The sequence below is a fragment of the Strongylocentrotus purpuratus genome, unplaced genomic scaffold, assembly GCF_000002235.5.
Source record: "Strongylocentrotus purpuratus isolate Spur 01 unplaced genomic scaffold, Spur_5.0 spur5_scaffold_12, whole genome shotgun sequence".
NCBI classification, from domain to species: Eukaryota; Metazoa; Echinodermata; class Echinoidea; order Camarodonta; family Strongylocentrotidae; genus Strongylocentrotus; species Strongylocentrotus purpuratus.
This window is the reverse complement of record NW_022145597.1, coordinates 19,333,342-19,437,446: the sequence shown is the minus strand read 5'-3', so window position 1 is coordinate 19,437,446 and position 104,105 is coordinate 19,333,342. Positions and strand designations below refer to the sequence as shown.

Here is a 104,105-nt window from a genome sequence, read left to right as displayed (position 1 = left end):
GATCCTTCTGTTTTTGTGTGTATCTTTTCTGTTTGACGTTGTAAATAATTACTTATACCGGAATGATTACGTCAGAGCTTACCCCCAACATCAACCCCTTGCATGTTCCGGTGAGTGTGAGTCACCCTTCCCCCAATTTCTGAGACAACAAAAAGTTATTTGGAAAACGTTGTTTATTTCTCCAAAATAAACAAAGATATTTTTGCAGGTACCCGTCTTACTTCTTGTAGATTTAATCGTTTCTCCGCTTTTATGTCTTCTTCATATTTTTTTTTGGCTCAATCTTTTTTGGATTGTAGATATAGTGTTCGAATACATCGACTTTCACTGCTTTGTGTACCTGATTAGTGATTTTAACGATAAACTGATTTATCTATCTTTGTTGTTTTTGCTGATATTATTGTTGTTTGATTGTGTGTTATTTGATTGCTGTTGTTGATTGTTTCAAAAAGATTTTTGTTATAGTTATTTTGGGGATGTGGGATTGGCTTGTACGCAGACAGAAGAATGTTCGTTCTAATTTGTGTATACAGTATGTAAACGTGTCGCATATACACTATTATGATCGATGTGACATCATGCAGAATGACCCACAAAGTTTACTCCATGTATTGATATTTTCAAAATGGCGGGAAAGGGAAATATTAGTAATCGAGTCTTGATATTAATTCCCACTTTTTCACTCCTTTTTAAAAGTGTTTTTGAGATCCAAAGCAAATCATTATTATGTGAATAACTGTGAAAAGGGAAATTATAACCCTCATATATGACCTTGTCTTTTTATCAGTTCATGATTGCATATAAAATTAATGTGCGAATAAAATCTGTTTTTAATGATAACCCTTTGCATAAATATTGATCCTCCCACAATATATATTCTTTTAGAAGAAAGATATATCTTTTTGATAAGCTTCCGCAAGTCAACAAAATTACGTCATGAAGTTCTTTCCTGGAAAAAAAATTGAGCGTGTGCATTCGGAGAAGAGTTTCATTTCGTAGAAATTGGGAGGAGTTGAGAGCAACAACGAAACACTAGGATTTGCTAAAAGCTTTAGGAAACTGAATGCACAGTTTTTCCTTAGCAAATCTGTATAGAGGGCGTTGTTCAATTTCCAATGAATTGACTCATTGATTTAGCTCGTTTGGTGATAATTATTGTTCAAACTTTTAGTGAAGTTTGGGTGTCATGTGTATTTATTTCAGCCACATAGCAAGATCTTTTAATAAATTTGAGAAAAGGCGGGGATACAACCATATCTAAAAAAAAAAGAAAGGTATCTCTTTGATATTGTAAATAACAGTGGTGGATCGGGGGGGGGGGGGGGTTGGCTACCCCCACCTTTTTGGCGGCCTATAGAAAATGGAAAAGAGAGAGAAAATGACATGCGCTGGAAAGAAAAAAACAGAAAAGAAAGAGAAAGGAAATTAGGTAAAAGAGAAGAAGAAATAAAAATGAGAGAGAGAGAGAACGAGAGAGAGAACGAGAGAGAGAGAGAGAGAGACAAACAGAGAGTGGAAGGGAGAGCGAGAGAGAGAGAGAGAGAGAGAGAGAGAGACAGAAAAAAATGAAGAAAAGGGGATTAGTGCTACATCAATCAATAACCCACTTCTTGTAATGGCCAAACTAAACTAATTGAATCTATGCGCAGCACAAACTATTAAGCGTACACCATTCGGTACAATTAAGGGTCTGAAAATATATTTACTAAAAGGATTGCAATCCCTAAAGTCAATTCGATAACTAACGGTCGAAATATTTTCCCACAGAAAGACATTTTTCAAGCCCTTTCGTTTTGAGGGAAGTTCTAAACTAGTATAATGCCGGTGGAATATAAGCTTTTTATTTTTTTGTCCTGCAAATGGGACATATGGGCAGTAAATGCCCACCCTTTCTAGCAAAATATGACTCTACCTGAGATTGCATCCCTGTACCGGGCTTAGTGGCTCAGTGGTTAGAGCGCCCGCCTCATCAACGAGAGATCGTGGGTTCGATCCCCGGCCGAGTCATACCAAAGACTTATAACGATGGGACCCTTCTGCCTTATAGCTAGGCGCTCAGCATATTAGATTGGAGAAGGGTAGTAATAATATATTAACCGCTTGAAGAGCAGTTTCATATAAACTGAAGTGGCTACCCTGGGTAAATATAACGTTATTATTATTATTATTATTATTATTATGTATGTGGCGGCTGGCGATCATCATTTTCTTCAATATGAAGCACGTAGTCGCTTAGCATGGGTACAAATATCCTGCGCCCCCTCACCAGCCAGTGGCGTAATAAGCATACACATTACACCCCCTCCTCCGTTTTAATTAAAAATAAATAAATAATTAAGTAGATAAATACATAATTCAAATTCAAATGTTATTGGCCCATAATATGTATGTGTATGTATGTATAATGATATACAAAGTTCAAGTATTGTTTTTTATTTATCTTTGTACAAGTACTATTAATATATTAATATATTTTGATCGTCTATTATGTGATAGAAATACGCCCATATACGAAATTAGTAGATCATTGATTGTGTTTTACCATTTTTATTAATCTCTTGTAGGGATCATCTAAATTTGGTAATCATAAACACATATATATGTATATTGTCTTATTATGATGTTGTATTTTTTCTTCTTTTTATTTGAAAAGAAAAGGGGAAAAAGGGGAAAATTGTATAGGTTATTACGAGTAATATAATTTATTTTCATCCCTGTATTATATTTCAGATGAGACATGCAGTAGTATGTTAATTTTGTCACTCCTGGTTATTGTTATTTTTACTCTTATACTCAATTATCTACACTATAACTTTGAAATTTGTTATCCAATGTACACAAATTGAGAATGATCCTATCTGTTTGTATTAAAATCAATAAAGTTTAAATTTGAATTGATTGATTGATTTTTATTCGACAAGCTTCCAACATACAACAATATACAATAATAACAGATCAAAAATAAGTCAGCTTGAACAGGATAACCCACGAAAGCTCGAGAGCTTATTTCCAGTGGGGTCCCTTACAGACATGTATAAAATTAATAAGTTAAAATAGTAATATTTACAGACAGATAAGAAAATTAAAAGAACTGCTTATAAAGATAATAATAATAATAACAACATTAAACTGATGATAGAAATGATATTCAAGAAGAAGAAAAAGAGGAGAAGGAAGAAGAGGAAAATAAAGATGAATTTGTAGAATTTCTATAACGTACGAAAACATAAGTATATACAACATGAAAAAGTTTGAACCGACAGAAGAATAAAAATTTCAATCATATAACATGTCATTCGATCACTTCTCTTCTCTGACTGTCAAGGATTCCTTTAATTTCCTCTTAAAATGATCATAGTTTCCTATTTCTTTTACACCATTGGGAAGGGAATTGTTTTATGGAATTGTAATAAAACGAATTTTCAATACTACCTACTCTTTCTGGTAAGTTAAAGTTGAATCGTCTATTTCTTGTATTATAATCATGTACGTCAGTAACAAGATCGAAGTTGGATTGAATATAATGATTCGACCTAGTATGATATATTTTATGCACGTGATGCAATATACGAGTTGTTTTGAAGCAAAAACTTTGGGGGGCAGAAAAAAAATCGTGTCATTTCAGCAACACTTGTTAATCACTGATATCGAATAAGAATAAAATCACGTTTCAATGTTATTAAGCCCCCTCATCAGTACGTCAGTGCCCCCGTCCCCGCAGAAATTAACAGTAAAGAAAAGAACAAAAACAATAACTTGCATGGTGTCGACAGAAACTGATCAGTTATCTTTTTTTGTTTTACTTCGACGCTACCATAGCTTTAATTTCTATACGAATTTGGATCTAACTTTGCTGGAGTAGAGGACCTCAGCTCATCGAATCTGGCAAGATGACGCATCTTTTGCCACATGAATTGAGGCAATTAAAACGGCCCAAACTTGGGCCCCCGGGCTATTATCCTCAGGACCCGAAACAGAAAGAGGTATGTTATATATATATTTTAATAAACTATCTGAATTCTATGATTTAATGTGTATATTTCGTTTGCGAAAATGATCGCTTGATCTCTACGCCGGTTCCGGTGTGAAGCTTACCGTGTTCACTTTGTTGGTGAGCTGAGCGGCTGGCGTCGGGCGAGGAGCGAGCCCGAGCAAGCACGATTGCAGCTGCAGTGGAGGAGGAGGAGAGATAGAGAGAGAGAGAGAGCTACATCTGTATGAATATAGAGCATAACACAAGTCTGTGCACCTGAGATTTGATTTTACTTGAAACCTAATAAAATCTACACTAGACTTTTTCAAAACTCACAAGAGTCGAATCAAAATTTGAGCAAGAAGTTGAAGAAGATTGTAATTTTTAAAAGAAAAAGTGACTTGCCTTGAAGTTTGAGTTTAACATTTTAATTTTTACGACTTGCATGCCCCATAATTAAGAATAAGAAGCTATAAATCATTACTGCACACTCGTGACTCATTTATCATTTCATGTTTGGCTATTTTTGAGATGGGAGATTGCCTTTCGAGGCTTGCTAGTTGCTAGCTAAATCTCGAATGGCTGAAATTAGACCTTTTCTCAATTTTTGTTCGCTTTTGCAATAGCGGGATATAGACTCATTATAATGTAGACTTATTTGTTAAAAATTATGTGGATCATGATGATGAAAAGTTTGTGTTTGCTGCATCTTGTTTTATCATAAATGTTATTGACATCAACAAGTCCAAGGCCAGGCCGTACTTGCCGCTCACCCAAAAATGTGTTTGTGATCAAATGGGTTACGTTTATAATCTCCCTTTCAAATGCTGGGCCATACAAACCAGCTTTGTTGTTTGAAAACAAATGAGCCCTCTGCCCTCTCATTCTAACCCATCCAACATATTTAAAAAAACTGATATGAAACGTTGGGCTTTGCTTCCATATGTTGCTGTTGACAGTATAATACCTTGCCGGCATACAATTAACATTTAAAAGCTTTGACCTTAAATCTGTTGGTAAGGAATCTGCAGTCTTACATGTACTATGTAGTGTGCAATTTAACGCTAAGATGTGATGTGGGCCTGGAAGATAAATTTTAATGCACTAATTAGTTCACTCCAATAGATGACGTATACAAGCGAATTGATAAGCGCACTGCCACTGAACTATAGTATTTTGTCATCACAAAATGTCAGTGTTAGACTGTGCTAGGCCTGTAACAGATGATCGGGTCGGGGGCCGATTTTGAGCCGATCAGGGGTGATCAGATAATAATTTCTGATTGCCGATCAATAAAAAAGATCGAAAAAAAATTGGCAGAATTTTTTTTTTTTTAATGCGGAAAATTTTCAAGTTTTGGGCTATCAAATGCTTTAAAAAAAATTCATAGCTGGGATTATTTTGTCATGTGGCGGCCCGCATGTTTTGCCTCTTCTCTTAGACCAATATTATTAATTTTAAAGTCCTGAAAAGGCCCTAAATATCAACAAACAGTCTAGTCTACAACAACTCCAAATGACAAAATAATCCCAGCCATGAATTTTTCGGGCATTTGATAGCAAAAAACTTTGATAGCCGAAAATTTTTCGTCATTAATAAAAAATAAAAAAATCAGCTGATTTTTTGGGTCGATCTTCCGATCCGATACCGATCAAAGGTGCGAGGGTGTCGCTCTGATCTTCCGATCCGATCAGAGCCCAAACTTACAGGGTTAGACTGCACTTATACACAACGTATACTGGAGCTTGTACAGTTACGTGTACGAGACTACAGTACAAGAGCATTCATAAAAACATTTTTTGACCAAATTAGCTGATTTTTCCCCTTCTTTTCTTTGTAGGATGAGCTGACAACTGTAAATGTAAAGCAGGGTTTCATCAATGGACCTCCTCATAGTCTCTCAAATGAGGTAAGTTTTCACTTCAACAATACTTACATGTACAGTACATGTATATTTATATGTTTTCAAATAATGGAAGGAGAGTAAAGCAAGTCGTATATATTTGTTTATTCATTTGTCTTATTTCTAATACCAAGTCGCTCACATGTGATTGAAACACTCCTTTTCTTTATGGCCCTGTGTATTAATACACAATCTGAATGAATATTACCATGAAAAGTATATCAACAACCATCTGGTTTCGAAAGTTTAGCAATTTTTTTAAATAGGGTAAATATTAACAAAAGATAAGTTCAGCTCTTTTCTGAAAAGTGAGAAAAGTTAAAAGCAAATGAGAGAAGTGTATGATAATATGGAATGGGTCTCAAGGTGAAATGTGAAGTGGTATTTAGTTTTATTTTTCTTTATTTTCCATTAATTTATTCTTGTGTAGAAAACCATTGAAGCCAAGGAATTAGAGGAGTAATAGTGAAAGCATGGGAGGATTGCTCTTAAAAAGGTTGATAAAAAAGACCTATAGTTTTTATATGTATTCAGAGGTAACACAAAGGAGAAGACTTAATTTGAACAAAAAGCGGGAAACGTTTTTAATGAAAAGCTGCTGGAAAAGGAGTAATTCTGTATGCCTGCTCAAATTTTCTAAATAATAAAAAAAAATATATTGTTCAATTTAACTACAGTAGACTGTTTAAATGATATTTTAGTATACACTGTAGTTAAGTGGATAGCCAAATTAATATGTATTTCTTTTTCAAAATGGTTTAAAAGGTAGTTTCACTTTGTCAGCTCAGCTGAGACCCTCTCTCTCGAATGACAAGAAAAATGCATTGCTTCATTCCTGCACTTACAGTGTATATAATTGTTTCTTTCTTAGTATAGAGAGAGAGAGGGAGAGGGGGAAAAGAAATGTTGAAAAAAATGACTTAAATACTCACTTTCTTGTGAACAGTAAAGTATGTTAGTATGTTCTTATTCTTTTGAGAGAGAGAGCTAGAGAGAGAGAGAGAGAGAGAGAGACGGAGATAGACAGAGGGAGGGAATTGCCATTGCAAATATTGTAACCTACATTAATTTGTCTTTATCTTCTCTTATTACAGTACGGGACAGGAAAAAACTGCAACATCTACAAAAATAAGGTATTGTATTCCACTTCATTACCGATACTTGTGTATTTTAGTGTGCCTGTGTAAACATGTACAGTATACATGTACATGTATGTAGTCTGTATGAAAATGTTTATCAATTACAAAAATAGCAATGATGTACATTTCTCTTCACACCCAATATTCCACATCAACACTGCGACCTTGATTATTTCTGGGCTTCTGGCACTATAGAACAAACACCATTAAAGGGCTTCTGTTGATTGGTGTACATGTATATATTGTTCTCAACGACAACAAGTATTAAAAGCCCACCATACACTGTATATGAACATCGGTACAAATTTGATTTATTTTGAATCTTCATTTTCCAAAAGTCAAATATGGTTGTTGAAATTTAACATACAATGTATGTTTGTCTCCTACATACTGCATTATGTAGAAGACGCATCATATTGACTTTAATTTTTTCCTAATTTTGGGGTACACCAATGAGGGTAGAAAAAGATACACACTAGGGGGGTGTTTCATAAAGCTGTTTGTAAAGTTACGCATGACTTTACGAACAGCTTGTATATGAAGTGCCAGATAGGATGCCCAAAGTTTTTCCTGATGTTTTCACAAAGTGTGACTATATTTCCAATAACCTCAATTAGATTAACGCAAAAATATACTTTGTATTAAAAATGTTTGTTATAATAAGAATGTTAATCTACATCTGCACAGTTCAACTTTATTTGATGCAGTTAATAAATGATTGAGCATCCCATTTGGCTTTTCATATATAAGTCGTTCTTAAAGTCTTGTGTAACTTTACGAATGGCTTTATGACCCCCCCCCCCCCCCTGGTCTATGAAGCTCCTGCGTCTTCAAAAATGAGGGAAATTGCTTGTTTTAAAACTGAAGATTCATTCCTCACCATTGAATTCTTATTCTTATTTTCAAACTTACAAATCAAACTTCAGAGACATGCTTTATACTTCATGTTAACAAATTTTTGAATGACAAAAGATTTTGATTTTACAAAAGAGAATAGCCATAAGGCAACATTCTTTTATCAAACGGCTCACTCCTGGATCCTTATAAAATGATCAGTCAAATGTTGCTTTATTTACTGAGACTATCCAAAAATTTTCATAAAAAGCCTGCACTATTTTCCAGTACAGTCAAACAATTTTTAAGTACTGTAGCCTACGTGATGTGCAGCAGTACGTGTAGAGGTTAATTTGCATATACTGTGTGAGTCAAATGAATAAATGCATAGCACTAAACATTGACGCGTGTAGAGGTAAGTGCACTTATCTCTGTGTGCGCTAAAGTGAGCCTATTAAACTTGAGGTTTATATGTCAGTGAAAATGATACAAAATAATCTTGAAATAAGTTCTTTTTGCATCAAACAAAAATGACCTTGGAGTGATGTTATAAATAGCAAATGATGCATGTTTTCAGTCATTCATTAAACAATCTATTTGTTCTCATTGTGGCTATGTATATATGTACCTAATATGACAGCCTCAATTCAAGGGTAGTCCATGTCCATGAGGGCTTTTGATACGTAAAAGCAACAGGTTTGAATTTTGATCCAGGTTTTTATTCATTCTCACTCAAAATTCTTTAAGAAATAAATCAAATAATAGTCAGGAAATGCTTCAAAATATGGCTCAGATTACACCAGAGTAAATTTTAGGGAGGGGGGATGCCTACAGAGACAAAAACGAAACGAGAGAGTACTTTACATGACAAAGATAGGAGAACACTGTCACAATACAACGAGTAGACAATGCCAAAACAAAGGTGAGAGATTGGGGGTACAGAAAATAATACAAAACGATGAGCTTGCGTGTGGTTTAAGAAGAGGAGAACAAGAGAGTTATGAATTTGTAATCAATCAATCAAAAGTATACATTGTATTATTCCTTCTACCAGTAATATTTGAAGCTTCCTAGAATTCGTTCACCATTCGCTTGTTTTTTAAATTTGTTTTATGGCTCTGTTTTTTTTTAGGCTATGACCAAATAGCTAAATTTGAGACCCTGGATATTTTAAAGGCCCACTGCACTACTTGTAGCTACTTGCGCCCTCTATAACAAACCATGCCTAATCGGTTACCATTGGTCCCCCATGATCCTCTTTTTCTTATGTTAACTGAGAGCTGAGTTGATGAGATAAACACCGGTCCAGTGACCTTGCAGGGCGGTCTAATCCGCTCTGTAAACTAGTACTGATACGCTTTAAAATATAAAGAATTAGAAATCAGTTGCACATTTTCTTATAGCATGGATCTCCCACAGCAATCAATTTGCATTATGTGCATGAGGTTAAACTATGAAGAGCATATTGTTTACATAATTTTGTAACTCAAATTGACATTTCATTTTGGTTGGAGCTAAAAAATGTATTCAGCCACAAACTATATGTATTTAGCAACAAATTTTTTTTTTTTTTTTACATTGATGATTAATTAGCATGGGTGGAAAAGTTAACAGTAATCTGATTCGTCTCCTGTATGTTGATGGACCAGTGCAATTGAAAACAGCGTTTCAGACGTTTCATCTTCTGAAACCATGTAGACCCTTATTTAACCCACTATAGAACAATAATTTAATGAGATTTGATATGGTTTGTATACGCTTATTAGTTACTCCAAGTGATTATATTACAACAAATATCATTAGGTTATAGTAGTGATACAATGTTAGAAATATACTCAAAAATTGAGAAAAGTTGTCTCATTTTCTGCAAACACTTTTGTAACGTCTGAAACAATTTTCATTTTGAATTAGCAGAAATTATATTCCACATACTAAGAATCTTGCTCTACGATTGGTCATAAGTAAATCATGTGATCAAAGATAGTTCGCCCATCATTGATGGGAGAAGCAAATAGTTTGTTGCCCTTTGTAGATAGTACTACTATCTACAAAGGGCAACACACTTTTACTGAAGATAGAGGTACTATCTACAAAGGGCAACGCACTTTCACCGAAGCTTATCCAAAAGCGCACTAATAGTCCAGTAGACGGTACCATATACCATGTACATGACCTGGAAAAGTTGATAAGTACAAGGTTTTTTTGTTGATTTGTGTTCTAGACGGGTATTGAAGTAAATTCAACTTGGTTGCCAGCTTGGCAACCTTGGGCAACTTTTTTAATAGCCATATTAGCATAATCATCTAATTAGGATATGTGCAATATGTAATAATGTTGCTAATCTCAATCCTGGAAGCTGGTGGAAAAATTCCTGGAAAAGTCATATTATCCATGTTTTCAGGCTTCCTGGATGAAGATTAGCAACATTATTACACATTGCACATATATGCTTATTAGGCTAATTATACTACATCTACATGAAATATCTTCTCATGAATTAATGATTTTTCTTTCAAAAGTGATTTACAATGTTGCATTGCACCATTTTTAGGCTTTATAAATAAACAATGACAATGAAGTCCATATATTGTACACATGCTAATTAGCTCATTATGCTCATTGTGCTATTTAAGACAATTGCATTACTTGGAATCAAAAACTGGTGTCATAAATGGATTCCTCGTCATAGAAAACCCTTGAAAAGTCATATTATCCATGTTTTCAGACTTCCTGGATTGAGATTAGTAACATTATTACATATTGCACATATATGCTAAATACATTATTATGCTAATTAGGCTATTTATACTACATATACATGGAATATCTTCTCATGAATTAATGATTAATCTTTCAAAAGTGATTTGCAATGTTGCATTGCACCATTTTTAGGCTTTATAGATAAACAATGACAATGGAGTCCATATATTGTACATATTATGCTAATTATGATATTTAAGACTATTGTATTACTTAAAAATAAAAATTGGTGTCATAAATATATTCCTTGTCATAGAGAACTCTTGAAAAGTCGTATTATCCCTGTTTTCAGGCTTCCCGGATGAAGATTAGCAACATTATTACACATTGCACATATATGCTTATTAGGCTAATTATACTACATCTACATGAAATATCTTCTCATAAATTAATGATTTTTCTTTCAAAAGTGATTTACAATGTTGCATTGCACCATTTTTAGGCTTTATAAATAAACAATGACAATGAAGTCCATATATTGTACACATGCTAATTAGCTCATTATGCTCATTGTGCTATTTAAGACAATTGCATTACTTGGAATAAAAAACTGGTGTCATAAATGGATTTCTCGTCATAGAAAACCCTTGAAAAGTCATATTATCCATGTTTTCAGACTTCCTGGATTGAGATTACATATTGCACATATATGCTAAATACATTATTATGCTAATTAGGCTATTTATACTACATATACATGGAATATCTTCTCATGAACTAATGATTAATCTTTCAAAAGTGATTTACAATGTTGCATTGCACCATTTTTAGGCTTTATAGATAAACAATGACAATGGAGTCCATATATTGTACATATTATGCTAATTATGATATTTAAGACTATTGTATTACTTAAAAATAAAAATTGGTGTCATAAATATATTCCTTGTCATAGAGAACTCTTGAAAAGTCGTATTATCCCTGTTTTCAGGCTTCCCGGATGAAGATTAGCAACATTATTACACATTGCACATATATGCTTATTAGGCTAATTATACTACATCTACATGAAATATCTTCTCATAAATTAATGATTTTTCTTTCAAAAGTGATTTACAATGTTGCATTGCACCATTTTTAGGCTTTATAAATAAACAATGACAATGAAGTCCATATATTGTACACATGCTAATTAGCTCATTATGCTCATTGTGCTATTTAAGACAATTGCATTACTTGGAATCAAAAACTGGTGTCATAAATGGATTTCTCGTCATAGAAAACCCTTGAAAAGTCATATTATCCATGTTTTCAGACTTCCTGGATTGAGATTAGTAACATTATTACATATTGCACATATATGCTAAATACATTATTATGCTAATTAGGCTATTTATACTACATATACATGGAATATCTTCTCATGAATTAATGATTAATCTTTCAAAAGTGATTTACAATGTTGCATTGCACCATTTTTAGGCTTTATAGATAAACAATGACAATGGAGTCCATATATTGTACATATTATGCTAATTATGATATTTAAGACTATTGTATTACTTAAAAATAAAAATTGGTGTCATAAATATATTCCTTGTCATAGAGAACTCTTGAAAAGTCGTATTATCCCTGTTTTCAGGCTTCCCGGATGAAGATTAGCAACATTATTACACATTGCACATATATGCTTATTAGGCTAATTATACTACATCTACATGAAATATCTTCTCATAAATTAATGATTTTTCTTTCAAAAGTGATTTACAATGTTGCATTGCACCATTTTTAGGCTTTATAAATAAACAATGACAATGAAGTCCATATATTGTACACATGCTAATTAGCTCATTATGCTCATTGTGCTATTTAAGACAATTGCATTACTTGGAATAAAAAACTGGTGTCATAAATGGATTTCTCGTCATAGAAAACCCTTGAAAAGTCATATTATCCATGTTTTCAGACTTCCTGGATTGAGATTAGTAACATTATTACATATTGCACATATATGCTAAATACATTATTATGCTAATTAGGCTATTTATACTACATATACATGGAATATCTTCTCATGAACTAATGATTAATCTTTCAAAAGTGATTTACAATGTTGCATTGCACCATTTTTAGGCTTTATAGATAAACAATGACAATGGAGTCCATATATTGTACATATTATGCTAATTATGATATTTAAGACTATTGTATTACTTAAAAATAAAAATTGGTGTCATAAATATATTCCTTGTCATAGAGAACTCTTGAAAAGTCGTATTATCCATGTTTTCAGGCTTCCTGGATTGAGATTAGCAACATTATTACATATTGCACATATGCTAATTAGATGATTATGCTAATATGGCTATTAAAAAAGTTGCCCAAGGTTGCCAAGCTGGCAACCAAGTTGAATTTACTTTAATACCCATCTAGAACACAAATCAACAAAAAAACCTTGTACTTAACAACTTTTCCGGGTCTGAAAAACTTCTACAGGACTATAAAATAGGCGTAATTAAGCGCGCATTACCAATGAGCGCAATTAAAGCAAACACATGCGCGCACCGTACCCTCAAGTGGTTGGGTTAAACTTTTAACCTTTTTGGTGTGAATTTGGGCCTGGTGTCTTTCATGTAGATGCATACCGGTACACGTCCTTTTCTTGTTGTAGTTATATTGTTTTTAGATGTGGAATATAAAGCAAATAATCACCTTTTGGTTTCAGGCGATGGCAAACTATCACTTCCTCGTCGATCAGAATGTATACGCTATCTTTCCTCAGCTTCACTTCGGAAAGATAGCTACATCCAGATCGCCTTGGAAGTGATAGTTTGTCCCATCACCTTCACCAACGGTAGTTATTTGCTTAATATATGAGCTGCAGGACCTATCTATCATAACAATTTTTGAACATCTCAGAGCAGCTACCCAACATCTCAGAGCAGCTACCCACAAAAACAAAGAAATTTGAAATCCATTATTACAATACCATTTTATACATGTACATGTAGTTAAAACACATTTTTCGCTAACAGTTGTAACGTCGGATTAATAAATTAGAAAAAGAATGGAAAAATCCACAAAATGTGCACTGTTTGGTTATCACCACAGCAATCATGCATACATGCATGTACATGTATCATGTAATACCAATAATACCTCATTAGATAGATATTTCCGAAAAATGCAATATGTTGTGGCTTACCATCCTTGAGTGCATGTTGCTAATTAATGAGCACTTTGTGGTACATGTACATTCACTGTGCATTGTAATTTTCGTTCGTTGGCTTACATGTATGGCTGTGTTGGAAACCAACATGAAGATGTTTACAATTTATACATACTGGTGGTCCGTATAACCAAGCCCTGTTTCATAAAACTTGATATCAAGAACAAGTTACAAGCTACTGTTATAAGCTACTGAAATCAAGGCATCTGATTGGCTGAGAGCAAGTTTATCATAGAAATTAAGCATTTGTTATAGATAAAAAGTTTTATGAAACGGGCCCCTGGATGAAACAATCCTTGCACTTGGAGTCCAAAAATGAAGCTTGACACAGGGTATACATGTACATAGGGAAAAAAAATAACATTCTAAAATTTGTTTTGCATTGAACTCTATGCAAATTTACAGGGGCTCTTTTCTGATTTTCGGGGGTCAATTGGCCCCGAGCCCCCGTGTATTTTTTTCACTGTACATGTAGTTCCATCAATCTCAAATTAATCAGTCATAACCCCAGGGATAATCCCCTTGCAATATCTCAGAACAAACTATCTTTAATAGTTACAATTTTATAATCAGCAACACATACATGTGAGGGGTACAGGGGTGTTATGGACGCTACGCAAGGGTTAGTTTACTTGCATCATTTAACATGATATGCATGAATCATGCACTTTTGTTGGTATTTTCCATGCCATTCGTACACAAGAGAACAAAAGCATTCATTCCAACCCATGCAAGCAACACAACACACACACAAACATGTATGTCACAAAATGGGATCAGAATTGATAAATGCAATATATTTTAAAACCTGTAACTTTAAAAAAAAGCCAACAATACATGGGTACATGAGATGAGTTCCTAACTTTTGTTCCTTATGTTTATAAATGTATTAAAGAAACATCTGAATGCTATTAAATGTAAACAATAGTTTCATGAGACAGGAATTCTGAAATATTTTGTGTACAATATCTTAAAGTGTGTACATTTTGCATGTCGGCTAAATATAGTATTCATTAATTATATGAATAGAAATCTGTAAACATCTGTCTGTATTTTCTTGTTTTCCATTGTTTGGAGGTTCATTAATGAATTTAAAAAACAAAAGACATCTCATGATTCTCATCCTTGCTTTCATTGCAATTTTCATTAGTATAAAATGGTGAAACTTACTAAAAATTTTGGCCAAAACTTGAACTTGAACCTTTGTACAAGAACTTGTAGACCATGTGCCAATCTAAAAAAAGATATTCATTCTGTTTAGTACTTATTCTTGGTATATGATCAAGATTTACGTTTGGGTTTAGTCTGTTGCACATACTACAGATCATTTTATTTTTGGCACACGGTCAATTTTGCACAAAATTTAAAGTTGAAAGCTCATTGAAATCTATGGAAAGTCGTCATCGTGAGCCAGCGAGCCAGCGGTGGCCTGCAGGGTTTTCACAAACCACAATAGGGGACAGTCCGGCTTGCTCACACTCTGATGGCTCTACTTCGGCTACCACGTTTTTCAGCTGAACGTTAGTCCAAAAGCTCCTGGACATGACTTGTATCGGATTCGGCAGGGAATAATCAAAATATTCTATTTGGACTGCATAGATAAAACGAATCTCAAAAGAATTTTTTTCTTTGTATGCTAAAACTTAAAAACCAGTTATAAATTATAGCAATTATGTATAGTGATTACAACTATTCAGCAAACTATGTTCACAATTTTGATAAGATTTGGATTTCTCTGGATATCCCTGTATAATTTTCATCTGTAATCTTTTTCTCCCCCTCTGCATACCAGTACATGAACAGTGTATATGAATTAAATATTATGGTACTAAAACAAGACCCTAGGTACACTGTACCTACATGTACAGTATACATGCACATGTAAGCCATTAATGCCTCATGTTTTTAGATTGAGCATTTTCCCAGACTGCACCGTCTGCTATTACCTCATTATGTATGCGCACGAGAGCGTCATGTCTCGTTTTTTAATTTTTTTTATAACGGGTTCATTTAAACAGGTGCATGGAACACATCTTCTTTTAATAAATTTAGTGCAACATATGGTATTTCCATCTGTGCAAAATGCAAATACATATACATTTACATGTTCTCAAGATGTGCTTCACATGCTCATGAATTGATTTAAAATAAAAAATAGGTTGACAATTTCCAGGTTACATTAAATGATGTTTGATGAACAAGAAAGGTTGACAATTTCAAACTTTAAATAATGCATCAAGCTACATGTTTGATAAACAAGAAAGAACTTTGTGCCTAATGAAAACTGTGTTTTTTCAAAAGACATTTTTTCTTTATAATCATATCAAAAGAAATGAATGAGAAAGTACCTCCACTTGGTATCCCAATTTTATTTTTTGCCCAGAGTAAAACATGATGTATGGGTTCCCCTCAAGTGTTAATACAAAAAAATAGTAATATGATAACAAATTTCAACCGTTGTTATATTTCATGTGACATGACTTTAACTGTCTACATGAAGGTGCCGGTTTCTTGACACAAACATCTACATGTATGCTCATCAGCCCCTTCACCATAAAGTCTAGTCATAACAATTATTAACGTTTTTTTGTCTTTTTCATTTAGTAATTGTGTCTTTTAGTATTTTTGTCTTTAGTTTTTCCTCCATAAAGTCTAGCAATAACAATAATAAAAGGGACTTGGTAACATTGTTCAGATGAGAGATAGTGGTGCTAAGGTAGTGACTTCAATGCCAGATGTACAATTAAAGATAGTCTGAAACTTTGATTGAAAACGGACCATTATTCATGGTACAAATTGAGAAAAACTGATCTGATCGATTCCTTAATTCTCCCAACTATATTATTACAATTTAATTACATTTTAGGTGAATGGAAATTGTCACAAAGCAATAAAATGGCTCTACATTCCATTCCAGACATTTATGTGCTACAGATTTTTTTGTAGCCTGTTTTATGTCTTTTTTTTTTCATGTAAAAACTGTTGGGGAAAATTCAAAAATGGTTGGGAGAATTTACTGTTAATCACTGTTAGAGGGTGTCATACATCGACTCCTTCAAAGAAAACCATAGATATCATCGTGGTTTGAGAATTTTTTCAGGATTTTTTGCATGTCAGAGGGTTAGTATGTACAGTAGAAGGAATATAGTAAGTAACATTTTATACAAAAATTAAGCAATTTTTTTCATCAACCTTCAACAATGTTACCAAGTCACTTTAATGTGTTCTCTTTTATTTTTCATTTAGTTACTCCCTCATAAAGTCTAGCCATAACAATATTTAATGTGTTTCTCTTTTATTTTTCATTTAGTATTTTTTCTCTTTTGTTACTCCCTCATAAAGTCTAGCCATAACAATAATTAATGTGCTGCTCTTTTTAGTCTTTTATTTTTCCTTCAGTATTTTTGTCTTTAGTAACTCCCTCATAAAGTCTAGCAATAAAATAATTAATGTGTTTCTCTTTTATTTTTCATTTAATATTTTTGCCATTTGTACTCCCTCACAAAGTCTAGCAATAACAATTATTAATGTGTTTCCCCGTTTATTTTCCTCTTCTTTTTTCTTTAGTTTGGTGTCTATTTTAGTGCAATAGTAGCGGAGAAGCAGAAACTCAACACGTTTCAGGATACAGGGAAAAAAAGACAGCCAATATCCAAAGACAACTTCTTTCTGGTAAGTATTCTAAAGGCCTAAACCCTGAAAAGTATATATTTTATTATTAAAGATAAAGACCAGTTATGGTCATGCGATTGCATGTGAAAGAAACATTGTGGAATCGCTCAGAAAAGGTTGATCATCTAGCATATAAGTATTGGTGTGTACTGCAAGGTTCTGGAATCATCAAAATGATAAGAAATTTGACCCAGTTTTCGTAAAGTTACAAGCACTGAACACAGAAAGATGTATATGGGACTATACGCACACGTGCGTGACACGTGCATTTATCTCTCACAAACCAATAGATAAACTAATTTACCAAATATATCAAGTAGTAGGCGGTTTCCGGCAAAAATGTTATCATCATGTAGTCGTCAAAACATATTCTTGCCAATGATTGGTAATAAGAGCTTCCATTTCATTTTTTTTTAAATTGGGGCATTTCCAATACTGGTCTTTACCTTTAATTTATCAATTGCTTGATTGATTGATGGGCTAGAATCGGAGTGCTCAAAATTGTCAAATTTGGGCAATTTTTGGAGGCAGTTTAAAAACAAAAAAATTATCAGATTTCCCTCATGATCTGCTGATCCGATACCGATATTGGGGGCCAAACCGCCAATTCGATCATTCTATCCGATCATTGCTCTAACTTTAATGCAGGGTTACTTTTTGTGCCATTTCTGAACAAGCCTGGGGCCCGTTTCACAAAGCCTTTTTTCAATGACAAATGACAAAAACCAGTGACAATTCTGCTGATAACCAATCAGAAGCAAGGATTCAGTAGCTTATAACAAAAACTGTCATTTGTCACTGATGACAAGTTTTGTGAAACGCCCCCCAGAACTCTTTGAACGTTGGCACTTCGAGATATGTGTGTTATGGTATAAACATTTGTTGTACCAGGATAATTATGAATGTACAGGTACTCGTTACAGTATATTTGAATCATGTTTACTGATATGCTTTAAACTGAGATAATGTGTCCTTCAAAATTAAAGGGGAAGACTACCCTAATTTTAAATTTGCTGTGATAGAACTTAGCAGAACAAATTATGTATGTTTGCTCTTTCTGTTTTGTGTGTGTGCGTGCAATTAATGCGCTTGCCCGATTTGTCTCTGCCCTGCATGCATATTAGTCAGATGAGCTAAAAAAAAAAACAGAATAATTCACCAATGTTTTGAGACCACAATCCAGTAGTGTTTTTTTTTAATTCATTTTTGGGGTCATTGTTATGGGCGGTTGCCTAGCAATTTCTAATAAAACTCTAGAATGTGAGAAAAAACCCTGGGGGTTGTTTCATGAAACCGTCATTAGTACAAGATCGCCGACAGCCCATTGAAACGTGTGTATTAAATTCAACACACGTTTTGTTGGGCATCAGTGAACTTTTACTTATGAAGATTTCCTGCTCTGGGATTCTGCATGCAGTGTACTTGTAAATGCCCCTAATATGAATCTTAAAATAAAAAAGACTACTTAATGTAGATTTAATTTTGTTACTGGTACTGTCTGGGCCCATGGGTGTATTAAAACACAAATTCAAGTGCAATCAGTCGGTTATTTGTGAAGTGATTTTGCGTGGCATCTGTGTAAGCAAATATTGGGGGGGGGGGGACAGTGTTTTTTATGCCTTCACACAGGTATTGTACGATTTTTTTTTTTTTTTTGTAAAATGAATTTATTGATAAATATATGCTTTTGAACAAATCAAACAATCATACACAATCAATTGAAAGGACATCGTAGCATCTTAACATAGTTCAAATAAAACGTGTTTTGTTTTCTTGAACTAACAGTGTTCTTGAATAACAGTGTTTTCAAAAATGCATAGCTTTTTTGTTTTACAGTTCCTTTTGATCTTTAATCGGTTGTGGATTAGTCTTTTGAAAATACAAAGAATAGAGACTTCATATTGTACGATTTGATACAGGTGTGTTTTATGATTTCTTTGTGATGTTTCTTGTTCTTCAAAAATATGACTTAAAAACACCTTCTGAGCCTCAGGGTTTTATGGCTTGAAAACACGTATCTTGTGCTGTGTTATTTGTTTTACACTGTACATGTATATGCAGCATATCATGTAGTTTAATTTTGTGTTATGTTTTCATGCTTTAGTTTCACATGCACCAACATGTTTTGAGTTGTGATATACAGTACATGTACATTTTATGTGCTGCATTCAGTTTGTTTATAAATGTATAAGTACATTTTGTGCTGTGTGTCATGTTTTTTTATGCAGTATTCAAATTTTGCGTCGCCATAAATCAATGTTTCATTTCTTAATTGGCTCCTCCTCATGAATATATTAATAAAGATGTCTCCAACACCTACAGCATATGTGCCTTTTTCGCTGTGCGCTCAGATCTTTGGAAAAAAAAATCCTTATTTGTAGCCTCTTATCTTTATTACTATTTTTTTTTATAGCCTATATGGCTTTTTCATGTTCCTCAATATTTTCTTAGAGATATTTTGTTTTCCTTTAAAGCATTTTTTCTCCTTATAGCAAAATTTCTCCCTCTGAGCATATTTTTCACATTAGAACTTTAAAGATAACGACCAGTTTAATATGGTCATGCGATTGCATTGTGAAAGAAACGTCGTGGAATCAATCAGAAAAGGTTGATCATCTAGCATATAAGTATTGGTGTGTACTGCAAGGTTCTGGAATCATCAAAATGATAAGAAATTTGGCCCAGTCTTCGTAAAGTTACAAGCACTGTACACAGAAAGATGTATATGGGACTACTCACAAGTGTGCGGCACATGCATTTATCTCTCACACACCAATAGATAAACTAATTTACCAAATATATTAATTAGTAGGCGGTTTCCCGGCAAATTTTTTATCATCATGTATTAGTCAAAACATATTCTTTTACATGATTGGTAGTAGGAGCTTCCATTTCATTTTTTGAAATTGGGGCGTTTCCAATACTGGTCTTTACCTTTAATATCTTCATGAGTTATGCTTGGTTATTGAATTTCTCTTCTTTGCTTTCTGTCGTTACATCCCTTTTAAACTTTACATTCTTGATTAGATCCTTGTCCAGCTACATCGTTTTTGTTGTGTGTTCTTGTGAGAGTTAGATTTATAAACTTCCAAAGTAGATTAGTATAATCACTGGAGTGGATAATTTACATTAATATTAAACCTGCAATTTGCTTGAACATACAGTACATTTAGCTTTAGAAAATTGTGCATATAACCACCTTTTGCAGCCCTATGCACTGTATGCAGGCACGTAGCCAGAGTTCGATGTTTGGGGGGGGGGGGGGCACATACATGTAATCGATCGAGGTAAAAAAAAGGGGTCTAAAACAGTTCAACCGATCTTGGAAATTTGTGGCTACGTGCCTGGCCCTGGCCCTATGTATTATCTAGAATAGAGAAAGAGAAAGAAGCAATAGATAGATCACAGGAGAATAGCATGCATGTTTAATTTAACTTTGAACACTAAATGAAACAGTTACCATAATTAATATTTAAGATTTATCAATTGTTGTACACATGCACCTATCAATTGTTTTTTGTTCTTGTTTTTAGAGAGCGATTCTTTTATTTCCACTGTTTTTTTTTCTTCTCTTGTCAGGTTGCAGCCAACAAATCGAAAGGTCAGGTACAGTCATGGTTTCATGACCTTGCTGGGAATAAATCTCTCAATCAACTCACAAAGAAGGTAAATAAGATTCCCCCCTCCCCCACAAATAAAAAAGAAAAAAAGAAAGAAAAAAAACTGACTTGAGGAAAGTTCATTCATCCTGGAAACAGACCGTTTTACTTGCAATTTTCTGAATATTAAGTTTTCACCCGTTTCTCCATTTTAAGACAATATTTAAGAGATGTGATTTGTGTTTTATGTACAGTTTCTGCATTCAGTATGGTTTGCCCTTTATTTTCACCCTTTAAACACGTACAGTACATGTATTGTACATCTGTGATAATACTTTTAAATCTCTTTTGAATTTTAGTTTTTTAACTGCTTTATGAAAAACATAGTAACCAGGTTCAGAGAATTTTGTGTACCTTTGGGCCCGTTGCATAAAACTTACCTTTGATGGTAACTTTGCCATCAATGGCAACTACCATGGTAACAGGGCTCAACTGCCAATCAAAATCAAGGATTCTGATGGCAAAGTTACAATCAATGGTAAGTTTTGTGCAACGGGGCCCAGGTCTTTTGTTGCACTCAGAACATGCTGAAAAGCTAAAAGGGCATTAACCCAGTTTAGATTTCAAGATGATGAATTTAACTATTACATAATCATTCATGACACACCCTCCCTACATACATTTCTTAATTCTCAGTGTAATAAAATAACCATTATTGTCCTACAAAATCCTTCCCCTCCTTTAATACAAACTTGTCAACATTATTGATGATCAGGTACCAGTGTTCCATCGCAAGGAGGACATCTTTATGACGCTATGTGAGAACAACATGCCCATGATCCGAGCTGCCTGGTATCTGAAGATGATGGCCGCTAACCAGGCTGCCATCCAGGAGACCAAGATGAAGAAGAGACAACCCAACGATCCCTCACAAGGTATGCTAATTCTCTAGTCACCGGCATGGCCATTTTGGGGGTGGGGTGTTGTTGGTATCATGAGAATTGGGGGTGGGAGGAGGGGGGGGGGAGGGGAGGAGGCGCCAACCAGGCTGCCATCCAGGAGACCAAGATGAAGAAGAGACAACCCAACGAACCCTCACAAGGTATGCTAATTCTTTAGTCACCAGCGTGGCCATTTTGGGGGTGGGGTGTTGTTGGTATTATGAGAGGAGGGGGGGGGGGGATTGCCAAACAAGCTGCCATATCATAAACAAAGATGAAGAAGACTTAGAAGAGACAACCCAATGATCCCTCACAAGGTATACTTATTCTCTATTCACTGGCATGGCCATTTTCTGGGGGATGGGGTGTTGTTGGTATCATGAGAGTTGGGGGTGGGGGGAGGGGGATTGCCAAACAAGCTGCCATATTATAAACAAAGATGAAGAAAAGACAACCCAATGATCCCTCACAAGGTATGCTAATTCTCTAGTCCCCGGGGTGGCCATTTTTTGGGTGGGGTGTTGTTGGTATCATGAGAGTTCGGGGTGGGGGGAGGGGGATTGCCAAACAAGCTGCCATATCATAAACAAAGATGAAGAAGAGACAACCCAATGATCCCTCACAAGGTATGCTAACTCTCTAGTTACCGGCATGGCCATTTGGGGGGGGGGGGTGGAGTTTGCCAAACAAGCTGCGATATCGTAAACAAAGATGAAGAAGAGACAGCCTCATGTCAGTGGCGTCAGATGGGGGAGGGGGTCTAGGTGGATGAAACGCTAGAGAACAAGGCATTTGTGAGACGGAGAGAGAGTGTGTGTGTGTGTGTGTGGGGAAGGGGGGGGGGGGGTTCAGTAACTTGTGCATTAAGAAATTTGACTTTTTTTGTCCTTTTTTTTCTTCAAAGGCTGGCAAATTGCCATACACTGTGCAGTGTGAAAGTAAAGACTTTTAATATCATAGTTGTCGTTTTGTGGTGGAAAGTACTGGACTTTTTGTTATCTTTTTTGTTACATGCATGTACTAATTTATACAACTGTCCATAAAAGTCTGAAATCTCTTTGCATCATGGGTTTAAAATTTTAAAAGCAATCTGGCTCCAAAATAGCACGTAAATAACGTGTTTATTGAATTGAATTGAATTGAACTTTATTTCATTCATCATAAAAACATCATAACAAACATATAAAATACAACACATAGCGTACAAGTTAAAGAGAAACATTTACCATACAATACAACAACAAAAATATATATGAATGTGGAGACAGCTAGGAGCAAGGTCAACTCAACTAGAAATCGTGAGATAATTTATTGCACCTGGCAGTGCACCACTCCGCACTGCCTGGCACTGCCTGGTACCGCCGGGTACCATAAGTCTTGAGTAATCAAGTTCCCTTTTATTTTTTCTCAAAATCAATTTTTCATCATTTTGGGAACCTTTGCCTATAATACCTTTAACAAATTGTTATACTTGTTTGTTCCCTCCTTTATGATATGGCATACATGTTTTTTAAGCAGATAGTCGAGCATTCTTTACAGATTCTGTCACATCTTTCTTGTCTTTTTGTCACCATCTTTCCTTCGTTATTACAAAAAAAGGAGTACTTTATAGTCAATCTGATTATGCCACTTTTCAAAAATGTAAAGATCATTAAGATTCATTGTCATATGCCAAAGTTATGGCAGGTTTGCTGCGACAATTTCTCTCTCAGCGGTTCACGTAAACAACATGTTTACTCAACAGAGAAGCAAGCTCAACTCAAAACAAAATCGTGAGATAACAAGCAATAACATTATAAGTCTCTTTATCTTTTAGAATTGCGAAAAATGTCAGTTTCAATATGATCTATTCACAGAGATCTCCTTTGATATTTTTGTCCCTATGTTATAACAGCTGGGTGTGTCGAAAGAGCCAAATTTACCAGATAATCAATGCATTTATTAATGAAGAAAGAATTGTTATTCATTGAGAATGATTTTTATTTCCTTTATTTTTAAAAATTCTGTCATTACAGATCGGAATCTCATCATAACCAAGTTTAATCAAAGCAAGATTATCAATGAATATGATTGATGAAATTGTATACCTTTCTGAATTTAAGGCCTTGATGTTTATCATTGATGATGTTGTGTTAAAGCCACTCTGTACTACACTGTACTTGTAGCTAATTTCTCCCTCTATATAGAAAACTTCCCCAATCAGAGCCTGTTGGTCCCCCATGATCCTCTTTTTCTTATGTTAATTGAAAGCTGAGTTAATGAGATCGGCACATGTCAGTGACCTCACTGTGTGGTCTAATCCCTTCTGGCTGAACGAGTACAGCCGGCCTTTAAGTATTTCTTTTTTGTTGCCCTCATTACAGACTGGTGTCTGATCATCACCAAGTTCTTGAAGAGCCAGCTGGACAAGATCGTGGAGTACAACAACACAGCCTCCCTGGTCTCCGCTCAGCAGGCGGCGTCGGCGACCACCAAGCAGTCGTCATCGTCCACCACCTCGTCCATGCTAGGGGGCGGGATGGGGTCCATGGGCATGGGGTCGGGCACCATGGGGGGCAGCACCATCGAGCTGGAGAAGTGCGTGAAGCTGTGGCAGTATACCACAGAGTTGGCCAGATACCTGTATCAGGTACGTGCAGGGCAGAATCACTTTCCCTAATGGCTCATTCACATATGAAGAGCTTAATTCTGAAAGGAGCTAAATCCACTTTTGATGAAAATTAAGTTATTGATATCAGAACATTGTTCACTTAAGTACCCATCTTTCAACAAAATTATTTACCTAAATTTTGGGAGCAATCATGAAAAGAGTGCACCTTCTAATATCATTTTTCCATAGACGTCTGTACAAAATCTGATAAACAATTTCCTTTTTCTCTGAAGTTACAAAAGTGGATTTAGCTCCTTATGGAATTAAATTCTTCATATGGTGCTAGACAGGGAGGGCCATTCGCTGCGCTGTTTTTTTTAAAAATGTGCATGTGAATAGCAAGTGGAAGATGGAAATGTTAGTCGAACATTTATTCTTCATCTGTTTGTAAATAAGATAAAGAAACATGAAGAATTTTACAAAACATCCCCATAATCAAAAATCAGACGGTTTATGCTGATTATATGTTAACAAGCTTTAAGGGTCCACCATGAAAATGTTGAGTTCAGTATTAGCATTTGGTGGTACCTGCAGCAGATATTATTAACCAATCACTTGTCTTGATTTTGATTTGTTATGACAAATATAACATTGTTTTACTAAATTTAACATCGTTTTCAGAATACCACCCTGTTCCACATTTAGTAACTTTGACAAAAATATTCTATTCTTTTCATTCTTTTGTGTTTTTTAGGAAGGGATGTTGGAATGCCATGACTATCTCTCTTGGCTGGTCGACACTTTAGAGAAAGTTAACACCAACGATGACAGCACTCTGCGATTCCTTCTCCCATTCGTTGTCCAGGTATGTAGCTTATTCCTAAGCAGATCTCACATCGGAATCTTAGTTTCCCAAAAAACACACAAATCAATAGAAACTGCAGTACCTAAAGTTGCATGCCTTATGAAATTTGAGTGTTATGAACTGACAGCCAACCCTGCACTCCATTTGCATTGTACACAATATGATCTGGCATATAGGATCATTTAAGGCAATTTCGTGTTGTACATACTACATACAAAGATGTGTGCCAAGTTACAGGGGTTCATGAACTGACGGAGTGATATTTAAAGCCGTTTCTGTAATAATTCCATCGTGTCGTACTAAAACCTATTCACTTCAGCACTCCATGAGAAATGTTAGAAAAAGATATAAAGGAAAGGCACTTTTGATGAAATATAACTTTAAAAAGGTAAATTATCTGAATATGGATTTCAGTTTGGGCACATCAGTATGCCAGGCCGTTATCCTGCAACGAGAATGTAGAGTATAAAGAATGCAATGTACATGTATCTTGTGATCATCCTTGCTGTTTGAACATTTGCTTTTTTCGTAGTATTTGGAAGAGTTTCTGAAGAGTCAGATGCTATCCCGCCGTCTTGCCTACGTCTGTGCTCGTCGTCTTATGTCCATGTGCTCTGAAACTAGACCGCATTCACCTCACCTCAATACTTCAAGCAAGTAAGTCCTCTCAATAATTCAGTAAATTCAGACAAAATATCTGTTAAAGTGCTATATGTTTATTTTCTCCATAGACTCATTTTATGTTGTATGTATCATGTCACATAAACATTTTATTTATTTTTCTCTGTGAATAATGCATGCAAACGCAACAAATTTGCCCTTGGACCAATAAATTTGAATTGAATTGAATTGAATTGAATCAATAGATTTTTAAAAATATTTTTATTCAGTTCATTTTATCAAATAATTCCATTAAAAATACACGCAGCTAAACAAACATTTAAAAGTTACAAAATAATATTGATATATAACATGGGAATAATATTAAAGTGGAGTAGACAAGAAGAACAAGAAAAAAAATCTAAACATTTACATTAATGAAAGTATTTGGAGACAAGACAGGAACGCCGGGCTTCATGTAAAAGTCAGTGTCCAGTATACAAATAATGAATGGTTATGAGTTCAATAGTGCGAATATGTTCATGAGTTGAAAGATTAACATTCTATTCAACGAGGCGTCAGCCGAGTTGAATAGAATTAACGTTAATCTTTCAACGAATGAAAATATTTGCACTATTAAACGAATGAAAAACATTCATTATTTGTTTTATACAACATCGAAGAAGACCTAATAGAACGTTAATCAACAAATTATGCTTTACTCCTCATAAAGATAAATTAAAGTTCGAGTCAAGCCTTCTCGATTACATGCAGATTGCCTTCGCGTCAGATACACGCAGGGATACGCGCACATGTAGCAGAGAGGTACGCAGTCTGCATATAACCAAAAATGCACGGCGCATATAACCAAAAATGCACGACCGTGCAATATACCATCTATTGAATATCATGTGACCAACAATCCTCCAATCAAATTACAAGGATCCACGTAGGTGTTGTATAATGATTGTTAACTATGTACATTATTTAAATTATTACTTACTTTGATTGAAAGAAAGAGTAAAAAGGAATTAATTACTTATACATACAATAGATATGTCACGTAGAGTCCTGATCAATGTGCTCTGGATGCATAAAGAGATTAATCCTCAAGATTTACTTCTCTATTATCACAGCTTCTAGTTGGTTGAAGGAAATAATCACCAATTTTATTAGATACACCTGTACTAATTACCAAATTATGAGAAACCCTGGATTACTATGATGTCCATATTTGATGATCTGACATTTGCTCCGGCAACATTCTCATCAGGGTTTGTTTTGTCAAAGATATAGATTGGGTTTTAGGTTAGGTTTAGGCTTAGGGTTTGGTGTAGTGTTTGTCTCAATGTTGAAGTTATACATTTAGACATTATTAATTTTATTTATTCAGCAAAGACAAAGAAAATCAGTGAATAAAAAACAAGATTACATTTGGAAAAGAGTCTCATGGATGCCGGGAAGAAAAAAAAATGTTAACTCGATAACTATAACCCGAAGGTCTTCTTTTACATCAGAGTAATTGTTGTAGAAACATGTGTTGTAAAAACCAGATAGTAGTTATGAATTCAGATGGTACTATTAGATTTTGAAAGCAGAATAATTTCGGCCAGAGCAAGTGAATGAATGAATTGACATTTATTTCCATCATCATGACAGTATACAATATATACAAAGATAAAATATGGAATTTCATTACAGATAACAATATCAAAATTACATATAAATTGACAAAACAGCATTCAAGTGTCATATAACTTCTTTATATCTGCCCTTGGTTCTGATTCCCCAGTGTCCAGTTACCGCCGAACACACCGCCTCATTCCCAGCATGCTCTGGCCAGCATCCTGGCAGAGTTCCGCAGCTGCCCTCAGCACCACTCCATCATCCTTGGTCTGAGCTGCGTCCTGCAAGCCATCACCTTGCGCTGCCCGAGTGCCCTGGTGTGGATCAACCTAGGTGAGAGCAAGAACTACAGTGTACCTGGGTCGCCCTTGGACATTCTGCCGTGTCCGCCGTCCCTCCTGCCCCTTCCTGGCAGTGTGTCCATGCAGAACCACCAGGTGAGTCTACTTTTGTATGTGTCTGTCTGTCTGTCTGTATGTCTGTTGTTAGGGCCATGTTTCTGAATTGTACTTGGTTTGCCCTTGGATATCCTGCCGTGTCCCCCGTCCCTCCTGCCCCTTCCTGGTAGTGTTTCCATGCAGAATCACCAGGTGAGTCTACTTGTGTTTGTGTCTGTCTGTCTGTCTTAATGTCTGTTGTCATGGCCATGTGTCTGTCTGTCTATCAGTCTTTCTGTCTTTGTGCCTGACTTTCTCTGTGTCTGACCCGAGGATATATTTCTGTGTCCATCATCCCTCCTGCCCCTTCCTGGCAGTGTGTCCATGCAGAACCACCAGGTGAGTCTACTTGTGTTTGTGTCTGTCTGTTTTTCAGTCTGTATGTCTGTTGTTAGGGCCATGTGTCTGCATGTCTTTCTGTCTTTCTCTCATTGTGTCTGACTTTCTCTGTGTCTGTCCCCAGGATATATTTCTTTGTCCATCATCCCTCCTGCCATTACCAAGTAGCATGTCCATGCAAAACCACTGTGTAAGTCTGTTTGTCTTTCTTTCTGTCTGACTGTCTGTTTGCTGGGCCATGTGTCTGACTGTCTGTCTGTCTGTTCGGCTGTCTGTCTTTCTTTCTCTCTGCCATGTCCATTGTCTCTTCTGATTGCGAGTCAGCGTGTCTATGTAGAACCATCAGGTTAGTCTGTTTTCCTTGGTGTCTATTGTCTCTCTGTCTGTCTATCAGGGTTGGTATACATAGAACGTGTTGTTCATTTTTATTTGAGTCTGTGGGAGTAACTGAAATAATTTTCAGCAAAATTGAGGATTAGATGAAGAATATTTTATCCTCCAAATCTGGTTTAAGAGCACATTATGTAAATTATAATTGAAATGTGCTGCACACACTAATACATTTTTGTAGCTACCAGCGTTATTCCTAATTTACATGAAATCATTTCATAAATTACCATACAACATGTACCTTCTTATTGGTACACCAACGTTACAGCTTAAAGAGAAGGTTGAGTTCTGGGAAGAGATGAAAAATTTGTGAGCGTTATCATTGAAATTATGCAAGTGTGGAAGAACATCAGATACAACATGTTCCCTGAAAAGCATGGCTCTTCAAATGTCTTAATATTTTAAATATGGCATGTAACATCATACAAATCAGGACTGATGTTTATGGCACTTGTTTGTGTAGTCCCATATACATCTTTCTGTGTACAGTGCTTGTAATGTTACCAAGACTGGGCCAAATTTCTTATCATTTTGATGATTCCAGAACCTTGCAGTACACACCAATACTTTAACAATATATGTTAGATGATCAACCTTTTCTGATCGATTCCACAGCATTTCTTTCACAATGCAATCGCGTGACCAGAACCCAACTTTATCTTTAAATTCTTTCCATATCCCTCATGACGATGTAATCTGTCTTAGATTTACTAGAATCTTTTTGCTGTATTAGTATTAATCCTAATGCTAGTATTAATCCTAATGCAGGCTTAATTTTGGTAAGGATCAAGGGGATTGTCTGGATATACAGGGAAGATAAAAATACATTTTAATGAGATTTAGCAGCAAAAACATGTGTATGAACAGCATTGATTGATTTTTTGTGGCTTTTATCATAGAATAAAGTTGGGATAAGTCGAGATGTTGCGGAGTTGTGTAAGATATACAAAACCAGGAACTTCTGCAAGCTGTTAATATCAGCTGTTTCCACAGCGAGAACTCTAACAAAATGCAAAAATTCTATGTTTTGATTGAATCATTCCGGAGCTTTATAAGTTCACTAATTTTCAACAACTCATGATATTTGGTACTGTTTCATGCAACAAAAAGAATGTTGGTTTAGCTACACACTGTAATAAAATGTTTTCAAACTGTCACTCTTTTTCTTGCTTTCTTGCATTTTCTCTTACTGCTTTTCTGAATTTCACCTTATTAATACTTTGTCTCAAATACCAAATTGAATTCTGAATATCAGTTAATATTCATCATGTTTAGACCTAATTACTAAAATTCAGTGAAACTTTGGATGGGGGAATTGCATTTTATACTAATATACTTAAATGTATTGTGTCCATTTGTATGCTTATAAATTGCTAATGGTTGATGTAAAATCTGCAGAGTTGTCATATCGACTAAAGCTTTTGGCAGTTCTCCATTCACACGTAGAATAGAGCAGTTTCTTTTCATGAAAAATGATATGTGGAAATCACATCCCATTACCAAGCAGATCACCATTTGCTGATCCCTTTCTTTGATTGTGTGTCTCTATGTACACTTCCCCTCTCTCTCTCTCTCTCTCTCTCTCTCTCTCTTTCTCTCTCTCTCTCTCTCTCTCTCCCTCCCTCTCTCTCTCTTTCCTCTCTCTTTTCCTCTCTTTCTCCATCTCTCTATCTTTCCTGCTCTTTCTCTTTCTTCACTATATCTCTCGATCTCTTATCCTCTTGGTCTCTTTTTCTCACTTTCCTTCCCATTCTCTCCCCCCCCCCTCTCTCTCTCTCTCTCTCTCTCTTTCCCTTTTTTATCCTTTTTCTCTACATCTTTCCCTTCTCTCTTCCTCACTTTTATACTTTATTTAGGTACATATTCCCCATTTCCTTCTTGTTCATGTTTTTGCTTTTATTTTACATTTGGTACAAAATTAAGGATAAACATGTGACATATATGTGTACTTATAATTATGTAAGTGATATCGTTTTAAATTGTACAGTTGTTTTTAAAATGCAATGTATATTCATATGCAATTCAGTATATGTAACTCGGATGCATTATTCAATAAATACCATACCATACCATACCACTAGATTCGGAGCAGCATTCGGCAGGCAGAAAACCAGATCAAAATGAGGAGTAGGAGAGCAGAAGTGAGATGGTCTTCAGATAAATGCCAAGAATCCGCAGCTGGTAAGCTGAAAAGATCAATTGATTAGATATATCATATACATATATATATATATATATATATATCTATGGTTGTATTCCGGTAGCGCGTACTAAGTTAGCGCATATATTAAGTTAGTCCACACTTTTAAAGAGTGCCTGTTGCCAACTCATTTACCCTGTACAGATTATTTTAATCCTTCAATTAAAAGTGTCCAAAAAATTAATTTTGCAATGAAATGGGAAGAAAAAGATAATATGAGTATGAACTGAATTTCAACAAAGTCTTCAGTACATTATCTTTGTCATGAATATTGAAGGAGGAAGATGATGAAACCTAGCACCCCATAGAAGTGTGGACTAAAATTCTTGTTTAGTCTGGACTGAGTGCCGGCTTAACTTATGAGAATATGAATCATTGGGTTTAGGAGTCTGAAGGTCAAAGGTCAGTTTCTGAGGGTAGCTACATGTATAAAGTGAAATGTTGTGGCCAAAAAAGGTGTGTCCGGAATGCAAAAGCATGACATTTATCGAGAGTGGAAGCAACGTCGGAGTCGCTGTCACATTCATCTAGTTTGCTATGTACGTGTACTTTTATTTTTGTAAAGTATGCACTAATGTCCTTTGGCAAGACATTGATCTACATTTGCCACACTCCACCCAGGTGAAGTAAATGGGTACCTGGTAGGAATTTATTCCTTGAAATGCTAGAGCGCGGTATGGCAGCCGTGCTAAAGCCAGGGTTATAATCGGGAGCGCCAGGAGGGTCAAATCTGACTGACATGAGCGCTATACAAGAACCCACTATTATTATTATTATTATTATATTATTATAATGAAGATTATCAAAATTATTTTCTTTTTGTCTTTTCCAGGTCACACGATATCAAGAGTACTACAGACCCTTGAAGTATTGGACAGACATTGTTTTGATCGCTGCGATGCTAGCAACTCAATAGATGCTCTCTACAACAAGATATTTCTCAATAGTCAGAAGCAAGAAGCACCCGAGGTATGCCTCACTCATCAATCTTTATTTATTTATATATTTTTTTTATGGGGGGTGGGGGAAGGGGATAGAGGCACTGTGTATATATGTAACAAAGCTACAAAACAGAGCTACAAAACACATTACTTATTTATGAAAAGCAGGAAACACTCAAGGTATTCATAACCCATTCAACTTGCTTTTTTTTGGGGGGGGGGGGCATTTGTATACAACAATAACCTTTTTCCCCAGTACCCAGATTTTAGTGCTTTCTGACAGCATTATCATATTAGGAGAGTGTAACACAGGCAAACGGAGATGAAATCCTCTTTACACCCTAGTGTGATAATCATTTGAGTTTGAATGTGTTTCAGTTTTCGTTCTAACTTTGTAAATTAGATGATTGCATAGTTCAGGGACAGTAGACTTTCAAAATTTATTTCTGTTTGCTTTTGCAGCCTCTCCTGAGTGATGATTACATAGTGCTATTATTTTAAAATTAGGATGATATTTCAGGCCCCTTATAGCATCCCCTAGGATCGATTTACTGCTTTTTAATTTTTTTTAGCTCTTATTATACTTACTACAGTCAAACCTGCTTTATTGACCCCCTGTCTACAAAGACCACCTGTCTACAAAAGCCACATTTGTTGTTTCCCTTGAAAATAGTTTCTCATTGAATCATGTACTACTAAAGGAACCTGTGTACAAAGACCACCTGTCTACAAAGGCCACTTTTGTGTTTCCCTTGGGCGGTCACTACAGACAGGTTTGACTGTATTTACAATGACCTGGTATTCATCAGTGTTGTATGTCTTTATGTGTGCAGCCTCTGCAGAGTGATGATCCCATAGTGCTACTGCTTTGCCAGTGGGCAGTGTGTCCAGAGAGGACCAGCGAACATAGAGCTCTTGTAGTGGCACAGCTCCTGGAGAAATATGTCATCGACATGGAGGCAGAGGTCAGTGGATCAACGGCAAACAACAACAAACAAACAAACAAACAAATAAACAAACACCTAGAAACATTTCTTGTTTTACATCCTTGTCAAATTTCTAAATTGATAATTCTGGACATAAAGGCCCAAATTCACAAAGGAGGTTTGTCGACAAACATAGGTTTAGGTTTGAAATGCGTCGAAACAATTCATATGACACATATAAACCTAGGTTTGTCAACAAACCTCCTTTGTGAATTCGGGCCAAAGGGACTGTGTTCTTGTAAATCTGGTATCATTGATAAGATTCATGAGATAGTGAAATCTCAATTCTAAGTTGGTTCAACAACATGAAGTTTCAGGTAAAGATGTGTCATGCAATGCAAAGAACATGATTTTTTAAATTACATAACGAGTGAGTATGTACTATTGAAAGTTTGAAAGTATCTGTTTAATAGCCTTGGGGAAAAAAGCTGTGGATCTGTTCTTTTGTCAAAATAAAAGGCTTATAAAGTTATTGTCATATCAGGACTAAAACAAAAGATGTTGTATTGCCCTTTAGGTGCCAAAAAATTTGGTGAGAATTTTTGTTTTTTTAAAGTTCCCTCTTTGGGCTGATATTTTCCAGTATTGAATGCTTTCATACATTTTTTTCCCCTAAAAAACAGTTATTTTTTTTTTTTTTTTTTTTTTTTTTGGGGGGGGGGGGGGGTTGGTTGCAAAGGGCTGTACAACATCTTTTTTTTTTAGGCCTCATCATGATGATATGCTTTAATAGTGTATGATAGTTAATCAAGTGTTTTAATGTATGTTTTACAGTCAGCCATTGAGTGAATTGGCCATGATCAAGGACATGAGAAATGTGATCCCTTCTTCCCTTTAGAAAATGGCTGAAATGGAGGTAATGGAAGACAAAGAGATGGCACCAATCTCCCCCATGCCTACTGCATCAACTATCCCTGTGTTTCAGGTCCTCCTTCAACATTTCCTGGATATAAGAGCTCCTGTGATTGGTAAGTCTAGGGGGGCATTCAAGCAATTTTTTGTAGCTAGAATCACAAATCAAAACCTTGTTAAAAAACAAGGTTACTGCAGGAGAGCGTTCAAGCGATTTTTCATCAACGCTGATTCTCGCTCATTTCAAGCCCAGTCACTGCTCATCATACTGTGCAGTTTGACCCAAGAAGGAAAGGTCAACTTTGCCGCGTGCTTTCTGTCTGTATTTACGGTCGAACCGGAACAGGCCACGATAATGACGTCATAGAATCATGATTGAGATCTCCGTTCGTTCAAGTGAATTTTAGCGAATCACGATATAAAACGCATCTCTTCCAGTGTTTCATATTGTTTGGACGCAACCGTGTTTTAAACTAAATGTCTTTGAAAACTGTGATTCTAGGGTGAAAAAGTGTTGATTAAACGCACCCTAGATTGTCTTATAATGTCTCTTTGTGCAAATAAGGTGGCCATGTGTATACAGACAACCTCCCTTTGGTGACCACTGACATGGAAAAGAAAAATCCACCTGTCTGTAGGTAGTATTCTGTTTTTCTCTCGAACAATGTTTTTTACTGAAACCTGTATACAGTATAAAGACCACCTGAAATTTGTGTGGCATGCGCCTGGAATCCAGCCAACAATGGAAGCTACAAACTGATTCAGCCGAGGACGCAGTATCGAAACTGAGTCCTGTCTTTCGAATGGTGACGTTTTAGGTCGGTCCCCAGACGTAAATAATCATATCTGATTGATACACGTCTGTAAGAACCCAATTAAACACACACTGTGTGGTCTTTAAAAATCTTTATGGTATGGTACATGTAAGTAAGGACTGTTGACCTTGTTGTACAGGGTTCAAAGGTCATTTGGCAAGATGTTAACCTACATTTGCTACTCTCAACCCAGGTGAAGCAAATGGATACCTAGTGGGCAGAAATTCCATGAATGTTTGAGCCCCTAGTATTCCATGTTTTGTATTCCCAAGAAAAAGCACTTTGTTAACTACATGTACATTGAAATAATAATAATAATATGGATATTTATATAGCGCCGGTATCCGCCAGGCTCTGACGCTCATGGCGCTGTACATACATGTATTACTATCACAAAAATATAACTTTCTTAACTAAAATAAAGTAAACTAAAACAACACAAATTATTACCCTACATTGACATGATTAAATAGCACTGTTTAGAAAGAGATGGGTTTTTAGAGCAACTTGGAAGGCGTGAAGGGTAGTTAAATTACGAATACTAAGTGGCAGCTTATTCCAAAGGGACGGACCAGAATGAGAAAATGCTCTATCCCCCAGGAACTGCGCGTCTTAGGGAAACTAATAAGGAGGATTGAGATGAACGAAGATGTCTTGTAGGCTTATACTTAACAATCAAATCTGTATACAAAGACCACTCATGGAAACCAGTCTGTATTGACAGGTGGTCCTTATGCACAGGTTATTACAAAGTTCGGCCGATGCAACCTGAAAAGAGCGAGACCCATAGAATTTAGTATTTATTTGTGGAATGGTGAGGGGAGACTTTTGGGAAGATCTGTGGGTTCTGTTTGGAACATATAGGGTAAGTAATTCTGTTAAATAAGTAGGCATTTAAAGGTTAAAACAAAGATCTTGAACTCTAATCTATGATTATAGTGGTTGTAATGAATCTGCTAATTCTGCCTCGATATCAAACTCTTTTCCAGATGACACCTCCTCCTCAGCCGACGACAAGAAGGCCTTTGCCAACCTGATCCTTCTCTTTGGTGAGCTGATCCGATGCGAGGTCTTCTCTCACGACTCCTACATGTGCACCCTCATCTCAAGGGGTGACCTGACCACTGTTCCTACCCAGGCTCAGACGGGGGCGTTTGTCGGGGGTCCAGGGAGCCAGCGGAACGATAGGGGTGCCGGGGATAAGAGCGAGGTGAGAATGGTTTTATTTGAATATTAATATGTAACAGCAGGCCTGATAATTACCTGATTTAAAACGGTTTCCCTGATTTTTTGATTTTTTTCCTGATTTTCTTCCTGATCCTTTTTTTTTTTTCCTCCTTTTTTTCTTCTTTTTTCTTCCTGATTTTATCCCTATTTTCCCCCCAATTTTTCCCCAATTTTTTTACTCAAAAGGGGGGGGGGGGGGAATGTTGTTAGATGTCATTTTTCCCTATGGGGGGCATGGTTGAGGGAGAGAAAAAAAGAAGAGAATGTTGTACAAATTTTGAGATCATCTTTGTCTAAATCAGAAAATCTGTCGTCGGGTCAAGTGACATTTTGTAGTTGCATGGAAGGCAAAACCTACCTAGATTACGACTAAGGTGCAGCTTTAAAAAAAAAATTTTCTCCCAAAATAAGATATGAACAAGTATTTCATTGAGAATACAAGTATTTTTATAATCTCATAATCATGTTCCTCTGCATGTACACTTAGCTCTTAGGCTTGCTTTTTGTTTTCTTGTACGTTATCACTGATGGTTGGAGTTGACCTCAAATTTTTCTTTAAATTATTTTGTTTGAATTTTCAAACTTTCTTTGTGTGGATAGGCCAAGGATGATGGAGAAGAAAAACAGGACTCCTCTGACAATGAGGATTATGGTTACCTTGACGACAAACCCCCTCCTGCACCTGCCCCGCCCCCTCGCAAGGAGTCTACCTCCTTCCAGGAAAAATTCCTAGAGTCCATCCAATCCAAGTCAGACTCTCAGTCGGACATCTCTGATGACGAGAAGGACAGCCCCATGGACGGTGAGAAGAGCGACGAGGAGAAGAAATCTGACATGGACTACAGGTCACCATCTCCAGAGGCACCCCGTGTCAATCGGCATCAGCTCTACGTGAAGCACTTCCCCATTTCGACTGAAGATAGCTCCGCGTACCACGAGAGCAACCAGCGCTCGGTGCTCCTCTACGGATTCGGTCGCGCCCGGACGGAGGCAAGGCAACAGGTCAAACACGTCCAGAAGGACCTGCTGAAGATTCTCACCCAAGGAGGGGGCAAAGGTGAAGGGTCAAAGGGCAAGAAGGTGTCCAAGTTGGACGAGCCGACGGTCAACAAGGAAGAGACGATGCAGAGGTTTCTTGCGCTGTGCTACTTCGATCAGCACATGGTGACGGGGTCTTGTGCAAACGGGGTCCTGGATCAGGTGCAGGCATTCAGTATGGGCAATAGAGACACGCCACCCACCTTTGACCAGGTTACACTCGTCTTTGAACTCTTGGAGAATGCACTCAACATCAATGGCTTGCTGGAATTTGCTGTCAAGGTTTGTTGATTTATGCAAATCTTTAAATCCTTTAAAGCCCCACTGCACTACTTAAAGCTACTTGTGCCCTCTATAAAGCAAACAATGCCCAAGCGGTGACCGCTGGTCCCCCATGATCCTCTTTTTCGTATGTTAATTTAGAGCTGATTTGATGAGATAACCACCTGATAGGGACCATGCAGGGAGGTCTAATCCCTCTTGGTCAAACTAGTGCAGATGGGCTTTAAGAGAGACATTAGCACTTTATTTTCATTTTGATCAGTCAAACCAATGTCAGCTGTACAATTTGCAATTAAAATACGAATACTGGCAATACAAACATATTAGATTATTGATAACATTGCTTCACATTCAACACTCAAGTGTTTATGAATTCTAACCTCTTTTAATATGCATGTTATGTATGTTAAAAATCATATTGCTGTAATAAGAATTCTGTGAATGAGAAATATTTTAAGTCATGTTTGGATAAATGTTCTATATTGATAAAATAAAGAAAGCATTGGATTCCCTCACACATTGGAAGCTGTTTTATCCTTGGTCCTTTTAGAGCACTCTCTTTTCAACATCATCACTGTTGTTTAAGATTGTCTACATCTAAAAATATACTTGTTTAGTTCTTAAAGGTATAAACCAGTTTTGGAAATGCCCCCTCTCAAAAAATGAAATGGAAGCTCTTATTACCAGTCATGTGAACGAATATGTTTCGACTAATACTGGGAAACTGCCTACCAATTGATATATTTGGTAAATTATTAAATCTATCTGGACGGAATAGATATCGCGTAGTCCCATATACATCTTTCTATGTACAGTGCTTGTGACTTTACCAAGACTAGGCCAAATTTCCTATCATTTTGATGATTCTAGAACCTTGCAGTACACACTAATACTTATATGCTAGATGATCAACCTTTTTTGATCAATTCCACAAACTTTCTTTCACAATACAATCGCGTGACCAGAACTGGTCCATACCTTTAATTTTAACTTTTTTTTCCTTCTTTCAGATGTTATCCCACATGAGTCGTGTAGAACATGAGTTAATGAGGAGGAAGTCCCCTCAGAGTGGGACGTACTGTACAAACCTGTGTCTAACCATCGTAGCCGTACTGCGTCGCTTCCAGGCATGTTTGCTGGTGTTCCCTGAACAGACAGCCACAGTCTTTGAGCTGTAAGTTGGTTCCAACATTCCTGTAATCAGGCCTGATTTTTTTCTTCTTGATTTTACCCCTTATTTTCCCTATTTTTCCCCAATTTGTTTACTCATATGTTGTTAGATGCCATTTTTTTTGGTTGAAGGAAAAAAAAAAAACACCCTATTTTTTCTTTAGTGCTCACTATCACCCCTGTGTAATTTAATAGATTGGATACATGGCATGTGGAGAAAAAAATTGTCTCATTTTATGAGAACTGTTGACTCATGGATATAGTAAACAATTGCAAATATAAAATATAAAGTAGTCATAGAACTGTTATGATATAAAGCTTTGTGATCTTGTCAATTTTTCAATTTTCCACTCACTGTTTTTGTTTTGTTTTTTGTGTGTCATTCTGTCAATAGCAACATTGACTTGATTTTAAACAGCTTTTCCTAAATCCAGAATTTTTAGCTGTGAGCAAAAAGAAAATAACAAGGCAGAAAAGGAAGGAGGCAAATGAATCTCGTTAAAAAGCAGTCAAATTTTGTTCGCATACCTTATGAAAAAAAGCGTTACAAAAATACATTTAAGAGGTGTGAGAGAAAAAGCAAATGCAATAATTAGAAATAGTGAAGTTGTTGCTAATGTTTTCAACCATGGCCCTTTTCCATGATTTGCAGATGGTTAAAGGAATGCTGTTGCAGTCTTCATCAATAGTGATCTGTCAGTTTATGACAGGTTCAGTGACCCAATCAAAGCCAGTAAAGAAAACGACTGAGAAGAAAGAGTTTTCTTTTATATCAAGTGTCTCTCCAAGTTCTTCGATCTTGAGCCATCCGTTTTAGTGTTTCATACCCTGTTGCTCCACATTCTGTGATTAAATCATCTAGAAAGCTTTTACGAGGTCTTCCCCACTTCTTCTTTCCATGAATACGACCTTCTATGACTCTGAGCATCAAGCCCTCATCATGCCGCATTATGTGTCCAAGCCATTTCTTCTGTCTCTCTCTAATCGTTTGAATTCGTTTGCAGTCCTACATGTATATATTGGCTGTTTGGAGCCAGAAGGGCATTAACTCATATGCTTTAATACAGATTTAACGCCCTTCTGGCTCTGGACAGACTAAATGATTCTCTGTATCATCTTTCACAGGTTATGTGGTGTGGTAAAGCACGTGAGTAACGTGACCAACTGCACATCAGCAGAACGCTGTATCCTGGCCTACCTCTATGACCTCTACACATCATGCAGTCATCTCAAGGTTAGTTTCAATGAGGATGATGATGATGAGGATGAGGATGGTGATGAGGGTGAGGGTGAGGGTGAGGGGGAGGGGGAGGGGGAGGGGGAGGGGGAGGGGGAGGGGGAGGGGGAGGGGGAGGAGGAGGGGGAGGAGGAGGGGGGGTGATGGTGATGATCTCAGTCACACATTGACACTCGTAGCACTCATGGAGGCGCGATAGCTCAGTTGGTAGAGCAGTGGTCTCATAATCCGGTGACCCAGGTTCGAAACCAAGGCGTTGTGCTAGTGCCCTTTGGTAAGGCATTAATCCTCATTACCAGGTCCCTCAGAGAGGACCTAAAGCCGTCGGTCCTCTGGTTGCTTACTAACAAGCATTTATACTTTCTGAGCAGTCGGGTAAAATAACCACCACCACTACTATCCTCTCTAGAAACCATTAAACAATGAAAGAATTGAAGAAAACAAAGTTGCATGTGTGCAGGGCTTGATTCTAGTAGATTTTGTGAAGAGAGGGAGGGGGCGCATAATTCTGAAAATATCTTTGAAAACGCCTACAAACAAAAAAAGGAAAATAAGAAATCTTAGTGGACAATTTCTTAACCGTGTGCTGTAAGATACTAAAGTGAAAAGTGCATTGTAATTTTTGCTGAGAAGTTTTTTGAGGCGGTTTGCTCTGTACTCCACTTTCATGTGAGGACACAATGTATTCATGTCAGCTAAGATTTGTGATTACCTAACTTTTCATCAACTAAAATAAAAAAGATCTGATGAAATATTTGTAAAAGCTAATTGTACTGTGATGTAGAAATAGTCTTGAACATGTGTGGGTTATTTGCAATATCTATTTCAGCTACATGTACCTGTAACAAGGGATTTTACAGATACAATCTGCGCATGGGCAGATAAAGGTCATTTGTACCAAAATGGTAAAACCCACAGAGATGAATACTGGATATGCGCTCATGAAAGTTGTGTAACATTATTGATTTATGCACCAATGGTACATTCTATGATACGCAGGTGGAATTATTCTTTTCAAGAGGTCAAACAAAAGGTATTCATGAAGCACATTTAGGACTTTGGCAGTTATTATTCTAAGATCCTCAAAGTGGAACTTCTCCATGTGTAAAAGATCTGTGGATATTTGGGGTCATTTGTACCATGTGCTATCTGTAAACTCCCTTATAGGGACAGGTCAAACTACATGTACCGCTGTTCCACATTGATCTAATCTGTTTGTTCTCTGATTGTTTCAGTCCAAGTTTTCAGACTTGTTCAGCAGTGTGGCTAACAAGGTCAAGCAGGCTCTCTACACCAGCATCACACCCTCCGAATCTAACTCACGCTGGAATCAAGACTTCATGCTCGAGTACATAGATAACCCTAGGTAAAGAGACAACGATGATGATGGTGATGGTGATGGTGATGATGCTGATGATGGTAGTGGTGGTGATGATGGTGATGCTGATGATGGTGGTGATGGTGATGATGATGATGATGATGATGCTGGTGATGATGGTGATGATGGTGATGGTGGTGATGGTGGTGGTGGTGGTGATGATGGTGATGATGATGATGATGATGGTAGTGGTGGTGATGATGGTGATGCTGATGATGGTGGTGATGGTGATGGTGATGATGCTGATGATGGTAGTGGTGGTGATGATGGTGATGCTGATGATGGTGGTGGTGATGATGGTGATGATGATGATGATGATGATGATGGTGATGATGGTGATGGTGGTGATGATGATGGTGATGGTGATGGTGATGATGATGATGCTGGTGATGATGGTGATGATGGTGATGGTGGTGATGATGATGCTGATGGTGATGATGATGATGATGGTGGTGATGGTGATGGTGGTGATGGTGGTGATGATGGTGGTGATAATGATGGTGATAGTGATGGTGATATTGATGATTATGATGATTTTGATGATTATGATGATGATGATGATGGTGATGATGGTGATGATGAGGATGATGGTGATGATGAGGATGATGGTGATGATGAGGATGATGGTGATGATGGTGATGATGAGGATGATGATGATGATGATGATGATGATGATGATGATCTCAGTCGCACATTGACACTCGTAGCACTCACTCCCTAGTTTCAAATAGCTATAAATGTTTGGCATTCTGAGCATCTAATACATTTTCCCTACGAAGTGGGTCATTTACCAAATTTAGATGGAGAGAAATGAGTAAGTCACCTCAGAGTGGGACGTGTTGAGGAATTTTGAACTTTAATAGCACATGGAAGAAAAATTTCAATAAATGTTGCTAATTTAAATTTCATTCTGGCAGGGATTAATTCTTTGAAATGCTAGAGCGCCGTAATGGCAGCACAGCTTAAGCCGGGGTAATAATCTCAAAGTTTGGAGGCGCTTAGTGATTGTAATAAGAGCTATATAAAAACTGAGTATTATTATTATTATTATAATTCTTATTTTCATGTCAACCCAGGGGTCGTGAGTTCAAGCAATCCTCGCTGGGTCGTCAGCTGAATGATAACCCAGGAGACAGATACAGCTTTGTGTGCAACGCCCTTCTTGCCATCTGCAATGCCAATCCAGAAAAGTAAGTTGAACACCGATCTTCCTAATCACCCAAGCTACTGTTTAGAATTTGTGACCAATAGGCTCGAAACTAACCCTGTAAACGATCATCGGATCGGCCGCCGATACCGATCCGATCAGGGGTGATCGGCGAAAAATTTCCGATCGCCGATCAATTAAAATGATCGGAAAAAAAATCGGCAATTTTTTTTTTTTTTTTTTTTTTTTATGACGAAAATTTTCAAGTTTTTGGCTGTCAAATGCTCAAAAAAAGTTCATGGCTGGGATTATTTTGTCATTTGGAGTTGTTGTAGACAATGATTGTTGATATTTAGTGCCTTTTCATGACTTTGAAATTAATAATATTGGTCTAAGAGCAGAGGCAAAACATGCGGGCCGCCATCTTGGATTATAATGTAGGTTTTTTTTTTTTTTTTAATGACGAAAATTTTCAAGTTTTTGGCTATCAAATGCTCAAAAAAAGTTCATGGCTGGGATTATTTTGTCATTTGGAGTTGTTGTAGACCATGTTTGTTGATATTTAGTGCCTTTTCATGACTTTGAAATTAATAATATTGGTCTAAGAGCAGAGGCAAAACATGCGGGCCGCCATCTTGGATTATAATGCATAGAGGTCTACCTACATTATAATTCAAGATGGCGGCCTGCATGTTTTGCCTCTGCTCTTAGATCTAGACCAATATTATTAAGTTAGGTTTAGATTTAACCCATGGTTTAAACCCTCATTTACATAACCCATGGTTTAAAAATTTGAGCAAAATAAGTGTACCATGCCTTGCCCGTGTCTAATATTGGACCTCTGACTTGTGTCGTGCTTATTTTGCGCTTATTTTAAACAATGGGTTATGTAAATGAGGGTTTAAACCATGGGTTATGTAAATGAGGGTTTAAACCATGGGTTATGTAAATGAGGGTTTAAACCATGGGCTATGTAAATGAGGGTTTAAACCATGGGTTATATCTAAACCTCCTTTGTGAATTCGGGCCTTTGGGTCTCTCATCCCGGTATAATTGATTGGGGTGTGCCGGTGTGCTATTACCCTAGGGGTTTCCACCTTCTCTTTCACAAAGACTGCTTTGAGTTTTTAATGAGCAAAAATATTGACTCTACTCGACCTCCGTTAAATATCCTATCAGAGGGACAGAGTGTTTTCCTATGTAACCTCAGTTGAGTCTATGAAACAGGGAAGGGGAGTAAACACACAACAAGGCTCTTGCAATTGCAGGGGGGTGTTTCACAAAGATCCCAAGTCGAACTTAACTCTAAGTTGGACTTAAGTATTATGGAGAGCCATTTGTAGCCTTGGAATAAAATATATTCAAAAGCAAACATTCAAATATTTTAGACTTTTTATAAATTCCACATCAAAAACATGAAATCTCCTTGATTATAGAAAAATATGAATAATTTTAATCAACATTTTTTGCCTTTTAAAATAACTTTTACAAAATACTTTCATAGATACTAATGGCTATCCATAATTTTTAAGTCCGACTAAGAATCTTTGTGAAACACCCCTCAGATCTGTCATCAGTGTTCCTTAGCATTAAAATGATGACCTTTTCCTCCTTAACCTTTGTTCCATAGGTTGAATAATCTATCTATCATGTGTGCTGAGTTGACTGCTAGCTGCACTACACTGAGTTCCGAGTGGCTAGGAGTACTCAAGGCTCTATGTTGCTCCTCCATACACAGCTGTGGGTTCAACGACCTTCTCTGCAATGTTGATGTAAGCTTCACCTGTGTACTTAAAGGGATCCGGTAACTTTGTCTCAGGTCCGAAACAAAATCCTGGATTTAGCTCAAGCTGCAATGATAATTATAAACCTTTAGGTCAGTCAGGAACCCCATTACGTTTACAAGCCGATCGCCTGTCAAATTATCAAGATATGATAGGAAATCGAAACCAAATTTTGCGTTTTCCTAACGGTTTTCATAACACTACAGTCTATTTGGGAAATTAGTACCGGTATGGTTAAACTGGTCACTTAAAGATTTTAACGTTTTTGAGGCACGTCTTGATCATTTTGAAGTGCAATTTTTTTAGGGCTTCAATATTATACCATATCACAGACACTGATAAAACGTAGGGCTGTGTAACTCAGATTTGTTAAATGATGCCTTTAAACAACAAAAAAAATTGAATATTGTCCCCCAGTCCCCATGGCTTTCCTCACCATATATATATATTTTTAGTACATATGCTCCAATGAAGTGGTCTGTAGTTTAACAATTTACATTATAAATTGAGCATCAGAGGGAAAGCAATTTTAGCTCCCTTTCTCTCTTCTTTGGAATACATGTACGCTGTTTTCCACCCCAAACATCCGCATTGCAAGTGTCATTGGAATACATGACTCATTGACTATCAAAGCAATCAATATTTGTTTATCATTTTGTGAATGGATGTATGTATGAATGTTATTTCCTCACACCAGCATCCATGTTATATTGATAGTAATATGTTTTTGTGTGGATTCACTAATATAGAGTAAATGTTTTCAGTTAAATAAAAAAAAATGTTTATATTTATATAAAAATCAATGATTATGAATGTAAAATATTCAGAAAATAGTAATTTAGTAAATACTAAAGTTTATAAAAGATTTTGTGAAATGTCATGCACGCAGTATGATACAAATCATATAACCTGGGCAAAGGCATGGGGAAATTAGTTGGATAAAAATATGTAAAGCAATTGACAAAATAGTGATGCAATGACATCACAAGCTGATAACCAAACTGGCAATTTGTGTAGCGATTTTCTAAGTTCCATAGTTTTTCATACTTAAAAAAAAAACTTTGTTATTAGTTACCCGATTAACTCAATTTGTTTTGCTCTTTTTCTCTTGTTTTTCTGCATCTATGAAAAGCAAATTATTTTTGAAGTGGACTTGGCCTTTAAAAGCTCTTAAATTTTTATGTACAGTCAAACCTATCTACAGCGACCGCCCAAGGGAAACACAAAAAGTGGTCTATGTAGACAAGTTCCTTTAGTACATGTTTCATTGAGAAACCATTTTCAAGGGAAACAAAACATGTGCTTGTTGTAGACAGGTGGTCACTAAAGCAGGTTTGACTATACAATGTTATGCTCTCTTTCTGTTTTCTTCAGGTGAGTGATCTATCGATCCATGACAACATTGCAGTCTTCACCGCCATCTTGATCGCCAGGCATTGCTTCTCTCTTGAAGATGTCGTCGACCACGTTGCTCTCGCTTCCCTCATCGCTGCTAACCCTGGCATTTCTGGTAAGCCACAATCCGAAAAGGCACTCTTCTGCCTATAGCTATGTGGGGGTTACAGACCTGCCAACCAGTACAATTTAATCGTATTTAGTACGATTTTTAGAAGTATATACGACAGTATGATTTTCCTAAAATTTTGTTTTGTTGTGTGTGTGTGCCATTTTCAATAGCAAAATGCCCATTCTATCCTGTAAAGTATCTACAAGCATCTCACATTGGCAATTTGGGAATGTTCATTGGTTCATGGAACACACCAGTCATGATGAAATGAGGCATAAATTATTCAACCAATGATCCATACAAAAAATTCTTCCTGTATGTAGGAATTGTAAGAGGCATTGATCCGTGTTTTAAAAAGAAAATACAACTTTTATTAGTAAAATACAACTTTTGGGATTGAAGAATACAGTTTTGGAACTCCAGAGGTTGGCAGGTCTGGGGTAATGGAGCACAATTACTTCTGTCTTTTTTAACAAACTCTTCTACAAATTAGGGTTTCCAAGATGAAAATGAAGTTAAACTAAGTTTGTAAGTACTATTTTTTCATATCTTCGTGTACATGTATGATCTACCCTGGACCGATCCTCAATAAGCCATAAACATAAATTCCTTCTGTTACCCATTTACCTCTTTGGTTGAGTTTGGCTAATGTAGATTAAAAGGTCAACAGATTGTTTGTTACCCTTCTAACAATAGAAATGATAAAGGCTATAGTGCACATGCAATTCCAGAAGGATCCCTCATCTTTAATTTCGGTTCTGGAAGGCAATAGCAAGAGACATGTTTTTGCTGAAAGGCCAACAATACTTCACATATAGAGTACCGAAGCTGTGACATCATAAAAATCTTTTTTTAGAATTTCTCAATTTTTTCTTCATTTTCCGAAAGAGCATAAAAATTAATGTCCAAATTTCTTTTTGATGCTCTTTTGGAAAATGAAGAAAAAAAAGAGAAATTCTAAAAATAGATTTTTGATGACATCACACTTCACCACTCTATAATGTTGATTAAAGTGATCAGTGACTTTTCACAGGTCTACTCACTGAATCTTGTTTGACTTAGCAGGTGCATCAATAGCCGATCCTGATGCTGAGCCGGGGGCGCGGCTCATGTGCCACCTACTCCTCTGCCTCTTTTGCACCTCTCAAGAGACCCCCACCTTACCCTCCACCGGCTCCTCTAGCACCAGCGGGGGTAATAACCCCAGCTCCGCCCCTGGAGAAGGGGGAAGAGGCGTTGGAGGAGGAGGAGGGGGTGGAGCGGTTAGATTCATCAAGACAACGTGTGATCGTCATATGCTAGACTCATCCCATAGCAGCATCACAGTGGATGCTCTGGTTGGAGTCCTGAAGGCTATTCTGCTGCTAGGTCAGTATTGCAAAATTCTCTCCTGTTAACTCCAAGTTTCAAGTTCATTTTGTTTCACATTTCACAAAAAAGATTTCACATAATTGACAAAATTAGAACATAATATGAAATATACTAACGGTATCACATTATATAATCGATTCTTTGTAAAGACGTCAAAATTAATTGTATTGAATAGTTGGTAATACAGGGTGAAATGTGAGGAACCTATTAAAAAACTCAGCTTGTAGATTATAGGTTCCCATAAATAAAACTAATATTTGATTGAAGTAGTTGCAATGATGAAGGACATAACTTCTCATGCTTTGCATTATGTACAAGTTGGCCCAAGACAGTTTTCCTTTGCACTGGTTGTGTTATTTTATACCCATGTTAATTGAAGCTATTTGCAATGTCCAAAGTCTCAAGTTCCCCAAAAAGGTTTTAAACATATCTTGAAATTCAGGGCTTCTGGGTTTCATTGACCACTAGAAACCCAGACATTCAACCCCAAAATATTACCTTTGTAAACCAAATGGTGATTATAAATCATGAGAATGTTATTGGGCAACTATAAAAGTGTTTGACCCAACACCATGCTCTCTACAGTCATGGTTAACATTTGACATCAAATAATTAATTTTGCTTCAATTTTATATTTGCAGTAAGAGAATCATAAATGTGGTCATGAACAGCTCGGTCTAAGAACTTGGCAATTATTTTCAATACAATGATAAAACATCTTACTGGAATACAGCTGCTGTTACTGCCGTACCCTTTAATAGGCGTTAACAAAAAAGATGTAGGGGCCAAAACATGGGTTGGTCGGTCGGAAATCTTTTTTTAATAACTTTTTTTTCTTACTCTTTAGGCTGATATTTCTCAGTTTTAATTTACTTCAATACATTTCTTTCAAAAAAAGGTTAAAAAAAAAGATAAAAAGGCAACCATAGATTTCAAGATTGTTGGGTCGGTCGCAAAGGGCATTACAACATCTAGAATATAGCTGCAGTTACTGCCGTACCCTAATTGAATGATATACATGGATGTTTCTTCTCACAGGTGATGCCGCTGTCGGGGGTGGTTCATCCTCCAGCCTGTTCGGCTCCTTCGACGACTTCGGAGGCAGCGGTCGAGAAGGGGGCAACCAGGAGGAAGGGTTTGTCCAGGGGGGCAAGTCCTCGGGGAACATGTCAACAGCCAGCCTGAGCAACTACGCCAAGTACACCCTCAAGACTATCTGCAGTCAAAACTGGGTCAGAGAGACCTTCCTCAAAGACCAGGAGAATCTATGGACCAATGAAGTGCTTCTGGATCAGTATCTCTCACATAAACAGGTAAAGTGGAAAACACTCCATCCCTCGGATAGGACGTTAAATGGAGGCCCCGTGTACAGGAGATTCACCACCCTTGCACGTTAAGAACCCATTGCACAATTCGTATAAGAGTAGGGGGAAACCCTGGTGTAATGGTCCACCTGCATACCCCAACCAGGCCGAGTAATCGGCATCTGCAAGAATCTTCAGTATTGAAGGAGGCAGATTACCTTGAAGAAGAAGAAGATAGTTCAAAGAGCCTGTCCCAGAGTAGTCACCCCATCAAACTTGTAAGATTTGTCCTCCTTAAGTTATGTAAATCATCTAAGTCGGTTATAAAAAGGTTTAGGTTTAGCCCCCAGAACTCCCAATAGAATTCCCCTAAGAGGGTTAGGAAGACTTTCCCCAAAGACCAAGAGGATATCTGGACCAGTGCAGTGCTCCTGCTCCTCTCACGCGAACATCAAGCCTAAAGATTTGACCCCTAAATGTTACCAAAGATATGAAAGGTACTGACAAAGGGTTGTCAGCCTAACCATAACCATGAGGTTTAGCCCCAAGTACCCTCTCAAAAGAAGCCCTAATTGGGTCATGGAGACTTTGTTTAACGATCAAGAATATCTTTGGACCGATGAAGTGCTTCTTGATCGGTATCTCTCACATAAACAGATATTAAGTACCTACTTTGCAATGCTTTGGATGACAGTTTGCTCTGAGCTGTATTTCCTTAATGGTATAGGGATAGGGTTAGCTGCCTTAGGGTTTATGTTAGGTTTAGGGTTAGTGTAAGAGGTAAAGTAAATACACGTACATGCAATTTTTTTGCTAGGGTTAGTGTTAGGGTAAGGTGTACACGTACATGTAAATATTTGGTTAGGGTTAGTGTTAAGGTAAAGTATTACATGTACATGTAATTGTTTGGTTAGGGTAGAAGTCATGTGCTTGAACATCAGCCAAATTTCCCTAATAAACTGCAATAGGTGTGATTTACTATATAAACAGGCAGGTCCATAGAAGCTATCATGTATGGCCTTTGAAATGGCAGATACATCAAAGATGCCTGTAGCAGAGTCTAATTCTCATATTCTCTCTTCTTGTTTGTAGATTCACTACCTTCTCCAGCTGATCTGCTACCCAAGTGGGACGTCCACAATCGGAGATGGAGGCTCAGACGCTGATCAGAAGACAATCATCACTCGCATACTCAAGGTAACTTCTTTCTTTCTATTTTCCACCACCTCCTCCTCCTCCTCCTCCTCCTCCTCCTCCTCCTCCTCCTCCTCCTCCTCCACCACCTCCTCCTCCTCCACCACCTCCTCCTCCTCCTCCTCCTCCTCCTCCTCCTCCTCCTCTTCCTCCTCTTCCTCCTCCAAAAATTGTGTCACTGTAGGAGATGATACAGATGTATGACTTAATATAAGAAATCATATTGATAATTTTCAGGGCATGCTTTGTGTTTTGATAAGATAGAACTGTATCAGCTCGTGTATGATGAATGAGTCATCTAAGTATCAGACATAATGGGCTGTGTGTACTTGTAGTCTACTGTAGGTTAATTAGTATACAAATAATACACAGCAGTCAGGGCATTAGTGAGAATTACCCACATGAGGTACCTTTGGAACAGCCTCGCCGAGGGCATTTGGACTGTTTTTAAGGTACAGAGTGTGGGTAATTTTGCTAATACCCGAAAAAATGATGTGTATTATTTGTTTTATAAGATTATGTTTTATTTGTTTTATAAAATGATGTTTTATAACATGATTTTGATGATGACCGGTCATTATCCAAATTATGCGTTGGGCAAAATAAATTTTATGTCACGTGTACGCTTTCAACCAATCATTTGATTAGGATCCACGTCATCATCTTATAATATAAAGTAAACATCTGTTTAATTTGACTGTTTCGATTCCATCGTGCCCTTAGAATCTGTGTGTACTTGTAGTCTACTGCAGGTTAATTAGTATGAAGTAAACATCTATTTAAAGCCCCACTGTACAACTTGTACAATGTAGCTACTTGCTCCCTCTATATAGAAAACAATGCCTAAGCGGTACCCATTGGTCCCCCATGATCCTCTTTTTCTTATGTTAATTGAGAGCCGAGTTGATGAGATAGCCACCTGTCAGTGATCTTGCTGGGTGGTCTAATCCCCCCTGGCCAAACTAGTACAGACGGGCTTTAATTTGTCTGTTTCGATTTCATCGTGCCCTTAGAATCTGAACCAGTGGACCTTACGGGTCTCCTGGCTGGAGCTCCAGCTCATGCTCAAGCAGTGCCCCTCGGCCTCCGAAAACAACGCCCTCTTGGAGAACATCGCCAAGGCAACCATCGAGGTGTTCCAGTTGACCCCCGAGGAGGAACAGAGCTCTAACAAAGGAGGATCAAGTAGTGGTAATAGTAGCAGACGGAGCTCAGGAGCAAACCAGAAAGGGACGCACGATTCAAAGTAAGTTCACAACATTGTTGAAGTGAGGCATTGTTTCTGTGGGTGGTATTCTTGAAAGCGGACTAACTTTAGTCCACGGTTTAACCCACTGACCAAGTATGGAACGCCAAATGTACATATGAATATATTTTTGAATAATTTGATATGTCCCTAAATCACCATGATTACATCATTATATCATAGTTATATTTTTGTTTGTTATTGATGTTATTACATTTTATTTTAATTTAGTGACAGATTGAATTATTCAAAAACTTATTCATATGGACACTTGGCATTCCATACTTAGTCGGTGGATTAAACCATGGACTGAAATTAGTCTGCTTTTGAGAATACCGCCATTTGAGTTTCAAAAAAAATTCAATCTGTAGAGAAGGTGATTTTTGTGGTGCCACTTTTTATATCTTCTTTTATCTTCCAGAGTTTTTTTTACTAGTTACAAAACTTCAGGGTAGAGTTTCATGAGTACAAGTTTGCCAACAACCTCTTGAAACAAGTGCATTGATATTAACAAGCATTGCAGTGGGATGTTGATTAACTTGTACTTATGACAAATTCTTGAAACAATGCCCCGACATTAAACCCTTAGTTCTAGATACATTATGTAACAAATTTGGGGACAAAATTATTTTAATCATGAAAGTATAAAGAGAAATCAATTTTATGGATACAACTTCTTGTATCTTAATTTAGTTGCGAAAAATCATGATACTTTTTTAACATAAAATGGTTTGCATTTTGCTGTCAATGAATCAGTTGACTTACTTTATAATCTACTCTTCTAGGCAGGGAGTCGGCCATTGTCTTCAACAAAAAAATGACCTGTAATTTCTAAATTTCTACGATCTATTACAGATCTGACCCAGCTAACAGCAGTGTGTGGTTAGTCGCCCCGCTGATCTCGAAGCTGCCCAGTTCGGTCCAGGGACGGGTGCTGAAGCAAGCCGGGAACATCCTGGAGAGCGTCGGTCAGACCTGGACCTCCAAGCCATCAAGCAAAGATAAGGACAAACAGGGACAAAGAAGGTAGGATTGCTGGGGATATTTGTGGAGTGAAAAGTGTAGTACAGTCTAACCTGCCTACAGCAACCGCATATGGGGAACAAAAAATGTGCTTGTTGTACACAGGTGGTCTTTGTAGACAGGTTCCTTTAGTACATGTTTCAATGAGAAACCATTTTCAAGGGAAACAAAAAATGTGCTTGTTGTAGACAGGTGGTCTTTGTAGACATGTGGTCACTAAAGCAAGTTTGACTGTAATTCAAACTGAAATTTGATACTGTGAAACCTGCATATAAAGATCACTCAAGAGAGACAAGAAAAGTGGTCTTTATACGCAAGTGGTTGCTTTAGTACAGGTTTCAATACAAACTGACTTTTAAGGGAAACAAAAAAATGAGGTCTTAAGGCACAGGTGGTCTTTATGTACAGGTTCCTTCAGTACAGGTTTCACTGAGAACCGATTTTCAAGGAAACAAAAATGTGGTCTTTACACACAGGTGGTCTTTCTATAGAGGTGGTCGTTAAACCAGGTTTGACTGTATCTGAATGGTAATTTTGGTTCTGTTTAGTTGAATCAAGGTAGTAGTAGTATTTTCTCGCTTCTTTCCCATCGATATTGTTTCACATGTTCCTCTTTGCTAGAAATAAGTGATTTTGCTATTAGCTATATGTAATTTGGAAAGATAGTTACGTCACAGGAAGTTGCTTCTTATTGGTCATTCATGTCAAAATGCTCCAAATGGTTCACTCCATAGAGATTGTGCATGGATGGAACTATTTGGAGCTCCATGATTGACCTATGACCACACTCGATTAAGCGTATATGCTCGTGTCACAACTATCTCTCTCAGTATGCTATGGCTAAGACTTTGTTAGGGTTGGATGTCAATCGCTATGTATCAACACAGATACAAACCGAAGTTAGCGAGTTTTTGTCATTATCTTGACCCGTTCACAGCCAAGCATCAACGGTCAGTCACCAGCCTTTGCTTTCTCTGGTGTTGACCTGCCTTAAGGGTCAAGACGAACAGAGGGAAGGTCTCCTCACATCCTTGCAGACTCAGCTAACACAGTTCCTACAGTCCCCCAAAGATGTGAGTACAATTATTTCATGACATATACATGTATGATTTGCACTGGAAAAAGTTGTTCTGTTAACTTTAAAGAGACGGCTGAGTTTCTGTTTAAAGATGAAAAGGAACTTGTGAGCTTCCTCATTCTTTGTATGGTGGTGCTGGTTATTTTACCTGACTGCTAGTAAGCAACCAGACGGCCGACTGCTTTAGGTCCTTTCCGAGGGACCTTGTAATGAGAAATAATGCCTTACCAAAGGGCACTAGTTCATCGCCTTGGTTTCGAACACGGGTCACCGGATTACGAGACCACTGTTCTACCGACTGAGCTATCGCGCCTCCTCTAATGTGTCAAGTATGTCAAGTTTAGAAGAATATTATTAAATCCACCCCCCCCCCCCCTCGAAAAAGGATGGCTCTTTAAATATTCAAAATATTCAAAATATTCAAAATATGACAAATAAGAGCTGAAAAGCTTGGACCCAACTGTTGTTCCACATGCTTCTAGCTCACATACCAATTTCTGTGCGTGCAACTCTGTGTGTGAAACTTGTGATTTTCAGCATTATTGAGTCAATTTCTTATGTACTATTTTCTTTCACAATGTAATCACATGACCAGTACTCAACTTCATCTTTGCAGAGTAACTATGGCCCAACATGTTACTTAACCTTCATTATTCTAACCCAGGTTTTGTGTATTCTACTTGTGTTTCAGGACCGCTGGGAGGACCCTAAAAGCAGAAGGTTAATGCATGAAGCTCTACAACTCCGACTCAGTTTGGTAAGGCTCAACAGCTTAATTGTCTGTAGTTAAAACCTTGATCTACATTTGCCACACTCAACCCAGGTGATGTAAATGGGTACCTGGCAGGAATTCATTCCTTGAAATGCTAGAGCGCTGTAATGGCAGCCGTGCTTAAACCACGGTAATAATTGGGAGCGCCAGGAGTGTCAAGTCTGACAGACATGCGCGCTATATACAAGAACCCACTATTATTATTATTATTATTATTATGTTCATTACTAGTATAAGTAATTGTCTACATGGATACTTTTGAATGTAAATGTCAGTGTTTCTACACTGCTTGTTTCTGCCTTTCATACTTCACCAGTTAGTACTATCATCTATGTATGTATTTTGCACTGTCAGTATCATTTTGATTCATTGGAATGTGTGTACATTGGTTATATTTTGCTTCCAATATTGATTTTTGGAATAGACTACCTTTAAATGTCAAAAACTGTCAAACTGTTGACCTATTCAAAACTAGTCTTAAGACACATTTATTCAAAATTGCTTTCGATGATTGATTAACTCTGTTCACTTTGATGTGTATTCCATATGTATTGTAATTTGTAGGTTTATTTGCACTTTTTTGTTTTGTTTAATATGTAATTGTTTATCAGTCTATTTTGTTTGTTATAGCGCTTAGAGACTTTGGTGGTAAGCGCTTTATAAGTTACGTTTTTATTTATTATTATTATTATCTTTAATATCAGGTTGGGAATATGTTTGATACGATTATGAGGAGCAGTCTAACATGGACCACAGAGTTTGCTCTCCTCTTACTCCAACTCATCACCACGGGAACAGTGGATACACATACCAACAAGTAAGTTTTTAACCTTCATCGATATCACCATCATCCGCAGCAATATTACTCATCATCATCATCGTCACTATCATCATCAGTATTGACAACACCACCACAATTTTTGTATTGTCTGTATAAATGAACAGGTTAAAAAGCCTCATCATTTTTTATGAACACTGCCATCATCATCACCATTATCATCATCAGTTTTATCTTTAAAATCATCCTTATCATCATTACCATCAACATCAAGATTATGAAATTTAATATCTACACTGTCAACTCCAGCTTATCAATGACCATATCGGTAGTAACTGCACCATATCCCTTTGGTTCCTATATTTTTTTATGCATACTAAGTACACTATATTCCTAATTTTGTCTTGAGAAATTCCTAATTTCAGCTTTGAAAGGTTGGCAGGTTTGTATATGAAACATATCATTAGAATCAACATACAATAAGCATCGATATCAGCATCATATATACGAATGATCTATCATGATTATCATCATTATATTTTTGCTACAGTGAGCTGTTCACTACCGTCCTGGACATGTTATCAGTTCTCATCAATAGTACCTTGTCATCCGATGCTAGCGGGAGTCCTGGTGCAGGGGAGGAGAAGGGACGATCTCACCAGGCTCTTATCAAGAAACTCAAGGTAACTCAATGAAAGTACAATGGAATACCATTAGGTTTAATGTGCTTTATCAGGATTGGGGAAAGAAGACATGGTCTGCTGCACAAGCATGTATGAATTTGTGATACATTTGTGCTACATCAACTTAAAGGTATAGACCAGTTTTGGAAACGCCCCCCTCTCAAAAAATGAAAATGGAAGCTCTTATCACCAATCATGTGAAAGAATATGTTTTGACTAATACGTAATGATACTAATTTTGCTGGGAAACCGCCTACTAATTGATATATTTGGTAAATTATCATATCTATCCGGCCTGGATAGATATCGTGTAGTCCTATATACATCTTTCTGTGTACAGTGCTTGTAACTTTACCAAGACTCATGGACTGAGTCAAATTTCTTATCATTTTGATGATTCCAGAACCTTGCAGTACACACCAATACTTATATGATCAACCTTTTCTGATCGATTCCACAACGTTTCTTTCACAATGCAACCGCATGACCAGAACTGGTCTATACCTTTAAAGTTGAATATATTTACATTGTATATTGACTGTTAATGATTTGAAGTGCCACATACATCCTAGTAATGATATACATAGTAAGGAGAAACCTCTTGTGACTGTATAATGAGAAATGTGTGTGCATCCCGTTGTACTTTGGTTATCCTTCACAAAGTAAATCTATTTTGTATTTGAAGAGCTCAATTCCGAAAGTAGCTAAATCCACTTTTGATGAAAATTGAATAATTGATAACAGAACATTGTTTACTGAAGTACCCGTCTTTCAACAAAATCATTTACCTAAATTTTGGGAGAAATTAAGAAAAAATGCACCTTCTAATATCACTTTTATATAGATGCCTGTACAAAATCTGGTAAACAATTTCTTTTTTCTCTGAAGTTACAAAAATGGATTTAGCTCCTTTTGGAATCAAACTCTTCAATTTTGTTGAGTCCATATTTCCAAGGTTTCACTCGATCTCACTCTCACCCTCTTGACGTATAGAAAGAGGTTGGTGACAAGCATTCAGATGGGATCAACCTGGTCCGTCAGCTCCTACCAGTCCCTAGGAAGACCATCGAGGTCATCACCTGTGAACCCATGGGAAGCCTCATTGACACCAAAGGCAATAAGATCACTGGCTTTGACTCCATTGATAAGAAACAGGTATGTCTACCAGCAATTGGTCACGCTGAACATTTCAGGCCTGATGATTACCCAATTTAAATCGGTTTCTTGATTTTTTAATTTTTTCCCCAAGTTTTTCTTGATTTTTTTTTTCTTCCTGATTTTATCTTGATTTTCCCCTTATTTTCTCAATTGTTCTCTATTTTCCCCTATTTTTCCAAATTTTTTCCCAATTTTCTTTCTCAAAAGGGGGGGGGGGGTGTACTTGTTAGCAACATTTTTAGTTAATTTTTGGCCTTTGGAAATCATAGATGATTGCACAACTGAAATGACATTACTTATCTTTAGAGCCAATTGAGTTTTTTCCTTTGAGGAAGCTTGCAGTCCTTCAACAATGTTTTTTTTAAATAATCATTCATATGTATAAGTATTCCAAATCTTGATTATTAAGATTTTGCATGATTGAATGTTTGTAATGAAAGTATTTGCAAGTTCTTGAGATCATAGTCAGGTTATATAGTGGGCTTTATAAAGTCCAAGATTTCCAAACTGAAATAATTTTCGTCTATGGTGATGTCGACGAGGCATCGTTTAACAATGTGATATGGCGTAATATTGAAGCCCTAAAAAATGATCATTAAGTCACTCAAAAAAGTAAAAATCTTTGAGTGACCCGTTTTACCATTCTCATTTCCCCCTATAGACTGTAATATTAAAACAAAAATTAGAAAACCGCATAATTTAATTTCGATTTCCAACCATAAATATCTTGATGATCAGACAGGCGATCGGCTTGTAAAAGTCATGGGATTCCTGACTGATCTAAAGGTTCATAATTATGATTGCAGCATGAGCTGAATCCAAGATTTTGTTTCAGAATCTGAGACAATGTTACAGAGTCACTTTAAGAATGAGATCAGCCTCAACTCATTATATGGAAACTATGCAGTTTATTATTATCCTGTCTTTCTCAGGGCTTGCAAGTATCAGCTAAGCAGAAGATCAACCCCTGGGACACCTTGGAGATCCTCAAGAATCCCGCCCCACTTTCATGGGCGTGGTTTGGTGGTATCCGCATGGAGAGGAAACCCCTCATGTACCAGGAGCAGTACCGGCTTACACTCTACCACTCACATAACCAGGTAAGAATACCACTAGCAGGCTTCTCCACTTCTACAACTAACTTTGTAATAGATCCTCAAGAACCCCGCCCCACTTTCATGGGCGTGGTTTGGTGGTATCTGCATGGAGAGGAAACCGCTCATGTACCAGGAGCAGTACCGTCTTACACTCTACCACTCACATAACCAGGTAAGAATACCACTAGCAGGCTTCTCCACTTCTACAACTAACTTGCAGAACCTATTGTACTCTTTGTAATAGAGTACACTTGAATCAAATATACTTGGGAGGAAGGACATGTTGGTTGTAATGAAAATAATATTCTGTTCATCTTTAGTTCATATTGAATTAAGATATAATGTCTCTATGCGCTTCCTAAGGACTTCGGATAATATTATCACGGCTTTAGCTCCAGCAAGTGTAGCGCTAGGTGCATTCAAGGAATAACTCCTCCCTGTTCCTTCACTGTTCCCAGGTCAAAAACGACAGCCACTACTTCGACCCGCCCCAAGTCCCGCCCGACGAGGAGGAGCCTCCGCCCCCAATCAACCTGGAGGCGGAGAAACCCGCCCAGGAGATGGACACCAGCCAATCAGATATCAAGGTGGGCGTGGTCATACCGGTAGAGGGCTCCAAGGAGACGACCAACAAGAAGGGCAAGAAGAGGACAAACCGCAAGAGACCTGCACCTACCCCAGCCCAAACTCCCATGAGGGAGGTAAGAAATCCTAAGATTCATGTCATTCGCTTGATTTTCTAATGAAAACCAGCTGTGGATGCGACATTTCTAGGTATCTTTACTGAGAAGTTGGGGGTGTATCTGAAATTTTCATGTACCTTTTCATGACTGTGTCCTACTGCTCTATTCTAATTTTCAGCTGTAGACTGGAAGTTTGTAACTTTTTCTTTCATTTTTTTTCATTTTATTTACAAGAAAAAAGTTGTGAAGTCTGCATTGTAATTTATCTTACCATTTACGTAATCTGTAGTACATGTAAATACATTTTTGGTATTCAGCAGCTTCAAATAAGCTTCAATTGGCACTAAATCGTCTCTTCCTTTCCATAATAATTTCCCCTTTTTGACCCTATGTATTATTTTGCCCCCCTACATGTATGTATTATTTTGATTCTTAGTATTCTCAATTTCTCATTGCTTCTTCGCTCTCTCTCTCTCTCTCTCTCTCTCTTTCTCTTTCTCTCTCTTTTCATTGTTCACTTTGATTTCTCCCCTCTTTTCTCTGGCTTCCTTCACTCTCTTTTACATAACCATATAATTTATTTTACTAGCCATACATTGTTTAATTTCATGTTATTCTCATATAATTTTCTTACTAACCACCTTGTTACTTTTTTGTTTTCCATACCTACCCTCCCCCTATGCCTTTCATACCTGAAGCCTTTTTATTTTGCTCCCCCAAACCTATGCCGCCCACCGCCCAGGGGCTATACCATAGAACAGGTACTATGTACCCTAGCTGTAGCTCGTGCCTGCTTTATTGCACTAGAGAGTAGAGCTAGCTCATATACAACTTTACATGAAGTTTAAATTAAAGATGCCTGATGTACTTGTAATGTTCATTGAAGGCCATTCTTTGTTCAACAAACTTGAGGCTTCACAAAACAAAGGGTTTTCGGTAACACCATTTCACAGAAAAAAAAAATGTTCCTTAACCATGGTTTTAACTTCTTGTCTGATGTGGATGGCAAAAGCTGGTAAAATAAAGCTGTAAGACTGATGGCAATAACAGAAAAAAGTCCTGACAGCTTTTAGATTTTATCTGGGAATTTGTATCAGGTTATTTGGAACACAAATCTTGAGTTCCTGAAAAAAGGGATATTTAGATCAGACATTTTCATACTGAGCATGGGGATATACATGTAGTTTGGTGCATAGCATACTGAGAGAGAAAGTTGTGACATGGACTCCTATGCATACACGAGATGAGTCGTAGGTTAAATTATGGAGCTCCAAGTTGTAACTATCTCTGTCAAGTAGCTGCTGTTCGATGTGAGGATTTGTGAAGGTGGTAGGAGGATATCTGGGGGTGCCAGTGTTCAGGATCTGGTGTAATTTAGGCCCTATCACCTCTCTGTTTTATTAAGCTTGTTCAGGTTTCATTGTGTACATAAGCTAAGGGGACCCAGCATGTCTGGGCCCCGTCTTACAAAGAGTTGTGATTGATCCAAATCAATCTCAAGTCCTCCAATCAATCACAAGTTTGCAGTCTCCTATCTCTTATGTACATTGGGATTGATATCAACTCTTTGTATTAATACGGGGCAACTTGTATCCAAGATATCTGTATTATGTAATTTGAACATATAACCTTCACTACCTACATATAAGTACAGCTGTACAGGGGGCATGTAATAATAATAATAATGGTGGCTTCTTATATAGCGTACATGTCCGTCACGTCGCGATGCTCCTGGTGCTACCTCGATTATTACCCTGGCTTTAGCAAGGCGGCCATTACGGTGCTCTAGCATTTCAAGGAATAAATTCCTTTAGGTGATAATTTACACATGACATGCGGAATCGACTCGAGCATCATTGCAAGTAAAGCTTTTTCGGCAGTCAGTAGGTAGGCAGTAGGCAACTTTAATAGGGCTAACAGAGCATACTTAGGCATCAGTGGGCTCTATGTAGAAGTGTCGTAGTCAAGTGGTTTAAGCACTTGACTTGAAATTCAAAGGTCGTGGTTCGATTCCTGATACGGCACTAATCTTCATTTGCCACAGTCGACCCAGGTGAGGTAAATGGGTACCTGGCAGGAATTAATTCCTTGCAATGCTGGAGGGCTGTAATGGCAGCTAGGCTAAAGCAGGGATAATAATTAATGCGCCTCGGATTAAAACTTCTAGATAGACGGCGCTACAGAAATGCCTATGATTATTCTTATGATCAATTATGCAAAATCAATGCATGGTTTACTAATCATGTGTAAATGGATCTTTAATCCACACAAATTTTCAGAGGATAATCTTTTAATCACAATCACATAATGATCATTCTTTACATTTGCCACACATCATCCCTGATCTGAGGACTCCTTGCACTGCACCATCGTACATACAGTTTCCTATTTAGATAAGAATTCATGGGCACCATCAACACTTCACATAAACTTGCAATTAAATGAATATATTGTACACTGCCTGCATTAGTCTGCTGATAACTTCACATATATTGTATAAGACATTTCATTACCTTTTCTCACTTTTTTCACTGTCGCGTTTAATACTGAAGTTGTATTTCCCTTTAAAATTTACTCAAGGAATAATCGTTGAGTTTTGGATAAACATTCCTTTCCTCACAAGTCATTCTATTCATAATTTTAGTCTAACTTGTACTTCTCTTAACTTCAGTTTTTTTCACTGAACTTTCTTTGTTTCACTATCTTTGCTTGACTTCAATTTACATAATATAACTTCACTTGACTTACTTCACTTAATTTCCTTTACTTCACTTAAAGAGAAGGTTGAGTTCTGGGATGAGGTGAAAAATTATTTGTGAGCGTTATCATTGTTATTATGCAAGTGCGGAAGAACATCAGATGAAAGATGTTCCCTAAAAAGGATGGCTCTTCAAATGCCTTCATATTCTAAATATAGCATGTAACAATGTAAAAATTGGGACAGATTTTTATGCTACATGTTTGTTTAGTCCCATACACATCTCTCTGTGTACAGTGCTTGTAACTTTACCAAGACTGGGCCAAATTTCTTATCGTTTTGATGATTCCAGAACCTTGCAGTACACACCAATACTTATATGCTAGATGATCAACCTTTTCTGATCGATTCCACACCGTTTCTTTCACAATGCAATTGCATGACCAGAACTCAACTTTATCTTTAAAATCCATTTAATTTTGCCAACTTACTTCACTTAAATTTTGCTTCACTCAACTTCACTTGAATTTCACTTAACCTCATCAACCTTCACTTGTCTTTACTTCACTTAAACTTCACTTAACTTCAGTTACGGTAGTTTATTTAAGATCACTATATCTAAAATTACTTAACTTCACTTAATTTCACTCTATTTTCACTTAATTTTGTGTTTTACTTCACTTCACTTCTCTTTACCTCACTTATTGATTGCCTCTCTAAAGTGTTGGGAACCCAACAAATTTGATGGCAAAAATTCACTTCAATTGTGCAATGATGTGCAAGAGGATGTCATTTAACATTCAACTCGTAAGGTTCTGCCTACAACACAAAACCCAAGTTTTGTATTCTTTCATCAATATTCGGCTTCAAACACATTTGTTTTGAAAATCCTTGCAGAATTTAGTATACTTAAATGACATCTCCTTGAAATGATTACACAACGTAAGTGAAAGTTTGGCATCAAATTTGGGGCTCTCAACACTTAACAGGGGCTACTTCTTAAGTAAAATAATTAACTTCACCTTGCGTCACTTAAAAAGTTACAGTAATAAATCATGTCCCTATGCAACTTAAAGATGGAGGGGGGGGGGGCAGTGAAGTCAAGAATTTTGTATTGATTTATTCATAAAATTATGTGGGTTCATACGATAAGGAACAAGACTTTACAAAAAAAACTACTGATGTTGTAATTGTTTGCTTGCACTAGATGTTTATAATTTTTTTTGTATGTACATTATGCATCACCCATAATGGACACTTTACCAGTATCATTATGACCATGTGATTTTGTATTCTTTCTTTGACTAGCAACCTTATCCTTTCAACTCTGGAATGAGTGGCTATCCCGATCGGAACTTTGTCCCATCAGCCATGTTACCACAGGGACAAGTGCCTTTCCAGCAGCCTCTGCCTCCAGGTAAGTGGTGTCCATTGCTCCCAGATTTGCTTCGGCGACAACTGCTATGAGCTTTAGGGATAGGGTTAAGATTGGTGTTAGCGTTGTAGATTGGTGTTAGCATTAGGTTTGGTGTTAGGTTTAGGTGTAGTGCTAAGTTTAGGGTTAAGATTGGTGCTAGGGTTGGAGATTGGTGTTAGCTTTAGGTTTAGTGTTAGGGTTAGGGTTAAGATTGGTGTTAGGGGTATAGATTGGTGTTAGCGTTAGGTTTGGTGTTAGGGTCAGGTGTAGTGCTAAGTTTAGGGTTAAGATTGGTGTTAGGGTTATAGATAAGTGTTAGCGTTAGGTTTGGTGTTTGGGTTAGGTTTAGTGTTGGGGTTAGGGTTAAGATTGGGTGTAGTGTTTGGTCTAGGTTTGAAATGTTGAACTCCAATAGAGTAGGACATTGACCGCAAGGGAACTTTTGCCAGAGCATTTATCGTGCAACCGACTTGCCATACCCCTGGACAATTGGTCCAGGATTTATTTTGTTAGAGATACCAGGTCAGGGTTAGGGATAGGGTTGCAGTTGGGCTTCAGGTTAGGTTTAGAGTAAGAATTTGGGTTAGGTATATGTATGTGTAGGGTTTGGTCCTATACTGAAATTTGGAGTTGGGTTGTTTCAGATAATTTTCAGCAGAGCATGTGTTGTGCAGCTGAGTAACCTTGCATGTTCATGTACTTCAGAACCCCCTCTTGCCTCTCGTACTTACACACCCTACCGATCTTTCTTACCAGCTATGCCTTCTAATGAGAGGATTTTAAGTACTTGTCATGCCATTGTATTTTGACAGGAACTTTTTCAATATAAGAAGAATATTTGTGAATCAACAAAATCTTACTGAAAATTGCAAGCATTTAAAACTACTGAACACAGATTTAGGGTATGGGAATAAAAAAATATGCCTATCATCCAAGCCTACCCTCTCAGCGTGGTTCCCCAGCAAGTTATTTATTGTTTGTCTTCTTGTCTTCTTTTCTTCTCTTTCTTGTTTCCATAGCTGGTCCAATCCGTCCCGAGAGGCCTCACATGATGCCGGGCAGTTCCAAGATGGTCCTCAAAAATCATCTCATCGGGGCTAGGACTGCAGGACCCACTGCACAGAGTCAGGTATGACACATCACATGTTCCCTCTTCCCACCCCCTCCTTCTTCCCCTTCCCCTTCCTTCCTTCACCCCCCTTGTAGTGTGGTACGGTATGACACTGAAACAGCTCCCGTAGGATTTTTGTGCCAAAGTTGATTTTTTTTTTGTTGCATTTTTGGATTCATTGGGGTCCAAGCTATCAGAAATTGATGGGGTTCAAATTTTCCCGAAGACACCAAATTTCCCTATTGCGCGTTATATATGCCATTTTGGCACCCAATATGGACCCCCCAGGAAATGAAGGAGGGGTCTGAAAATTTGAACCCCGTCATTCTTGCCCAATTGGGACCCTTTTGAAGCCAAAACAGCAAAAAAAAAAAAAAAAATCCTACGGGATCACATACTATACTGCACTATTGTGGAAATGACTTTATCTTTGAATAAATTATTCTGGATGATTCAATCGAGTTGATATCTGTTTAATGACTGGCAAATTAAAAAGGGACATTGATTTGACGATCGTGGAAAGATTCATTTTGAGATTCATCAAAGTGAAAAGAACCTTATCTGTGATGTACTGACCTCAAACATTCATGCATACCAGATATGGTCAACAGGTAAACACAAGACTGTTCTTGAAAATGCAGAAAATGCTGGCATATTGTCTTTTCCTGTCATAGAAAAACTATTATAGGAAACCTATTTCTATCCCCTAGAAAATTTAGCCCCTAAAACACATCTGCTTTTGAGAAAAATTGAATTAAAAAATTTACCGGTGCTCCCGGTAACCATGAAAATCTCAGAATATTTAGTTGTGATATATAATTTTTTAACGGGAATAGCTAATCGGTCGATTTTAGTCAAGAAACATTGTTTTATAGCTTAATTAATATCTTGACCTTGAGAGGGAGCTATACAACATAAAGAGTTTATTATTTACAATTTCATAACTTTAGACTCAATTTTAACCGCGACAACAATCACTGAATATTGTAAGATCGCATATGCTTCCAATATGTTCATTTGAACCAAATTTATGATCCCATACCAAAACTTTGTATAACCTTTAAGTTTGTACCTGTACAGTAAAAAGTCAGTTTTAAAAGTAAACAAGGTTATACAGGGGTTGTGACAATCTCATGGAGTTTCTTTGAAATTACTGTCACAAAGTTTGTTATAGTGACACATGTAGTTGTAATTCTAGAGATGCACCTGTATGGGTATTTCAATATAATCATGATTTACATTTTTTGTTTATGAATTAGAAATGTTTATGTTCCTCTTCCTGGATGTATATCATTTTTGTTGAAATCTTCAGGGGATTTGCACATTGGAAAACAAATATTGACTTTCGTTCAACATGTATCTTTAATAGACCCCAGCCAAACTTGGAGTTTTGTAGTAGCAGATTAAAGGGAAATCCAACCTTGATAGCAAACTATTCCAGGGGGAAATGGAGAAGTAGACTGGTGAAAGTTTGAAGGAAAGTGACAAAAAAATGATAAGTTTTGAATTTCTGAAAGTTGAAATCACTCTAGGTATGGGTACTTCAAATTGGCTGAATCTGTAGAGTCTCTGAGACAGACAACTTTATTATTCGTTCCAACACACAAAATGACTACAATTTTAATTTAAAAAAATGTATGACTCGGGAGAGTCCATTCTCTTTAGAGGACCTATAATAAATACTTTTCATAATATTTTGTGAGTACGGTAGTGCCCCAAGGGAAAAGGCACTTTAAGAAGAAAGACAGAAAAACAAACAGGAGAGTTATCCGACACTACGCCACAATCCAGTAACCAAATCATTGATTTGCATAGCTTTAGTGGTCTCATATGTTAAACATTCATAACTTTCTTAGTATTGGTCCGATTTATTTCTCACTTTCGCCATTTTGTTTCTCTTATTTTTCGGCTATCATACAAATTTAACTTATTACTAGGGTTGGATTACCCTTTCATAAACTGGCAACACGGCCTAGTCGAAATGTTAGACAGTACCTTTAAAATGTGAGGAAAAGCGTTTGGGAAGTTAATAAATGAGCTCTTGGTGACGGATTCTTTTTGCAGAGAGATGAGGGGTACGGTGGTTATGGCAGTAATATTCTAAAGGTAAAAAAGAGCAAAGTCTTGCAACCGATGGGAACTTATTTGCATGAGATTTGCCTGAGTGATTTGAAAAAAAACATCGCCCCCCTCCCCCTATTTTATCATTCTTGCTTGCGTGGATTTATATCTGGCTTTTCTTTTCCTTCTCTCCTTATTAAAGTATGTGGTAAAAGATAGCATGCGCTTCTCCTGTATTTTTTTTTTTAGCAGTTGGAGAAATTGGCTATGCTTCCTATATACTATTTAGTACAAATGTAGCATGTATAGCGTTGTCAACCATTTTCAAACGTGCAGATTATCAAACTTTAGATAAATGCTGGAATGATGGTTACGCTTGTTTCTTTTCCATGTATTGTAATGTATAGAAGGTACAGGTATCATGTATGTGTCAGTGTAATGTACAATTTGTAGATTACAGTTTACAAACCCTTTTTATCTACTGTCAAGCTCTTGGTCTGAGTAGATTGTATACATCTAACCTGCTTTACAAGACTATTTTGTAATTTATCCCATCACGTATTGGACGTGTAGAGAGTACCTGTGCCATTGTGCAACAAGTATTAGAGTGGCCCCCAAAATAGCACAACAGCTGAGAACCAAAAACCACTTTGCCTCGTAAAATAAATCTACAATCAGAAAGCCTTGCCCGGCATTGATGACCTTGGTTTCATTTAATTTACTTTTAAAAGAGTTTTCCACCTAATGAATGAAAACAAATGACATTTTAGATCCTCCCTCTCTCTCACATGGTGCACCCGCAAGCCTACTGTACAAAAGACATTTTGTCACTTATGTTGTTGAAAGTACAGATTCCGATGTTGTGTTCTTTTTGGGCCACCCTGTATAGTAATAAGTCAGTTCATATTCACAGTCTGTGTGGTTATGGGGAGATGGAGGTCTTTCAAACTTGTTTAAAGATAAACTTGAGTTCTGGTTAAAAAAAGAAAATCAATTCTCACAGAATCTAACGAAACTTACGCTGAATGTTCAAGGTTACAAATAAATGTCATGTGCCAAACACTTTTGGAAGAAAATGTATACTGGCTGAGTAATGAGCATAGAAAGATAAGGAAATCATGTAGTACTAGCCCGACACCATTTGTGTTGTCCCATATACATCTTTCTGTGTAGTGTGCTTGTTACTTTACCAAGACTGAGCCAAATTTGTTATGAATTTGATGACTCCAGAACCTTGCAGTACACACCAATACTTACATGCTACATCATTAACTTTTTCTGATCCATTCCACACCTTTTCTTTCACAATGCAATCGCGTTACCAGAACTCACCTTTATCTTTAACCCACATTAGTGGGCCTGAAAGTTACTGTAAAACCAGACACGTTTTGCCCGCATGAATTTCACGAATGGTTCAGGTTCGCATATGTATCATGCTGCGAAATGACTGAATCACACCTGAAAAGAACACTTAATTATTGCTATTTCGTCGCTGTTTTCACGAAGTGACGGTAGTGAAAAAAAATTGCATTCACTTTGCGTTACGATTTTCCTCACTACCGTCACTTCGTGAAAACAAGGACGATTTGTTTATTTATTTGCATGAAAATCACTCTCGTTTTTAAATTTGAACTTCGCTGTTTCAACAGTGTTTTTTTTTTACAGTAAGTAGCAATGATTTGTGCACCATCTCTGTATTCCCTGTTTCTCTGGTGGGAACACTTCGTCAAGAAGGGAAATTTAAAAAGTTCTTTGTGAAGCACCTTAATATCACTTTGAGGTATAGTTATTCCAAAATTGCATAATGAAACCGACTCATTTCTGACATGGGATTATTATTAACTGTTCATTGTATTACAACAATTTACCTACAGGAATCATCTCTTGCACGGCAGTATGCATGAAAGAAACCATAATTATTGTTATTCTATTCTTTATTCTTTTTACATTTCTGCTTGATCGATGCATTCTCTGTTGCTGGTTAATGGTCAAAGTGCATTAATATTTGTAGATGTGTATATAGCAGAGACAGGTGTATTTGTAAGGAGCTTGTATGTACTATGTAGGCTGGTGTGTACAGGCACAACTATTGTACAATTTGTAGCATTTCAGTTCTTCTTTGCCAAAAGAATGATAAGTTATATATTCGTAGCAAAACTTAGAATGTAATAATTTTCTTGTTGTCATATATGTTCTCCTAAAGATAAGCAACTAGGGTTCCCACTGTCATGGAGAAACTGGGAAATTTTTCTAGAAAGATTGGAAAGTCATGGCTTTTGGTTCAAAAATTTAAGTGGGAGCCCTTTATTATTGTCTCCAATCACAGTTTGTTGCTTTGCCTGATGGATAGCATGCAATTTGTGTACATACATATTTTTTACGCTTGGAACTGTGTGAATGTAATTGATTTCTACATTTTATTCCACTGCTGCAGATAATAAACTTATAAAATATCCTAGCTAAGGAAATAACATCTTTCATGGACAACTTTTAAAACTATGTGCACATGTATGTAACTATGTAATCCTAATGAATGCTCTTGGTTTTAGTAATCTTACTTTTCTGGAACATCTAGGAATAACTTTGTAAAGCAAAGTGAGTTTCACTGTACATGCGTTCGTTTCATTTTTGGTAATAATAATAATAATAATAATCTTTTAAAGTCCACTCCAAATTTTATTAAGTTAAACTGAAAATGGAAATTCTTTTTGCCCAATTGATCGTGAGCCCGGCAGCCACTGAGCAGAGCCAGATCGACGTCGCTCTATCCCTTATTGTTGAATGCCAAACAAGGTAGCAGCAACTCCCGTCTTTTAACGTCTGTTGGTATGACGCGGCCGGGGTTCGAACCCACGTCCTCCCGGTTGTGAGGCGGACGCTCTACTGACTGAGCCGACACACCGGTCATTTATTCATCAATTAATCATTTATTCGTCAATTGTAAACGTCTTATTATTGTCTTTTTATCAGCTGGAGGGTATTATATATATTTTATACCATTTGAATTTGTTTACTCAAGTGCAAAACATAAAAATATTACCACAAATTGTAAACATCTTATTGTCTTTTTATCAGCTGGAGGGTATTATGTATATTTTATACCATTAACATTTGTTTATTCAAGTGCACAACATAAAACTATCACAACAAAATTGGGGTCCACAAGAGTGCACTTCCTTCTCCTTGGCACATAGTGCCGCCTGTTATGATACAGCTAGCTATTAAATTATTCATCCCTTTGTAAATTTAATGTTTTTTTTCTTTCTTTTGTCATAACTCAAGAATGAATGGTGAACTGGTTGAATTAGGGCCTTTGTTGAATACTTTTAGATGTAAGCTTATATTTGTCAGAAATTTCAAGAAACATAAATCAGGACAAATCAATACTTCACATACTAATGTCCTTGGCAAGACATTAATCTACATTTGCCACACTCCACCCAGGTGAAGTAAATGGGTACCTGGTAGGAATTTATTCCTTGAAATGCTAAAGCGCCGTATGGCAGCCGTGCTAAAGCCAGGGTAATAATCGGGAGCGCCAGGAGGGTCAAATCTGACTGACATGAGCGCTATACAAGAACCCACTATTATTGTTATTATTATTATACCTAAAAACTAAAACTTGGAAAGGGTATGAATAATTCAGTTGTCAACTGTATGTAATATACATGTATATTGTTTATACAGTTGTATGTGTATTGTTATTATTGACTTTGATTCATCAATGTATATCTAGATATAGTAAACAGGAACACTGTCTTGTGCATGTGCATGTATTTAAATTTGTATTCTAAAGGAACCCCCACCCCACCCTATGCTTTGCATCATGTTTGTGGATATAAATCATGTACATCTTGTTTCCACCATCCAATTTGATATGTCTGTATTGTAGCGATAGGTAGTATTGGAATTCTGTACGGTACGTACAGAAATCATGAGGATGATACAAGAGTGGCCATTGCAATATAAAAGCTTTCAGTGAAATAAGCCTTCAGTTGTTTATTCAGATTCTTACCAAAGAGATATTTGTGTTTGGAATTAGATATCTATTCAAGCGATGGATAGAACACGATGAGCTGTTCATGCTATATGACATAACAAATATTCCTTGTATCATCCTCTTGTTTTATCAACCTCTTGTCAAGATCATCTGCTGAGAGCCAGGGCCCCGTTTCATGAAACTTGTTATCTATAACAACTGCTAAATCTCTTTGACAAATTTGCTCTCAGCCAATCACATGCCATGATTTCAGTAGCTTATAACAGTAGCTTGTAACTTGTTATTGATATCAAGTTGTATGAAACAGGAGCCAGATGAGCCTATCTGGCACTCAACGGATGATGTATTCATCTTCATCATCCACCATTGCATTATAGAGTACCGAAGCTGTGACGTCATAAAAATCTATTTTTAGAATTTCTAACCATTAGGAGCCAGAGCATATAACACTGAGTTCCCATAGGACATCTATTTATTCAGATAGTCATATCTCAGCCAATACTCAATATATTCAATTGGTTTTTCGACATTCGGACATTATTTTTTATGCTCTTTCGGAAGATGAAGAAAAAATTGAGAAATTCTAAAAATAGATTTTTGATGATGTCACACATCACCATTCTATGTCTTGTATTTCAATGTCGTTGTGTACATTTGCATGTGTGATTATGCTCACCCCCCTGTATTTATCTTGTTCCCCAGCCACTGTTAACTCAGAAGCTACTACGTGATCAGATCAATCGTCGTCGTGGACCAGGAGGAATTACACCGGATAGCCAGATGTCCAGCATGGTTCAACCGGTAAGCTTAAAGAGAAGGTTGAGTTCTGGGAAGAGGTGAAAAATAATTTGTGAGCGTTGTCATTCTTATAATGCAAGTGTGGAAGAACATCAGATAAGACATGTTCCCTGAATAGCATGGCTCTTCAAATGCCTTCATATTCTGAATATGTCATGTAACTTCGTAAAAATCCGGGTAGGATTTTTACGCCACATGTTCGTGTAGTCCCATATACATCTTTCTGTGTACAGTGTTTGTAACTTTACCAAGACTTGGCCAAATTTCTTATCATTTTGAATTTGATGATTCCAGAACCTTGCAATACACACAAATTCTTATATGCTAGAAGATCAACCTTTTCTGGTCGGTTCTACACCGTTTCTTTCACAATGCAATCGCATGACCATAACTCAACTGCATCTTTAACCCCCTTCAGATACAAAACCATGCTTCTTTAAAAAATAAAAATTCATCTCTCATGTTTTAAAGCCCCACTATCCTACTTGTAGCTACTTGCTCCCTCTATATAGAAAACTTCCCCAATCGGTGCCTGTTGGTCCCCCATGATCCTCTTTTTCTTATGTTAGTTGAGAGCTGAGTTAATGAGATAGCCACCTGTCAGTGACCTCGCTGTGTGGTCTAATCCCTTCTGGCCCAGTAGTAATGACGGTCTTTAAAAAATAAAGATCCATTGCTTATGTTTTAAAGCCCGTCTGCACTAGTTTGGCCAGGGGATTAGACCTCCCTGCAAGGTCACTGACAGGTGGTTATCTCATCAAATCAGCTCTCAATTAACATAAGAAAAAGAGGAACATGGGGGACCAACAGGCACTGATTAGGCATTGTTTTCTATATGAAGGGCGCAAGTAGCTATATGTAGTGCAGTGGGGCTTTAAAGAAATTCCACAGTAAGAGGCCTGCTACTTTCCAACACAACTGTACATGTTTTGTTTTCATTATCATTAATATTTCAATCAAATAGGAAGGCTAGTTACATTAAACTTCCGTAGTCCGTAATCTGCTTGCAAGGTTCTATTTTTATTGCTGCTAGATTTGATATGTTGTCAATTGTATCTACCGCTGCAAAAAATAAACAAAAAATCATTCTTCTATTCTTTGTGCACAACACTCTTACACATGGTGTGGTGTTAAAGAAATGCAAGTGTTTAAAAACTAACCATCATTCATTTTTTTGTGATATCTCAAGTAAGAAACCTTCATGGCATGATAAGAGTCAAATTAGAATTCAAGCCCGATCAGGTAGATGCTATGTAGTTTCTACATGTACAGTATATATGTGTGGTAATCTGTGAGTTATCGTTTTCATGTTATTTTTAAAGCTAAGCGACTGAAACACATCTTCCTATCGTAAGCCTCACCCTTACTAATCTCTGCCTCCTTGTTATCACCTTCAGGGGAACCAATACGGCAACTACAACAGCATGCCCATGATGGGCCAACAGGCGGGAATGACCGCTGACCCTCACACCACCGGTCAGCCATCGTCCAGCATGGTGGGCAGTGGCTACAACCAGCCGTTCTCACACCCAGCCCAGCAGGGGGCCAGCCAGCCTCAACGCATGATGCCCGGGATGAGCCAGCAGCAGTCTGGGCCTAACCAGATGGGCTATCCCCCTCAGCAGCATCAACCAATGCATGCTACCAGAGCCAGGTGGGGATTTTCACTATACTAGATGTTTCTTATTGTGTTTGTAGTACACAAGTATTAACAGGGCAATTCTTTGCATGTGAGTGCATTCCACGAGACATGTGGCAGATCTTTCTAAGGGACCAGCTCATTCCCAATTATAATGCAATCCCACAGCCCATCCCAATATCCTAATGTAAAATATTTATCTTCTGTTGCCCAGCAGGTTACAGCACCAGATCCACCAACATCGCCAGATGCACCAGGGCATGCAGCAGCCCCAGCAGCACCCCACCGGTCCCGCCGGCCAGGGGACGTACATGAGCCACCAGATGCTACCCCAAGACCAGCAGCAGCAGCAGCAGAGGGGTCAGCAGCAGCTCTTGCAACAGCAGCAGCAACAGCAGCAACAACAGCAACAGCAGCAACGGATGATGGCCCTGAGGCAGCAACAGCAACAGATGCAGGGTCAGGTGCCCATGTCGGGGTCAAGTATGATACCAGGCATGCAGGGTCAGATGGGTCCAGGAAGGCCTGCAAACACCATGAATCAAAGGGGCCACAATACCTACACACATTATTGAAGAGGACGCTACTGTGGACGCTACTGAATCTTTGCAGTCTAGATTTGACCTTGCGATTTGTTGAAGAAGGCCTGTAAAGAATTGATGTGGACGCTACTGAATCTTCGCAGTCTAGATTTGACCTTGCGATTTCTTGAAGAAGGCCTGTAAAGAATCGATGTGGACTCTACTGAATCTTTGCAGTCTAGAGTTGACCTTGCAATTTGTTGAAGGAGGCCTGTAAAGAATTGATGTGGACGCTACTGAATCTTTGCAGTCTAGATTTGGCCTTGCAATTTGTTGAAGAAGGCCTGTAAAGAATTAATGTGGATGCTACTTAATCTTTGCAGTCTAGATTTGACCTTGCAATTTGTTGAAGAAGGCCTGTAAAGAATCGCTGTGGATGCTACTGAATCTTCGCAGTCTAGATTTGACCTTGCAATTTGTTCTCTGAGCCTGAATTGAACCCAGTCACAATACTCATCAGTAAGGAAGGTGTTCAAAGGATTAATGTGGACAGTGACACTGCTGACCTGTTTCATGTTTAGACCATTGATTAGAACCAGGCCATGAACCAAGGCTGTCGCAACGCATGTAAGCATTTTTGAGGAAGGCGTGGAGAGGATAAGGGAATTTATTGTGGGCCAGGAAGGCTTGTGGAGACTTTAAACCGAGGCCGTCAGAACATGTATCTGTATGTGTAATTTTTTTTCTAATGTACATTTAGATGCAACTGACCTTCTGCAGGTCTAGACTAGAGCCTATCTACATGAATCTGCAATGAGTGACAATGACAATGGAGGCTGCTTCAGATTGATTGGTTGGTTAGTTAGTTCATGGATCTTTGAATAGTTCCCTCCCAAAAGTATTCGGAGTTCCATGATTTAACTCATGTGTGAACTAGAGACATTTTAAGGATTGAATTAGAACTCAACTGGTCTATTGAGGAGTCTATTGTAAGTCTGGACTGTTGATTTAGACATAAATTGTGATCTTGCCCCTGCAACTTGACTATGGAGGAGCAAGAAAGAAGGGAAATGAAGTGGCTGAAGATCAAATCACCTGAAGAGACATCTGGGGGGCGTTTCACAGAAATTGTGATCAGTGACAAATTACAGTTTTTGTTATAAGCTACTGAAATCCTTGCTTCTGATTGGTTATCAGCAGATTTGTCACTGATTTTTGTCATTTGGCATTGAAAAAAGGCTTTGTGAAACGGGTTCCCTGATTACTTAACCTGTCTTTGGTCAAGAGTTGATGAATCTTGTCTGGTACTCTTGAAGTCCACTCCATCCCAATAATACCCATCACTGTTGCCAAAAGCAAGTTGAGTAATTGACCATGGATCCTTTTTTCAATGACAAATAACAAAAATCAGTGACAAATCTGCTGATGACCAATCAGAAGCAAGGATTTCAGTAGCTTATAACAAAAACTGTCATTTGTCACTGATGACAAGTTTTGTGAACCCCCCCCCCCCCCACATCACATTTGGTCTGTTCCTCCAAAAATGCATGTTACTAGTTGGTGACCGAGGATCCTTTGTCTTCATCTACTTTCTTAACACATTGCCTACTGGAACCCGGTAATTCCTGTATCAAACACATGGGGAATATAACAAGCCAGCAGTCAAGGGGGTAACATCATGATGTAATGGAGGAGTAGACACAGTGGAGATGTCCCTATTCATCATTGCCAAAAATCAAGATGAGTAATTACATGCTACAGCTCTTGAATGCTGAATTGTGAAATTATGTGATCTCTCTGTCATAAATTCAGTAGTTTTTTGCTGAAATTATCAAATTACTGTCTTATTTAATCATTTTGTCTGTTTGGAGCCGGAAGGGCTTTAAGTCATCTACTGAACACAGAGTTAATGCCCTTCTGGCTCCGAGAAGAGCATTTGATCTTTATAATGTTTGGAGTCTAAATGGGCTGAAACTGCTGAATCTGAATATGACCACATTATTTGCTCTGGTGTGGATGAATGTAAACCGATCAATGGCAGTACCATTGAGTGAAGGTTCTTTGTGTTATGTTTAAATTACATGTAGTAATACATTTAAGTACATCATACTGTTCATACATATGTGATGTATTTAGACTTAGTCCTACGTCTTACAATCTGCGGTCTAGATGGAAATTCAGTGTTTTTACATGAGTTTTCATCACTTATGGACCAATATGAAATATATATTCTACCAATTTAATTCATAAACACTCTTTCTCCCTTTTCTCAATTCTATAATTTGCTTGGTATCAATTTAATTTGTAATGATAGGTTATTCAATTTTCCCAGATACATAAAATGTATTGCTTTCCAATTCTTACTGACTGTTGCTTCTGTCATGTATATAGTTTTTGTCAATACTAACTTTGTAAATGCCAAAAAGCTAAATATTCTTCTCTTATGAATGATCGATACATGTATATTCCTTTTCTTATTATAGTTGTACATATATGTACAGTCTACACGTACATGTGCATATTGTGCTTTGTGCTCTTTTCACAAAGTTCTCTTTACATATGAGATACATAGAGATGAATAATGTATATAAGAATACACCATCAATGCCCATCAAATTTGGAATGGACATCAAATTTGGAATGGGCATGCGTAAGATATTTATTTATAACTGAACTAATTGGAAATTATACAGTAGGCTTGCGGGTGCACCATGTGAGAGAGAGAGAGAGAGAGGATTGAGGAGTCCTGAATTGTGAAGTTGGAAATTGTGATTCATGTACAGGTGTAATTATCCAACCTCTTTTCAAAGCTTAGCTATTCAGTTTCTTTCTTCGCCACTCAGCACTGGATATAAAGCCAAAAATGTGTTTAAACGATTGAAATTTCTCCCGGGAAGCATTAAATTTATAAAAGGACATACATAGGTTTGCGAAGCCAGTAACAAATTTTCAACATGAGGCAGGCTTTACTACTTCAGCCAGAGTGATTAGATCACCCAGCGAGCCAGCGAGGTCACTGTGACAGGTGGCTATCTCATTAACTCAGCTCTCATTTAATATAAGAAAAAGAGGATCATGGGGGACCGATAGGCACCGATTGGGGAAGTTTTCTATATAGAGGGAGCAAGTAGCTACAAGTAGGACAGTGTGCCTTTAGCCCATTACCTATGGGAACCTGGGCCCTGTTTCATAAAACTTGATATCAATAACAAGTTACAAGCTACTGTTATAAGCTACTGAAATCGTGGCATCTGATTGGCTGAAAGTAAATTTATCATAGAAATTTAGCGTTTGTCATTGATAACAAGTTTTATGAAACAGGGCCCCGATGGATTGTGTACTAAGCCTATGAGAATGAGAGTTCACTAGGCAATCGGTTAAAATGAAGAGATATTGGCATACAAGTGAATCTATTCCAAAATGTCTGAAGGATCATCGGAAAGGGTCAAGCGAAAGGGTCAAGCGAAACGGCCATTAACAGAATTTGTTAGAGTGACTGTGGAAGGACCTTCATTTTCAATGCTCTTTTAGATGTACAACATAAGCAGGGGGTTGTTTCATAAAGCTGTTCGTAAAGTTACGCATGACTTCACGAATGACTTGAATATGAATAGCCAAATGAGATGCTCAATCATTTGTAACTGCATCAACTGAACTTGAATCCAATCCAATCCAAAAGATATTTGATATAGCACCTTTTCCTTGCAGTTACAAACATTTTTAATGCAAAGTATATTTTTTGCCATAATTTAATTGAGGTTATTGGAAATATAGTCACACTTTGTTAAAACATCAGGAAAAATTTTGGGCATCCTATCTGGCAGTTCATATTCAAGTCTTTCGTAAAGTCATGCGTAACTTTATGAACAGCTTTACGAAACACCGCGCAGGTGTTATTAGCCACCATGCAAAGTATTCTTCAGACTAGGAAAGTTCCTTTGTAAAACCAGATTTTGAACAAAATCTTAGGCCCAGCATCAGGACTAAATGTTGGTAGATTGCAGGATTTTGAGTTTCCAAAATTTAGTTTTTATATGTGAAGACTTTGCCTGTTCTTGTTCATATTGTGTACAACTCTTCATAACATTATGTATGATCATGCACTCAAGTAAATCTGCTCTTCTTTCAATGCCCGCTGGATTGGGTTGGTGCATTTCTATAATAGTATTTGTTTTCTTAAATGTTCACCTTTGGAACTCCATGGGCTGGCATTTGGGCCTAATCATCGAGAACAAGAATATTTTTTTTTTATCTGGGAATTCTTTGCATCCCAGTCACTTTTTCTGAAATACAGCCAATCACCTCATGTGTATTTTGTGGACTTTATGTTACTTGTTTTCCTTGTGCAAATTATGGAGTTAGAAATGTCACATGACTTGGTCATTTTGAATGTAGATATTATAGTAATCATGATGACTTGAAATCAAGATATTGGATTAATAAATGTACATACACAAGAGATTCACTGGTTTTGAATTTTATCTGACTTACATTTGAATTAATTCCTCTTTTCTCACTTGATATGTTTTTGATAGTATTACATGTATGTTATTTGTTTGATATCTAGGCAAAGACCATGAAATTACATTGCATAATTATATTAGAAGCAATTCAAGAAATTTGTGTTAGTGTGCGAGAGAGAGAAATGGTGGGAGAGGGAGGGTGAGATAGAAAGATTGGGAGGGAAAGAAGGGGTTGAAAGTGGAAGTACACAGACAGAGAGGGAGGGAGAGAGAGAAAGAGAGAGAGAGAGAATGAGAGAGAGAGAGAGAGAATGGATGATTAAGCTGGAAACAAAGCGAAAAGAAGTAGGAGGGAAAATATAGTCAAAATTGTTTTAATTGTTACTATAGTAGACATCATAAATGTTTAAGTTTAAATCGGGTTATCCAAACTTGTGTGCAGAGTAAAGAAGAAGAGGGGATAAAAGAAAGATCAGTCGTTAGTCTGTTTCAGACTAGCGACTGATCTTCTGAGTTTTAATTAATCAAAATTCTGGTGCAAAAGACCCTTGTGTTAAATTGAAGTGGGCTAGGGAAAAGAAAGACCCACCTTCAACACCCCCCTCCCCCTCCCCCCGAACAAAATATGACAGTCTTTTTGAGGTACAGTATGTGATTTGCATTTTATCAGTCAAGCAGGATGATAACATTTATTTAATGATCTGTCACATCACATGAAATCATATTTATTCATACGTATTTTATACAAATCTGTGCATAAATACTTCACATAATATATTACATAATATTGATCTGAAATCATACTTTATCTACACATCTAACTACATACATTTGATCTATAGCTTTGTACATATTATTTGCGTAGATCGTTTCAAGACTTACACAATCATTCTACAAGAACATGTCCAGTAACCCGTGATACACGGGCAGGGGCCTATATATATACTTTCAAATAACTGCAAACAATTTCGAAACTAGAATTGAAGCTCTTTCTTTGTATACATGGATAGGGCATGAAGTACAGGGCTCACGATCAGTGATACTCGACACACATGGAATAAATATTGTTTAGTTTTGTTGCGAATATTTCATCTCCTAGCTATAACTTAACTGCATGTCGGTCACCGCATCGTGAACACTCAATATGCTTTCCGAAATCCATGACTTTAAGAACATGATCGCTAAGACTTTCGAAAAATCAACCTAAAAGGCAAAATTCAAAAGCCCTGTTCATTACTGTCCATGCGAACATTAGTATTGTGACTTGTTACATCAGGGGCCATTGACCGCGAGTTGATTGCTTGGAAGTCTTTACCAGTTTACGATTGTGTTTATTATAAATTATTGGATTTAAAAGTAATTATGCAGCAGATAATTTAGTTTACCCCCCGGGGGTAGTGCTACTATTAGCATCGAGAGAAGCAGTGAATGATGAGTGCTCATTGCTTTCAGAAACACTGCCTGCATGTTCAATTTGTTAGAGTCCCCCCCCCCCCCCTACACTGTCATCAACGTTCTTCTGCGTCTGCCATGAAATAAAGTTACAAAACCGATGAATTGGGATTTTCCTTTTTATTACTTGACCTTGATTGGTCCAGTCGAAATGGTGTACATTTCTCGTACTCCGCGGATATGTCGTCTGTTACGAGGTTCTCGTCTACACTCTTGCCAGCAGTGAGCCGCAGACTCCTGGCCACGACACACTTGAACACGACAATGCATGAATACCTGCATAAAATAGAAAAGAAAACAGTATAAGAATTGGCAACTTGGTCTTTTCATCTCTGTATTTACCTCTCTATCTTCTCCCCTCACCCCTTTTCCCTTCGACAAACACTCACTCTCTCTCTCTCTCTCACTCTCTCTCTCTTTATCTCTCTCTCTCTCTCTCCATCTCGTCTTGTGCCCTTATCCCTTTCTGTTATCTTTCCCCCCATCTACCTCCTATAGTTATGTCATTTGCCCTAGCCCGCCCCCAATCTCTTTATCTCTCTCTCTCCATCTCTGCTTTTATATCTACATGTATAATAAATCCTTCTATTATTATCTTTTCGTCTCTCCTTCTCTCCCCATTCCCTCTAAATCTCTCCCTGTATCTCTCGTCCCCTCCCCGTCCCCCTCTCTCTCACTTGATCACACTTTCTACCACTGTAGCCTCCACTCCCTCTATCTCACAGGCGATTTCTATTAGGCCTAACAAAAAATGTTGTATTGCCCTATGCAACCGACCCCAAAATCTTGAACTCTATGGTCGGCTTTTTAAAAAAGTTTTTTTTTTTACCGTTTTTTAGAGGAAAACAAATATTAAAGCATTCAAAACTGAGAAATATCAGCCAAAAGAGGGAGTAAAAAAGAAAAAAAAGTTATACAAAAAAAAAAAAAAAAAATCCCGACCGACCCCTGTTTTGGCACCTAAAGGGCAATACAACATTCTTGTAAAGGCCTATACAAACCTCATTATACTCTCCAATGGGGCTGAACGCATCGACTGCTATCGGCCTGAATCGAGGATCATCGGCCGAGGCTCCGATATGGATGGTATCATCAATCTCACAGCTGAAAATTAAGGATGCAATAATCTTAAATATTTTACCGGTATGATTATAAAATAAAAAAACAAAAAAAACAAAACATGTGCGACAACAATAAACAAACAAGTTAGTTTTCTGCTGTAGATGATAGCGTTTGCCCAAAGTACATGTATGTCAAAAATCATGTTGAACAAAGGCAGAAGCATCTTCCAATGAAAAGTTCGGGTGGATGGAGGTGTCTTGGTATAGTGGTTACTTCACTTGGCTCGATCTCAATCCAAAGGTTGAGGGCTCGAATCCAAGACCAACATAACATCTTTTGGCACGGCATTAATTCAAAATGTGTCACTATCAAATTGGTACCTGTAAATGCTGGGGTGATAGTTATAATTGCAGCGCCTGCAGTATTAATACGTGATATGGCTATCCTGAGTAATTAAGACCAAATTATCAGAAGTTTGCTCATAATCGAAATACATTCGTGTGTTAATCAACCAGTAAAGATGCGATATGCATGTTATCATAAATACCACAATCGAAAGAAGAAAATTCGCGGCGATATACTTTTACATAATTTGATGATTAAAACCAAAATGTGTGAATCGTTGAAGATAGATAGATAGAGGGAGAGAGAGAGAGAGAGAGAGAGAGAAGAGAGAGAGAATCATGTACGCATATGATATGTGTAGATGATTTTAGTCAAAGCTTTATGATATAGTTGGGGTTGGCAGGGGCTTTGGTAGACCGAAAACTTCACTCTCTTATACCCACGGTGGTTTAATTGAGACTACATCTTGCTCTATTTCCTGACCACCTTTGTACCGATTGCAAATATAAGTTCAATTAAAATTCCCATACTAGACGGTTATTTCTGTCTACTCAAGGCTTGAGGCTATCTATTTTCTATCTTTGTGAGCCAGGGAAAGGATTTGTGTTGGTCACTTGAATGTTGTGAGAATGTAACGCTGTCAACAAAATATAATAGATTAGATAAAGTCTAAATAGAGGTAATTGCAGCTGCCGCCAAACAGCCAAACACATTGGTAACTTTGAACTCTAAAGGAGGAGGGGGAACCCCCTAGCCCCTACCTCTTATACCAATTTATCGACCAGCAACACAGTATCATCTTGTATACCCCCCGCCCCTCCCCCCCCCTCCCCCCCCCCCCCCACTCCAGGGTCGGAATGACCGCATGCGTGTTACCAAAATGTCCGGTAAAGGGGTACTTTTCACGCACCAAAGTCCGGCTCGTACATACACAAAATTGACTTTATACACCGGACTTAGGGGGTGTTTTCAAAAGGAGGGAACACGCATATGCGTACCCTACATAGAACTGAGTGGGGAGGGGGGAAGGGCGGGACTTACCCATCCTGGATGAGAGACGTTGAGTCCTGGTCTTGAGCGTCTGGTCCTGGAGTGGTCCAGCACGAATCAACAAACACATTGGCATCCACTGAGGACGTCAGGTTCACCGCAAAGACGTTCTGCCCCGGCTGGACCCCTTCCATCCATGTCCCAAACAGGTCTGTCCCTGAGGAGGCATTGCTTGATGTCCCGAAGGCATCATCCATGTACTGGACGAGGCTAAGAGACAGGTCACCTAGGACAGCATCGGACAAGACCAGGGCGCTCGGTTCTCGGCGACCTCCGGTAAGTGGTGAGATCCCGCTGATTCCTGCTTGGTCCGATTCGCATTTGAAGGAGAGGTAGCGAAGGGGAGAGTCAGGGGTGATGACATGGTCGGCGAACCTCAGGGTGTTGGAGAACGTGACAGAATCTCCTTGCTCCTAATCAGACGGAGTGTTTGATTTAAAGAAACGGAATATTCTTTATCAAAACACATCACAATTGCTACAGGCATTTTCCAAATGAGTATTCGTTAAGGTCATCACGTATTATGACTACGACTGGATTGTAACAGAAAAATGGGTTGGATATGGACTTTCAAAATAAGTTCTTCCTGACTCAAATTCCAAATGAGGCAATGTCTGGTAATATAAATTATAGGGTATAAACGATCCCCAACGAATCAAGTTGACATACCACTCGTACGACTGATTACAAGTTCATTACCGAGTAGTAGCCGATTCTGGCTTTTTCTGCGACTGAAGGAGGGAACGATCTATTTTCCTTTCCCTTCACTTTCTAAATTATTTTCACATTTTTGTTTGTTGTTGTAGAGACGAAAAATATGATTCAATCTACCAGCCGCATGACTTGGCACCTGTTTCATAATATTTATCATGAATAACAGCTGTCACATTTTCATAACTTTTAAAACATTTTCATAAACTTGCCAATGTCCAATCAAATGCAACTATTTCAGTAGCTATTGTAGTTTGTTTTTGATAACAAGAATTGTAAAACAGGGCCCTGGGGGGCGGGGGGCGTTTCACAAAACTTGTCATGGGTGACAAATGACAATTTGTGTTATAAGCTACTGAAATCCTTGCTTCTGATTGGTTATTAGCAGATTTGTCACTGATTTCTGTTATTTGTCATTGAAAAAAGGCTTTGTGAAACGCTCCCTGGTCAGACATTCTGTGTTACCTGAACTCGAGTATCACACGAATCGAAGGGTGTAGTAAGCATGACGATGCCCTCCTGGACGATCACGTGTTTGCAGGAAGGATCGTTGAGGGTGACATCATCGGGACCGTGAACGAGAAAGACCGATGTATCCAGGGTGATAGACATTGAGGAGTTGTAACATTGCACTTCGTAACCTAAACAGATACAAAATGATCTCAGAAATATCATTCACCCCAAGTAAGAACAAATAAATCTATCTAAATGACATCATAACAGAAAGCCCTACTCTGAACACCTTTAGAAAGAAATATAAGTCACTAGCTTGTTTTGACTGTTGAGCAATACATTTATTATAAGTAAAGAATACGAGTCAGTCATTTCGTGCGTTTATGTGCGTGTGTGTTCTTGTATATAATATATGGACAAATACATGGGTAGAATCGTATGTGTTTAAGAATGAGTGAATAAGAGTTTTGTAATTTTTAACTTAATTTAAATTTAAATTTGTAATTTTTGTAAATATAAATTAAGGAAGGTTGCTTAAAGATAAAGGTGAGTTCTGGTAATGTGATTGCATTGTGAAAGAAAAGGTGTGGAATCGATCAGAAAAGTTGATTGGTGTGTAATGCAAGGTTCTGGAGTCATCAAAATCATCATAAATTTGGCCCAGTCTTGGTAAGTAATAATCACTGTACACAGAAAGAAGTATACGGGACAACACAAATGGTGTCGGGGTTAGTACTACCTTGATTTCCTTATCTTGCTATGCTCATTACTCAGCCAGTATACATTTTCTTCCAAAATTGTTTAGCACATGACATTTATTTGTATTCTTGAACATTCAGTGTAATTTTCGTTAGATTCTGTGAGAATTCATTTTCTTTTTTTACCAGATCTCAAGTTTATCTTTAATTGGTGTATCCTTTTCTGAGAACCAGAAGAGCGTTAGCTATGTGTACAATCAGGTGAGTTAAAGTCCTACTGGCTCTCAACAAACGATGTATTTATCAGGTGTGGATCAAGAGCTCTGTGGATCGAGGAAAGCTAGGGGGTGCAATACAATCGTACTGTAAAAAATAAGATAAAAATAAAAAGGTTTATCACACTTTTAAAGTGAAAGTCTGGGGTCTCAAACTTGACAGGGGCACATTTGTCTTTTATGCACTGTTGCTTTTTTTTTTTAGGGGGGGGGGGGGTCCATCCACCCTGCTCCGTCAAAGAATCCACCACAGGGCTAACATATTATATTGTATCAACTAACCTGTTGGAGGAATGAACAGCGGTTCTGTACTCGGGACGTACAATCGTTTAAGATAATACGCCACAGGGAATGCTCGTCCGCTCAGGTACCCCGTTCCATAGCCAATCACCAAGAACCTTGCTTGAGGATCAGTATGGCCGATGGTGTGACGACCCGATTGTAAGGTTCCATGGAGGACACTTGAGACATCATCCTCTACAATGACACGCCAGTCTGGCGAATCGCGACCAACGAGGTTACCGTTCACGCGCAGTCCGGATAAGCTGATGTTCGAGTTTGTAACCATCACGGTGACGTGATCATTGTCCATAGAGGTGAGAGACAAGTCCCCGACGATGAACTGCTCGACGGGTGGGATGACGACCATGGACGGGTCCCCGACGAAATCTCCAGATTGGAAACCTTTCATGAACTGCAGAACCAGAACGGGTTCGGTTGATCGGAACGAGAGCTCGACATGACGGGTAAATATAAATTCGTGGTGTTGGTTTTCGTTGAGGTGCACATCATTTGCATGTGGGGATGAAAAGATGATGTTGGTGTCATTGAAAGGGGCGACGATTCGAAGAACATAGCTGCTTTCTCTGTCCTTAAATGGCGCCACGATGAACTGCTTCCCAAGGGTATGTACTGGCGGCATTTGCTCAAATAGGTAGTCGCAGTACTTGATTCCCTTCGGGACTCGCGAACATTCACTTCCGGTCACAACCGCCACGGGTTGATCCGACTTGATTCGTGAACCTGTCAGGTCCTTGTCACTCATGATTTGCAGGGACTCAAATGCCCCAAGCTGAAACTTAAAGACATCATGAGGACCATATAAGACGTGGCCAAATGCTACTATCTGACTGAACCTGATTTGTAACAGAGCGCCCGTTTCCGTCGCGGTCACGGTAAAGCCTGCCTTGTACTTAGTGTGTTTTAGAGTCAGTGGCTCGTAGATACCTACGATGTAGTCGTTCCCAAGACTTCTGGTAGGGAGAGGGGTAAAGGCTCCAGAGTTTACCCCTGCTTCTATTTGGACATGAACGCTCAGGTCACCATCAGCTCGTATTCCAACAACATTCTGCTTCAAACCAGTGCCACGTGAGGTAAGTGAACTTGGTAGATCAACCCTAAGTTCACGATCACCAGGTACCTCAACGACATGGCGGAAGTTGCTACCAGAAGTGACAATCGTAGCAGTAACAGTTTGGCCACTGTGTGACGACAGAAAGACACGTTTGGAAGAGCTACGCCGATAGACGTAGTCCGATGGTATACCGAATACAAAATCATTCCCGATCGTACTCGGAATGTCAAGTGCTTCTGCAAAATAGAGGAAGAGAGAGCCAGTAGTTTAATTTTTACTTGTGACAAATTCATGAAATGCCCTTTTTGATTATATTGATATGGGGATTAATTCAAGCTGGTGTATCTGGGAGGGGAGAGTTAATCAAAGAGAGTGAGAGATAGAGAGAAAAAGAGAGAGAGAGAGAAAGAGAGAGAGAGAGAGAGAGAAAGAGAGAGATAGAGGGTATGGAGAGAAAAACAGGTCAGAGGCGGGGGAAGGGTGCGCCAAAGGAAGACGATACGACTTCTCTTCCTACGGCTGTTGCATTTGCTGTTGGAGAAGGTGGTAAAGGATTTTTTTCTCTCCTTTTCTCTCCTAACTTCTGCCTGGGACTTCATTCGGAAATCAATTTCCTTGTCTGGGTTTTGGGGAAATCGAGTAGGCCATTACTGAAGGCCTATAGTTACTATTTATGACTGTATGGAAAGTTTTATTATGACTAATACTTATCAAAGCAATTCCTGAATAATATAATACAAAGGAACCACGGTTGAGATTTCGAAATAAAAACAATAACCACATAAATCATTATGCCAGTAAAATTTGATAAAATAAAAAACAAGTCAAAGCGCTTTAGAGACCGTAGCACAAGAGGCGCCCTTCGGTGGTTGCGTTATTACTTGTGCTAATCACACATTTAAAGGAATTAGCCTATACGCCCGGTAGCGTTACTTTCTTCTGCGGCACAGATTGGGGCTTTTTTTGTAAAGGGGTCTTGTTTTAACCCTAACCCTAATCCTAAACTTTCCCATAGGCTCAACACGCACCTAACCCCAATCTGTGCCGCCGAAAAAAATAACGCCGCCCGTCAAGTCAAGACAATGTTTGCACTATTCATTACACATTCACTCTCTGCATGGCGCGTCAAAGCCTGTGACAGTCCTTGGCGCATTTCCACGTCAGGCAAATAACGCTTCGCGGGCATGCAACGTCCAGGCGTTCATAATTCTCTGTCAGGAGATAATACTCACTGGTCCCGTCAATAACCACCACCACAGCCATCACTACAACCATCATCCATGCCTTCGTCGTCGTCATCGTCATCGTGGTGGTTCACGAGATCGTTCACGTACAAGAAGCTCACTGGAACTGGTGTCTGAATTAATTGAAGATCCAACCTTTCCACTTATTTCTGCAAGGCTTTCTCGCAATTAGCGTCAGCAATGAAATGTTGTCCACATCGCGTTACGCCATAACTGTATGGTGGGGAGCCTAGGGAGGGTTGGCATTAGGTCTATTCCGATCTCTCTCTTGAACCCAACTAGTTTGTCGAGCTGCCAAGCAAGCTAGTGCGCAGTCAAAACAGTCCAGTTCCAATTGTTGGGTATTGATAATAAGTCATCACATGCTTCCTGTTTTGGATCGAGCCTGGCTTCAGAGAGCATGCACCAAGCAGTGGCGTATCCAGACCTTGATTTCAGGAGGGACAATACTTTCCTGTCATCCCTACACTGTTAGTATGCGTTACGTTTAGTAGGGGGAATGGGGGGGGGGGGAGGAGGTTATCGATAAAAAATTACTTATAATTTGGGTGAGAGGAAAAAAGTAAGTCTTTTCAGAAAATGTTTCACGTTATCTTCGGCGTCTTTTTGTTTAGGGATAAAGTAATACCTCATCAGTACTTGAATAATCTATACAGTTGCCATGGTTATCTTACTTGGTAGGACATATGTCAGGAGGGGCAACGCATTGCCCCCCACCCCCCCCCCCCAACCCCCACCCCCTACCCCAACCCACTGCGCTACGGTCAAATGCGCTATATTTTTACGTTTGCTGACACCTTGCCATGGAGCATTCTGTGTGTCTCTATCTAGGGGATAAAGTTAGGGTTAGCTTGATCGCATCTACTTTCTAAAAATCGACCTAAGGAAATGTTAATAGCTTCGTCCATCCCATTTAGAAATACGGGAACATTAGAATGATGCATTACGTTATCAGCATATGATTTCTATATGATATACAAAAGGGTTTTGATATTGCTCTTCATTTATTGGTCGAAATTAGTTTCGATCATGTTGTTTAGGGTTAGGGTTATAGGTAGGTATACTATCTGTCGGGCTGAAATGCAATATTTGGTTATGAAGGCCTTGTCTGCTGAGCAAATGTTGAAGGAGCATGTGTCGTATAACCGTTTCAGTTCAGTTTCAGTTTCATTTCAGTCACTCCGTATATGGAGAATCACCCCCCCCCCCCGGATCCACCCCTTCCCCTTTTCTAAAATCGATTTTGATACATCACGATGCACAATCACCTTTTCCCTTCATAGACAAGATATGAAGCTCTCCGCGTGCAGACTGTTTAAAGGCTCAAACCCGTGTCACACCAACAACACCGACAACAGGCCGAACAAAAGGAATTCAGTACTGCGAATGGCCAAGGATCGGTCGGTTTGGGGTTCGTGTGGAGTTGGTTTGGCGGTGTGACTGTGGTGTGAATGATCGATTCGAGGTCGGTTAATCATTGTTTGACAACAAACCCATTCAATAACGGTAGTTATACAACATATTGGTTTCACACAGGAAAGGAATAATGGCAATGGGAAGCCCACTATTTCCACCTCTTAATCTATCACTAAACCTTTCTTTCCGGCGCGTTCTTAGACTTTGATTCCTATTATTATGGTTCCATTTACCGATACTGATCTCTAGCGTCTCATGCGTCCCATGGTTATCATTGTATCATGTATTCATACATGTAATGTATCCATTTTCAGCTTTCTTGTAAACAACCTAAGTGTATTAGTTAACCCTAAAAAGGCCGGGCTATTTGAGGTCTTAGTACGGCCGGGGGGGGGGGCATTATGCCCCCCCCCCCTTAAGATCTCGGCCGCGAAAATTTGCACGCATGTCAAATGAAGTTTATAGAATAATATGATAATTTCAATTTTTGGAAAAATTTACTCATTTGCATATTTATGGTAATTTATGCAAATAAAGTCATAAAAATCATATTTTTACTCATAAATCATATATTATTCATATTTAAGCATTCATTTTCACTTCATATATTCATTAGACCATTTTTAATAATAATACGACAAAAAATTCGGAAGAGCCAGCTTATTCCTCATGTTATCCCTTGTTTTGATAATTTCTTATGTATTTCATTGTTTTTTTAACTTATGTATTTCATTGTTTTTGTTGTTTTATTTCATTTCTTACTATTTTGACTCCCCAAACAACCACCTAAACTTTAAACAAGACCAAATAACCCATGTTCGATCTGTTTTTAGGAAAAATGACTTTTCCATATGTTTTGTACACAAATCACGAAAATGAGCGATTTTCGGGCTGACATGCAAAGACAAAAGGTCACGTGACCTTGTAACCGAAAGTCCGATTTTCAAAAAAATTCTTTTAAAAGTTGCGCAAGACTCGTAAGAAAAAAGTCAGCGAGTGGCGGGGTGCCATCCATATGTGTTCCCGAGCAATCGGAAAAATCGTGGGGCCTCATTAGGGTTAAAGAGCAATTGAATGTTAATATGTATATAACAATGTTTTATTTTGGTGTCCCGTGCGTTAAGCTATATCAGATTATTAAATGAACGTTTTTAAAAAATGTATTTGATTTGAAAATTCCATCAACTATTTCTTGTAAATGATTAAGGATGATTCTTGAATGATCAGTTATTTCATGGGGATACCAATTAATTTGTATTTTACCTGTTTATATGCTTGTGTATATATCTATTTTGTTTTTGATGCTGTTATTTGTTTTATTATTACCAAACGCCTCATGGAAGACCCCCAAATTGGTGACATGTGCCACCCTGTATAAATATCAGAAATAAATAAATAAATAAAATAAATAAATGCACACGAGGTGCACATTGTGGCTTACATTATATATCTACGCAATTATCATCAAGTCTACATCAGCAGGTATTTCTGCATTGCGTAATGATTAACGTTATTTTAATTGCAAAACGTTTCAAGGGACAAATTTGTTTGTTTTTGTTACAAAATTTTATTTTTCATGTTGTGGTGTATTTGTATGTTCTATTATGTAATAGAGAAGGTCAGATTATATCGTGCGTTATGCCCCGGGGGTGCTGCCGGGCCGACTACGTACCGACGGGGGGGGGGGGGGGTTGGGGTGGGGTGGGGGGGGGCTATAAATGCTCTTTACTTCTTAGCCTCTCTCTTTCCATTTAGTGTCGGTCTGATGGTCGTATCGTTTGTGCGGCCGGGGTATACAAAAGTATCATGCTTTGTTTTTTTTAATGTTACACTGAAATGTAAAACAAAATTATTGTAAGTGCATGTAAAACAATAAGATTATCAATTATTTTTTCTGCAAACAAATGTAACGCATATTTTGTAAATCATTGTGTTTTCTGATCAATACAACTTATCAAGATCTAAAAAAAAAAAGAGTCTACTAAGGTAACACTAATAAGCGCATAGGGTGTGTATTTTTGCGTGTACATATACGTGTTCTGGCAACAATTCTTGGCGCCTGGTTGCGGACACCCTCACTCCTCGAAGCGGATCTACCCCATTCTCTCTCTCCCTCGATTACGTCACTCTATTTCCTTTTGTTTAAAGCCCCAATCAAAGATTTAGCAAGCCCTCAAAAAGACTCATCTAAAATGTATATATTATTTATTAATGACGCTGATGGTGCTGACGATGATCAAGATGATGATGGTGATGATAAGGATAATGATGCTGATGCTGCTGACGAGGTTGATGGTGATGATAATGATCGAGATGATGATAATAAGGTGGACCTTCTAATTCAATGTTTTTTCCCACGTAGTAATTAAGCTTATCTAAACAATAACAATTATGTCTTTCAAGTTTCACGGATATACAAATGAGATGTTTTATTACATGCATGTGGGAATTGAATAATGAAATATGTAATATGGATAAATACAAATGCAGATTGGGCATGGTATGTAAATTATTTGAGGATACTCTTTACTGTTTTCGTTATTGTTGCTTTTCTTTATGTGTGTTTGTATATGATGATTACTAAATATGTATATAGCTGATTTATAAGCTGATTTATAAGCTCAATGTTAGCTGTCAACCTGGGTTGTATTATTTACTTTTCTTGATTTCTATATAAAACAAACTTTGATTGTTTGGATAACTACTATGGTTTCTGGAAAATATTCGATAAAGGAAGCTGAAGCTGTTTTATAAATGAAAACCCTTTTCTGACTGTTAAAAATGTGACAGTAGAAAACAATGTGAGAGATTCAGACTAAAAGATAATTCAATAACACCCTTACTCGCGGTTTATTTGTTCGTTTGTTATTGTTGCTTTTCACCCTTTCCCCCAACAGCACTAGATGGCGGTATTTACACACACACATAGGCCCGAATTCACAAAGCAAGGTTTGAGCTCAGACCAAGGTTTGAGCTCAAACCTCCTTTTGTTCTTTACAAACCAGGTTTGTAAAAAACGCGTAAAACGCGTCATATGACGTACGAAAACCAAGGTTTGTCGACAAACCTCCTTTGTGAATTCGGGCCTTTGAGTTGTCCGTGTATTTTTAAAGCTGTGTTTTGGTATTAGTTTTTCATTTTCTGTACTTTTTCTTATTCCCTACTATTAGGACTTCGCAATCTGGAGATTAAGAGCACATGCTTCTTCTTTTTTTGTCTCGGAAATTTGAAAAATTGGCCGACCGATATTTCGAGTTAGGTGGGGGGGGGGGGGGGGGGGGGGGGTACGGTCTCTTTTGGGGGGGGGGTCACCCTTTAGCACAATTTGTTTTTAATTTAATTTTTTAAATATTTTAATTAAAAACATTTTGAGGTTTCCTCCAAAACACACACAAAAAAAGATTTAGGGAGGGGGGCTCGACCCCCAACCCCCCCTGCTTACACGCCTGCTGACATGTGAAGGAGGAGAGATGCTTCTCAAGACGACTCGTGTAAGGTCTCAATTAAGCCTGGACATTATGTCTCTCTGCGTCTATGTTAAAAATAAGACGAGAAATTTTAAAAATCGTGTCCGTAATCTTATCCTCCTTCATCAAAGTTCCTTCACAGAAATCATAACACTCGATCATCTTAACATCATCTTAACAATTACATAATATCATAACGTCACGTTTACCAACAAACCTTTAAACCGTAGTTATCGTCAAATTCATCATCAATTGCATCAACATCATCATTTTTGTAATCATGATGATCATGCACACCATCACCATCATCACCATTATCATCATCATCATCATCATTATCATCATCATCATTATCATCATCATCACCATTATCATCATTATCATCATCATCATTATCACCATCATCACCATTATCATCATCATCATTATCATCATCATCACCATTATCATCATCATCATTATCATCATCATCATTATCATCATCATCATCATCATCATTATCATCATCATCATTATCATCATCATCATCATCACAATCATCATCATAATCATAACCACTGTAGTGTTTTGTGAAGCTTTATTGTATATTGTACATGTAATTTATTCTTCGATTGCTTCATCAGTTTCTCTCCATGATCTTGCTTTCTATTTCTTGGTATTCTCCTGCTTACTCATCAATACATCCTGTAGTGGACATTCCACCTCTCTTATTTATTGATAGAGATTCTTGGTACAAATTGACCACTCCTCTTATGACTCATTACCTCGTATCGTTTATGACAGAGAAAGTACTATGGTTGTTTTGGAATAACACTTTGGCCAGAATTCACAAAGGAGGTTTAAATTTAACCCATGGTTTAAATCTCCATAGACATAACCCATTGTTTAAACCTTCATTTACATAACACTGTCTAAAATCAGCGCAAAATAAGCGCGACACAGTCAGAGGTCCAATTAGACGAGCGCAAGGCAAGGTATATTTTGAGTAAATTTTAAAGCCATGGGATATGTAAATGAGGGTTTAAACCATGGGTTAAGTTAAACCTCCGTTGTGATTTCGGGCCTTCTAGTTTAGACCTCAACTAGTCAAGTCGTTCTGCATCCCTGTCCAAGTCTATAAATCCTTCATAGACTACCGTCGCTCCATAACAACCACCATCATCATCGTCAACATCTTCACCATTATCATTATCATTCTCACAACTACCGTATACACTATGTAAAAAAAAAACAATAGATGATTCTTTGTTGTTCAAAGTATTAATTTAAACCGAGAAAAATACACTCCATAATGAAATATATACATCAAATTAAAGAGAAATTACTACTCTACCAACATAAATTATGATCAAGTTTTGAACTGCCACGATTGGATGGGCACATTAATTTACCCGTTAGAAGGTCTGATTTAGAAAATAGCAAAGATAGCAAGAAACCAAAGAGATACAAACCTAGCCATTCAAATGCCAGTGACCAGTTGCAACATTTCCTACTTTCCTTTCAGGTGTTAAATACCTAAGCTCATTCATGCGTTAATGCTATGATTCCTTTTGCATATAATCTTAAAGAGGAGTGATTATTGCTTATTTTGAGATATGAAAGAAAAGTTTACATTAAATATTAATTAAAAAACTGATGTAAACAGTTAAACACCATAAATAGTGGACACACTACAAATGGTGTCAACTTCCTTTCGTTGGATGTATATATATATATATATATATATATATATATATATATATATATATATATATATAAACATACATATAAACATTTAAACAATTATGATTAAAAAATAATACGACTTGATTGCTCATTTTAAAGCCATTAGATAAATGGCTCGTTTTATCCTAGAGGTATAAAAATCCCAGATTTTAGACTTTCTTTTCGGTTATGCTCTAAATGAATTTCCTGTGATAATATATCCATAGGATGTCGTATTTCCTCAAAATCATTTTGTTTAAACAGAACATGACTTGACCCTGTATTTCCTTCTTATTTCTCGGTCAGACTTACGAGACTGACACCAAACCGAATACAGATCGAACAAATACAAAAATACATTACCTCTAATGACCAATAATCGGTCGGTTACTTTGCTTTCATCCATCTGTTTACAGTGTGTAAAGCATATCAATAATATAATGTGAGGTTTCACTACACAAACGTCTGTATATAGGCCTACGTATTAATCCGTATCCGGACGTCTATCCCCCGGACATCCACCTCCGGAAAACCACACCCAGTCAAATACCCCCTAGGACAACCACCCTCTAGGGCAACCACCCGCTAGGACGACTACCCCCAGGACAACTACCCCCGGACAACTACCCCCGGGCAAATACCCCCCGGACATCTACCCCCTAGGATAGTTGTCCGGAGGTAGTTATTCTAGAGGATAGTTGTCGTAGGGGGTAGTAGTTGTCCTAGGGGTAGTTGTCCTAGGGGTAGTTGTCTGGGGGTAGTTGTCCTAGGGGGTTGTTGTCCTAGGGGGTAGTTGTCCTAGGGGGTTGTTGTCCTAGGGGTAGTTGTCTGGGGGTAGTTGTCCGGTGGTAGTTGTCCTAGGGGGTAGTTGTCCTCCAGGGTAGTTGACTGGGGGTGGTTATCCGGGGGGATGTCCAGGGGGTAGGTGTCCTAGAAGTAGAACCGTATTAATCGTATATAGGCATGGTGCCACGTCTTATTCGAAGATGTAAATTATTATTGTTAGCGGCAATGGCGTATCCACACCTTGCGTGAGGACTCGAAATTACGTTTCAATTTACGATGATCCATAAACATTTTGTCAGGAGGGCCTGGTTTGCGTTACAGGGCGGGGGGGGGGGGGTATTGAGAGCATCGCTCAAAATGACTTATTGGGGAACTATTGAGAATTTGTCTCCGTGCGTTTCTTGACTCCATAGAGATTCGTTACCTGGTTACTGTATAGTAAGGCTGCATTTCTTTTTATTGATCGGAAACCTATCCGGAGGGGCAAATTGCCCCCTTAGCCCCTCCTGCAAAAACGCTACTGGAGTCACTTAGCGGAGTCGCAAATGACTACCTATTTTGCATACTATAATATAGGCCTGTCATTTGTTTCTTCTCTAATCAGTGAACACTTTAAAGATAAAGGTGAGTTCTGGTTAAAAAATATTAAAACATTCTCACAGAATCAAACGAAAATTACACTGAATGTTCAAGATTACAAATAAATGTCATTTGCCAAACAATTTGGGTAGAAAATGTATACTGTCTGAGTAATGAGCATAGAAAGATTAGGAAATCAAGATTAGTAGCCTCGACACCATTTGTGCAGTCCCATATACATCTTTCTGTGTACAATGCTTGTTACTTTACCAAGACTGGGCCAAATTTATTATGATTTTGATGACTCCAGAACTTTGCAGTACACACCAATACTTACAAGCTACATGATCAACTGTTTCTGATCCATTCCACACCGTTTCTTTCACAATGCAATCGGATGACCAGAACTCACCTTTATCTTTAATGTTAACGTTTCCCCCCTAAATTGCAATCTTTGAAGCCAGATTTCAATGCATTTCTCGCGTTCCGTATTGCCCCAATTTTCTTATAATCTCGAGTTTTGGCTTAACGCTGGTCACATGTATCATAGAGGGGTAATCCTTTCATTTTCATTCTCTTGCGAATAATTGCTGTAAAATGTACATCATCCATGAAGAAAACTGAGCACCACTTAGGGGCCTCTTCCTTAAGTCTTGCCTTCACTACGCGTCGATCTGTTACGTCATCCTTCCTCACATCGCGACATGTATCGGATAAATCAAGTTGAAGTTTTCGAAACGTTTTCAAATCTTCCTCAAAGCTGGGTCCATACCCCTTCACCTTTCCCCAGAACGTTCTATTGAAACGCTCGTACAACTTTACATCTGCAGAATTCCATGACCGGATCTGCGCGCGCACGTCGTCGGTCAGTGGTTCGCGAAAACCTGGTTGCCTCGCTCCTCTTGATATATATCTTAAATCGTCTAAACTCCAATGCATCAATTTACTTAGAAGCACCATCGACTCATCAAAATACTCAGTGATCATCACGAGATCAAGCTCATCCTGGAGACGACCTATCTTTCCATCGATGGTCGAAGGATCATCCATGTCGTTTAGATCAATTCCTAAATCAAAGAGCTGCTGATTGTGCATCCGCTTCTCTGTAAACTGCATTTTTTTTCTCCTCATCAATTTGAAATTGTTCTCAGGGTCCTCAAAGAACCCCCCTAACGAGTTTTTCCCCGCTGGAAGATACTTAAACATTTCGAAATAGTAGAACATGGATTCAAATTGAGTTACAGGGTCGCGTAATATGGTGACGTACCTCGCCTCGTGGAATACTCCATCCATATCCGTGCGACTATAACGGGCGTGGTTCGTAAGGAAGTTGAACAACGTTTCCCTCTCTCTTGCAGACTTAGATGAGAGACCTTGGACCTTGGACACGTCGAAGTGATGATACGTGTCAAGGATATGTCCACATTTCGGCATGAGGAAAGAGAGATCTTTGAGGTAGCCATACCGCTGCAGGACCGAAGTAACGGTGGAGGATGCCGTCTTGTGTGTCTTCAGGAATACCAGACGTGGCTGCTTAAGGGTGGGTATAGTCTTTGAGTCATTGAGGATTGGATGACGCACGCTGTTGAGTGGCTGTGGCATTGGACGTTCTGACTCCTCAAAGTCTTGTTGAATCCCATTCCTGACAAACAAACCAAACCAAAAAACGAAAAAAAATGATGCCTACTATTGCATTTGCATTCCTGCCGAATAATGATGTTATCATCACTATTATGATTATTTTATTAATATCAATATTATTATCTCGTTTTTGTTGCTGTTATTATCATTGTTACCATTATTTTTTCAAGATACTGTGATGTGGTAAAATATCAAATGCAACGCTGTTCTTGTTATACCTGAAGGTCTGTTCAAATAGGATGTGGCAAAAACGTTGCGGTTCTGCTTTATGCTGACGTAATTGTAACAGCAGTGGTTTTGGGGGGAGGGTGGGGGGGGGGTGGGGTAGGGGAGGGAGGGAGGTGAGAGAGAGTGGGGTGGTTTACCCCCGTCCCCCCCCCCCGCTCAGTGATATTTAGGATATACGCGTATGCATGTTCCCTCCCTTTGAAAACACCCCCCGATTTTGTGTGTGTTAAGAGCCGGACTTTGTTGCGTGAAAAGTACCCCGTTACCGGACATTTTGGGAACATGAATGCGGTCCCTCTGTTCCTGGAGTGGGGGGGGGGGGGCCTGGGGGTTGCCGTGTCATTATATCTAAACAAGCCCTCGACGCAAATAAATCGCCGATTCTTGGCGATCAGGGGATATCGATGTTTGGTTTGGTTTGGTATCGATCTCATCGGTGTGAAAGGGATATTAAAAGACCGACATGAAATTATTTACCCTTTTTTAGTGGTAAGGTACATTGGATTAAGTTCATCTGACATGTGCTCCAGGCTGTATTTCGTAAACGATGTAGGTTTTTAGGTAGTACGGTTACTGAGGCCTAGGGTTGTGAGGAGATTTCACGTCAGTCTGATAGTGTTATTTGAAGGGCAAGGTATGATGTTTTGTCATGAATTGAAGTAAGGAGTAAGCTAGATTTGAAAAAAGGTGAACGCGGAGCATGAAGTCGGTGGAGCACTATGTCATAGACCCCCTATCTTGGTTAGCTCTGCCTACGACAAGGGTAATAAAGTACACTGCTAAGAGCCAAAAAGCGTACGGTCTGTGTAAAAGGATAAGAGTTAAACTCTTCTGGGGAGCGTTTCACGAAACCGTCACAAACCCATTGACCCGCGTGTATTCAAGTTTACACGCATTTCTGGCGGCTAACTTGTACTTGTGATAACGGTTTCTTGAAACGTTGCCTGGATCGCAGCAAACAAGAATTGATTTCGATTACAAGACCTCCCAGTCCCGAGACTCTCATTTAACCTTTAACCTTTACAATAGAGAACAAATTATTACAAAGGATTTTACTTTCACTCACGTAGTAAGAATTGCCGCCACCCCATCTGCCACTGTGCTCATCAGGTAAATGGACATGGCAACTAATACCACCATGGTAATGCAAGCCGCTGTGAAATTTCCTGGCGAGATCCTCATGTTCTCTACGGTTGGTTAGGGTGAAGAAGAAATGGAAGGACGGCAATTGGAAGATTTCTTGTCTCATGGTGCCGTGAATGCAGTACGATTCTTCCTGAGATTTTGGCTAGATTTTGCAGGAACTTCCTTGTAAAAAAGGAAAGAAAAGAAAGAGTAATCATGCATACCCGTCAGGAACTATGATATAATAATAATAATAATCTATTAATACTGCTTGTCACGTATTATTGCAGAGCAGCAAAGACGAACGCGATTGTCGTTACAATTCAGAAATCGTTGCTTGGATGCTTTTCTCTCAAAATTACCATAAGATATCAAGCTACATAGAACTATGATCGACATAAAAGATATTGTCTTGAAAACAGTCAGAATGAATAAAACATAATGCAAACGAATAAGACTAGAATGAATAGGACACAAGTTCATTTTTACCATTTAAATCATCCAGTACCAAATACCTAAGCAAAATTCGAGCCAGATGCATTTAATGGTAAGCGTAAAGACAATGATTCATGACAATTGTCAATTGTCATGAGTTTTTATACACGGGAGATTTCGTTGTTAATCTCATATTCATTCAATATACTGTACATGTACATTTTGGAAATACACATAAGATAAAAACTTAAAGATACTTTCTCCCTTTTGCAGCCAACATCATATTCTGTAGAACTTTGCAGGAACTATGAATATTGTCATATTGTCACGTTAACAGTGTCCTAGTATTCATATTATGTAAGGAAACCCGTTTACTTTCTAGACTTCCCTGTCAGATACTATTGAGTAACTGACTGACATATTTTACTCTTTGGAAGTAAGATACATAAAATGAGCTGTAACAGGTACATAAGCATATTTTGTCTACATCAATAACCCACTACTTGTAATGGCCAACATTAAACTGCTGGAATCTTTGTGCAGCACAAAACGTACGACTATTCGATACAAGTATCTGAAAATCAGACTATTACTTAGGTGATTGCAACCACTTATGTCGATTCGGTAACTAAACGCCATTTTCAAACCATATCGTTTTGAGGGAAGTCTATTTAGTATTGACTTTTAAATGCCGTTGCAATTTAACCTTTTCATTTTTTTGAAATCAATAATTGAAATTATTTTTGAAGAAAGCATACAACTCAGAGAAGTATAGTGAAATATAATGAAATCAGACAAAAAATGGGGAAGTTGTGAATTTTTGAAAGTTATAATCACCAGAAATGTGGGCACTTGATTGGCTGAATTATCGGCATAGTCTCTGTGATATTGTGCCGGACAACTTTCCCATTTATTTGTTCCAAACACACACAATAATTTACTACAATTTCACTTTTCTTCTTCAAAATGTTTGACTTAGATGGATCTTATCTATTCGTAGGACCTACAACAATAATAATATCCATATATTTGAGTGTAGTGCCTAAAATGAGAAGGCTCTTATTATAATTGAGAGAAAACCAGAAAGTAGTAAATTTTTATACACGACAAACGGCAGAGTTGCCCGTGATTACGTCACAATCCACCGACAAAATGGCCAATTTGAAATTCACATAGCTATACATGTATATATAGTGATCTCATATTTCAAATATTCATAATTGTATTATTATTGGTCCGATTTCAAACTTTATTTCACCATTCTGTTTCAATTATTTGTCTGCTTAGTTCATACAAAATAATGAACTTATTACAAGGGTCAGATTTAATACCCTTAGTGACTACATGGAGCACGAATGGTAAGTCTTTCCAAAAAAAAGCTTTTGACAATTTCAGTAGCCTTTAGGTATCATCGCATTGTGACATCACAACAATAACGTATTACGAAATGTACGGTTTTTATGGAGTATACAATAAGTACAGTATACTATAATATAGGATATTGAAGTTGTCCTTGAGTTGATTTTCGAACGTCCTTTCGATCGTTTCTTTCGTTTTGTAACTATCCTTCGCTTTCTTGTAGTATTTGTATTTTCATACTACTTTGCGTTCCTGGAAATAAAATCAAATAATGTTTAACAAGATTAAGAGATGAGGCATTTTCTTACCCCATCCACGCAAATAGTCGTAATGTATTAAAGATCAAGCAGGCAGCAACCGGCACGTACCCATCACGAAGACCGACATCATGGAGGAGTTACGGCAGCCGGAGTCCAGTGATGCGGGTGAATGAATGAGTGAGTGCATAAATAATGGTGTTATGACATTACCATCCGACTTAGCTACGTGATCATATATTAGGCCAAGCGAAATTGGTTCTTAGTTTCCCTTCCCGGTTTTTCGAAAATGCGGGGTTGGCGCTCTTCAGATATTTGATAGCTGGTACGTGATCATATATAACGTCAATTAATTTAGATTCTAGAGAGGGTGGGGGTTGGTGAGCACTATTTTGTCTTTTGTTCAGGGGGGGGGGGGGATGTTGAGTATTAAAAAAAAGTGCTCCATACCCCCATTGAGTACAAAAATTAGCCTCCCCCCCCCCCCCCCCCCGCTCAGTCGCTGCCCGCTGGATCCGCCCTTGTCTTAGTCTAAAATGAGGAGGAAGAAGTTTCAGTTTCATTTGATATTTACTGTGATCATTATAAGGCCAAGATAAAATTGTTTTATAACTTCTCACAGGGAAAAAAAATCATTAAAAAATTTTCGGGGGCTACTTTTCAATCTTGCTTGCATAAAAATAACACTCTTTAATTTGTTTTGCATTAAACTCTATGCAAATTTTTGGGGGCTCTTTTATGACTTTCGGGGGCCAATTCGCCCATTCGCCCATTCGTGCAGGAATGGGCGAAAACGAATTCTGACAAGGATTAAGATTAATAATTTATTAAACCGTCAAGGCTTCCGCGCTTCGCGCGGATGGGGGGGGGCGGGAACTGAATTCAGACAAGGACACGATACAACGAATCGTCTTCTTTCTCTAATAATCTAATGAAACGTCAGAGCTTCCGCGCTACGCGCGGAGGAAGGGGAACTTGATTTAAACATTAAGGATTAAGAGTCGAGAATGGTACATCGAATCGTCTCCTTTCTTTAATAATCTAATGAAACGTCAGAGCCGACAGCTTTAGGTCCTCTCCGAGGGATTAATGCCTTACCAAAAGGGCACTAGTGCATCGCTTTGGTTTCGAACCCGGGTCACCGGATTACGAGACCACTGCTCTTACGACTGAGTTATCATGTAGAGTTGTCGGGTACAAGTGGATACATCCATCATCGGACTGAGGATCTCATAATTTTCGGCATTAATGTTCTTTGGCAAAACTTGAATCTACATTTGCCACTCTCCATCTAGTAAATCGGTACATTGTACGTAGGAAGAAATTCATTGAATGATAATTAAACGACTTATCATGGCGTTTCGATCAGCTATACAGCCGGAGAAATTGTGTAGCGGAGTAGATTATAATCATATAATGTACTTATATATCATTATTATTATATTTTTTTTACTATTACTATCATTGACAATGTTTCTTCTTCTTATTATTATTAATGACAATTAATATAATGTCAATATCCCTATATGCGTAACCTTGAGAAATGCGAACATAACAATGATCGAGACATGAGATTATTAATCAAAATGTGATTTTTATGATCTGTCCACATTTCATTTGAAAATTACTTTTGAAATTGACCAGAAGTCCATTGATTTCTTGACATTATTTGCAATTATGGGTTACCTCATTCAGTAGACCATGCTCCTAATTAAGATAATTGTTTATTCCTTTTCTGAACAAAACATTGAGTAACATACAGTCAATCATAAATTAAAAGACAAACAACGAAAAAACGAACGAACTAACACACGCACACACACGCGCGCACACACATACACACACGCCCACGCACAGAGCTGGAGGTAAAACAGGGATCATGAAGAGGGAACGGGAAACGAAATTTATTTTCACTTTGGCCAAAGTTGCATTGTGACCCCGTGTATGATGCTTTTCGGAAACCAATGGAGGTAGCTGAACTGAAAGCCCGAACACAGCTGGGTGAAGGAATACTCGCATGACCCCGCGACCGTGATCATTACATCGGAGAAGTGACAGGTATGCCAAGAGTTGTGGAGGGACAAGCCGCTGGAGTGGATGAGGAGATGTTACCCCCTTTTTGAGTGCAATCATTAGTTACCTGAGCGCAGTGACAGGTACGTAGGCTATATAATATGCAAGTAGGTGTTGAGAGGTGAGATGGGGTAAGGGGGGGGGGGTCATCTGCCCCCCTTTTTGACTGCAATCATTATCGTTACCTCAACGGAGTGACAGGAAGGCCATGCTGAGATCTTGTTGAGGGGTGATCAAGCTCAAGCTAGCTGGGGTGTATAGGGGAGATGCTACCCCCCCCCCCCCCCCCTGGCCGCAGTCCTTAGTTTGCTCAGCGAAGTGACAGGTATACGGGAAGTTGTTGTGAATACAGATGGCACTATTCGCCCCTCTCAAATTTAGCGTCATCATGGTCTCGAAATTACAGCGAATTTGGACAAATTGCCAATCTTGATCTCTCGCTGGTATTTATAGAAATCTTATTTTGAGAGAAAATTGTTAAAACTAAGCATCTTAGAATGGATAAGTGTATTAATGGTTACGGCTTAAGAACTTTGTAGAAGTCTTGATATTAAAATTGTCAACGGAAGGTTTGGATGTGATGGTGGTATTGGGAATAATACTTGTCATACCGCAAAAGGGTCCAGTGTAGTAGATTATGTTCTGGTTTTATCAATATCTATATATGCCTAAGATGATTAACTTTCATCTAGATGTGTTGGATAAATGCTTGTCTGAAGTGCTGTTGCTGTTCAATTTTGTTTAAAAAAAAATAATCAGGTCACCGTGGATCCTTTTGATCATGCATAACCTACGTGATGAACCGGTCACCCAATATGATTTCACGTTTAAAGGTAAAGACCAGTTATGGTCATGCGATTGCATTGTGAAAGAAACGTTGTGGAATCGATCAGAAAAGGTTGATCATCTAGCATCTAGCATCTGCAAGGTTCTGGAATCATCAAAATGATAAGAAATTTGGCCCATTCTTCGTAAAGTTACAAGCACTATACACAGAAAGATGTATATGGGACTACCCTATATCTCTCACAGACCATGAGAGAAACAAATTTACCAAATATATGAATAAGTAGGCAGTTTCCCGGCAAATTTGTTATCATCATGTATTAGTCAAAACATATTCTTTCACATTATTGGTAATGAGAGCTTCCATTTCATTTTTTGAAATTAGGGCGTTTCCAATACTGGTCTTTACCTTTAAACCTCTTCAAACTATGTGGAATAAAGACCTTTAAGTTGTTTATAAAAATGAGTCCAATATGAATGAGATTGAGACTATTGATGAATAAGGGACCTAGACTTTACTTTGGTTACTCAGGGTGAATTGAATAGTACTGTTGATGATTTAAACAATTTATGCATTGATACTGCCAAATCTTTCGGAATGTGTGAACTTGAGGGAATGAGTATTCATAAGTCTCGTAATTTCACCAATCTAAGTCCTTCAAAGAAGAAACCTTGGTTCCATAAGTCATGTGACTTGAACTTCTGAAGAGAAAAGAGTGACTGATACTTTTTATAGCTTTCATAGATTACGGAAAAGCAATTAACTTAAGTAACAGGCTTGCCTTTGGTCTTAACAAATTTCTAATGGCATCAATGGTAATATCATCCGTGTTGTTTACAACATGTATACAAATGCTTGGTTGTGATTTATCTAAGTTTTGTCCTTCCCTTCTACGTGTAATATGTGAGTTAGACAGGGCAATTTCTATTATAAACCGGGGCTTTCCTGAGTCAACCGGAAGTGGAGGACGAGACAGAGTTAAACTTAAACTTGACACAGCACACATTGCTTACATTGCAGAATGACTTATTGAACCGATTTATGCCGCAAGTGTCATTTCCCTAGAGCTAAGTTTACACGGGATCGCCGTAGTTTTGAAGTGTTTAGACAACGATCCACTGCCTGACCATGTTAACAACGACGAGCTAGGGTTCACACCGGATCATAACTACGAGTATTCAACTACACGCACGGCAACGCGAGCAGTCGTTCAACAATCCGGCGCGTAAACCCGGAGTTACTACTAAACTGGAGTGAGGAGCCCCTCTCCCCCTTCCCCCGCTGAAAATAAAGATGGCACGTGGTGTTTTACTTAGAGTAATGAAACTAATGCAATTAAAAGTATTCTAACAACAAGTGCGTCCGCACGATCCGTAACTATAAACTCGAAGTTTTAATAACTATCACCCAGAGTAAGCTTTAACTTTTATATACTGTCGTGTGAACCTGACTAGTTAGTGTCTACGTATAATTCTCACAGGTCATTCAAAGCAAGAACAAAGGAAACGCCACTGTTTTGGGCAGCCACCAAAGTGATAGCCCAGATGGGCTCAGAGGCGTCGATAGACCATTTAAATGGGCCCCGGGGAGGGGGTGTTTACCAAATATTTCCCAACAGACAACAAATTTTAACACCCAAAACCAGCTACATGTATTACGATTGTTACGGAAAACGTCTGAAATAAAACGTTTATTTTCTCATGTATATGACATGTCGGAAATTTACCTCTCTACTAGTGCTTGGGAAACTCAACTTTCTTCTACAGATTGAATTGTCCTGGGGTAATTGTCTGGGGATTGATGGTTGGGAGGGGGGGGGGGTGATTGTTCTATGCTGAACATAATGATGTATGATCATGATTCCTTTCGTAGTAAAAAATAAAGATAAACTTTAATTGCATTGAAAGAGGTTTAAAATAAGTAGGAACAAAAATATATATAAGTAAACGGGTTTCCTTGCATAATTTGAATACTAGGACACTGTAAACGTTTAAATTTCACAGATTGGACATACATGACATATTCATAATTCCTGCAAAGATCTACAGAATTTGATGTTGGCTGCAAAAGGGACACAGTATTGCAGCATGCATGAGCTAAATCCAGGATTTTGTTTAGAAAATGAGGCAAAGATACCCAATCCCTTTAATATCAGACTGTCTAGTCAGATTGTGTTCTTTTTACGCGCTTTGTTATCGAAAGAAATCTCTGTTGTCATAGTTATGACTTCTTTTATTAGATCGGGAAGTATAACAAGCTGCTTTTCACCTGGATCGGGTGGTAACTAGCTGTCAAGGTGACCACCTGCTGCAGGAAAGCTGATTCCATTCAGATCCATTCATTTCGGTTTATTGAAAGACAAATCCTTATAAAGACAGTCCAGCTGATGCATACAGAGATTACATAGTTGCCTTTGTTCAAAATGTAATCACCAACATTGACCACAAAAAAAAAAAAAAATAGAAAATGAAGAAAAATAGTTCGACTTTATTATTGCACTTCAAATTGATAAATTGATAAATAAACATATGCAAATTTCCAATCATAAAGTGAAGAGAGAAAAGGAGAAATGAAAATGGACACTTTTGAGAAGAGAGAGAGGAAGAGGAGGCCAGGAGAGTAGGGGTGGATCCAGCCGGCGGCGAGGGAGGGAGCCCAGTTCGTGAGAAAATATTTAGCGGCTACTCAGCCGAACGGCCTAATAAGTGGTCGGGCGGGGTGGGGGGGGGGGGATGGTGGTGGTGGTGTAAGTGTCGTGAGCACTATTTTTTGGCTCTGTAACTGGTTTTGCTTAACCCCATACTTTGCTTAGCCCCGTACTATCCTTAACCCCGGACTATTTTTGTTTTGGCTTTTCACACTGCAATTCCTTAGCCCCGTATTAGCCATGGCCCTGGAATTCATTAATTCGCTTCACTGCGTAGTCCCGGACTATTTTTCGTTTCTGTTCTCATTCATTTGCTTGGCACCGCAATTGCGGAGTTAGCAGGAGTTAGCACCACAATTGCGAGGTTAGCCCTGCTATTTTGCAGGGTTAGTTAACCCCGTACTATAGGTGGGGTTAGCCCACTTTGGTAAATACGAGTCTGAACAGAAAGTGGAATAGGC

The 104,105-nt window shown here is 37.9% G+C and overlaps 3 protein-coding genes across 8 annotated transcripts; 1 reads left to right on the top strand and 2 right to left on the bottom strand.

The window, feature by feature from the left end:
- The first annotated feature begins 3,846 nt into the window (after window positions 1-3,846).
- Window positions 3,847-72,514, top strand: LOC763796 (mediator of RNA polymerase II transcription subunit 12-like protein). 6 transcript variants are annotated; one of them, XM_030982021.1, is made up of 40 exons: window positions 3,847-3,983; window positions 5,814-5,882; window positions 6,971-7,009; window positions 17,346-17,450; window positions 21,030-21,116; window positions 21,825-21,984; window positions 24,354-24,619; window positions 25,335-25,445; window positions 25,978-26,102; window positions 27,838-28,108; window positions 30,919-31,018; window positions 31,870-32,006; window positions 32,812-32,943; window positions 33,803-33,932; window positions 35,621-35,841; window positions 36,459-37,178; window positions 38,189-38,352; window positions 39,474-39,582; window positions 40,821-40,951; window positions 42,040-42,153; window positions 43,741-43,882; window positions 45,269-45,404; window positions 46,467-46,769; window positions 47,811-48,085; window positions 49,169-49,273; window positions 50,284-50,516; window positions 51,372-51,542; window positions 52,477-52,612; window positions 53,309-53,374; window positions 54,094-54,206; window positions 54,718-54,850; window positions 55,844-56,005; window positions 56,941-57,108; window positions 57,564-57,806; window positions 61,795-61,903; window positions 62,923-63,032; window positions 65,079-65,120; window positions 69,778-69,876; window positions 71,271-71,527; window positions 71,727-72,514. In XM_030982021.1, exons 1-40 carry the CDS (start codon window positions 3,891-3,893, stop codon window positions 72,085-72,087), a joined length of 6,648 nt encoding a protein of 2,215 aa, XP_030837881.1. In that variant the 5' UTR covers window positions 3,847-3,890; the 3' UTR covers window positions 72,088-72,514. The 6 variants fall into 6 exon arrangements, with proteins under 6 accessions (XP_030837881.1, XP_030837882.1, XP_030837880.1 ...); XM_030982022.1 differs by having other exon boundaries at window positions 46,464-46,769; window positions 71,730-72,514; XM_030982020.1 differs by having other exon boundaries at window positions 46,464-46,769.
- Window positions 72,515-77,148: 4,634 nt separating this feature from the next.
- LOC752413 lies at window positions 77,149-85,457 on the bottom strand. Its single transcript, XM_030982019.1, has 6 exons — window positions 85,129-85,457; window positions 82,825-84,132; window positions 81,582-81,757; window positions 80,397-80,818; window positions 78,950-79,052; window positions 77,149-78,224 (listed from the first exon to the last, which is right to left on the bottom strand). Exons 1-6 carry the CDS (start codon window positions 85,199-85,201, stop codon window positions 78,072-78,074), a joined length of 2,235 nt encoding a protein of 744 aa, XP_030837879.1. The 5' UTR covers window positions 85,202-85,457; the 3' UTR covers window positions 77,149-78,071.
- An 8,160-nt stretch (window positions 85,458-93,617) lies between these two features.
- Window positions 93,618-96,291, bottom strand: LOC100889799 (galactosylceramide sulfotransferase-like). Its single transcript, XM_011684650.2, has 2 exons — window positions 96,028-96,291; window positions 93,618-94,734 (listed from the first exon to the last, which is right to left on the bottom strand). The coding sequence occupies exons 1-2, from the start codon at window positions 96,141-96,143 to the stop codon at window positions 93,618-93,620; spliced, it is 1,233 nt and encodes a 410-aa protein (XP_011682952.2). The 5' UTR covers window positions 96,144-96,291.
- Between the last annotated feature and the right edge of the window lie 7,814 nt (window positions 96,292-104,105).

What these genes read in the sequence shown, in the direction of transcription:
- LOC763796 (XM_030982020.1), top strand. Translation starts at nt 3,891, where the DNA reads ATGACGCATCTTTTGCCACATGAATTGAGGCAATTAAAACGGCCCAAA. An exon ending in TACAACTCCGACTCAGTTTG is followed by an intron (nt 53,375 to 54,093) that starts GTAAGGCTCAAC and finishes CTTTAATATCAG; the next exon opens with GTTGGGAATATGTTTGATAC. An exon ending in ATGCATGCTACCAGAGCCAG is followed by an intron (nt 71,528 to 71,726) that starts GTGGGGATTTTC and finishes TCTGTTGCCCAG; the next exon opens with CAGGTTACAGCACCAGATCC.
- LOC752413 (XM_030982019.1), bottom strand. Translation starts at nt 85,201, where the DNA reads ATGACGATGACGACGACGAAGGCATGGATGATGGTTGTAGTGATGGCT. An exon ending in GCTGTTCATTCCTCCAACAG is followed by an intron (nt 81,758 to 82,824) that starts GTTAGTTGATAC and finishes GTATCTGTTTAG; the next exon opens with GTTACGAAGTGCAATGTTAC. An exon ending in ACGTCTCTCATCCAGGATGG is followed by an intron (nt 79,053 to 80,396) that starts GTAAGTCCCGCC and finishes CTTAATTTTCAG; the next exon opens with CTGTGAGATTGATGATACCA.
- LOC100889799 (XM_011684650.2), bottom strand. Translation starts at nt 96,143, where the DNA reads ATGAGGATCTCGCCAGGAAATTTCACAGCGGCTTGCATTACCATGGTG. An exon ending in GTGGCGGCAATTCTTACTAC is followed by an intron (nt 94,735 to 96,027) that starts GTGAGTGAAAGT and finishes TTTGTTTGTCAG; the next exon opens with GAATGGGATTCAACAAGACT.